The 144,179-nt window shown below is 33.1% G+C and overlaps 9 protein-coding genes across 21 annotated transcripts in view; 6 read left to right on the top strand and 3 right to left on the bottom strand.

Annotated features, from left to right (window-relative positions):
- LOC105330021 (5-aminolevulinate synthase) overlaps nt 1-12,172 on the top strand; it is a 22,448-nt gene extending 10,276 nt beyond the window's left edge. For 3 of the 6 annotated variants that reach the window (XM_034461961.2, XM_034461962.2, XM_011431561.4), the window contains 11 exons: nt 2,752-2,912; nt 3,872-3,976; nt 4,290-4,433; nt 4,955-5,005; nt 5,756-5,978; nt 6,706-6,890; nt 7,339-7,518; nt 7,974-8,138; nt 8,968-9,107; nt 9,430-9,558; nt 9,972-12,172. In XM_034461961.2, the coding sequence (XP_034317852.2) occupies nt 2,759-2,912; nt 3,872-3,976; nt 4,290-4,433; nt 4,955-5,005; nt 5,756-5,978; nt 6,706-6,890; nt 7,339-7,518; nt 7,974-8,138; nt 8,968-9,107; nt 9,430-9,558; nt 9,972-10,343 (1,848 nt within the window). In that variant the 5' untranslated portion in view covers nt 2,752-2,758 and the 3' untranslated portion in view covers nt 10,344-12,172. Of the gene's footprint in view, nt 1-1,014; nt 1,167-2,197; nt 2,220-2,751; nt 2,913-3,871; nt 3,977-4,289; nt 4,434-4,954; nt 5,006-5,755; nt 5,979-6,705; nt 6,891-7,338; nt 7,519-7,973; nt 8,139-8,967; nt 9,108-9,429; nt 9,559-9,971 lie in introns of those variants that run through there. The other 3 variants (XM_011431562.4, XM_011431566.4, XM_011431567.4) reach the window with 3 other exon arrangements.
- Nucleotides 12,173-12,811: 639 nt separating this feature from the next.
- Nucleotides 12,812-27,236, top strand: LOC105330061 (GRAM domain-containing protein 4). 2 transcript variants are annotated; one of them, XM_066082484.1, is made up of 18 exons: nt 12,812-13,046; nt 15,908-16,013; nt 16,783-16,891; nt 17,302-17,426; nt 17,785-17,923; nt 18,320-18,345; nt 18,994-19,085; nt 19,625-19,716; nt 19,887-19,941; nt 20,697-20,765; nt 21,071-21,114; nt 21,344-21,453; nt 22,078-22,232; nt 22,778-22,931; nt 23,212-23,302; nt 24,327-24,408; nt 25,134-25,196; nt 25,756-27,236. In XM_066082484.1, exons 1-18 carry the CDS (start codon nt 12,948-12,950, stop codon nt 25,948-25,950), a joined length of 1,806 nt encoding a protein of 601 aa, XP_065938556.1. In that variant the 5' UTR covers nt 12,812-12,947; the 3' UTR covers nt 25,951-27,236. The 2 variants fall into 2 exon arrangements, with proteins under 2 accessions (XP_065938556.1, XP_065938557.1); XM_066082485.1 differs by lacking the exon at nt 24,327-24,408 and having other exon boundaries at nt 25,756-25,894.
- A 1,586-nt stretch (nt 27,237-28,822) lies between these two features.
- LOC105344203 (glutamate receptor ionotropic, kainate glr-3) lies at nt 28,823-47,623 on the bottom strand. The gene is made up of 7 exons (XM_011451924.4): nt 47,356-47,623; nt 40,832-40,861; nt 40,035-40,220; nt 37,232-37,389; nt 33,339-33,523; nt 31,955-32,658; nt 28,823-31,629 (listed from the first exon to the last, which is right to left on the bottom strand). The coding sequence occupies exons 1-7, from the start codon at nt 47,407-47,409 to the stop codon at nt 31,534-31,536; spliced, it is 1,413 nt and encodes a 470-aa protein (XP_011450226.3). The 5' UTR covers nt 47,410-47,623; the 3' UTR covers nt 28,823-31,533.
- A 7,609-nt stretch (nt 47,624-55,232) lies between these two features.
- LOC105326110 (universal stress protein in QAH/OAS sulfhydrylase 3'region) lies at nt 55,233-68,779 on the top strand. 4 transcript variants are annotated; one of them, XM_034461970.2, is made up of 5 exons: nt 55,233-55,441; nt 58,007-58,087; nt 60,594-60,614; nt 67,221-67,315; nt 67,805-68,779. In XM_034461970.2, the coding sequence occupies exons 1-5, from the start codon at nt 55,372-55,374 to the stop codon at nt 67,994-67,996; spliced, it is 459 nt and encodes a 152-aa protein (XP_034317861.1). In that variant the 5' UTR covers nt 55,233-55,371; the 3' UTR covers nt 67,997-68,779. The 4 variants fall into 4 exon arrangements, with proteins under 4 accessions (XP_034317861.1, XP_034317862.1, XP_034317864.1 ...); XM_034461971.2 differs by lacking the exon at nt 60,594-60,614 and adding an exon at nt 60,502-60,519; XM_034461973.2 differs by lacking the exon at nt 60,594-60,614 and having other exon boundaries at nt 55,235-55,441.
- An 845-nt stretch (nt 68,780-69,624) lies between these two features.
- Nucleotides 69,625-73,968, top strand: LOC105326105 (universal stress protein YxiE). Of its 2 annotated transcripts, XM_011425965.4 has the most exons (5): nt 69,625-69,829; nt 70,767-70,847; nt 72,013-72,033; nt 73,499-73,593; nt 73,682-73,968. In XM_011425965.4, the coding sequence occupies exons 1-5, from the start codon at nt 69,760-69,762 to the stop codon at nt 73,886-73,888; spliced, it is 474 nt and encodes a 157-aa protein (XP_011424267.3). In that variant the 5' UTR covers nt 69,625-69,759; the 3' UTR covers nt 73,889-73,968. The 2 variants fall into 2 exon arrangements, with proteins under 2 accessions (XP_011424267.3, XP_011424268.3); XM_011425966.4 differs by lacking the exon at nt 72,013-72,033 and having other exon boundaries at nt 69,629-69,829.
- Nucleotides 73,969-74,384: 416 nt separating this feature from the next.
- On the top strand, nt 74,385-81,228 carry LOC105326106 (uncharacterized). 2 transcript variants are annotated; one of them, XM_066082480.1, is made up of 13 exons: nt 74,385-75,595; nt 75,904-76,127; nt 76,459-76,506; nt 76,616-76,727; nt 76,826-77,092; nt 77,266-77,451; nt 77,543-77,708; nt 77,794-77,980; nt 78,331-78,529; nt 78,690-78,836; nt 78,951-79,023; nt 79,139-79,197; nt 79,383-81,228. In XM_066082480.1, the coding sequence occupies exons 1-13, from the start codon at nt 75,550-75,552 to the stop codon at nt 79,568-79,570; spliced, it is 1,902 nt and encodes a 633-aa protein (XP_065938552.1). In that variant the 5' UTR covers nt 74,385-75,549; the 3' UTR covers nt 79,571-81,228. The 2 variants fall into 2 exon arrangements, with proteins under 2 accessions (XP_065938552.1, XP_065938553.1); XM_066082481.1 differs by having other exon boundaries at nt 74,386-75,595; nt 78,331-78,523.
- A 1,738-nt stretch (nt 81,229-82,966) lies between these two features.
- On the bottom strand, nt 82,967-89,615 carry LOC136269666 (caldesmon-like). The gene is made up of 13 exons (XM_066083368.1): nt 89,577-89,615; nt 88,517-89,195; nt 88,406-88,421; nt 88,182-88,315; nt 85,771-85,978; nt 85,099-85,326; nt 84,975-85,009; nt 84,765-84,866; nt 84,648-84,664; nt 84,280-84,313; nt 83,566-83,720; nt 83,156-83,285; nt 82,967-82,980 (listed from the first exon to the last, which is right to left on the bottom strand). Exons 1-13 carry the CDS (start codon nt 89,613-89,615, stop codon nt 82,967-82,969), a joined length of 1,791 nt encoding a protein of 596 aa, XP_065939440.1.
- Nucleotides 89,616-91,228: 1,613 nt separating this feature from the next.
- Nucleotides 91,229-118,569, bottom strand: LOC105326108 (ankyrin repeat domain-containing protein 11). The gene is made up of 26 exons (XM_066082483.1): nt 117,925-118,569; nt 112,108-112,196; nt 106,395-106,508; nt 106,218-106,277; nt 105,994-106,126; nt 104,942-105,880; nt 104,571-104,655; nt 103,521-104,183; nt 102,985-103,302; nt 102,195-102,329; nt 101,448-101,588; nt 101,060-101,145; nt 99,920-99,993; nt 99,778-99,828; nt 99,393-99,432; nt 99,206-99,256; nt 98,694-98,854; nt 98,121-98,250; nt 96,747-96,869; nt 95,963-96,075; nt 95,398-95,472; nt 95,024-95,109; nt 94,225-94,441; nt 93,671-93,948; nt 92,371-92,406; nt 91,229-92,091 (listed from the first exon to the last, which is right to left on the bottom strand). The coding sequence occupies exons 1-26, from the start codon at nt 118,070-118,072 to the stop codon at nt 92,016-92,018; spliced, it is 4,422 nt and encodes a 1,473-aa protein (XP_065938555.1). The 5' UTR covers nt 118,073-118,569; the 3' UTR covers nt 91,229-92,015.
- Nucleotides 118,570-123,421: 4,852 nt separating this feature from the next.
- On the top strand, nt 123,422-125,919 carry LOC117686625 (tripartite motif-containing protein 2-like). Of its 2 annotated transcripts, none has more exons than XM_034461979.2 (2): nt 123,422-123,505; nt 123,851-125,919. In XM_034461979.2, exon 2 carries the CDS (start codon nt 123,883-123,885, stop codon nt 125,560-125,562), a length of 1,680 nt encoding a protein of 559 aa, XP_034317870.2. In that variant the 5' UTR covers nt 123,422-123,505; nt 123,851-123,882; the 3' UTR covers nt 125,563-125,919. The 2 variants fall into 2 exon arrangements, with proteins under 2 accessions (XP_034317870.2, XP_034317871.2); XM_034461980.2 differs by having other exon boundaries at nt 123,424-123,501.
- Nucleotides 125,920-144,179: the final 18,260 nt, after the last annotated feature.

Raw genomic sequence — 144,179 nt, 5'->3', positions numbered from 1 at the left:
GTTGATTGAATCATGATATCCCATTACTTCTTGTAATTAAGTTGAACAGTCTCTCTCTCTAACTCTCTCTCTCTCTCTCTCTCTCTCTCTCTCTCATTATTTACAAACATTAGATTTGAAAGAAAATTTCATTTTTTCCAGCATATCATCTCTTGGATTTTACATATATTGATAATGTAATGCAAAAAACAGTTGCTGTAGTAAGTGTTTTTGATTTGATATTTATTACTGTAAACAACTTTCATTCACGTTCGAGATAGTTTCAGGAGAGGCTCATCATTTGCGAATATTTCTCGTCCAGAACATAAACAAAATGAGTATAGATATGGCTTGATGGCGAAAATTGGTTTTCACAAATCAGATTATCTCCTGTAAATTGTGGAGTAAAGTAGTTTGTTTATGGTACATTTTGTACAGATAAAGCCTCTACGGGTACCAAATAAGGAATTTTTCTTTTAAATTTAACTGGTCGCAGGAGATTTATTTTTTCCTAGTCGACATCTCTGTGTTTTGACTGCCCCAAAGGGGAGTTGCTTGGTCATCGACCTTTTAATTCGTAATTTATTTACACATTAATTCGGAGGGAAAAACATTAAAAATATCAAACTGCTTCTGAATAGTGACAGTTTCTTTCATTTTATTAGGATCACTTACCAGTCATTCTTTCTCTGTATCTCCCTTTTTTTTCTAGTATGCCTCTGGACTTGGAAGTACAAATGCAATCAAATGTCTGTGGTGTTTTTCGTGTCTCTTTTTTTTTTAACCATAAACATTTTGATGAAAAATAATCTACGCTTAGTTTGCCACAGCGGTTATCTCTTTTAGGGAAAGTTTAAACAAATATGATCTATTTGATTTTGAAATTGAAGGCATTAGCCTGCAGCCGAGAAAGACTGAGAGTCTTATGACTCGGGCGGGACAGTTCTATTCAAGGGAAACAACTCCTCCTGGTTTGTTTTTTTCAGAATTTTGCTCTACAAATAGTGACCTTGCAGATGCCTTTTTATATCGTATAACATGACTATAAAAGTGTAGGAACAAGCTTTTTCCTGGTAGATAGACCTAGTCATTACCAGAGGGGCATGTTTTCATTCTAGGTTCTCCAGGGATAGCTATATTTTAGGTGACAACGTTCTGTTTTTTTAAAGCGCCATGCTGACGTTGAGGTACAGTAACTCCCGTACTCAGAATTATTTCCCCATTTTTTTTTTCAGCATAATTTTTTTTCTCGAAGATTTCAAACAGATATTTTTGGTGAAATTTTTAATATTTACATTTTCCAGTGTTTTGCTTGTGATAACACTACTTATCGATTTTGTACTATATTACCCATAATACAAATGACGCCAAATTTAGGCGCCAGCGGGGTTTGCTTATTTATATTTAAATATTTAATTGTACGATGGCTTAAAATTATATAAATATAAGTGATAAGGAATCATTCTTTTGAATATTATGAGGTGATAATTTCGGTCAGGGCATGATCAAATCTATCATAAAGCCTTTTAGGCTTTATTGGATTTGATCACGCCCCGACCAAAATTAACACCTCATAATACTAAAAAAATGATTCCTTATTCCTTATTTTAAGTAAACAAAATAAGGTTTATTCATTTATTTAGGTGTCTGCAGTGTTTATTAAATGAATGATTTCATCCCCATTTTACATCTTTAATGAAAGCTTGATATATTTTTACTTTTTTTTGGGGGGGGGGGGGGGGGGTATTTTTTTAAAATCAAGGTTTCGAGACATAATAAATACTCAGATTTATATTTTAGAAAATTCACTGTACAAATAAATAATTTTTAAGATGTATTCTTATATGATTAAGAAACTTAAAAAAGTTTGATACAAATACTAACAATAAAAATGATGGAAATACCAGAAAAGTAAGCATGTTCAATTATAAACATCAGTTGACATGTGTTTGAGACTGCAAAGTGTATGATGTTTCAATTAATTGATGATATATATTAACCTCAATACATGTATTGGTAACTTGTGACGTATGCCCAAGTCAAGTAGCATGAAGGCAAACGGCCTTGATTGAAAATCATAAGACACTCATATACGCTACCTGAAGTTTGTCATGTGAAACCTGGATATTTCTGGCCATAAGTTAACAACTATCTCGCACAGTTCCTGTCTCTGCTCTTCTTGGAAAGGGCTCAGTCAAATCAATTGACAGTTTCCTTCATTCACTTGTGATAATAAGCAGGCAAGAAAAGTTGAAAGGTATATAACTTTTATTACCTGAATTTTGCTGGCCAGGACATTTTTCTGTGAATTAAGGTAGACTGTGTGTCGTTAATTACATGAAGTGAACTTCATATTGGGAGTAATGAGTGCATCCTATTAGTTTGGTGTATGTATTAGTTTTTCTGGATTTTTAAATTGCTGCCCTCAGGTTTTACAGTTATAACTCATTGATCTTACTTGGTACATGTACAGGGACATTTCATATAGTCGGTTTTTACTTTAAATATGTGAAAGAGAGTAAAAAATGAATAACATGTTCAATGATTTGGTGAACCTTATAATTTTCATGATGAAGAACATTGTCTTTAATCTTTGAAGTTTAACATTTAGTGCATTATTGATAATACTAAAGTTTCATGAACGTTTTACTACCAACAATAACATTTTTGATGTGTGAAGGAGTTTGTCAATGAGTAAAAAGTAACCCCAAACATCAATATTTTGGTGAATTTGTAATTTTCACGATTTATAAATGCTTAACGTTATTACAGGAGAACAATGTCTACTGCCTTGCGATGCCCGTTTCTGTCGCGGATCCCCGTCAACCAAGTGAAGAAGACGGCAAGTCAGCTGATGTCGTACGCGGAGAGGTGCCCAGTCATGGTGCACGCGATGAGTTACATGAACGGCCCAGACATGATGACCGTCACAGGTAATCTAAAACTAGGTCATCTACACGGAACTTATAATTGCATACCTGTTCATGGTTTGGAATGGGAGGTGGAGTGAGGGGTGGGGGTCATATTTAAATTAAACATTCTTTTCTCCTTAAGATTGACCTGAGACCAAAATGAAATTAATGTATGTTTGGAATTGCCTTCCATTTCATTACGCCTTGCTGATAAAATTTTTATTAGCAAAAAATAATGAACTTTCACCTGGGTCTAGTTCAAGTGTTATATAGTATTTTTGACATAAAAGATTTTTTTCAGTAATGATTTAGATTTCATGATGTTTAAGAATTAGAGAATTATCAGTGGCCCCCAAAAAAACTTTGAATAAAAATTCAATTGAGTTTTAAGCAAAAAATATTGTTTAGCCATTGAATCAGAAAAATATTTTTAAAAAATTTCAAGACTAGATGAAAAGGAAAAGAAGTGGTAAACAACCTATTCTATGTAGTGAAAAGTTATGCAATATTATATATATAATGCTTACAAGGACACACCTGTGTGCAGTCACATGATAAGCATGATGTATACTTATAGAAATACAACTTTTTAAAAAAATGAAAATTCCGTAAATTTTCTTTGAAAAATTTATTTCAAAGAAAATTAAAATTTTCAATTTTCAGCTTCTCACCCCTTACCCACAAACACAAATAAAATCATTTTGAAAAAAAATGAATAAGAAACCCTTAAAAAAACATTACATTTACCTACTTTTTAATTTCCAAGTAATACAAGACATTTCCCAATATCCTTACCCTGTCTTAATTTCTAATTTGATATTTCTTTCACAATAACTTGGAAGTTACTAAAACTTACATTGCATTTATTATTTAGGCATGCATAAAATCTATCATACCGATACATGTATAAACTTTATTTGAGCATATTCAAAGAAATATCTGTATAGGTGATGCAATTACTTCTGTATTGTTTTGTTCAGATGAGCCCCTGGAGAAGCAGTGTCCTTTCTTTGCCAAGGAAGGCCTGACTGTCAGCGATGTGAAGAGTCACATCTCCTCGTTGAAAGATGTTGCTCCTAAGACAGGTACTCCATGGTGCTATAGATTGTGGTCAGGTTTAATTTAATACTGCTGTGTCATTATGTGGGGAAAGTTTCCTTATTTATACATGTATCATGGAAATTCCTCTGATTAATTGTTCATGCATGCATCTTATAGGAACTAAACATATGGCATATTGGATGCTGTACCCTTCCCCCAGGAATAGAGATCGGGGGAGGGAGAGATGTCATTATATAAATTTCACATAATGGATGGAATAATAATTATGGTAATTTAAAGTTTTGAGATGCAGACTGTTGTTTAAAATGTTTCTTCAACTTTTACAATACATTGCAGAAAAAACTGCCCCTACTGCTGATATGCCTGTTGCCAAGGCGACGGCTGCGGAGGCCACTGTCACTGCCCCGAAATACCCCTCAGGGATCAGCGTGGAGAAAACTCTGGAGAAAATCAAGCTGTGGGGCAAAGGTGCAGAGGAAGGTGGGTGCAGGGACCTGATACGATATTTAGGGATGGCGATTGTACAGTTATGTACATGTACATTTTGTGTACTGCAGGTTCATGCTGTGTAAAATTATTGGGGCTCAGATTTGAAATTCATGGGGTTTCCTCACCAACGAATTGATATAACCCAATGAACTATGAAACATTTAGTCTTTACTTTGAATGATTAAGTACAAGCTAATCCATGAAATTACATCGCAATGAACAATTTAAGAATTGACATTCCACGAAATTGGCCCCTATGAATATATTAAATGATTTCACATGGTAAAGGATTGGGGTTGGAGAGATTAGGTAATATAGAGTAAAGATCGGGATATATTATAATAAAGTAATAGTTGATGTCTCACAGAAATGTTAACATATCTTAAATTTAATACTAGAAAGTTTTCTTTCCAATTTATTATACAATCATAATGGTCATTGTTCAGAAAGTTGTCTAGGTGCTTTAAATACAACTTCATAATTGATGCTATTATAATTTGTAACTTGTCAAGAAATGAAAGTGAAAGTAGAAGAGGAAGTACAGGAAAAAGAGGCCACAGAGGGTATCGAACCTTCTCTTTTGTGTGTTTCTCCTATCCGCATGCTTCTGTTTTATGTTTTGCATTAGATATTTAATCAGTTGATTTTTGCTGCAAGCTTGTTTTGCTGTTCATTCAGTTTCATTTGATTAATTGCTTTAAATTTTGTTGCAAGTGCAAGATTTACTGTTAATGCAATTTTATGTTTGCATTAATATCCAGTTTTCAGTAGATTACATATAAATGCGTTGGAAAGGTGACCAGTGCATACTGATTTTACAGTGTACTTTTGTGTACATGTTGTAAATATCAAGTAAATGGAAGTACCATATTTGTAGCATGCAGTGCTAATTAATTTAATGTTTCCAGTGACAAGATTTTGAATTTATATTAAAATGGTTGATTTTAATCTTAAAAAGATAAAAAAAAAACCCCAAAGCATGAATTAGATTTTAATATGCATATGAAACCTAATCAAACCCAGCTACCTTATTTATTTTTAAAAGAAATACATCTAACTGCTATTCAGTGTAAACTTAGTTTCATCTATTATAATGAATTGTGTGATAATAATATTCAATCATTTTAGCCCGGCCTCTTTCTTAAATGCAGAGAGAATTCTAGAGTACAATTTTTAAAGAAAATACATCTATTAACTTATCCATAATGGCTACTATTTAAAAAAAATATTTTCAATCATTTGGCCCTATTTCTTTAATAATTATTTGTCCTGTTAATATAATCCATTGTTTCACCCTGATTCTTCAATCACAGCCCAGCAACCCAAGCTGTTTGACTATGAGGATTTCTTCGGGGCCCAGATCGACAGGAAAAAGAGCGACCATACCTACCGCGTGTTTAAGAAGGTGATGCGCCGTGGGAGGGAATTCCCCTACGCTGAGGACCACTCGACTGGCAAAAAGCGGGACATTACTGTGTGGTGCAGCAACGACTACCTGGGCATGAGCTGGCACCCGAAAGTCATGAATGCTGTCAGGTGGGGATTTACTCTGAAATTCATGAACAGTAAAACAAGGTTATAAAGAACACGCTTATAATGAATTGACACTCATAGCAATATGATTTTCATTCCCTGAAACTTTATTACCTGTTGTAAACTTGACGGATATAACGAATTACTTTTGTAACGAAGTAAAATCGCCGTCCCTGGCACTCCATTTTTTTTTACTATACTAATTAAAAGAGGAGGCATATTGTCAGGTGGGGCTTAATTTGTGAAATTCTTTTAGATAAAAGAGCAGGCATTATAATGTCGATGGTACTGTGCTTAATTGTGGAATTCTTTTAAATGATAAAGCAGACTTATGATTTGAATTGCACGTCAAGAACATATTTTACAAGAGTTTCACATGTAAAAATTAAAATATATGACCGACTAAACTGTAAAATGAGATCATCGGAAAGAATGCACCAATAAAATAGATCCACAGTAATTTTGTTTAGTAAATTTATAAGGAAAATATCATTTGGAAAAAGAAAATCAAAGTTGATTTCCTTTGTCATTATGCATAAAGGAAATCCATTTCAATTTTGTAAATTTTCACAGAACCTAAACTTGATTGTGAATAGGATAAAAAAATTGCAAATGCATTTTTTTAGTTTGAATTTTCAAGTGAATTTCATCTGTCCTTTTCATATAAAAGTTTTTGGTGTCATGATTTGGAGATCGATATATGATTGACCTTCTTTTCATACTGTTTTAGTGAAGCTCTGAAGAATCACGGGGCGGGGGCAGGCGGGACGCGAAATATATCAGGGAATTCCCCTCTCCACGAGGGGCTAGAGGCTGAGATAGCATCACTGCACGAGAAAGAGGCTGCTCTAGTGTTCACTTCCTGTTACGTGGCCAACGACACGTCTTTGTGCACACTAGGACAAACTATACCAGGTACAAGAGAGAGAGAGAGAGAGAGAGAGAAAGAGAGAGAGAGAAAGAGAGAGAGAGATATCTGTATTTAACAGTTCTTTAATTATTTTTGGAGATAGACGGATATTATACCAAATTGTTTCTCCTTTTCATTTAGACTATTCAGATTCTAGGTTCAGAGTGTTTATATAGACTTTGTTGAAGTACATTTTAAGCAAAAGATTGTACAATATACTGGTAGTTCCATAAAATATAGAAAGTCAGATGACAAGATGAAAAAAAGATGTACATGCATGTTCAACTACCAGCATGAAAATTAGTTCTTTATAAGAGTATCTAAATTCCATCATGAAAGGAGATAAAATAAAATAGCAACAGAGTGATATGAATGAGATTCAATGATTACAAGAGAGACATGCAGTTTTTGAGTCATACATGTATGCATAAAAAGAATACATTTTTTACCCAGGTGTTCATATGTTCTCTGATGCTGGAAATCACGCCTCCCTGATCCAAGGAATAAGGAACAGCCGAGTCCCAAAACATATCTTCAGGCACAATGATCCACTCCATTTAGAGGAACTGCTCCGTAAAGTGGATAGCGGCACTCCCAAGATTGTGGTCTTTGAAACTGTACATTCCATGACTGGTAAATATTGTAGAATATGTAATACACATACATATACACAATCTGTATTTCTGCAATTGTGAAGTGAGGTGGTAAAGCAGATTTTTTTCGTCTTCAAAATTGTGACCTCTAGAACTGTACATTCCATGTCACTGGTAAATATCAAAGAATAATATTACTTAGTTTTTGAAGCATTAATTATTTCTCAATATCAGATGAATTAGATGTTAACCGTTTCTCTAATAATCATGCAGATTCAAAAATGGAGAAGGCCTTATAACTGGAATATGTCTGTTTCCTAATCCAAATATGTTTTGTTCATAATACAGTATACCTGTGTTCAAAATCAAATGTTTCAGTGACAAGCCAGAATGCAAAATCAACCGGTAGTCAGCAAATAAAATAAAATGATAATAAAGGACATTAGAATGATTAGATATTGATGCCTATAATGTATTTGTATTTGACTCTTATAGGTGACATATCCCCCCTGAGTGAGCTGTGTGACGTGGCCCACAAGTATGGTGCCCTGACCTTCGTGGACGAGGTTCACGCGGTCGGTCTGTATGGGGACCAGGGTGCAGGAGTAGGGCAGAGGGACGGCTGTATGGACAAGATTGACATCATCTCTGGAACTCTAGGTCAGTCATTTGTGTGATTTCCATGTTGAAAAAAATGGGGGGGGGGGTGTCCTTAGTCCTCTTTATCTCTGTAACTGTAGGTCAGTCATCAATGTGATTTCTATGTTAAAAAAGTTTTTGGGGGGATACCTTAATTCTCTTTATCTCTGGAACTCTTGGTCAGGCACCAAGTTACGATTTTTAGATCTGTTAATTCCTAATTAAACTTGAGAAATTAAAATTTGTGTAAAATCTTGAGAAGTATTGGGATTTTAAAAACTAGCTTTAATTTTTTGGACAGGTGTAATCTAAATGAAACTATGATAAAAAAGTTGGCGTTTGGGATTTTTTCTTCTGCCGATTTGATACAAAGTGGTTGAATCGTAGAATAAAGAACTCGCGTGAAATGAGGAATCTATAATGTTGAACAGAGAATGTTCTTTGATTTTCAAACAGACCTCATGAGTTGTTCAGATAGATAAAGGTGCCTTATGCAACTATTTAACTGAAAATGTAAAAACTTTTGAGATAAAGATAATATGTATGTCAATTAAATGCTACTTCTCAGAGTATTTTTAAATGTTGAAGATATTCAAATGAAAATATCAGACACCATGATGATTAAATTTGATTATATGATCAGCTACATGTAGCCTTTTTGCCAAACATTACAATTACACTGAAAATCAAAGTGATTTAATGTACCATCAAGTTTCTGAAATAAAATTAGATCACCTCCCAAAACTGTCCTCACATTCAAATTTGAATTGAATAAAAAGAACGTCTCACCATACTACAAGAACGAGATTAAGGTTGTAATAAAAGATGACTTTGTGTTTGTCCTACACAGGTAAAGCCTTTGGGAACGTTGGGGGTTACATCGCCAGTACCTCGAGGACAGTGGACATGATCAGGAGTTTCGGGTCGGGCTTCATCTTCACCACCAGTCTCCCTCCCACCACACTGGCGGGGGCCAGGGCGTCCATACAGGTGGGCTATTGACAGGCATTTTTAAGAGGGCTGGATAGTTGTTGCCATTTTTTTGGACCTTATTGATCTCCTTAAGATGAAGAGTTCTGCATATAGCTGATGGAAAATATGCAAATTTTTTAATTTTGTTAAAAATCAGCAGACTTTTGGATACTGTAGATTCCATATCTTAGATAAATAATTAATTCTGCCATTTTATATCAGTTTGCAAGAACATAAATTACCGAGTGCTGAACTTTTGTAATGATTCCATACAGCATACAATATCATGTACAAAATAACAGTGCACAAATTGTTCATGTGATGTTGGTTGAATTTTCAGGTTTTGCGCGGTGAAGAAGGCAAGCATCTGCGTGAAAAACATCAGAGCAATGTCCGTTACCTGCGACAGAACCTGATAGAGGCCGGTATACCTGCTATACACTCCCCGAGTCACATCATCCCCATTCATGTACGTATCACACATTTTCTTCTAACAGCAGTTCTTAAGAAATTGTGGAATATCAGCGTCACTTCTCATATGTAAAAAGACTTTCTAATTCATGAGATAATGATTTCAGCTGTCCTTTCTCAAAGGTTCATGCAGTTTTCATTAAATTTTTTTTTTTTATAAAAATCTAATGAAAGTTTTTTGTATTTTTAGTAACATCTATCTTGGTTAAGATAGTTATTATAATAGTAAACTACATTTTATTTGGGGCAATTTTACTTCAAAATTACCAGTAAAGTACTGGTTTGCAACATCTAATTAATGTTGAACAGGCCATGATGCTTTAAACTTTAGATAAACAAGAACCATTTAAGAACTTATTTGCTGCAAGAAATATTTATGCCCCAATCATCTATTAATATCTTACCTTTCAGGTTGGTGATGCCGCCTTATGCACTCATCTATCCGCGGAGCTCATGAACAAACACGACATCTACGTCCAGGCCATCAACTATCCGACCGTGGCTCGCGGTAGCGAGCGACTCCGCGTGGCTCCAACCCCTCACCACACCAAGGCCATGATGGACTACTTCGTGTCCTCAGTCGTCAGAGTCTGGAGTGACAATGGTCTGGAATTGAGCAGGGAGAGATCTGTCTGTCCGGATGAGTGTGAGGTCTGCAACAAGCCCCTGGGGATCCAGATACTCCAGGCGGAAGAGAAAGTCTGCGGCCGATCCAACTGTACCTACGCCTCGCTCCAGGACATCTTCTTTACTGATAACCGCCGTGCTGTGGCGATGGCTTGATCAGAAATAGAAAGGGAGGCAACCTACTTGATACTGGACATAAAAAATGTGGTCTTTGGAACACAATTTTTTAAAAAAATATTTATTTTTCTAATTACTATATACTTTAAAATTACTTATTTAATATTTAATGGTATAGTGTAATTATTATTACTCTTCACTTGATGAACATGTAATCTTATGTCTTTCTTTTTATGTTACAAACTGTCACAACAACACCCCCCCCCTTCCCCATGACAACACTGATATTTTTTCATGTTGCTAATAACAGGAATTATATTATTTTACAAATTCAGGGTCCTGTTAAACATCTCTAATTGTTTGCAAAGATTTTTTTAAACAACACATGACAATTTTTTTCAACATCAAAGACAGCTAGATCAAAGATGTTGGGCATTTTTGGATCATTTCTTTGAGTTCCTGCCCCATTAGTTGTAAACAGGCATTGTACACATAAATGTACTCTTACTCTGCTGTCCAATGGGAAATAAAGGCATTTATATTGTGTTTACATCTGTCATTTATCAGTCTGTGTAAAATATCTGTCACTGTAGACTCCTTATTTTAAACGAGTTCTTAATTCTGCGATTCTGCATGAAATTGTAAACATTTTAGATTCATATACCGTTTTAAAAATAAAAAAAGAGATTGTAAAATCTGCAAAGTTTGCTTCTTGTGAGTTAAACGGATATTGATTTCTCACGTTGAATAATAAATCTACAGTGGTATATATGTACCAGTACTCGATCGGCCATTACAGGCTTCATTTGTTATTAATTAAGACACTGTTATAATTAATGAAATATTTATTATTATTATTATTACAATGCTGTTTTTGTTTGTTATAGTTTTATCCCACGTTTGCCCAGTTATCAATTGTTAAAAAATGGATGATGGATGATATATCCTCGATCTCATAGGTGGATGATCAAGTGTATCAGTCGTGCTAGGGCTGGATGATCACTTGTGTTTAAGGTTTTTTAAAGATACACTTTGTATCGTACATGTTAAATGCTCTTTATGCAGCATAAATCATCCAGGTTGAATCCAGTGATAAAGGGAATCTCTCTTGTTTTCTGTGAGAAGGGCGTCTTGTACACTCATGTTTTTCTCCTCTCCTTGTTATATATCGTTGCGTGAAAAGATTTCTTAATACAAATCTTGGGAGATTCAGATTACGGTACTTTGTAGCATGAACTGTTGTTGATTGTTGATCAGTAATTTTTAATTTATCACTTAATTGAACCTAAGATATCAGATTTAAAAGAATGTATGACTTTGATACTTTATATCATATTTATTGTGACAGAATCCTTCAAATGCTTGATCTCTGCAGACTTTACAATGTATACTTGTGCCTCAGTGACAGTTTCTTGCGCTTCTCTCGAACGGGTGATGGTGTTTCTTTGTCGATGATGACCAATGATTATTTAAATATATAATTATGTACTTAAATGTTGTTTTATATGTATGAATTTCTTCAATAGATTTTTCATATGGATCTTGGCCTATCAAAATGCCACGATAAACCATGGAAGACTTGTGATAAAACTTATAATTTATATTTATTTTTTTGCGGCATTTGCAAAGTTTGTTTTTTCTGAAGTAAAGTTCAAGAAATTTGGCGACATTGTTTGAGTACACTATTTATGTATATTTAGTTTTTTAATAGATTTACATGTACTTATATTTGTTAATTTAGCTCAGACATCTTGTAAATCCACTGCCATCACTGACCAAATATGGGACTCTAGGGGAACAAAAGCAATAATGTGAAAAATATTTTCAAAGAAAAAACCTTCTGAAATAAATTTGGAATAAATCTTCAAGACTGTGTTTAATTATTTCTCTTATGAAATTTATCAGAATGAACAAACATGGAATCAATTTGCATTGTTATTGACAATTTAGAACAATATCGTCTGAAGATTTGGTTGTTTTAACCATGAAATAAGAGGCTGGTTTTTCAATGTCCTGTCTTTGGCGCCATTTTTTTCTAATTTTCGTTTACCCTAATTTATAGATTTACATGTATAACATTTAATTTTGATTGATTTGTCTTCTTATAGTTTCAAATTATCTAAAATGCATTAAAAAAAAAAATATCACATAGTGGATTCAGCATGTACATGAATATTCTTGATAAGATAAATTATTGATTATTTATATAAATGAAATACTTTAACTGAACAATTGTAAAACATATTTCTTTCAGTTTAAAAACAACACAAAACCAATAAAAAAATGTATTGCAAGATGATGAATGCAAAAATGAAAAATTTTTAAGGGTGAAAAAATATTATAAAATCAAAAGATATGTATACGTAATTGATATATTCAATAAAGCAAACGGGATGTGGAATTAACAATTTATATGAAAGGTGATAGATAATTATTGGCGAACAAATATGCATGATACTAATCCGGATTTAACAAACTTGTAAGTTATCGGTTCTTCATTTAAAGACCAATGAAAAACATCCGATTTTTTATGTCGAAATAGATCATATGATCGTGAAACCACCAGAAACGTAAACACCGTGCATGAAGTACTGGAGTGCGACATGTCAACATAAATGTATCAAAGGCAAAGCTTGAGAGAAAATGTTTGAGCCGAGACATGGCGAGATTCGACAGCGCAGTGTCAGTACCAACACAGAACGGACAAATCTACAGGAGGCCGCGGCCACACCTAACTTACACGTACGTAGTCATGTATAGATAATATATATCCTTCAGTGTACACACCTTTAAAAACTAAATGCCAATTTATACTGATCCTTGCAATCAAATTAATCATTGGTTTGAACATATTTCCTTGTAAATACACATGCGATGGGATTGGGCACAACAGCTGCACAAGTTTCTAAACTTAATTATACCGTATTCTTCTTCTTCCAGTAATGTGCCTGGCACCAAGGTTGGGCATTATCGCACATGAATTAATCAATATTAATCAATATGAAGACAAATCCAAACTTGTGTATGTCCAAACTTACTTCAGCATGCTAGAAGTTTTTCAAAGAGACTATTTAAAAGTTTCTACTTTAACTTACTTTTCTATAATCTCTAATAGCTAAAGTATGTATATGTATAGGGGAATCAAGTGAGCCTGATCTTGCTTCAGTAGGAGTTAAATGCTTGGAAGACAAACAATTTTTTAAAATGACCAGACTGATTCACATATGAAAGTGTGGCTGTTGTAGAGTGTATACACAGGTGCTTAATGTTTCTGTAATAAGTATTTACCCTGTAGTGTAATAATTACAGCACTATAACAGGGTAAATTTTATTGCAGAAGCAAGTGTCTGTGAGTGTATGTATACACAAAATATTTTTCAATTTCATCTAAAAAAAAAGTAGAATAAATGAAATGTATTTTCCATTATCACGATATAGTAATTGTTTATTTTACTATCTTCATGTTGCCCCTTGGTCAATAAAGAAATTGAAATTGTATGCATATGCTGATATAAATAATGCATGGAGTATGATATACCCTACAAACTTGCTTTTTCTTGAAAAAAGCTATCATTTAAGGTATCCGATGTACAATTGAGCCAGAGAGCTCGGGATTTTCCGGGATGAGCTCGGTAGATTACGGAGCCTGAAATAATTTTCAAAAAGTTGCACTATTTTTGATCTGACCTAATAAACGATAAAGAATAAACAATTGATGCATACAGTCAAGCAATATTTTTTTTTCTTAATTTTAAAACGAGTTATTTTAACTTTTCCCCCTTACGGTGATTGTGACGTTGTAGCAGCTTAACGTCATTTGCCGTTGTATGACGTTATTTTTTTCCCGCGGCGCTCTTGCAATAACGTGAAGAAAAACTCCTAATATATAGAGTAAAAGTTGCAGTGCACAAGTCACGTATTTCGTCGAAAAATACTGAGTAAGTCGTTTTAATCATTGAATTCGAAGATATTGTGACTGTGCACAACTTGAATTGGGGTAGTCTGGTAATCGTACGGGCCTATTCAATTTGTTCAATTTTTTCTATACCTAATTTCATTATACATACAGAGTGTTTCGGACCTAACATTTGTATAACGGCGTATTTGCTACTAACTATTTTTAATAAGTACCATGCATACGGATTTCGTGGTTCAAATGCTTGTACACGTTTATTGTAATTATTGTGTTAAAACATATCCTTGTTATTTTCCGTAAAACAAGTTAACAAGAGTCAAATAATGGAATTTCTAATCATTGATTCATTTTTTCATCGGGATTTCAAACAATTTTCTTCCCTCGCATTTCATATTACATATATGTACATGAACGGTACATTTTTTTTACTCTTTTTCAAAATCGCTGGATTTTATATCATTCAAATAATACTATAAGATACTGATTCCGATTGCTTTAAAGTCAATTCGTTTCATTTTGCTGTTTACATAAAAGAGGCGCGTCACCATCCAATGAAATCAAATACTCGAAGTTTGATTGACAGGTTCAGCCAGATAGCCGATACACACATGTCCGATGCATGTTATGTGTGGTATTTGTACACAATTTTATCGTGTAAAAAATGCATGCTTACTACAACATCACAGCGTCATTTATGGTTGATTCATATTTTGTTATAACTGTGTAAAGCATGTTGATGTATTGTGCATTCTACAATTGTAGCGATACGGAAACATCGTAGTCAGACTTTATCGGCAGTCTCCATTTTAAAACTGACTTAATTTTTTGTTGAAAAAAAAATACAATTTTGAGTAAAAGATAATACAATGAATATTGTTTTCTACGAGTAAAAGGTTTGGAATGAATTCTAATAAACATTTCACACGGTTCTCGCACGCTTTGTTCGTAACGCTTTACACACCTGATGTGACCCGCAATTCACGACTTCGTTGTAGTAGTAACAATATTTTTTGTGCAAGCATTTTGCTGATTAGAAAAACCTGAACAATTTAGATTTTCAATTCTAAAATTACAAGTTCTCAATCGTAAAGGAATAAAAAACAGGAAAATTACTAGGTAACGGGAATATGCGTTGGATTATAAATGCGACGGCTGACGTGGGGGGGGGGGGGGGGGGGTAAAAATCGCGTGAGTCGTCATGGTCATTGAAAAAAAAAATTCGCAAAAATAAAAAAAAGCTATTTGGAAAGGTAATCAATTTATTTAAAAACTTAATTTTTATTAGAATATGTTGGCAATTTTCATTTGATAAATAGTATTAATGATTACACATGTTTTCGTCAAAGAAAAGTAGTATTTTACCATGCGTGATTTGCATAGCTAGAGTTACTTCCCCATAGTGATTTGGCGGGAAAAACATCTATTTTTAGAAACTACATATCCTTATCTATCAAACGAGTACATTGAATATATACCTTACCAGGCATCATTTTTTGGTCAATTGTACATCGGATACCTTAATTAGTTCGCAGAAATTCATGAAAAGAGCAATTATTTAATTAGTTTGCAGAAATTCATGAAAAAAGCAATTAAATTTTTGCAATTGCAGAAATTATCTTTTTTAAGTCAGAACACATATGATATCAACAAATCTGAGGTGTTTCTTTTCTTTGGTTTTATTTTAAAGAGAAGCTTGGGGTTCAGAACAGAATGTGAGAAGGAGGTATATGAGATACAGCTAGTACAACTACAGGAACAGCTGGAGTCGGCCATGATTGAAAAAGAGCAGATGGGTAGGTCTATATCACTTAACTGAAGGCTATGTAGTATATGAAGTGCAAGCATTAGTACATGTACATGAATTGCAAGCACTAATACATGTAATGCAAGCACTGGTTCATGAATGTAAGCATTAGTACAATGTCTTGCAAATATACTTGAAGCTTAATGATGAAGTAATAAAAAGAGTTGGAAGACGTGGACCATTTGTGTGCATGCCAAATAGCAAATAGGTAGATATTTAGCTCTCAAGACTCATTTTTTGTAAAGCTATTTCCTTATTTTATGAAAGTACTTAATTCTGTGATTCAGCTGTTTTGTATCAAATTGTGAGGATTAAAAATTGCGAGCACCATTTTTTTTATATTGAACTAGATGATATATCACCAGCAAGCGCAGGAATTAATACTTTATAATTTTAAAACTAAAATGATACTATCACAAGCACCTGATATGTTATATATTATAATTTTCTCAGAGAAAAAAAATAATGCTTACCTAATAAATACACAAGGGGGCCCAGACACAATTGTGTTTAAAGAGAGGTAATTGAAAACATTGAAATTCACCCAGTCTTTAATTCATCTGCTGACAACAAGGGCAAATATTTATATATATATAAATATTCATAATAATTTATATAATTTTGCAGTTATGGCAAATATGTCAGTTTTAACCAAAAAAAAGTTTTATTATCTTATTAGGTTTTCCATTTTATTACTGCATGATTTCAAAAATGTATTTTAAATTTGCTAATTTTTACTATGATAATTTTTTTTTCAGCACATCAGCTCAAAAAATACTCCAAACCTGCATTTAGAAAACTCGAGGATGAGCTAGAAGCCGAAAAAAGGAAAAACAAGGACCTTCAGCTGATGATATCATCAAAAAGGTACCTAAAAATTATTATTTAAGAAAAGCCAAAAAATGTAACGTAGCCAGTTTTAATATTAAGAACAAAATATTCATGTTGAGTTACAGTTAATGTAATTATTACAATTATCCAAGAGATACATGTATATATAAGACAAAGCTCTTGATGAAGAAATAAGATATATGTGCACAATACCATGTAAATTTAGACCACTTCATACAATTAGTGAATATCATTTTGCATTTATCAAGTAATGCTAAAAAAATTTCATAAAAATTTCTAAATTATTTAATAAGTATTAAAAAAAAAAACCCTTGTTTTATGGCCATATAAAAATTAGGGTTTTTTTTAAGGAAGGAGAAGAAAAAGAGAATTGCAGGACACAAATAATAAAAAAAAAAATACAACTTTCATGTGTATAATTTCAGAAACAGTAAATCGCTGTTGGACTCTTCAAGTGATTCTACATCTACTTCTGATCTACAGAGAAAGGGCTCGGAGATCAGAACAGGACAAAACAAGAAATATATAGAGAAAGGCTCAAATAAAACAGGTACTGTCAGACATGGGCGACAGCGAACATGCGATATAACGAATTCATGCTTACAGCAAAGTCAATTTCCTAGGCTGCATGGGTTATCATATTGCAGTGAATACTGTAAACTCCTTATATTATGAGAGTACTTAATTTCGCGACCCCGCTTGTTTGAATCAAATCGCGCAAATATAAAATCGCGAATGTGGAAATTTGCTATTTTTTTCTTATAGTTCTCAACTCTCAGAAAATAATGGCGAGATACTAAAATCCGCGAAGGGTGCATTCTCGCGATTTTACGCGAAAATAAACTCCTTGCGTTTGATTAGGAATTTACAGTAAATTTTCCCCTAAATGAATTGTGTTTTTATTGAAGGAAAGTCTTGGAACTTTTCGAACAGGATTATGGAAAGGTTGGTTCGTTCTGTGTACGACATTGCAGAGGACTTTTCTGCAGACTCTACGGTTGATGAAAAGGAGGAAAAAGAGAAAGATGGACAGGTCAACATATCAATGTAGGTTTATTTAACAATAGATTTTACATTATACAGTATATCAATATAAAACTGATATCTGTTATAATGAAGCTTACCATCTCCATCAAAGCTTGCAATTCTTTATTATCAGTCTTGTCACCTTTAACTAGTTCATAGACATATATTCCTATGCATGTATGAATTGTGACAGTCAAATTTCCATCTCAACATTTCGTGATACTACATGCCAAATTGTTGTATGGGTATAGCCTCTTTTGCTTATTGTTTTGTTTCTTGGCTTGTATTTTTTTTTGGGGGGGGGGGGGGGAGGGTAAAGGTATATTCTTGTAAAAAATAACTCTGGATCTAGAATGAATATTTACTGGTATGTTTTGACTAATTAATTACGTAATTCTTCATTTATATTTATTTCAGTTTAAAAGCAAATGTCAAAAGATTTGGTAAGGAAAGAAATATACAACATGTTTAATTAGCTTTTTAGCTGTAATATATAGTATAATAATAAAGTGGCCAACAATTAATTTTGTAGTAGTGATAAATTTTATGCGTTGAATTGTCATCCATCCAATTTGTCCCCACTGATCAGAAATCATAAAGATTTCAGTCAATTAATAACCATGATTATCTAGCTGAGCTCTTTGCAAAACATGTACATGTATTAATAATGATTGCTTGTTGGTTTCATGTTTATTAATTCTAATATATTAATAAATAATAATTCTATTAAATGTTTATCAATTCAGAATAATTCTCATTTTATATAGCTTTTAGAAAAACTCATTATACTTAAATTTTTGACCAATGTTTCTGAACTGCGCATTGATTTAAAAAACAATAAAGTTGTATATGTCAGAATTGAATTATATTTCTTTTCTGCCAGGCTGTGAGTTGGTAAAAGGGTAATAATGTTAGAGAATATTTTAAATTCCACATTTGATTGCATTTTTTTAGTAAAATCTAACTGGGAAAGATCAAATTAGAATATGAGTTTGTTTGTTTTTTCAAAAACACAATTTCTCCTAAACCTATGTGGGCGGGTTACGTTAAACACAGAATTAACTTTTGATAGCTATGCCTAATTATTACAGGCACTGCTTTGAAGCCGTACATAAACACCGTCAAAGGAATTCAAGGACTTCTGAGATGGCAGTCCTCCTCATACACTCTCATTGTCTTCATGGTAGGGAGTGTTAATTGTTAAATAATTAATTGTTTTCTAAAAACTATTTCAATTGAAGAAAATATTGAATCAAAATCATTAATTATTTTTCGCTTTTATCATCTACCGTATTCGGATCGGATACATGTTTTTTAAAAAAACCTTTTGAAAATGTCGGTATATATATCCCCTAGCTAACGTTATTTTTGCTGTATTAGACTGTTTTTGCTTTTGTTCACAATCACTTTTACATTGCATAAAAAAAATGAAAAATTAATGCATGTGCAAAAATTATATCAGGTATAAAAGTAAATGTAATTTACAGTGTGATGTATGCTATCAGAAACTTTTTAAATGGTAATGATAATTGATACAGTTTTTAAAAAATTACATATATTTGTACCCCATTTTTGCAAATATTGTGACATGTGAAAAAAAAATCCTGGATATATACATATTTTTTATCATCTTTTGGTTGGATATATGTACAGAAAATTCAAAGCAAAACGGAGTGAGATTTGCATGCTTCTCTACAGATACAGTTCTGTTCTCTTTACTAGGTGTATATGTATGCAGTTTGGATGGGGTGTGCAATGCAAGTCTTCTTATTGTGTCTCATCTTCAGACATTTCATTAGTTATCTACAAAACTTGTAAGTTATTGCATCATGGCTACCATCAGAGCTACTGTATACAATAAATATGGATCGATAATTTTCACAATGCATGAACAATTAAATGAATTAAATTTTTTTTTTGAAATGATATTTTCTATTTTGATTCTATGACTACGCTAACTTTGATAAATAATTGTGTTTTTCAGAGGAATCACAATCAAATTTAACTTTTTTCACCATGAGGATGAAAATGAATCAAAAGTAAGTTTTATATACTGGGTAAATGTATATATGAATTATTTGAAAACTTAAGATATATCTAATATCTTATATAGTCACGTGGAGACCATGTATATCCCATACATATTCGTTACAAAATATATCTCCTCTTGAGCATTATGACGTCATTCTAAGAGTATTATGACGCCAGGTTTCGTACTGAAATTGAAACTTGTAATATTGTTATAAAAGCTTGATTTTGCTTGATTTTCATTGTTTTATTTATCTTTTATCATTAAAACAAAGGCAGTCAGTAATCTGCTCTCTCCCCATATGGAATTTACTGACCATGTATAAACTATATATTAGATCAACTGCAAACCATGTAACTAATGATATTTTACCATGATATTGAGGTAAAAATGAATGATAAAAAATAATAGCAATAGTTGTTTTATTGTGTGATACAGTGATTAATTAATATAAACTTATGAAGTGAGCCTAGCAGATTTTCAAGAGAGATCGATACACCTAGACTAGCTATAGAGTGTTTACATCTGCAGTGAGAGAAACGGTGTTTCGTTGAACGACATTAATGATAACCAATATTTCTAAATTTCTAACCGCAGTGTGAAAAAGAATCATGTTATTTTTACCTGAAAGGTCACATGCAGGTGATTCCAATATTTTACAATTTTTAGATTGTTGGATATCATGCAATCAGAAAGGAGTTTAGAATTATTTTCTATTCTAATTTTTATATCACATGATAATGAGAATTTTTTTCACTGTTGTAGAAAGAGGAAGCCTCCCTAGGGATATCAGATAAAATCAACTTAGTTGTACAAATAGCCAAGAAAGTGCAGGTAAAAATGAAGAAAACACTTCAATAAAAAAACACAGAATTCCTTTGATGCATGTATATTGGCAAACCCTACTTTCAATGATATGATTATATTAATTAATACATACATATACATTTCAATGAGGAAAGTTTGTTGTAAATGTTGTAAACCAAATTCATACATCCTTTTAATATTAGTGACTATCATACTTGTACATAAAATTATGCTAATATGTAGGATATTTTTCTTGGAATGTTGGATGAATTCAGTTCACTTACTGTGAAATTTGTGTTTATTTTAAATTCTCATTCTTCTGTTAAATAAAGGACTTCCTTGGACAAGCTGCAGACAGTCTTGAAAAAATCGAAAGGTACTTTTCATAATCATTGAATAATTGTTGCTGTTTAAGAGTATTTGATCGATCCATTTATTGCTTGATTGCATAATGTTTAACATCCCATTCAGATTATTTATAATAGTGGTGATTTTTTCAGGCCCAGTCTTCATGTTTTAAAGAAATATTTATTAAACTGTGTACTGTTTAATATCCCATTTAGATTGTTTATCTGGATTCTTATCCTTTTTTTTTTACCCCACAGTGTCCTGACCTGGAGGTATCCCCCAGCTGCCAGGCGGCTCTTCACTGCTCTGTGTGGTGCCTTTATCATGTCTCTAGTGGTGGACTTCAATATTTTGCTATTCATTATGGGTAAGTTTTTAATCCATCATTTTCATACTTTTTTCTTGATATTTCCTTTTATTAGCCATGTGACTTCATTTAACCATGTGCTGATGCAATGCATGAACTATGCCTACACAAATGTTTTGATACATGCATTTTGTTACCATTAGGTTTTCTTTTATCTGTATCTGATTTAAAATTTGCCCATCTGTCTGTCCACTATGATCTTGTTTTTCTGTGACACTTCAGTTTGTGGATGATATCTTAAAAAATAATTGTAATTATGTAATGAAAATTTTATTTCAAGGTTTCTTATGACTTTATGACAATTGCTATATATTTTAAAGTCAAAAGGTCAAAGGCCAAGGCCAGAATTTCATATATTTATTTGAGGTGGTATCTTATGAAACTTTGAGATTAAACTGGGGTTTTTTTTCGCAATGAAACTTAGTATGATTACTTTTTCCAACTTAATTAAGAGAATCCATGACATAGAAAAGGTCAAGGCTATTTATTTACACAAGACCCATTTTTTTAATGTAATTATTTGCACCACTAGCTCTCCGCTATATCTGATGTTTAAAAAAAATCGGGAGAGGGTTACATTATTGCAGCTTTTTGACATTTTTTATTCCATTTTGACTAATTCAGGTTTTAACATGGGAATAAAGCTGTTTGTGATTGACTATGTATACTACAAGTTTCCAAAAGTCAAGCGGAAATACGACTCTGTTTACAAACTGTGGAAGTCCCTCCCGACCCGACAAGAGTGGGAATGGACTCCTGTACAGTCTCATATTGATGATGTAAGTTAGCTAATCAGTAAAATGCCTCCATTGCTTGTTCATACTTATACGTATGACACTTGTTGACATTGTAGACAAAATACATGTATATACTCTTGTACTTTATCATACATGTACATATTGACAGGAGACCAATATATACAACGCGACAAATGATTGATATGGTCATTACATGTTTGGGTCAAAGTGGATAAGACAATCTGAAGGATAAAAGATACAAATTTATTAATTAAACTTCTTTGTTTTATTTGCTGTGGAATATGTTGGGGAAAAAATGCAAAACATTTTAAAATATGGAAAAAAAGTTGAAGTTAAGCAAGTTATTTGTTGTTTATAGGAGAATTTGTCATAATGGATTCCTGTGTAAAAACAATTTGTAACCACTTGTCAAAATTATTAAAAAAAAAAAAAAAAAAAAATTATGACATTAACTAGGAGTACAATTCTTACAAAGGAATCGACATACATTTACTTGTACATATTAAAAACTAACAAATTTTCAGATAATAAGGTTGTAAAACACAATCCATTATGCTTGATTACAGTGTGTCCTGCCTGACGCAAACATCAATGCACAAGAAGAAAATACCGCTTCCGGTTCAAAAGATACAGAGACCTCTGCAGAACCGGAAGTAGCAGATGGAGATAGAGAATTCATTAAGCTTTTCTGTTTACCTCCCTCAGAAATCCCTTTATCTGGTATGATATGAAATGTATGTTTCCTTGGGAAAAAAAAGATCAAGTCGTAAACAGTCACGGCAAAATTAAGAGCATTGTGACTGAAGATTTCCAAAGAAAAAGTTATTTAAATTTGTATTTTGTCAGATCTCATTATCAAAAGCTTAATATTGTACCAGTTTATTATAATACATCCCTAAGAAATCAAAATTTTAAAAACTTTCATGCTTAACTAGTCTATTCAGCAAAAAACCCATCAATGTGTTATAAATCATCCAGTAAAATGAACTATTTTTTACAGGATGGCGCGGAGGCAGACGATGTACGTTGGTTAACAGAGAAAAGAAGGGCATTGGTGTCTTTAAAAACGGCAAACTGTATCTAACAAAAAGGTAAACGATATACGTGTAAATAATGCAAATCACTAAAGAATAAAAAATCATGTTATTGATTGAAAAACTAACGTCACTTTCAAAACTTGAAATTATTATGCTTTTAAACAACATTTTGATTTCATGAATGTTTATGTGCGTTGGCATTTGGCAATATATTCGTGTTAATAAAGTAACCAATGGATAAGTTTTTTTTAGAGTAAAGAGCGGTCATGATCTTTTGAAATAAATTTTCCCTGTCTGGTTTTGTGAAGTGTCTTCACAGCTGATCTGAGTAAAACAAATATCTTACTTAATGGTATGATATTGAGTTACAACCTAGGATTGAACACATGTTTTGTTTCGCTTTGAAAATAAAGAGATAAGAAAGATGAATGCAAACATTTGCTGAACAATATCGAGAAAGCAGTTCAGGCTGAAAAAGACATTTATCAAACTGAAGAGAAAACAGTATGCGTTTTTCACCAAACATACACACTTTTGATAAAAACCTAGAAAATTCATACTTAATATTTTACTGACACAAAAAACCCCTGGGGTTTAACAACAATGAACCTAGTGCTTAATGTGGTATTGACTTGGAGTGTTCACTACGAATCTCTAAGTCATGAGTGCGAATCCTGCTGGTGCTTTTTTAATTTTTACCTTCCCAGAAGATTTTATTACATATTTTTTTGTCAAATTAAAGAAGCTTTAATTGAGGCAAAATTGAATTATTGTCGTCCTGTACAAAAATTGACCTGCTATATATTCCTTTGAAGAGAAATCTTTCTTCTGACAAAAATTAATGATTTTTTCAAATCTTTTTAATCATAAAAGTTTAAGTTAAGTTTAAGCAGACTTATCATACTAACAAGTTTTTGCAGCAAAATAAGATTATAAAAAGTACAGCTCATATTGCTTTAACTATATGTTACACGAATATCGACCTTCAGTAAGACTATGACCGTGTATTGAATTGTGTTTGTCAATTAATTCTCAAAACAGTTATACTCTAGTTTGCTTTGGTGTAACTTTGTTGTAGTTTTCTGTGTTTTGAACGAACACGCAGTCCATCTAAAGAAAACCTCCTCATTCCTCTGGTTGATATTCTGGCCATCAATAAGGTAACGTATATACTGTTAACATGGCTATTTACACTAGTTACGCATTTAGTTTGAAACCGCGTAAAATACTCCCGCGCATATATGGTAAAGAACTTAAAATCTTTAAATAATGTGGTAAATCACGCGTATTTAATACTGTACCCAAGCGTATTGTTTGACCATAGAAAATGCAAACTCAGTACTTGGCCACAGGTGTGAATACTCACTTTTACAGTAACATGCAATATTAACTATTAACAATTGTGGGGTTTTGTTTTGTTGGATACACAAACTTTTTACAGATTTATAAAGAAAAGAAAACTGTACTAAAAAGACAATTTGACCGCCATTTTGCCGTGTAAAATTTGCTATACCTACCGTCTGTAAAAAAAATATACGAAAGTCATGTGGAACGTTTTATAAAATAGTGTTGTGTCATTTTACATGTATTCCATGTTAATGAAAAAATAAATATATAAGCTTTCAATGAACTTTAACAACTCTACATGTTTCCCTATACAATCAGTAAGAAACCTAATAAGTAATAAATTAACGTATAGGCCTACTGTCTTTAGAAGCATGGTAACATTCGTCACAAGCTTATATCAATATTATGACAAACAAATTGGTGTACTTTATATTTTTACTTCGAAAGGCAAATGGAACTCCCAGAAAATTAGAAGCAAAAATTCCGTTTGTAAGATAACCGTTTTTATGCTGTTATAAATTTCGCTCCTTTATTACAGGCTAAACCGTTTCAGTTTATGCTCGGAACAGGTATGGCGATTGAAGTCATCGTGAAAGAAAGGGTAAGTGTCATGTTGTAAATTTTGTATTAACACCCACCCAGTAAATTCAAAACTTTTAAAGCTACTTTCATACGATTTTTATTTTTTTCATTTTTATATCAAGTCGTGTAGTTCAAACAGTTTGTCATGTTGTAAATTTTGAATTTACTGGGTGGGTGTAAATAAGAATTTACAACATGACATAAGAATCAAGTATATCCTAAGCGCTTCATAAAATGATGGACTGTTGAAGAAAAAAGAAAAAGAAAGCTGAATAGTTTTCCAAAACATTTGATAGATATATACACTTTATATGATTCAATTTTATGTGCAAAGGCTAATATTTTGGTGAATTTAATGAATGTAGTGAAACTCAAAATTGCAAGAATGTGTCACTTTGCGAATCATTAGCCTAGGCAATATTATTTCGCAGTATAATTTAAAAGTGATTGTATAGTTTGGTTAACACTATACATTACATATATATAAATTAACTTCAATAATTGATAGTGTAGGAATGATGATGTTTACTATATGTTTATGTAATTTTAGGAACTATAAAAATCTTCTTTTATTTAAGAGTTTTGTATTTGGTGGCATGCTGGGTCGCGATGACGCTTATGACAGCCTACATGAACACGGTATCAACAATGAATTGCCATGGGCAACAGGAATTCCATTGGACGATTTACCTTCACCACGCCCAAAAGTTGTAAGATTTACAGAAAACAAACCAAACTTCAGTTTTCCTGCTGAATATGGCGATTGTGATTAGATAAAAATTTAAAAATACCTATAAAGGTTGTATTTATATGCCACGTGACGAAAACGCCATTGTTGGAAGAAAAAAAACAACCGATCGAGTGGTGCAGACTATGTTGCAAAGAAAAAGCGGGGTTTTTTATACGACAAACACTGTATATATCCATGACAAAATGTGCCATACGTTTTATTTATGCTGCTGATTTTTTTTATGCTTAAGGATCAAGATTTATCATTCGAAATATGTTGTGAAAACACCATGACTGGCAAGAGGAATGCTACTGGACAGGTGTATTCTTCCATGGTTTTATCTTACATGTAGACGCTTATATACAAGTACCTTCAATTATGGGGATACACACTAGGGCAATGAGCTGTTTCTACATTCTGTGAACTCGCTTTTGAATTAATATGATATGACCCAAATATATGAATAAATGATATTATTATACTTTCATGTTAAATACTGAAATCTGATTGGCTTAGACGCAGTTGATAATCCGTTCTATTACCCTCAGCGTTAGCAACACACTTAGCAACGGGTAACACAACGAATTGTTACATGCGCGTAAGTTATGCGCGTACGGTTCGCCGTAGTCTATATAAAAGCTGTAAAAATATTCTCTAAAATTAAGACATTCAGTATAATAAAATAAATAGTGCCTGTTTGGGAGGATAACAGTTGAAATTGACACCCCTCGAAAACCATTGTCAACCTCCGCTTCGGGTCGGTTGACAATGGTTTCCTCGGGGTGTCAATTTCAACTGTCAACCTCCCAAACAGGCACTATTTATATAAAGTTCTCTGACAAATACGTATTATAAGCTCCATAATATGTACATTGTTTTCCAGTTTTTATTATAGATCTACTGTAAAAATACATATCACCCACAATTTAAATGAAAGAACTGAAGTACTAAAAGCCGGGCTCTTTTGGTGTGTCTTTATGCATACTTTGTAGTAAATACTGAAAATCTCTCTCTCTCTCTCTCTCTCTCTCGCTCGCTCTCTCTCTCTCTCTCTCTCATGCTTTTAATATCGGCAAAGCGTCAGATAACGACCAAATTTTGTAAGCGGCTATTAACAAAAATATGTTCAAGGCAGTTGCTGCCTTGAATTTTGCAACAAGCGTTATATATTCAATCCCCATTTCTCCTACGCGCAGCAAAGTAGTTCATGGAAATTCATGCGCATTGTATATGTCCAAAATGCATAGTCTTGTTTTTAAAACACGATTTTAATAAGAAAACTAAAAAAGATAGACAATTCTCTCAAAATTAAAAAAAAAAGAAACAAAATGCCAACACTTTTGATAAAACCTGGCTCTTTGTGTAACTATTTGGTATAGCGGAAGCTTTTACTTTGACGATGTTTGGTTTTTTGTTTACTTTTGAAGATGTGCTATTTATAGTAACATTGGCGATTTGCCTGCCTACAGCCAGGACTCTGCTTTTAGCAGAGCCCGGCGAAAAAATCTTTTTTTTAATATTGCATAAAATTTTTAATTTTTCTTATCGGATACATGTAAAATGTAAATATTTTAAATTTAAACATTTTTGGTTCCCCTTTTCATTTAATTTAAATTTGCGGAATAACATGATGTTTTCACATTTCAAGCAAATGTGACTCGAACGATTTTTGTTGTTGCTTTTTTATTCATTTGTATTTTTAAAACAAAAACCAAAAAAAACAGACGGCTACTCTTTCTCTGTAACATGATGATGTCGAGAAAAGGGTTTCCTTTTGTTTTTCATTATTGGGAGTTGATTTTAATCAACTCTCCTATGCAGTTACTCAGACAAACCGAAAGTGAAACAGTGTTTGGACCTCAGCACAAATCATCGCTGCTGACAAGACTTAGTTCTGGAAAATAATTGATAAATTCGGTGTAATGTATGCTAAAGCATTGTTTTTCAAGGAAACTTATTTATAAATACCTTGAAAATAGTCAGATTATAAATGGTACGAACAATTTAGATATTTTTTTGTATTTGTATGTATTCCTACGCCAGAGTTCAATATAGTCTCGTTCAACTCGACGCTCGGCTGTCTCCGTAAATCTCCGAAAAGCAGAGAGTCTCTCTTGCTTGTCGGAGATTTACGGTGTCAGCCGAGCGTTTGGTTGAACGAGACTAGAGTTCAATATTGCTTGGATCCATACAATTTTCGAGAAATATTTCTATTACTGATACATAGTTTGATTGAATTCATTTTATCTTTTAATATTATTTAACACGATTCATATGGGGGTTTCTCGACATTCTTGTCGAAAAAGTCCAAAAATTCATATTATAAAAATGTGCGTAATTCAAATACAAATTAGAAACTACATGTATTTGTCATGCAAAATAACACATTATTGTTTTTAAAATAAATAAATATCGACATTAAAATCAACTCCCGTCAGTTCTTCAGTACTTTGATTTGTTTTTGTAATGATCGCTACGTTCATTACCCGCATGGATCATCAAAGAAAGCACTTAATTGTTTATATTTACCTATGTCTTTAAAGAAAGCCATGAACTGATCGTAATTAAAGAGTAAAGAAAAAGATAATTATTATTGTTAATAAACATCAGTATGGGAATTTGAATCTGATATCAGCATGAGTATTTCGTGCACTCCTGGGTTTTTCTTGGGTCTCTGAGGGTTTCGACCGTAAATTCGATAAACTGGTTTTAACTGGATCGTGTAGATTTTTGTCCCTGTAAGATTTATAGAGCTGTGAATTACAATCAATTATCTCAAGAAATAGAGGATATCATACTTAGTGGATGTTAATTTATAACACCGAACCTTCAAAATTTTGGCAATCCTCGAAAATTGGCCACTGTAAACTCAATCCTTTCACAGCATTTTATAAGTAATACAATGCATAAATGAAAGATTCGCTTCTTTTTATTTCATCGAATGTCTATTTTTAATAAACAACAGAAAACTATATACATTGGTACATACACATTTACCATGCAAAGTATAAAGATAATTATTTAGTCCACTCATAATGCAATAATCTCACGACATCGACTCTAAAATAAACAAAAAGTGCTCAATTTCAAATGAAAAAAATATATATATTACATAAATATAATATATAATTATGAAAATTAACTTAAATGAATAAAAATATGTTTATTTTCACATAGTTCAATCTGCCCTATTGTTTACTAAGATTCAAACTTTAGTTCGGAATTTTAAATAAAATTTTGTTCATTACGACATGACCTCATTTGACAGTTGAAGCGTGTCCATTTCTCTGTAGAACTCTTTCTTAGAGGTATTTTCTAGCAAAGCGTCTACGGTAAGCAGACTAAGTAGATGGAATTCACTTAAATCAATATTTGAAAATGAAAAAATATTCATGTTAAAACCATTTAATGGTTTGAAAGCGCGTATTCCTTGAGGAAAATTTGAAAGCTCAATGTGTGTACAATCATTGATTTTTTTTTAAAGTAAAGACTCAAAGTTGAAATGAAAGCCCTCCCCCTCCCAGTTTGTTGGATATGATTTATAATTTTAAAAAAAAGTGAAAAAAAGAAATGAGACAAAAATGAGGTATAATATAGACTAGATAATCGAATACTTGTATTTCAATGAAATCAAATTAAATGTAGAAATTACATTTCAAATTTACTATACCACACTACGCATATCAAATATTCATTGAAGTGAAATATTTCAATTTGTATGAAAACATAACATTTGAAAGTTATTACATCAATTCCAATGTAATGGCCTCAACAGATCAGACTAAATAGGATATTTACTGAACTACTGAACTACTTAACAGTTTGTGAACAATTTAAACATTTGAAAATTCATTTCAATTTAAAAAAAAATTCAATAAAAAAACCCCAACAAGAGCAATATAATTTAAGCACACTTCAGGCTGAAAAATGACATGACATGACTGACATCGTATCAAAAATACAGATATACATGTAAGATGTCATTCGAAAAGACGTGGTTTGTTATAAAAATTTTATAATAAATTTGAAATTTTAGATTAAAATAGAAAAACATAACAAAACCTAAATTGCTTCCAATCGAACCCCCCCCCCAAAAAAAAAAAAACAACAAAAAAACAAAAACCCCAAAACCAAAAAAAAAAATCAAACCAACAAAAAAACCAACCATGGGTTAGGTTGAAATATAAAAAATGTTTAAGAAATGCGACAGTTGACTAGGAACCTAATTGATATTTTGGTATTGAGATTTTTATAGTGTAGATGAAAAAAAAATCACAACACAAACAAGTAGAATAACACTACTAAAGATTTTAATGCCCTTTTGTTTTGATGAAGAAAACTAATAATCATGCCATTCAACTTGTGAATGTTGACAATGTAAATGAATGAATTGGGAATCATGACCCCAAAGAAGAGGCAGGGATGACGGGGGTGTGGGGTGGGGATTCTTAGACTAACGGCGATGGCAAGACTGTGCAAGGAAAACTGTCCTGTATACTAGTATTTATATTTAGGGCTACGTATTCAAAGGTGGCAATTTTAAAATAGCTGGGGCTTGATGGATGAGTGTGACCATATTAAAACTGTATACTGAATTTATTGATCAACTTGAGAAGAAGAGATCCTTACAAGAAAAATGTAGCCAAGGGAAATATTCATTTAAAGATTATATCTATGATTTTTTTCTTTACCAAAATACCAGAATAATATCTAATATTTTGAGATATATCTGATTGGTAATTTATTGACCATCCAGCCTCCTTAATTATTATGATTATAATTATACTTCTAATTAAGCTGGCAGCGATGTTTAAGTTCATCCTGTATAATAAGTGTATATATACATGTACGTTTTAGTTGGAAATCAATAATTTCGTTAGATATTAAATATGGCTATCAAAACCGAACCCTTAATGAAAAAAAATAGCTATACAACTTAAATTAAGCACCTTATATTAATTTCACAGTTGATATTCTATTTTTCAACTGATAGAGAGCATTCGGAACGAACACGTGTCTAAATCAAAACGTTTTAATCAGTCTCGTTGTATTGAAATGCTTTGAGCAAAGTCTGCGTAATCTCAATCACCAGGTACTCAGTTATACTGATGCAGCCCACAAAGATAGCAACAACCTTGGAGGAAACGTCAAGTAATATTAAATATCCCAATGACGCATTTCTGTCTCATGTTTTCGTCAGCTAATGCACGAATGGTTATGAAAATAGATAAAATTGAAAACACAACTGTTTTCAGTTACAAGTAGTTGATCTATGATGAAAGTGACAACCCTTGTTTGAAACATGAATATGATTCAACGATTGAAATTTCATTTCATTGAATAAAAAAACCCCATAAATTTGATATCGTCAAAGGAAAGTAGATGTACACTGTAATTTCGAACATGATTTTTACGCACTATCAATCTAATGGAATTACTTTAACACATTGTGTTCTTAATATTCATATATACATGTACAGATATTTTTCGCCGTGGATTTGTTTACAGTTTACGACATTCAACACAGATGTGTTTTTGTTTCTTTTGAAATCAGCACTCTCACCGAATTGGCTATAAATTGTTTAGCCGGAAGTGATTGGCGATAGCCGGAAGTTAATGAATTTTTTCAACACTCCTCAGCAATTGGCGCTTTCTCCTCCTCTGTTCCTTCTGTCAATGCATTGTCGCCATTTGTAGTTTTCAGTTTAATCGGCCCTTCTTTCTAAAAATAAAGAAGATGTTATCTTAGTATTCATCAGTATTCGTTGAATGACAAATGTGCATTGAAGTACAATATCTAGTAACAAATTGGATTGAAAGGATAATTGACCACGAAATTATGTACCTTTGAAAATGATTTTCACTAAATCCACGAAAATTGATGCCAAAAAATATTAATCTTATGAGTGTACAGTGAAACTTCAATGGATGATTCCTAAATCCGGACACATATATTGACTGAACACTAAAATATCGTATAAAATGCGATTAATATCATTGTGTTACACAAATACATTAGACATCGACATAAAAAATTGTTAACTTACCTTAGCTTTTTTTCTTGCAAGATAAACTTCAACCAGTAACATGATAACTCCAACGATAATACCAAGTAGAAGTAAAATGAACGCTATGGACAAGTCAATAGTATTCAATGGACGCGCAGGCGTCAACAACGTAACTTCCGGTTTATTCAAAAACTCGCTCAGGGGTTCTGAATTACAGTTGTTTGGCCACCATTTTTGGCGGAGATCCTTCAGTGGCACTTTTTTCATACTTGATGACAACTCAGAACATAGTGTTGCATCACTACAACCTATAGCTTGTTCTGTCGGGTCAACCCGCTCCCCGACCACCATGACGCTACAGTCCCGTCCCGCGAAATAGTCTGCCACGTGACCTTCCATAATGGCAGCAAACTTTCCTTGGTACGACTTAACTCTTTCAAAGCCCTCCTCGTCTGTTTCAAAAAGATTATCAGGGTCAGATCTTGAAATGAAATGCAGCCGTTTTAATACAGGGTCATTGCTGCGCTGCAGAAAATTGTCCCAAGATTTCGTCCCATAAGCAACGTCGGACTGTAGTTCCATTTGATGGAACGTCTTGAACGGAAGAATCGGCTTGTCTGGCGTCCTGGCGATCAGAAAGGACGCCAAGTTGGCGATGTAGGCAGTGATCATAAACAGAACAAAGCTCATCCACATTGAGGTAAGAAATCGGCCTCCCGGTGACCTTGGGGCTTCTTTAAAACCTAAAATCACAGAACAAATTTGAATGTGATAACGTTTTAAATTTCTTAATTTCTATAATTTCTTAACTAATCTAAAAAGTTTCTTCAAGAAATACCAGGTACTTCATTGCACCGTTTATACATTCTTTTGAGTAATTGCGACATAACACAGGCAAGATATCGTAAACTGTTCTCAAACGTCCCTCGAATTTTTATTAGATTTCAGCAAAAGTGTTTAGAGAATCTGATAGCTATCACCATTAATCACCGAAACTGGTGTAAATTTCTGATTAAATATACATTAAACTAAGTAAATTTTCGGCATTCCAAAATAAATTTCTTTGCTACGCCCTCTAATTCTTCTCGCCTATCATTTCAACGTAATCATTTACTTTGACACAAAATGTCGGAATTTGGAGAGTATATGTTTTGTTCTGAATCAATGGTCGGAAGAACCTGTATGGGAAGCAATGTCTCCGAAATACATCGTTCGATAGACAATCCTCACCCTTAAATGAATTAATTACGCTTCCACTATGATCCCATTTTCTTAAACTTTGAAATAAACAAACTATGTCATTGTTGTGATTGAATGCTATAATATTGCATTAAAACAAATTAAGTGACTTATTCTAGTTTTGGTAAAAAAAAAGTCTACACCAGTGATTTCAGTACTTTGATTATCGTTCAAAACCACTTACCCTGCCAGCATACGGTGGTATGGACGAAGAACAATGCATTGTTGACTGTGAAGCTGTCCCGGCTGTTTGTTTTGTCCTCGGGCTCGGGAATCTTGCTCCACTCCGAGGGGCTGTAGCGGTTAATAATGGCCAGTAGTATACCCACTATCATGCAGACCACCATCAGCATCACCCAAACGTCGCCACTGTAATAGATTTTAAATTTAAAATTTAAATTTGAAATTTTAAAAATCATTTAACTTGTTGTTTAAAGTCTCATCGAGATAAAAATCAAACTGTCTTTGTTGTAAGGGATTGATATTTTTTAAAAGCCTTGTTTAAAGTCTTATCGAGATAAATTCAACCCGTGTTTGCACTTTTATGTAAAATTGGAATGGTGCTTTTGAAAAAAAAAAATGTTGTTTACATTCTATTCGAGATAATTTGAAAATGTATGCGGCGTCAACCCCCCACGCCCCCCCCCCCCCAAAAAAAAATTAAATTAAAATTTATTGATGATTTACAAAAAGAACTTACAACTGATAATCACTATTCCCAAACAGTTTAAATGAGTTTGAATATGTTGATGCTTAAAGGACATATCGCATGTTTTTCAATTTTCGGAATTTTTTAAATAAAATCATTCTATACTCATTAAAAATGAAGTTTATTAACGTTTTCATAAAATATTCTGCCTAATTCATGAGTTTGAAAGCGATGAAATTCAAATGTTGCGATATGCATATTTTCTCTCTCGATCTACCCGCCATGATGTGTGACGTCATATGCGACCTCGAGCGAGAAGGTGTTGTTAGCCATCTTTGTAATTGGATTAGATTTAAAAGACAATTATACTAATTATCACCTATTAAATTGCCGATAACAGGACATGATGGTGTTCTCTGCCTCCTGCGGGTGATTTAGCCACCGAAAATGGGGATTTGGACTGTTGTTTTTTTTAAGTTTCCCTTACGAAAGTATGCGGAAATCTTGAGACAAATAGGGGTCTATCTGTCGACGAGAGGATTTATACATGTAAATAAACATTCAATTCATATATTATTAATTATATGGTACATTTTTGTAATTATAGTTTCATAAATAAATCGTATTCATTTCTCAAAAAGAAAAAAATAGAAGTTTATGCACAGGGGCCTGTGTACAAAACGCAAGTTCATCGGAGAAAAATAACGTGAGGGGACGCCATTTTGGATACCGCCTCGCTTCATTAGCTGTTTTCTTTTTCTTATTGTTAAACTATACGTTCATGTATGCATCGGTTTTGTATACATGATTTCTTCATTCATACATGTAGCTCACCTCTGAAGAAATCATAATTTTAGTACGGTAGGTGAGATTTCTGTTTTATTTTTTGTGGGAGAAGTCATGGATCGAGTTGTCGATATTGATTGTTTACGCGAGAAATAGACAAAGTTTGTTGATATACATTTATACGTAAATGGATAAAAAAAAAAATACGGAGATGGGATCTTACAGAAATAAACAATAATTAAGGAAAACGTTCTTGCCTGCTTTTATAATCCAGTGTAATATAGAGTAAACAACCTTAGAAAGTTGTGATCAGTTACTGCCGAAGAAACAAACTTCTTGTGCACCACAGTTTTACAATAATGAACATTTTGAGTCGTTAGGAACGCCAAAAACCAAGACTGTTGTAGATTTTAATAAATGAACACCTTTAACAGATTTATTTGAGCTACAATCCTTACTAAGTTGTGTTTACAATGTTTACACGTCGATCAATTTGATCGTCATTGCCGACTTCATCGTCGCTTTTTCGGCAATATCATCGTTTTTTATCCGTATTAGTGGCTCAAACATGTACGACTGAATAATAAGATTCTTTTAATTTAGTCAGCATGTAAAAAAACAACTTACATGGTGAATGAATGTCAAAATTTAAAGAAGATAATGCTAATCCTACAATTTGTTTACAATCAGCTGTTCAAAGAAGGTCGCATGTGACGTCTCTGTACCACGTGACACGCTATCTAATTAACGAGTTTTTAAACGATCGGGGCTATAATTTAAATTGATATTATGGCTAATTACCGCTTTTATACCGTTAACAAACTGTTAGGAGTAATTATTAGATACAAAAGGAAGCCAAAAAATGTAAAATGTCGTATACCTTAGAAACATGCGATATGTCCTTTAACATTAATAATGAACACTGATCTGAACATTATTTATAGACTAAGATAGAAATTAGACTTTAATTTGGTCGTAACTTTCTTTTCTTTTCTTTTCGTTTGCTTGGGTTTTTTTTGGGGGGTATAACGATGCTCTTTTTATATAAATGTTCATGGAGATAGATAAAACAGATTCTTTTACATGTATATATTCATGTCTTGTTTTCACTCTAGATGTAATATCAATATAGAATAACAAAAGAAAAGGTATGGAACAATGACACTGTATTCAACTGAACTTGAACAAAAAACTGTTTATCAAGAAACTTAAAATAGTATATATATCGGACAGACGCTTTCTCTTAAAGACCATTTTATATAAACGCCGTATTCTTGGGATTTCTCCATGCCAATCAAACGGAAAATGATTAAAGGGGCATTTTACTGATCACAAAAACTTCCTGTTTTGAATATAATATCTTTGTCCTACAAGAACGAAGAAAGGCGCAAATGCATAAAAGTCTGGTCTATGTTTTGGAGGGTGGGTGGGATTGGCGCCACATACTCTTTGCCATTAGGTCAGCAGAACAAGAAAAGAACTGAGTAAAAAAAGGTTACACTTTTATAGCTCTGTGTACGACTTTTGTCCTTCCTTAATTAAGTTTAAAATGCATGTTTCTCCAATGATTTTTAAATGGAGACTTGCGTCACGATATTGTTTGGTTTAAACAAGGTAATTGCTAGAGTTGAAAGGCATGTCAATGTTCATGATTTTAGTGATAGGTTTTTTTTTCTCTCTTTCTGCTTTTAAGATTTCTATGAAAAGCAAAACCATTGAGCGCGTGAGCATGCTCAAAATAAACGGTAGGTTAATTGGAATTTTATCCGAAGTTTATCTCAAAAGGCGTTTCATAAAAGATCACAGTGAAAAGTTGAGATATTTTACACCACATGATAGATAAGAGACTGTTCGTGGAGAATAAAGTAATGGGAGAAAAAGGTCGCGTGTTTTAGGGGTTTTTGTTTTTCTTTTACACTTTAACTTTGTTAGTAAACAATGGATCACTTGACATATAAGGTTGAAACTCAGACCCCCACCCTTCAAAAGAAAAAAAATATAAAGGTAATAACCCCTCTCCTCTCTTAAATGCAACAAAAATACTTGACATACGAGTATGAGAATCAAGACCCCCCCCCCCATCCCCCAAAGAAAACAATGAAATAAGAGGATGAACATAAGAGGCCCTCTTTTCCTTAAAAAACCCTATGTTTTGTGTTGTTTTTTTTTATGTCTTTAGTTGTTGATCAGATCTATTATTGGTTTACGTTGGAGGTTGATACGAGATACGATCGAGTTTGTTTATGTCCTTATTTGTTAAAACTGTCTTTACCATGGGCACTAATATCATTGTTGTTTTCTCTCTATCAGATTTATCGATAAATAAAGTGTGAGTAATTATCCTCGATGAAATTGGAGCATCATATAAATTGACTAAAAAAAAATTCCCCCTTAAAAAAGCAACTTAGAAAATAACGAAAGAAATAAAGAATATCCTCTACATAACAACTCGGCCATTTTTGCTCGCAAAAAAATAACTATAATTTTCTCACGAGCGAAAATGGCCTAGTTGTTACATTAATTTTGTAAAGGAAATAGCAATGGTGATAAACTGTATATAATGGCATTTTATAATGAAGTGTAAATAAAATTATATTATTGCGTTTTCTTCTACACAGTTTTTAATTAATGGAGACATATACCTAAACGGTTGAAACAGGACAACCAGGCCGTTGTGTGGAGGAACCTGGGGCCGCCACACCAGGATCCTATTACTGCTGTGAAATACGGGGCTGGTAAAACTCACGTCCATCTTCCTGGCGTCTGTAACGGTAAGGTCAGCGGCCGCCAAATCAGCTTTCTTAGAAAATAAGAGTTATAAAATATGAACATCCCTAGATATCAGCGTGAAACAACTGTGTTTTTGTTTAATCAAATGGATATTTGATTTAATCTAAGCAAAAGAAACAAAAGAAACAAAAAAGACCAAAAACACCCCCCCCCCCCCCGGAAAAAAAACAGAGAAAAAAACCCAACTTAGTAACACCAACATTTGTTTAAAAAATTTTCAAATTGTCTCATATCAAAATTTTCAGACTAAGATTTGCATTTCTATTAGTAATTTAGTTATTTTTTTCGAGGGAAAGCGTAGGCGAAATAAATTAAATAACTGATAAGAATAATAAACGTGTTTGATAGATTGAAACCCACTGCCGCCTACGACATTTTTAATGAGAGCGAACACGTTCAGTTTCAGTTATCTTTAAAGATTCTTTTAAAAAAAAAAAATCAGATATATTTGACTGAAAAAATTAATGTCAAAACCGATAAATAAAGTAAGACGTATGGACAGCATCAAAACTTCATAAATTTGTTTACACAGTCTTCTGTGTGGGGAGAAAGAAAAGAAGAAGGAAGGCAAAACAAAAGTGCTCTTTGTCATACGATACATTCAATTGGGCGTATAACCTACAAAGTGTTCTCCTAGAAACCAAAAAAAATGTGAGCGCGATTTTTGAACCTTTGCCAAGCTTACCAAGCTTTCTAACTCCAACACAAGATGATAACAGCTAATGCGATTGTCAAGGACGACTTCAAGTTTGTTTTTACCACCCCACCCACTCCCTTCAACTAATCAAATAAGTGAAGTCGTTTATAAACCAGTTCCTAGTGACTAATCATATTATCAACAGTGTTTTTTTACTACCGCAACAAATTCAAAAGTATATTCATTTGTAAATTATAGATAGGCCAATCATTATTTATAGAAAAGCAACTCTCTCCCAGATTTATAGAAATCCATCAAATACCCAAATAAAATCAAACAAAAATAAAGAAAACAGACTCTAATGAAAATTCGATTAAAAGTTCAACTGCAAATACACACTGTATATACGACCATTATTCATTTTCATTATTTAACAATTTTTCTTTTGTTTTTCTTTTAAAATTTAAAAACATTTCTTTTTCCCTGTCCTTTCATATCTTTGTGTTCTCTTGAAGAGAAAAAGCCGTATTTTATGTATAACGAAAGTCACATGTTTAATCCATAATCCCAAATAATTCAGTCTTGAAATGATTGTTGGACAACAACTACCCTCCATCCTAACCCCCCCCCCCTCCCCCCCCCCCCAAATAAAAATATAAAAAATCCCCACAAAAAAGAAAAAAAAACCAAATTGTGTCAAATTCAAAAAAGGAAACATTATAAACGAAAAAGTACCCTAAAAAATAAACCAACTCTTCGCTTTGAAATATCTAGCTAGCGCCACAGGCCAAGGTGAAATTAATTAGATACTGTGACGAATCGTCGCGCTGCGCCTACGCATCTTCCGGTAGAACAGGCCAGTAATCCTTCAGTAAAAAACCAAAAGCTTTGAGAGACAAATCGTGTTATATAAAGTGTCAGGCACACTAAAACTGTCCGTTCTATTATGCAATTCTCGCTCCGTGATTAAAATTTCAAATCTAAAAATTGTATATGCAACGTACAAAAAATTAACTTTATTCTTCGAAAACCATGTGCATTCATGAGCATGCATTGAGGTATTAAGGTTAGGGAATGTCAATCACTGCGTGTTGTTGTATTGATTTTACAATGCCCCCAGCCTATACGGCTCATCCGTTTCCCTTGCGTTTAATCAAAGGAAACGGGTTGGGCAATTTAAACGGTGCAACAATACAATAAAATACTATGTAAAAAATGATATCAGGAAGTCAGTTGAAAATCAAATCACAATACGAATTTATCAATGATATACAAATATCGATTAAAATGTACAACTTTCCTTCAATCTTTCATTGCTCAAAGCTTTATTTTACACAAGATGCCTAAATTTACTTGAAAGACTGGTTAACACTGTTTATGTATATATTTTTTTAATTTTGAAATAATGTTTTGAATTTATAAAATGGCATAGAACTTGATATCATATTTATGTTGGCCAAATAAAGATTTTCATCAATACTGATTTGTCTTTAAGACATGGTTTCCCTGAAGTTATTCATATCAATTCTTACAACTGTAAATTTGAAAATAAAGAAATGTTACACTGAACGATTTTAGTTTAAAAAATGACACGTAGATTGTGGAGCAGGGCGTCACGGCCCTTGTTTTGTTTCACTGTACATGTATATGGTTTTTGCTTTGATATTTCCTATTATCATTATCATTTGTTTCAATGTAATTCCTATAAAATGTGCTATAGTAACTATTACAAGAACTATCTCTGATCTCGTCTCGATCACTGTCAAAAAAGTTATTACCGGAAGCTCACAGAATTTATCTAACATTCTATGACGTAACTTCAATGTGCGCGTCAATTATGTGGGATGCATTTAACATTACGTACCAAACACTGATCATCATACCTTCAAATGAATAGAAAACTGACATGGCAGCTGTAAGCCATGTTCAATTTGTACATGTAACAACATTTTTTCAAACATATTTTCTCACACTGAATAAAAATCAGAGGAGCTATTGTACACGCTGACTGTTCTAACCTTGCTGACAAGCTGTCCCATCATGCCATTCCAGTTCCCTTTGTCGTCCTTGACCCCGTAGACGCCATCTTGTTCCGGTGTAATTGAATAAGTAAAATTATTTGCTTCAGCGAGAGCGTCCAGCACGTCCACTGTGTACCCCTCATACTGACCGGGGGACCCAGTTTTCATTAGAAATGGAGGCCTCTAAAATTGGAGATAAGAAGATTTTATCAAGTCCATCCCATGCAACTGTAATGCCGATAAAATTCTTCGATTTTGGCGATTACTAATCAGGAATGAGCATTATTATATGAGCATTAACAAAATATTTCATGGACCGCGTGTATCAAGTATCATGGCTGTTTCGTGCTTTATAGATATGTGTTTCTTTTCATCTTTATTTAAAGCATCGTTTTGCATCATATTCTGAAATAATTATTTTCATGGGATATTAAAGTTCATGGAATCCAATCGTACTTTTCCTTTTTCACACAATCCATGCTTTTAAGTAAACAGCTGAGGTTTATGTCGTTGTAGATCGATAAGTGATTGAAACAAAGAAAATATGTGCTTTTTGTAAGCTTAATACTGAAGCTACTTTGGATAAAGTCAAGGGAATCATAGGTTGATCACAAAGATCATAATGCTGATGGCAGTTAAAATAAAAACAAAGAAGTGACTGTGTGTTTCATGGATTTTCACTCATCATATTATGAACTAACACAATGTTCGCAGTGATTGGCCTTTTAAAGATTTGATCACATTCAACACAGTTTTAATTGTGACGTAATTGGGGCGTGTTCGATTTGACATACCAGTATCGAGGTAACTTTCAGTTCCTTCCCCTGAAAAAAAAGAAGAATGAATATATATGAAAAGAAATGCAAATCTTTTAATCTTGATATAAAGAATGTGTTATATATTTGGATTCATTTGGCATGTTATCAAGTTTCTTGTTTATTTATATATAAGAAGTTACATTATACAGACAGACAACAACCCGGAAAGAAAATGGCTGGGCACTTAACCAATCAAAAAACAGCTGAAATGCTTCCTGTCAAACACAGCTTGTCCGCCCAAACAACCTCGGTAGTCTAACTGTTTTTATACAGGTCAACGACTCAATTTAATTACATCTTTAGCTGAAGCCGATCTCTCTCAAGAGGTGTGAGATTGGCCATTTCCTCATTTTCTGTTTTTCTAACATTACAAATCCAAACACCAAATGCTCCATTCATCAGATGTTTAAACAGCGGGGTACCTCTCTCTTGACAACGTGTCATAATTATAAGCTCTCTCATCACAGACTCTTCAGGGTTCAAAAGTTCTGTACACTACCATCCTCTTTTTTATATTCTCCTTAAAAGTCTCTGTATTTTAACAGCGGTAGCAAAATTGCTGTCAAACTTAAAACGAGCAACTGACACTACGATTTTTAGTGTCAGGATTGAAATTTGACGATCGAAACTAAGGATAGTGTCCTTAACAAATTACACACCAAACCCACATGGAATTACAAATGCTCTATTGGACATAAAAATATTAAAAAAGACAAGCAACCACAACACATTTACATGCTTATGTAAGGTTTGTCTTTTTATGGAGGTCGCTTAAAGATCCAATTAAGGTACCTCACTATACACATAGACTTACACTTTTTACGACACTACGTCACAAGATGACGATTTGGATTTAATTATCAATGAATCCAAATTGTATTAATCGATTTGTATTTCGTCATAGCTCAGTGGTTGAATTATCGGACTTGTGAACCGCAGATCCTGAGTTCGAATCCGGGTGGTTCTTTTGTTCATATTGTCTGAACTTAATTTTTGAAAAAAGTATTTTTCAAAACATAAATTGATTTTTTTTTCTCCTCTGACAAAACTCAACAGAATTGTCCAACGAGTCAATATATATGGAAAAATCAAACTGAAACAAAACGGATCGAATGCATGGGTGTAAAGTGATCCGCAGCTAGTGTAAAATGATCCGCCACTAGTGTAAAGTGATCCGTAACTAGAGTAAAGTGATCCGTATCTAGTGTAACGTGATCCGTAACTGGTGTAAAGTGATCTGTAACTAATGTAAAGTGATCCGTTACTAATGTAAAGTGATCCGTTAGTAGTGTAAAGTGATCCGGCACTAGTGTAAAGTGATCCCCCAGTAGTGCAAAGTGATCCGTAACTAGAGTAAAGTGATCCGTAACTAGTATTAAGTGATCTGTAACTAATGTAAAGTGATCCACTTCTAGTGTAACGTGATCTGTAACTAGTGTAAAGTTATCCGAAACTAGTGTAAAGTGATCCGTTAGTAGTGTAAAGTGATACGCCAGTAGTGCAAAGTGATCCGTAACTAGAGTAAAGTGATCCATAACTAGTGTAAAGTTATCCGAAACTAGTGTAAAGTGATCCGTATCTAGTGTAAAGTGATCCTCTACTGGTGTAAAGTGAACCACCACTAGTGTATATTGAACACTACTAGTGTAAAGTAAGCCGCGACCAGTTACGTTGTAAAAAACCCTTCACTTTTGTAACTTAGTATGCTTATTTTCTTTTAGTGGCATATCAAAGCAATATTTAATTTTTAAAAAATCATTTCCTCTTAGTTATAACTTACTAAAATAAGTTACATGTAAATCAAGCGCATGCAATTAAAGTAGATTTAAAATTTATTTTGTTGCATGACATACATATATGTACTGTAGTACACACTTTTGTAACAACAAAAATTCCATCAATCTTCGAAACAAAATGATATAAAAATCAAAGTACTGATAGTACTGAAAAGCGCTAACCCAGCTTATGTATGTATATAACAGATATATTTATATAACATTTCAGCTTCTGTATTCGCACTTTATCCTTATCACTGCGTGGCACCAACTGCAATGATGTTTGTAAGCCCCGTACATTAAATTCACAATAGCCCGTACGATTCACAATAGCCTGTGCAGTTATGTGCATAAACCACTGAAACTGGTTCCCTAACCAATTTTGAATAATGTATACTTTTGCCCATAGGGGGCAGTTATTCGATGCACCGGAAGTAGAAGTCTAACGACAAAAAAGCGCTGAGCTATGGCTAAGCGCTTTAAAAAGACCAAAATATTTTGTGCACCATCTGTTTATGAGTTCTACGATGAACAAATCCGCTCCGCCATTTTTTATGGAACGGGATCTGATGACTTGTGTTCAATAAAGATGAAATTGACAAACCATCTGCGTTCACTTAATCTTAAAGCAGAATGTGGCCAAGAAATAAAAGGCTAGATATGAACCACGACCACATACGATACAGATACATCAAATGTTTTGTCAATTAGTTGTCTTTCGAATTCGTATCTATGTTTTAACCCGCATAGCGTGTAATAAAGAGTTGGAGCATTTATAGTTTATCGTACCACCAAAAAAAATGTAAAGATTCATTTGCCTGCATGACGAATTGGAAATGATCACCCTATATATAGGTTTTATTTTATCGCTCGAAATAACAGTTGAAATAAGCTTCGACATTCCAGTTTAGCTCACATTTAGCCCACGGCTTTATTTGAAGTTTTTATCGATTTACCATCATTGTCAGATAATAGTTATTTTTAAAATACCTAGTGGCCTTTTTTTTTTAAATCAGTGACGCTCGGTGTGTATAATTAATCTTTATCTTTTAAGATTTCATTTTTTTTAATGTAGGTCAGTCGGTTTCAATGCCACCAGACATCGTGTAGACATCGTGTAGAAATTAAAATACGTAGAAGCTGTACTGGATGATCTCTTCACCCATGCGTGCAAACCATTTTTTTTAAAAGACGACTTTTGTGATCTTCATAGTATTTATTCTGGTATCGTTCAGTCTTAATTCGAAACAAAATACATACATGTCCCCCCCCCCTCTCTCTCTCTCTCTCTCTCTCTCTCTCTCTCTCTCTCTCTCTCTCTCTCTCTCTCTCTCTGACACGATTCTATCCGTCGCGCGGCAGTTTGACCCCAATCAATGGAATCGCACGTGTTGGTCCCTGTCTGGGGCATTCATGTAAAAGTCGTGACCGCATAGCTGGTGAATAGGTCTTCCCGCCCGCTTATCCCCTACTTGACCCATAAATCCGAAATAAGATGCAAAGATTTTCTTTAAAAAATTGAACGTCTTCATTCATTGTCATTTAACACAAAGATCTGCAGGTGGCTTAATACTACCGGTGTGTTCCGAAATAGGCCAATCGGAAAAATCGTCCTGTAAACCGATGCGCAACCGAGTGCCTATCAGCGTAGGTTAAGCTTATGATCTTTTAGTTTTTTCCCTAAATAATATCTTAAAATCAACATACTTGACAATTTTATTACGTTTTATTACTGAGAGAGAGAGAGAGAGAGAGAGAGAGAGAGAGAGAGAGAGAGAGAGAGAGAGAGAGAGAGAGAGAGAGAGAGAGAGAGATAATATCAATATCATCAACGTGACCTTAATCATTGACCTTTGACCTTCAGACAAAGTTTGTAAAAGATCATCTACTACATTTTCTTTTTTTTCTTAAGAAAGGCTTAAGATTATTAGATTTAATTGCTAACAGAATACATTGTCTATGTAAATACTTAAGTATTTATGTAAAAACAAACCAAGAAAATAAGTCCTAGGGGAAACCGGACTGATCATTAACAGTTTATAAGTTTGTAGACCCTAGATCGACTTCAATAACATTAGAGACATCGCCCTTTGGTTCTTTGGTCAGTGAAGTCTAGCGGTAATAGACTTGAGGTAAATGGTGCCCGCTGGACAGCTCGCTGATCCCAGGGTGAAGCTATTACAACCCGGGGTCATTCACTAGAGGGGTCGTGTTTGTTATTATAATTAGATGGCCATGCATCAGCTTTCAAAGGCGCTAGCACAAAAACATTATTAATCACAATTTAAGATTTTACCGAAGGCCCTATATATAGGCCGTTGCAATTACTCTATTTTCATCTATAAATACACCTGACCCCCTCAGATATTATCGGAATATCTATAGTTAATACTTCACAAAGATGTATATACATGTGTGTTACATACGGTATTAACATTTCTGGGGTAAAAAGTTATTATTTAAAAAAGTGACTTTCAACGGGATGTTCTAATTCTATGTGCTATGTGATAGGAAAGGCAACAGCGACAATATATGTATTAATATATATTATAAACAAATGCATTACCATTTATGACAACAAGACACGTTTAAGATATTTGGATGCTTCACTTAGAGTTCGTATATGGCTCCGCTAGATCAATCGCAACTTCTCGGGTATTTTCGGTAAAGCTCGGAAAAACACGTTCCGCTTGTCAAAAATGCTCAAAAAGTTGCGATTGACCACTGGATATAATTAACCTTATCATCATATTTTTCGATTTGCGGGAACATGTAATAACTTAACTCAAAACATTTTCGCGTGAAAAAATTTTCGTTGTTTTTTTTCCTCAAACCTTACAATCTTCTCTTGCATTCTGTTCAATACAATTTTTCGATATCATTTCTTTCTGTCTATGTTTCATAGGACAAAGAAAAGATCAAGAAAAACATTAAAATGAAAATCCCTTATCTTGAGGACTTTGAATTTAAATGCGAATGTGTTGTTTAGATTATTGGCAAACAATTTTCTTGTAGTTAACATATGCCGTTTTCAGACCAGGTTCAACGAAAATAAAACGTTAAAAAGTATCAACAACTCCAAGAATATAAAAGCGATGATCATGATTTTTTTTAGGCTAGTTTCTTCATCTTTCCTGGTAATGAACGCAAGGGTGAACCTTCCTTCCCTCCTAACACAAGCTTACTGTCATTCTGTCAATTTCTTTTTTAAATTCAAGATTTTTATGCAAAATTCCCGTGATGGAAAAAGATACATGTACCTGTTTTAAAAGTACTTAATTTAAGTTATTAAGCGGAAAAAAAATCGGTTGCCTTAGCGATTAGTTATTCTATCGATAAAATGAAATTTCCTCACTGAAGATTCCTAGAGTATCAAGATTTAATCCTACAGATGCATGTATTGATTAGTCTTTATGAAGTTTATACACATACAATTATATAAAAAAAATCATTCTAGTTTACTGTCTGCATTCTAGTGAAATACCAGGTATAATGGTTTTTGGTAATCATCCGGAGAGAGACAGAGAGAGAGAGAGAGAGAGAGAGAGAGAGAGAGAGAGAGAGAGAGAGAGAAAACTACACAATTCTTATTAACACGACTTCACTAAAAAGTAACTCCCAAAGGAACAAGATGCCATTTAGCTATATGTATGTATATTATTCAACCATTTATATATTTGTTTTAATCGTTTTGAACAATGATTCTGTAAAATTAAGTTTTTAATTAACATCCCCAGCCCCGCAGTACATTCTTAAAATTTAATGCTCTAGCTCCGGTAGTTTCTAATTCTATTAAAAGGCAAAACCGAACCCCTAAATGTGATCAAAGAAACAAGTGCTATTAAATCAAGAAGAATGGAATTCAAATCTATAATTATTTAAACGTCGTGAATAAAACCAATAAAAATACATTTATTTTTAGATTATGTTTAAAGTGTACAAATTTACAATGAGCTATATTCGACATAATTTATGCACTTTATAGCATACCAAACTTTACGGCAAATTTTGAATTAAAATTCATGACTTGAGAAAGAGGCATGTTTTTTTTTTGTTTTTTTTTTTAGTTTTATTATTTTACGGTTGAGAGAACAATGAGGTTTACATTCCATTTTTCATTCATGCTTAAGTACAGCTATATTTATAAATAGGTCAATTTCTTGTTCTTGCTCAAGTGTGAATGCGTTTCTATATATAAGATTAAGATATATAGATTAGAGTCGAATCTTTAATATTTTTCTGAGACGATTTACGGATTCTGAAACTGCGAAGTAAGAAATGGATGTCTTTTTTATTACACCTTTAGATCGACAAACTCGTGCCGTACGTGCACTGAACATGCGTGGAATGAATGAATTTTGAATTAACATGTACGTGAACTCAAATCCTCGGTCGTATGAACTTATAAATACGATAAACAATACTGAAATGAAAGTGACATTGATAAGACTAATGTAATTTAATAACCAAACATTAAATATCTACACTCTTTTGAATGAAGGATACATGTGAATATAAGCGAAATGCTCACGTGTGACTTCAGTGCGTTTACACACGGATTTGATCGGTCAAGAGGTCACCATATTAATAATAACAATCCCATGTAGCTGACCGTCTCTTCAACACGTTAACAAAACTCGCTGAGATTGACAAGATTTTTTTTTGTTTCAATTGACACAAACTGTCAGTATATGGCGGGGAAATAAAACATTGTATATGACTTACCCATGTAAATATCACTATGTCCAAACATAAACAAACACACAGCACCGCACGCATTTTGCCAGTTCTTGATTGTGACCCGGTCTACACAAAATGTCGCCGTCAAATTGACCACTCGCCTCTAGACTCCTCCCACGATTTTTAGGTCACACGGAGACCTATTTTTCCCTCGCTATTCTAGGTCTGAAAGGCATCATTAAATGTCGATCCGTTCGAAGGCATCTGAGAAAGCTTCTGAATCTGAGAGCGCGGAGACGTGAAGTTTTATACTACAGTACGTTCCAAAAGCCAACTCCGCGCACCTGCGCGCGTTATTGCTAGACACGTAAGTTTAGTTGACAAAGCTTTGGTATCCATGATCGTGCATTTTTAAATGTGCAGTGTTCTTATATATATATATATACGTATTAAAATTTGGATACTTCAATTCGTATCAACTGGAAAGTTGTGAAATAATATCTTACACATGCATGTGAAATATAAAAAACCACACCATGCACTGATGATTTAGGGTATTTTGACATGCATTGTACAGTATAGATGTTTCGAGTTTATTTTATAATCATTATATAATCATAATAAACGTTTAAATCACGACGGTGGTCATGTGTTGGAGACGTTACATGTATTAGTGGCTGAGATCATGAGTAGATCAACGAACAAAGATAAGCAAGCAATGGAAAAAAGAATTTCAAACATAACACAATGCAAAGCTACAGTATGATAAACTATGGTACGTGATGAATGGCAACATTTTCCATGTGCGGATCCAGAATTTTTTTTTTCTCAAGTGTGCAGGTTTGTGTGTGTGTGTGTGTGTGTGGGGGGGGGGGGTCCAATGGATAATTTTTATTAGCCGACCGGGGGGGGGGGGGGGGTAGTCCGATGCCAATTTTATTTTTTCCAAGGGGGAAGGGGTCCATATATTATCGAGATGTCGTTAATGCAACTGATTTTTCCAAAAATGTATCAATTTTACCGTCGTCCTTTTTTTTGTATGCAATCTGTGCATACTGAGCATCGTTGTTGCATCTGTTCATTCATTTTCGTGCACAAAATTAGCAACATGTTGAAAACAAATCGTGATATTTTTTTTCAATGTTCATCATTTGAAACATAGGAATCTACTCTATGGAGGTATTTATATTCACTATGAGGCAGATCGAATTCAATTCACTAAACTTAGATTTGTATAGAAATGGTATTTTTGTAAGTTAAACCTAAACTGGGGTCTTGTAAAAAAAAAATCACTTTCTGATGCTGAGGAATAATATATCATTTTCGTGCACAAAAATAGCAACATGCATGTTGAAAACAAAACCTGATATTTTCTCAATTTTCATCATTTGAAACATATATTCTGATCCTGAGGAATACTATAGGAAAATGATACATCAAAGTACAATATGTATTTTTGTCCCAGATGTAGCTATATGTCAAATGAAAAGTAACATAATATGTTTTAAATTTAGATAAAGATAAAAGAGTGTTCAATAAATGTAAATAGTATAGTGTTTCTATAAATATGATAAATATATACATGTATATATAAAAAAGCGTTTGGGTATCTGAAATTTTTATTAAGAGTTTCAAAGTTATAAATTATGCAATGACCCTAAATTATACGTCATATCACATTAGCATGCCCAAAAAAAAATCACAAAAAACGAATTTTAGAAAAAGAAATAAACCAAAGAATTTAATTTTAATAAATAAATAATCAAAAAAGTTTCATTATCAGTGTGAATTAAAAACCTACGTTTTTTGCTCATTTTCACAAAATATCTAATGAGATTATTACGTGAAAAATTTGTCGTAACTTTACGACAGCACATACCCTCTCGTATGCATTTCAAAACTGTAAAAACAATATCATCATACTTATGATGTAAAATATACAAGAAAAACAGCAAAATACAGCGTTTTGAGCCACATTAAAGAGTCATTTTGCACTATAAAGCAGTTATTGTCGAAAAAGTACGGTTCATTACAGCATTTTGAGGTGGGAAGGGGTTGGAGTTTGGGAGGTGGGTGGGTGGTAAGATGGAGTGGGATTGAACTTTGCAACAAAGACTTAGTTCTAACAGTTAACTGTTCTGAACATTTTCTATTTCTTTATTTGGCTAGTTGACTAGATTTCCATGCCCTGATAAGCATTTTAAAACTTAGCAAATATAATTATACACTCTGCATGCGAAGATATAAATTATATTGTTCAAACGGATGATCCGCGCACAGCCAAGAAGGATTACTATAATTAAACAGTTAATCCTAATCTTCGATGACAGGTTTTCTCAATAAACATCAATAAAATTCAATTGAGCGACCATTTTATAATGTAATTATATAGGTTGGATCACCTTGTTCTGCCTTTAATCGTGCCGACACTTCTATTTGAATATAAGGACAGTACTAAACATGATTCTCCGTTGATACATGTGTTTTATTTAAAGCAATATGAGCTGCAATTTTCATGCTGAATTTTTTTTTTACCGAAATGTTATTTTCTACTAAATTGACAAAAATATCATGGTTTTTAAATTTCTGTTAGCCATATTTTTATTGGAAAAGCTGTAAAGAAGCCTCAATTGAGGCAAGATTGAATTATTGTCGTCCTGTACAAAAATTGATCCGCTATATATTCCTTAGAAGAGAAATCTTTCTTCTGACGAAATTAGTGATTCTTTCAAATTTTATTTATCATAAGAGTTTAAGTTACTTGCAGACTTATCATATTGGCAGGTTTTTGCAGCAAAATAAAATTCTAAAAAATACAGCTCATATTGCTGCCACGCAGAATCACCGATTTTTTTTTTTTGATTTTTTTTTTTTTACCTTAAATGGATTTTTTCTTCACTGAAACAATTAATCTTTATCATACTTTCATGTTAGAAACTGAAATCTGATTGGATTAGACGCAGTTGGTAATCCGTTCTATTACCCTCAGCATTAGCAACACACCTGGCAACGGGTAACACAACGAATTGTTACATGCGCGTACATTATGCGCGTACGGTTCGCAGTAGAATTTACTTTATTTCTATATAAAAGCAGTAAAATTTTCTGTAAAAATAAGACATTTGGTATAATAAAATAAATAGTGCCTGCTTAGGAAGGTAACTGTTGGAATTGACACCCCTCGAAATCCGTTCGAAAACCGCTTCGCGTCGGTTGACAATGGTTTTCTCGGGTTGTCAATTTCAACAGTTACCCTCTCAAACAGGCACTATTTATATATAATTATACTTTCATGTTAGAAACTGAAATCTGATTGGTTTAGACGCAGTTGATAATCCGTTCTATTACCCTCAGCGTTAGCAACACACTTGCCAACGGGTAACACAACGAATTGTTACATACGCGTAAATTATGCGCGTACGGTTCGCCGTAGAATTCACTTCATTTCTATATAAAAGCAGTAAAATTTTCTTTAAAATTAAGACATTCAGTATCATAAAATAAATAGTGCCTGTTTGGGAGGGTAACTGTTGAAATTGACATCCCTCGAAAACCATTGTCAACCTCCGCTTCGCGTCGGGGTGTCAATTTCAACAGTTACCCTCCCAAACAGGCACTGTTTATATAATGTGGGTATAGATCATATTTGTTTGCATTATAAAAGGGAGTGACAATGTCTCAATTAGCGATTAGATGAGCCTTAAAATATGGACAGGATCTACATGTATGTAGTTCTGAATCTTATTTTTAGAAAAAAAGGTCAGGCTCGAAAATTAGAGTCCCAGAATACATAGGACAGCTTCGACTAATATTATTTCTAATTAAGAAAATATAAAAAAAAGAAGAAAAAATAGCCTTAAATCAGCATAATCATGATGTGATAACACTTCAAATCAATTTATCGATTTAGCATCGTATATACTATAGGCCTTACACATTTCATCAATGACTATTTTGATAGTTAATCGATAGTTAATTGTACGATATTTGATGAAATTGTATGAATATAAGTAATAAGAAATCCATCGTTGGAAACCAAAGGTCGAGACCGACCGTCGATTTCAAAATATGTATATGTAAGGAATCATTCTTTGAATATTACGAAGTGATAAAATACGTACGTTATACGGGCGTGATCAAATCTATCATAAAGTTCTAGCAGGTTTTGTATTTTTTTCCGAGCTTGCCGGATAGGCCCGAGAAGTTGCGATTGTGATCGCTACATTCATAACCCACCAGAATCATCAAAGAAAGCAGTTATATTGTTTATATTTACATTTTTTCTTTTAACAAATTAAGAAATTGATCGTAAGGGTAAGAAAAAAATCAAATATTGTTAATGTACATCAGTACGTTAGATAAAAGAAACAGCCAAATCGTCTTCTATGGGGACATCATCATGCTTATTTCGCGCAGTCCGTGATTTTTCTCAGGCAATCGCAACTTCTCGGGCCTTTCCGGCAGGCTCGGAAAAACACCTCGAATGTATTACCTAGGCGTCCATGACAACCCCCCCTTTTTTTTTTTTTTATAAAACTTGATGTAAACACATTTTACGATCTGTTGAGATGTATATAAGCTAGACTTTATTAAAGTAAATGATATACCCTAAAATATAACACAGATGCGACTTATAAGGCTTTCTAGCCGATAGTTATTAGTCTCCTACCAATTTTCACCGGAGGGGACTATAGCTTTCCTCTGCGTCCGTTAGTCCATCCGTCTGTCCGTCCGTCCATCCGTCTGTCTGTCTGTCCCACTTCAGTTTTCCACACTTTTTTCTTTTTGCGTTTGAGGAATAATATGAAATTTGCTGAACAGCTTCAAAATGTCAAACTACAGACTACAGATCAAGTTTACACTTTTGTAGCGTCTGGTTGACATATTTTCGAGAAAATTAATTTTTTATATTCCAATTTTTTTATGTTCGGGTTCGATATTCTGCATAACAGTGCACAATTTCCACAAACCGGTAGGGGACGTGTATTGCTTATGCAATACTCTCAGAATGCTTGTTTTAATGGGAAGCGACTCCATTTTGTATAAAATTCTAACATCCGGTGATGGTAATACATTCGAGGTGTTTTTCCGAGCGTGCCGGAAAGGCCCGAGAAGTTGCGATTGTTTTCTCAGGTTGATGAAGGTTACGACCAATCGACAAACGGGACGTGTAGATTTCAGTCCTGTCAGTTTCTACAGTGCTATGAATTGCAATCGATTTTCGTAAGAAATAGAGGTTATCATACTTAGAAGATGTAAACACACGGTTAAAACTACCCGATCCCCACTGCAATCGCAACTGTTCGGCCCATTCCGGCAGAGCTCGAAAAACACTTTTCGGCCCTCTCCGACAGAGCTCGGAAAACACAGGAAAGGTTACCGTGATTGGGCCAATAAATCCACAAGCAAAAAATATCACGAGTCCTTTTAAAATCAATAAAAAATATGGTTATACAAACACACTGAATTCTAAAACATTTTGGGTATAATATATATCAAAAAATATATACATGTACTGTAAATTATCTGTCTCAAAACATCAATTCTTTTTTATATTCATAAATGTATCAGGGTTAAAACGATATTCTAATAATTCTCTAGAGAAAAATATTTTAAAATATTTCTTCGCAGAAAACGTCTACAAATTGCCCTCAAGATAATTATACCAGGTCAGAGGCGGATCCAGCAATTTGGAAAAGGGGGGGGGGTCCAATTGATGAAAATCAATACGTGCAAAATTCATTATTTTTCAATGAACAAGGACTTTTTGAACGTTTTCCGTGCGTAAATTTAATAAACATTTATCTCATCACTATCTAATTCAACATTAGAGTGCACTGCATTATTGAGCGTTTAGCCGTTTTGGTTTAGGTAAGGACGATTTGCATAATTTCCAGCGTTAAAAAACCCCCAAGTCCCCTGCAATGAGAACGTGCGTTTATGCTTAATAGAAAAGAAACACTTAGAAACAAAAGATAATTCAGACTGATTATGACAAGCTATTATAAAAATGGATTTTTTTTGTGGTAATTTTTCTATGTCTTTGATGTTTAAATTCTGAAATATTTATTGATTTTGATTTCTATCGATTGCCTTCTGAAATAAAGGTCTAAATGATATAGGATATGACAAAAGAACCGGGATAATTTATCTGCTGAATATAGATGGTACATGTGTAATACAATGGTACAAGCCATTGTCGTCCCAGGGAACTTGATGTGACCTCTGTAATGGATGCGTTACATCTTCCGATAGTAGTACATATGCGATCATATTTAGGAAAGTTTTGAAAAGTTGTGCATTTTCACGATGGTTTACTTATAAACCTTTTACACGGTATTTTTGTAACAAAGTCTCCGATTCTTGGAAGCAAAATGTGTTTCATGTGGGTATGAAGGTAGCTAGCATTCCATACAAAAAGCATTACCCACATATATAAGCGGGTCATGTTATTTTCTTTGAATTTTTCGCATGGAACTTATCTATTATAATTACTTAAGTTAATTAACTAAACTATACATTTGAAAGCGACTTTTAAAAGTAAAACGAATACGTGCACTCGTACGTAAACGTCGTTTTACTCGATGGCTTGTCAGTTCAAAACTGTATGAACTATAATCGATTGCTTTTAAGGAAATAAAGTAGAAAATACATCGTATAAATCTTTCATTTTCCACATGTTTACTCAATGTAGTAAGTACCGGATGCTGAAGGGGGGGGGGGATACTTTATTACGATAAAAAATTCTATAGGGTTTTTTCATATAAGAACAAAATTACGGCACGCTGTACGAAATTCTTTAAATAAGCAGTTTTTAAGGCATTCATTTGGAATAATACCTTATAAATGAATGGTCCGATATTCTTAATAATGTTATCATTTTGAAGGTGTTATCAAATAAAAATATTCCACCAAAGGAATTTTCAAAATTTTGATTATGGCCCAACTAATTACACCTTGAATTTTGCATTGAAGTCTATGGGCAATGTATGTTTTATTAAGATGTTGTAAAAAGTAACTTAGAATTAGTAAAACTCTTTTAGTTAATACATGCATAAACTTTCTCTTTATTTAAATTTGAAATAAAATGAATCATTTACCGCAGATATTTTGACGAAACAAAAATTTTCTTTTTTTCATCAAGGGGAGATAACTCTTTAAACAAAAATAAAGTGCGAAATGACCGGCTCCTTATATGTTGTCTGTCATGTAAATTTGGTTCATTTCACTTTCATAGTTATCAAGCAGTACATATCTAACTAGTTTAAAATGCTTCAAAGTTGTTCAATATCCCTTCATTATACATTGAATACCCTTTAAAAAATTTCATTTGTCCCAGAGAAAGTGGGGTTCCGACCCCCGGACCCCCCCCCCCCCCGGATCCGCCTATGCAGGTGATCTAGAAGTTTCTGTTTGGAGAACCTAAAGTCAGACTTTCCCCCAATATACATGTAGCTAATTCCCTTTTCTTTCTAGGTCTAGTTCTCGCGAATTTCTTCAGGTAAAGAGGTTTCATTGAAGAAATCATGGACTTTTTCTCTACATCAAATTCAGTTCTTTGACACTCACAAAATATTTGAAATTTCGTGAAAAAATTACAGAAACGACAGTTCATTGAACAAAATATTTAGCGCACATATGTTGTTCGGTTTTACGCGTAAATATGACGTCACAATGCCTTAAAAATAACGTCATTTCAAACGTCAGGTAAGATTGGATTTCTTTTCACTTCTCATCTTTCTTGCACCAATGCCCACCGTTGCTTATATTATATGCTAACAGAAACAATTTCTTGATATATGTACTTCCCTTGTGATAAATTTATTAGAATTCTTATAAAAAATGCGCAGTACGATCTAAACGACTCACGATCTCCGTCATTTTGGTTTCATGTAGCAAGAGAGATAACTCTTATAGAAGACAAAATAGGCCCATTCATTGATTAGCGAAGCAGATCGTTACAGTTGGGCAGTGAAAACTCTACTTCCACTATAAACATACGCTACCGCACTGTCACTGGTGGCATTTGTTATTTTTCAGTAGCAACAGTAGAAAGAAGAAATGGCTGAGGGAGGCAGGAAAGTTGTTATCGGTGTGGATGAAAGCAGTTTCGCGGAGGAAGCGTTTAACTGTGAGTGTATTTTCGTTTAAATATTTTTACAATTGCAACCTCCAGTCCACTTTGTCCTACCGCTTCGGGTCGCGGCTGGGTCATTCACACCCTCCAGCAAAACATGAGGGGCCACGCTTGTGTATATACGTGGTATATATGTGGACGCTTGCACACATGCTGCAGTTAGGTGCGGTTTATTACGGGGCTTCAAAATTTATGTATGTTTAATCGCCTATCGACAAGCAGGTTTTAAATAAAGATTTGTTTGCGTTTACTCCTCGCTGACCCGCCCTGTACATCTTATTTTTAAATGTTCGAGAACCATCCATCCGTGTGGAAAGCATTCAAAGGTGCATAGCGAATTTTTCCTGTCATGTTTATTTAAATTGAAAAATATTGACTGGCAAGTTATAGCGTTTTTCTATGGTACCAACGCACGATAGTACTTCGGATCTCATTATATAGACATGTATAAATAGTCACATGCTTATGTCGCAACATTTGGATTAAAAGACATGCCCATTTTAAGCGAACACATACAGACGACACACTTCGTTACCCCGGGTTCAAGAGTTGAATGCACTTTGAGAGGTCTCCTTTCTATCTTTGAACTTTAAAATCCAAACGTATTCAATTTTTATTTGCCATTTATGCGTGGACACGACGCAAGAACATGGCCGGGTCAAATAGAAAAAATCTTGTCCGTTTGGCTGTGAAATTCACGTATAGAAAAATTCGAGAAACCTTGTTTGCATTTGAATTTTATTTTTTCCCACATATATCAAATCGCTCGCAAGAAGGATAGGGTTTACTCATTACATAATTATTGTTACATAAGAATTACTTAAAACATGACTGCTTAATATCTATGCATAAAGGTTACTGGTATGTTTAGACATACAAAGGGATTTACAGTGTGTGAGAAGGTGCAGTTACCGCGAACTTAATTGTAGTGTTGTTCATTGTTAATGTCTGACATCCTTTTGACATTGGGGCCGCTTGAATGAGGGCTTGTGTTTCTCTGATAACATCATGTCTCTCCCAGAGAGAGAGAGAGAGAGAGAGAGAGAGAGAGAGAGAGAGAGAGTTAATCTCTCATCAAACAATATTTAGTTAACGATGGTATAATAAATATTGTAATCGACACCAGGAAACATGCAACAGATAATGAAGTATTGATTCAGCCGAGAGGTATAAAGAAGTATAGACGGATTACACACAATCTAGACAGATGTGTGCCTTGTATGTTTCCCTGGAAGAACAACCTTAAGATTTCAACCATTAGTCACTTGGTATATAAGACGAATCGTCGACTCTAATGACTAAACAAACCACGCATTGGGGATCGAAAGCAATATAAAACATGAAACAATAAACTGCATACCTTTTTATTTACAAAACTATTGCTAACTTGTAAATTTACACCGCTTTAAAAAAACATTTAAAATTCAACCGAATTCACCCCTCCATATTTTACTGTCGCACTTGACTATAGAATGTTGACAGATTGCGAACATTGAGCACTCGAATGATTGGTATAACGATGTTCAAAATTAGTTCTATAGAAAGGTACATGGTATTTATTAATTATGTATAGGACTCATCGACTGAATCATATCGACGTATACGAGACAGAAACAATTGTACAGGAACTCACCGAGGAGTTCCCAGTTATAACGAATTCCCAGTTATAACGAATTCTCAGAACCACACGCTACTGACTTCGTAATATATCGAATTTGTGTTGGATGGCATCACTGAGTAGTCTATAGGGATGTAATTTGTCGTTACATTTCGTTAATGAAAGAAAACACAAAGCAATTCAATTCATTTCAGTTTACACTGCCAAAATTTATTTATCATATTAGATTTTAGGTTTTTGTTATGAATTTAATTGAATTTGACAGATTGTGCCAAAAATAGAAATCGTGATTTGTTGAGATTTTATTGTACGTGCTTCTGAAATACAATATCGTGTACCTTATGTAACAACGAAACAAAAATAAATAGAGAGATTTAGGGTTAGATGGTCGAGGAGGTGACATGTAGTTATTGATATTGGAATAAATCGGATCATCTTGTAATTACTTACTGATTGTGACAGTTTGTCGTGAGCAGACAGGAGATGTCATAAGCAAAGTTAACAATATTGATTAGATAAAAATTCTGATCATAAGCTGTTGCTAATCAAGAACAAACCACCCCCCATCCAGTTAAACAAAATGCCCCGCCATCCTCCACCCCCCCCCCCATTCCAACCAAAACAACGATTAAATAAAAATTCCGATCATAAGCTGTTGCTAATTAAGAACATCACCCCCTCCCCATCCAGTAAAACAAAATGCCCCTCCACTCTAAACCACTTCCCATTCCAACCAAAACCAAATTCTACCCCAATATAGCCCAATCTCAACCTATCACCCCCTACCTTTTACATCTAAAAAAAAAAAACCTCCCCAATGCCTGGTATTATTTGAACTTACACAAGCGTTATAATTGTCTATTTTAGTTTAAAATGTTTTGCACCCACATGTACATATATTTACAATGCATAAATAACCCTATAAATTTATTATGTTTTAGTTTATGCGGAGAATTTCCTGAAGGAAGATGACGTCATCATTTTGGTCCACACTCCAGAACGATACAACTTTGTGGATGCAAGTAAGTTGTGAGACATTTCTAATAATCATTGTTTCCAAGGCAACGCACCTAGATAAACAAATGTTTCAATCATTTTTTGTCAATCCAAGAAATTAACGCGAGACATTTAGCATATAATATACAAGTTGTTTTTGTGAGACATTTGTTTTAAAAACCGCACTGGGACTGCATCAAGAAACGCTAATAGAAGTTCTCAGAGTAAAGTGCATGTTAATGTGCTTATGGAAGTATTTTTGTTCTAAGGTCTCCGAATTAAAAGTGTTTCTGCTATAGTGTTTTACTTATTAATATGTCTGGTGAGAAAACAACGGTCTCGGTTGAATACTCTATTGCTGTCATTTCTTTTAGAACATGATATATCGTAAATTTTGAGAAAAAAGAAAGTGTCAGTTTCGAAGAGATTGTTTGACATTGGGGAAAACACCATATGTATTAAATTCATGACAGCTGATTTTAACACCTTTCATTTTGTTAGAACAACTTAATTTATAACTGATATGTACTAATATTTCACTAACGGATCTATGTGATTGTATACTACATATATAGGTGTATACCCATATCATGAATGCATCCGCCATTAATTGCACCCAGCATATTTCACAGCTTCTATACACCGCTTCATGAATATATATACAGAGATTCAGTACACATGGGCACATCACAGATGCTCTGGCTACGAGAACGCTTATTGCAAGCTGTGAAGCTTTGCTGGAAAAAAGAAACCAAGCATGCAGACATCAAATACACACACACTGATGCATATGTACTTAAAAAACGAGTTGTCGTTGAAATCCGATAGAATTGTAGACGTAAAACCCGGTAGCATACAAAGAAAATAATTCCCAGGTATAAAGGGATTCCCGGTCACATTGTAGCGGGTTTTGTTTATGAGTACAATATATGTCATTTTTAAAGATGCCTTACGATTGCTCTTGGGCTGGGGAGGGGGTGCAACTAATGTATATTGTCAGTTCCTCCTTCTAGCTGTAATCTGTCATGGACAGACGTATACTGTACAAAGGTCAGCCATGTTCTAGCACATTACCTCTGACCAACCATGCCCGGATCCAGAAATTGTTTCAAAGGGATGAGGATGGGATCCAAGAGATATTTTAGTTTGCCAGGGCGTTGGGGGTTGGGTTCGAGGCATATTTTTGGTAGTTTAACTCTGGGAATTTAAAATAAATGTAAATCAAATTTCCAGAGAAGGGGGGGGGGGGGGGCAGAACCAGAAGATCAGATATCGATGATACGGAATGCTAACACAATGTAGACATTATATCAACATGTGACTTACCAAAAATGATTGTGAAATAATTGCAACTTAAAAAGATTTCCTAACGAAACATAACAAAAATATTGCACAAATTTCTTTTTTCTGGAATGCACTACAATGTACCATGTGGCAATTCCGGTTTCGAACTGTTTAATGTGGTTACAAAACATTATTTGAAAACGAAAGGATCATCTATGACGTTCACTGCTGGTTTTAATTATTCTTTTAGGATTTCAAACGGCAGGGTGAAATGCTGCTTTTCTACTAAAAAATATATATCATTTTAATTCATTTTTAGACTATAACAATTATCATTAACACAATATTTGCATGGATCTACGATCGAAACACCCTTAACACCCCACCCCTTCCTTCATTCCACCCTCACAATACGTTTCCACAAAATCCCACTTTTATTGTGATAATAGCAGTTACTTGTTGGTAAACATGGCTTTGGAAGCCCTATCGAGCGGACCAGATAGCCTTTAGAGGAAGATATTAGGGCAATTAAAAGCAAGACCACTCCCTCTCCAATAAATTCGCACCAAAGCTTGAGACGTAGAAAGAGCTCGGGAGACTTAATTATCGGAAAGCTGACCTACTTTCAAGCTACCCACCAAAAAAAAGAGGGGGGGGGGGGGTTTCCACGTTATTAAAAACATGTGATAAAATAAAGAGAAGTTAATATAACGCAATTCATTTTGTACCGTTAAGCTTTTAAAATTGAGACATTGTGTTAATCAGTTTGTATAAAGTATTGCCATTGTAATGCTGCAACCATGATATTTCGTCTGGACGATGCTGAAAGGCCACGATCGATAATACATCAGGTTTCTAGCTTCCGATAACACAGTTCTTAACAAAGCAAATCAACAACTAGATTGATTCAATCTGCAAATCACGAACGAAAAAAAAATGCTTTTTAATTTTTTTTTTAATTTTGCTGCTATATCATGTAACAGTATTCGCCAGTAGACGTCTTGAATTTTTGTTTCAAAGAACAGAATCAATTTTTTGTTTTCAACAAAAAAGATAAAAAAAAAAAAACGAAAAATAAAAAAAAAACCTCCGTCTGATTATTTTCCAATTTTCTGAGCTTTGGATTAATTTCCGCTTCCTCTCCCTTGTCGTTTAGTAAGCCAGCAATACCACGGTGAGTTGTGACTGAGTTAGTCCGTCTGTCTGTCTGCCTGCCTCTGTATATACGCTGTGTTGTTTGTGTTACAGATCTGGGTACATCAGTGGACCGTAAGTTATAAACTAGACCAGTGTCCTCAGTGACAACCGCAGCAAAGCACTCCATATTTCTGTTGTGGTTTTCTTTTTCTTTTTTTTTTTTGCTTTTTGTCTCGAGATCTATTTTAAGTTTGTGGGGTATATATGTTGTTTTCTCTCCCCCCCTCCCCTTTTTTTTGAACCCTCATTTTTTGTGTTTGTCTGGCATATAGAGACGGGGATGTCGATAATATTTCATTCTCACTTGGCATCTTTTTATTTGGTCGTATGAAATGTAAATCTACGAATAGAAGCAACAAATATGGTAATGAGGCGATCGGACCTATTTGACCCAGTTTTGTTCAGCCGAAATGTTAACATGCATGGATATAATTTAAAGATTTACTTGTACATACAGTGTACATGTATATATTATTTGCACAAGCGTGCTTCACTGCATGATATTGTACGTTATCTAAACACTTTTGTTATACTTTCATGTTAAATACTGAAATCTGATTGGTTAAGACGCAGTTAATAATATTTACTATTACCCTCAGCGTTAGCAACGCACTTGGCAACGGGTAACATTAAAAAATATTACATGCGCGAAAATTATGCGCGTCCGGTTCGCTGTAGAATTCACGTTATTCCTATATAAAAGCAGTAAAATTTTCTTTAAAATTTTAAAAAAGACATTCAGTATAACAAAATAAATAGTGCCTGTTTGGGAGGATAACAGTTGAAATTGACACCCTTCGAAAACCATTGTCAACCTCCGCTTCGCGTCGGTTGACAATGGTTTTCTCGGGGTGTCAATTTCAACTGTTACCCTCCCAAACAGGCACTATTTATATAATACCACACGCTAACCCAACTTCAAACAGTTCGGCTATATGAAGGTCATAGTAGATTTATACTTTTTTTTGGCAATTTGAAGGTCATAACATTTACTGGAGCGTATTACTGATTCATATGTCACCAGCATATTGATGCATAGTCGCTCCATATATCTGATTCTAAATCATCACTTTGCAAAAAACAAGACCTGCGACTGCTGCAATTTCCTCAACCGGAAGTAGTCCAGTTTTGGATATTTCTAGCAATAACTTAACTGATTATCTGTTTATGTACACGGACTTTATGCTGCGGATTACATACCTTATTCATTTAAGGGGGCAATTTATTTTAAATAATGAATAAAATAAATTGGTAACATGTATTTATAAGAATTTGTATATCTTAATTTATTATAATACAATCAACAGTACTGGTCAGATCTGAAGATTTTATAAACCAGGCACAACACGACTTTACATGGAATCAGTTGTACATGTATGAAGCTAGTTGAAAGATCAATTACAGGGATGTCCCAAGTGAATAAACAGATGATTAGGACTTGTAGAAGATAACAATCAAAATCGATGAAAAGCGAACATCTAATTCATTCCCCAAGTCTACAATTTTTTTATAGCTTCAGTTGGGTGTTGTTTTTATTAATCATAATAAACCAACCCGTTTGAAACAAGACACCTTAATTGAAGAAAAGCCATCATGACATAGATACTATACTTTGGCAATACCGCACTTTCTCAGAACGCATACAATTATTGGTTACCGATATCTTCTCATGAATAAATGAGGATAAGTGTTCTTTGGATCAGCAAGTCTTGGTCCTTTTATAGCAGCAGCCATTTGATGTAAACAGGGTAAAGCTCTGCCATTCAGTCAATGGAAACCTGACTGAGACTGTAATTAGGTTTATCAAATACGGAGAAACTCTACTATTTCATGCAGTTAGTCATGTTATTTGGGGAAAGAAAGATAACTCGTATAACTGATAATTCAAGGGCGATAACTCTACACCTAACAATTGCCACTGGCAAGCTCGTAAAAAAACAAAAGCTTTCCGGAAAGGCCCGAGAATTTGCGATTGTACAAATGCATGACTTAGGGCACGCGCGATAGGCTCTTCCAACTGTTCCCCAAACTCAAACGTCCTGAAATACTGAAATGTGACTAGACGATCGTGTCTCAGCCGTTCAGTCAAATTTCCACATCGTTCCGTTAACATTTAGTTGACAGAATGACACAGCAGATTCTACTTGCGGTACGGGGTGGATATGTTTGCCCGCATGTCTTGATGTTGTATGCTTGTGTAATCAACATACTATAGTATATAGATTTCTGCGCATTTTGATTTGTTTTGCACAAAACTTTAACAAACGACAGCATTTGTTTCTTCCTTTAAAAAAATTACTGATTTTTCATTTTCACGATAAAACAAAAATGAAATGGTAGAATGATTTTAAGAACACCTTAAAAAATAAATCTATGCGATACACAAAAATCTTCGAGTCCATATACGTTATTTGTTGTTATTTAGTGCGTGATTTGCTCTAAAGATATAATAACAAATCACACATAAAGTTGCACAACGGTACGAAAAGACATACCATGTTAAAACTTACAATGATATCCGATGTTGATAAAAAGAAAAAAAAACTCTCTTCCATATAACCAGGTTTGTATTACATTGTGCCTTACTGGAAAATTTTTCAAGGAGGGTCCGAGAGATGATTTTGGTTGCCAGTGGTTACGAGGCCTATTGCCGGCTATTTCACAATGTGGATTTAATACATTTGAAATTCCAGAGGATTCTTCGACCACCTTCTAGATCTGCGCATGTATACATTAACAACACAAATATAATCAGGGTGATACTAACAAAATATTGGGGTTGAATCAATGTCGTTGTTTCTCTGAACCCAGCGCTGCCATTTGCAAAAACAAAAATCGCCACCGTTCCGACAGAGCCTGCCTCCTTGGTATTTTCAGGGTTCTTTTGTTTCTTTTTGTTTCTTTTTTGTTTCGTTATCACTTGAGTTTGTCTGCTTGTGTTTAAGGCCCTGCTGTTATCCATGAACTCTTGAACGAGATTAAAAAGAAGCTCAAAGTACTAGAGGAAAAGTACCAGGAGAAACTTAAGGCGTACAACGTTGTAAGTCTGTCTTTATTTTTTTCCCATAAATATCAGTCTTAATAAAGCCAATACCTACTATTCATTTGCACCCAGGTTCTATATGGCCTCAAACACAGAGATCGCAACGAGTTTTATAAATAGATTAACGATTTTTGATGAAAAAACCCCCCAGAGTAAAATAGTTCCTGTTTTTTTACATGTATGTTTACCTCCATTCCCATTTCATACCCTTTACCTCCGCACAGCTACTACATGTATAAAGAAAATTTACATGTAAGAATCATGTAGAAATGTCTACTTAACTGGCAGACTATCTTTAAATCCAATTCAGAAATCAGCGAAATTCGTGTCCAAAGAAGGAGAAGCAGGGGAGGCAATCGTTGCCATAGCAGAAAAAGAAAAAGCCAATCTGATTGTTACCGGAACTAGAGGAATGGGCAAGCTCAGACGAACCTTCCTGGGAAGCGTCAGTGATTACGTCATCCACCACGCAAAATGTCCCGTTCTCGTCTGCCGGAAGTAGTTCTAAATCCATGGAACATTCCAGTATTTCTCTTCCATATGACTTTGTACAGTATTAGTATTGTACATCGTTTACTTGTAATAGAGACATACCGAAAACTACAAGGCGTTATGTAAAAGCAAGAGCAATACCCTTTTTATCTATTCTGTAGTCTACTGCACATCAGTTTTGTTTTATATATGTTCAGTTATAAAACTTACAAAGCAGGACATTGTATGCAAACAGCAATAATATAAAGTACTAAATTAGTTCTTTTTTGTCATTTATATAGTATACTCATAAGTAAGTATAATAAAACGGAAATGGTCCTATTGTAAACCTTTTAATTCGGATATATTCTCTTTAACAAAATGTACTTTTTTAGATTTGAGGTTGTAAGATAAACATACATGTACATGTAGAAGAATATCATGATATGCTATTTAGGCAAAAAGAAAAATAAAGATTGATATGCAAATCCCTTAACATTATAAACCTGAGGTTTTTTTTTATCGTATTTTATTTAGTCCCGTTGATATCATATTATACATGTTGATTTGATTTGAACATATTTTATTATGCAAAATAATATTTACATAATAGGATTGGGCAGCAGGCAAAGCCTATTTAAGCCTTCTCCACTAGGTACAAGGTAGTCATATGTATAAAATACAAGAATTGTAGAGTTAAATGATACAATTAAGAATACATGATTTTTTTGTGAACAAAAGAAAAAAAGAGGGGGAAAAAAGATAAAATTGACAAAACCGGTTATAACAAAAGTAGAACAGAATTATCAAGTTTTGTCAATAAGGTTACAGCATATATATATAAATATAGGTATATGCATAATTTTGTTTACATTTTCAGTATATGTGCTAATTACATTATTTTCTTTACACAAATCTTCTGGATTTTTTAATGTATTCATGTACAAGCTTGAACAATTTAACATTTTCATCATATGAAACATCATTATCTCCATACAGTAATAGATCTAAGGTAATTGGTTTTTGGAGATTTAACATAGATATTTGATGAAAGAAACAATTTCTTTCATCATTATATTTTGGGCACTCAAAGAAAAAATGATTTGCATTTTCAGTATGAAAACCACAATAATCACAAACAGAATTTTCACGAATAAAATCACAAAATAAGTCAGCATTTAAACTGCTAGCATTATTTCTTAGTTGACAATGTATAATGTTTTCCCTCCGATTCCCTAAATTAAAAAGTTTTGTTGGAGTCTTAAAAAAATATTTCTTAATAGCATTTGAAAAGCAAGCCAACTTTGGAAGACTTCTAATAGCTAGTGGAAGATCATTCCATAGCTTAACTGTAGATGGTATGAAACTTTTTAAATAAGATGTTGTTCTGGCTTGAGGGATAGTGTAAGTAGATTCATCATGATTTCTTAAAGGATATGGGGTTATAGGTGGAATACATGGTTCTAAAAGATTTTCAAGGTAAGTAGGTACCATGTGGTTTACCATCTTATAAAACAAAATTAACTTGTGCACTTTTCTTCTTTCTGATAACATATCCCATCCCAATTCATAATACAACTTTGTTCTAGAGGAATTGATTCTTAAGCCTGTGATAATTCTAGCTGCTGTGATTTGAACATCTTCTAAAAGATCTGATTCCCTGTCATTGCAGTTGTCCCAAATAACATCGCCATATTCTAAAACAGGTCGGATAAAGGACAGATATATTTTTATTAATGCATCGCGACAAAGTGTGTGTTTGAGCATACGCAACATGTTTAATCTACTACAAGCCTTTTCATATATGCCTTGTATATGTAATTTCCAGTTTGCATCAGACTGGAAATTAAGTCCTAAATGAACATGATTATTTTGTATTGTAATATCAGGACCATTATTACCAAATTTAATAGTAGGATGAGGAATATTTTTCCTAGTAAAGTTTAAGTTTATAGTTTTTTTAGGATTAAAATCAACCATCCATTTTTTGGACCATTTATCTAACTTGTCGAGATCCTTTGTTAGAGAATCTGCTGCTTCCATAATATCCTGATCAACAATAACATAGAGTGATGTGTCATCAGCAAATAGTCGAACATTATTGGACAAGTCAGAGGCAATATCATTAATGTACAATAGGAATAAGAATGGCCCTAACACTGATCCTTGTGGGACACCAGAGTTAGTAGGACCCAATGAAGATGTAAAACCATCTAAGACTACCTTTTGTTTTCTATTCCATAGATAATTTTTTACCCAGTTAATAATTTGACTTGAAATGCCATACTGTTTTAATTTAAGAATGATACCCTCATGCCAAACCCTATCAAAAGCTTTGGATATATCACAAAATATGAAATATATTATACATGTATATTATATATCCCTGTGTTCCTTGTATCTACTAGAAATGATATTAAATAATGTATGTGAAATCTAGATTTTTCTTTCTTTTTATTCTTTTAAAAGTCGAAAAGTTCAGTCGAGCTCATCAAAAGATGAAAACGGTGTTTTGTTTTTTTTATTGCTTTTTTTTTCTTTTTTAAAATAAATTTTTGCCATTCCATTTATAGATTTGTAAAATTATGCTTTCAATGACAATTTTGTTTCAAGAAAATTAAAAATTGATGAAAGATTTGAAGTTTTTCATAAACTGACTAGAAACAAATGAGCTGTCATTTGCACATTATGCCTTTTTTGATGTGAAATATCTGTTCGGTGTCTACCAGTATTGCACGATATACAGTGTATACATCTATTTCAAACTACCTGGCATGTTCTTCGTCCTTTGGTTATTCCATATATGTTCAGTTCTAAGAGGTATGTAGTTAGAAGTGTATTTTTTTTTTTTTGGTCGGCAAAAACCTATGTAAATATTTTAATATTATTCATTTCTTTTATAAATATATCTTATTTTAGTGTTAACTTTGTTTTAAATCAATTCAACGGTGAAAATAAGACTGACTGTTCGATTTCAGCAAATGTAAAGTAGTTATAGATGTAAGATGGCTCTTGAAGTTGTTTTTAGTGAATATTTTTAAGAGAATTTTTTTTTTTTTTTTTTTTAATTTTTTTATTTTTGTTTACACATAAATCCACATACACACATATTTCAGACATATTTTTTATTTCAGACGTTTCATTTTTCTTTCTTTCCCCTTAAGGCCCTCATGTACACAGGGAACTTTTGGAAGAAATCAAACAGAAAGTAGAAACTCTGGAAGACAAATATTCCAAGAAGATGGAAGATTGCGGCATAGTAAGTCAGCTTGTCAAATGGTCATACAATTACCGTTAAAAATGCTTACAGTAACGAACTTGATTCTTAATAATAATAGTAGAACGTTAAACTTGATGATTCATGATGATTCATCAAGTTTTTTTTTTTTGTTTTTTTTTGCTGCCCACTTGACGCTTGCGTCAGTAAGATTTCTTGTTGTATAAAGATACAGAGAAATTCTCAAATTTTGAATTTACAATGTTTACTTAAAATAATCAATAGATATGTATAATATTGTACAAATATCTGATCGTATTAATATATAGTAAGCTATTTGCATGATTTCTTTTGTGAATAAAACTATTTCATTAAAGAAAACAAAATAGCAGTCAAAACTCAATCAAATACATTCTCTCACTGTTCAATAATGATTATCAATATTTTGCATAATGCCAAAAAAGAATTTAAGTAAATAACTTCATCTTAGCAAAGAAAAAGAAATAACGGAACGAAATACCTTTATTCTAGCGACATGGTAAATTTGTAAAGAAGCATGGAGACGCTGGGGAAGCCATTATTGCCGTGGCGGAGAAGGAGAAAGCGAATCTCATTGTGACCGGTTGTCGCGGCATGGGCCTGCTCAGACGCACGTTTCTGGGCAGCGTCAGTGATTACGTCATGCACCACGCCCACTGCCCCGTTCTGGTGTGCCGGAAGTAACCCTTTCATTCTTCCTTTTTTTTTTTTTTTTAAATTTTTTACCTCAACATTCGATTAACACAACGAATGTCCATTAAAATTACGCTCAGATTTACATTTCACTAATTCTATTGTGATTAACACCATCGAACTACCATCGAACTAATAGCAATATATGCAATTATATTTATCATGGTGACGTGACTTCAATCAAAAACGTATCGAGCGCTTGAATTATAAGGTCAAGATCTAGTGAATGTTAAAAAAGTGCCCACTTTATGCTTGATCCATAGTGAAGTCACAATTAATTTGATGGTGAAACATTTTCTTGACATTCCATTTAAAATTACATAAAAATAATCGTGATACTCTTTTTAATGTAATATGAAGCTTGAGAAGAGATATTTGTTACCAGGCATATATGATTTTAAAACAGGTAGGCTATTTCCTTATTCTAGATCTTGACCTTAAGCAGTTTATACACATTTTAACTTTATTTGTACTTTTATGTCCATCAAAACAGTTCGTGTGTTTTGCCGTTATAGGTACCTGGTAAATGATTAAATAACTTGCAAAACTTCATTACATATTTCTTTGATGTTCTGATTAAATTGTATATTTATACCTATGTATCGTATATTTGATGGACATTTTTTATGCTCACACAGAGTAAAACAATCATTTTAAAGATTTCAAGTTGATGTTTTGCTGTTGTCATATTCGTTCTTCTGTCATTTCTTAAAAATTTGTTTTTATATGTGTATTATCGTATTTAATAAAATGTTTGTGTTTCTTCAAAACAAAGATTCTTTTTCTTCGTAGTATACAAATTATGAAGATGGTAACCAGCACAGTTAAATAATTATACTTGTATCAATTAAGCATTTTTATAACATACTTAGTTAATTTACAAAATGAACATTTTTGAATTGACCAACTGTTTAGATTGTCAAAATACATTGTCGTTATACCTTTGAAAATAAATATATACTTGTATCTGATTATAACAATGGTCATTAGCCAATTAGCATCGCTAAACTATAAAACTTAAACATTAATTAAAAAAATTAATAAGTAAAACCTTTTTTAAGATATCAGTTCAGGCACCACATAAAATTTAGAATTTGTGTATTGATATCATAGCTAAAATTTCTTTTTATTTAAACGTTTGTATTCACTTTTAGACGGAAACCTCTATTGCATTGCAGATAATGTACATGCAACATTTTCTATTCGTTAAATCGATTTTATTCTATAACAGAATTTATTTATATTCAAAGCGATATTTTGGATTTTAATTTCTGTAATTTGTCAATACATGTATTCGAGAAAAAGACTATAATCAGCCATATGTAGATTCCATGAGTTTCTCTCTTCCGTTTTATCGCTGATGGCGATGGATCTAACATTTCATTTTACAGAGCTAAAACGGGGAATATTATTCATTTGAATTTTAAGTCACCCCGAGATTCAAGTGTTCATCATGCACTGGTAACTATTAAAGCCAGACTAGATTACGAAGGGCATATAAATGTATTTCCTAGTTAAGTTTGAAAACAAATTATGAACGCAATGTCGCATTATAAACTGCACTTGACTGATCATAAAAAAAACAACAACCCAGGATCAATGTCACACCTGAACGAGTTTTGAATTTCCCGCTGCTACGTAATACGAAACAGATAATGCATTTCATGGACGACTGAACACGTATTACAACAAGAATAACAGGTAATGCACAGTGTGTCGTGAATCTAAGTAAAGTGCATTTTCAACCAAAAACCATGTCAGAAGTAGGAAGGAGAATAGCCATTGGAATCGATGAGAGCGATTTTGCAGAGCAAGCTTTTAATTGTAAGTACTTGCCTTTTTTCAAGACCATATGTTGTTTATCATGTGTCGATTAAAAAAGTTGTTGACAAAGACAGAAAAAAAGTAGACCTTTTAAGTTACTGGAACGTTGTGGAAGACTGCAAAGGTGTTATAAAAACCAACCAAGGATAGAATCATTCATGTGCATAATATAATGTGTTGCTTTTGCGATTTTTTTCTTGTATAATACAATTATACCTTTAGAACATGTTTTGTGAAGTAAGTTTACGTTGAGATACGATTTTTGAATTATATACATTATTATGAACCATTGAAATTAGGTATTTCAAAAATTGAACTTCATTTTGAATTATTTTGTTCTTGCAGTACGTTTTCTATATTCATTCAATCTGCATTTAAAAGACAACAACACAGCTTGGTACTGTACGCATTTGGTATGAAAGCGTTTTGTTGTAACTTTCTCTGCATATGTTGAATGCCTGATTTTTTTTAGGGCTATGAATTACGTACATTAAACTGTTTACGACGTGTTTGCTCCATTTGTTAAATGACCCTTAAAGGTCGAGAAGGCAAAATTTAATTAAAGCTGTAAACGCTCTTCCTCAAGTTACTTTGGATTTTAAATCCCATTGTTCTTGTAAAATTAATATCAGTGGCACAGTTCTCATAAAGAATGTTGATTATATTCATTGCACTGTGGTTTGTCTACGCTGCAGTATGTAGTTTAGAAGCATAATTATTTTTTAATGGAAGAAAGGGTTATATGAGATTTTTTTTTTTTATAACGAACGGCACTTCTCAGTTTTGTCGTACAATGTACTCTTGACAAAATCTGAAAAAATGCATTTCAAAATTTTGAAAACCAGCAGTGTGTTTCTGATAATAAAAATACATGTTCTATGTAAAATTTTACACCAAGTCGGATTGCAATATTCAAATTTGACGTATTTATTTTAAGATTATGCTGATAACATGAAAAAAGACGATGATTACGTCATCTTGATCCATACTCCGGAGAGATACAACGTCATGGACGCTAGTAAGTAAACATACGTTCATATATATGTGAACTGCACATACCTTTGATTTATCATGAGCTGTCACATCACTCTCTCAAGCTTCATTTGGCATGCCTTATCTGCATGATCAAGTTTAGTGGCATCAATTAGGCGAGTAGCGTCCATACAAATCACTTCGATTTTGAGATGTCAATGTTGTTCAAATACAGTTCAAGTTCATTCAAACTCTGTTGTAAAGTTTCGTATTTTTTCTGCTATATTCATGGTAAATATAAATTTCTTTAAGTGGCTTTACATGTATTTTTCAAACAAACTTTTCTCCCCTTTATGTCCATCTTATATACATGGCATTGTGTACTTACATAGAGTTAAGTTTAAAAGGATATCGATTTCTCTTATGTAAAAGTATCAGTAACAGCTCTAAATGTTCCAAAAATAAATCAGACGCAATGATAATTATGCGGGTAAAGGCCAACACACATTTGTAAATTATCTAAAAAATGATTACGGAGGCATTAATGGAATTGGACAATAAATTCATTTAAAAGGTTTTGGACAGTAACAATATTCATATTGAAAATATGACATTTATTCCGACTGCAAAAGTTAAAAAAGTTATTCTAATAAAATAATCTTTTCAACGACCACATTTCACTCCCCTAATACAATATTGAGTGATATTTACAGTAAGTTTTCTCTCTGGATACAAATATCTATCAAATTCAAAAATCTTGCGTAGTTTACCCATTTTTTTCATTGTTACTATACGAACTTTTTCGTTATTGGAGTGCCCAAAAGTATACGTTTCAATATGCAAAGAAAAGCAATATATTGAATTGCAATCACAACCGGTCTTTCATAGTCCCTGTACGGAAATATTCTACTCTTCATAAAAATGGCTTGAATCAGGGATCCGGTTTTCCCCCTATGTGAAGTCGAATAATTGCAACCTTTTGTTGGTAGTCATGAGGGCTTGTAGACATTTTTATGGTTTCGCTTTATGCGTTCTACAATAATACGCCTGGTCATAATCAATAGATGACGATCGCTGAAACATGCGATGAACCAATCTCGATTGTAAAAATGGCAGTGCATTGTGAGCAGTGTACAGAAATAAAATTTGAAATGAATACGGTACTGGACGAGTTTGGTATCCTTATTGGTTGTAATTTATGTATATTGCAGATCTGGGCACACCAGTAAAACGTAAGTGGGTTACAGTTGATTAGCATCTCTCTACGTTTGATGATAAATGCACAGATAATTAATTAGGCCGTGTGATACACTCATTAGGTGAAAATTGAACAAAACCTGACTAAAAAAGAAGTGTTGTAGTGATTTTGTATGTTTCACAGATTTTTGTCATGAATTAAACTAACACACACAACCAACAATAATAATGATGTTATTCCCTTATAAGTATCCTATAATTTTTATCCGGGGTTTTAATTTCGCGTGTCACAAAATTAACGAAAATGAAAAGATGTTAATTGCTTTTTTATATATGCGTCATTTTTTTGCAATATAGAAAAAAGGTTAATTAAAGCAAACAATACCGGATATAATTTCTGCGTATTGAATGTTTTGCGTTGTAGGAATAAGTGGGATATAAGCTAGAATTTGATTTTTGCGAAAATAACCGGATAAATGGTGTTTATTTCAACCTAAATTATAGAGTAAAAAATATAGTATTTGTCCTGTCGTATTCGAATAAAGAATTATTGCGCACAACGTACATAAATCTTCACAGTTGTATACACGACAAACTTGAGTATATTACAAGTTAAAGACACATATTTATTGCCCACGTTATATACTTTATTAAATGACTGAAATTCGCCTTAAAACACTCAAATAGAGTTCCTATATCGACACTGCACATCCTCATAAGATGTTTATTAATGTCATGATATAATATTTAATATCTATAGCAATTAAGATTGCGACATTTCGCCTATTTAGTAAATCATTGTATTGTTTTAATTTCAAGTAGATAGATGTGTGTTGTTTTGTGATTTTAAAGATTTTCACACAATTAACTAATTGCATGAGTCAAATCTTAATAAGGTGGTATGGGACACCTGTCAATATTAATGTGGATAAAATTACATCATAATCAAAATATCTTTCATGGTATAAAATTTTAAAATCTTACAAACTTCGACCCAAATTGCGATTTAAAATTTTTTAGAAAGGTAAAAAAATAAAAGCCCTAGTAAGATTCGAACTTACAGGTTCTTAGTTAACGCTGAAATCCATTGAGCTACCCTGTTTGGCGAATACTTTGGAAAAGAAAATATTTATAAAATTATACTTGATTTTATTGTTTATTTCGATAGGAAGTACGTCACTACATGAAGATGTTCCATACCACCTAAATATTAATATAGTACGTCTCGGATTTACGTGTATCTTATTCGGAATTAACTAAATGTCTGCTTAATCAGCCGACACCATTCCCTACATTTGATCATTTCATCATCTATTTATATTATATACATGCATATCGTTTTATTAAAAAATAATAAGAATAGAAGATCCACAAATCTATATAAAATATGCCTACATGTATATGTTATATAGAAACTTTTTATTATGATAAAGTACACTTGCTCTGATAATGAGTTTAGCATAGCTAGCTGATAAATGGCTATTGTTTACTCTTTCTTAGGTGCCACAGTTCTTCAGGAAATACTTGAGGAAGTGAGAGTCAAGGTACGGAAACTGGAAGAAAAATACAAGAAGAAGATGGAAGAAAAGGGACTAGTAAGTTTAAAGTAAAATCAACAGCAAGTTTTTCATTATTAATCTTCTTATACATCAAATTTCGATTCAACAATTTTGGACATTTCAGAAAGCAGGAAAATTCGTCACAAGACGTGGTGATCCAGGTGAGGCCATAGTTCATGTTGCAGAAAAAGAAAGTTGTGACCTAATTATTACCGGAAGTAGAGGAATGGGCATGATCAGAAGGACGATTCTCGGCAGCGTCAGTGACTATGTTCTTCACCACGCTCACTGCCCTGTTCTTATTTGCAAACACGAAGGATATAAGAAATAAAAATCCTCAAAATATCCCTTTCTCAAAGCAAAATATATTTTTGTATGCTACCTGTTTTTATCATCTTCGCTAGCCAAGGGTTTTCGGTCCACTTTGCTCCCCATAAACAGGGTTTATGGGGAGCAAAGTGGACCGAAAACCCTTGGCTAGCGAAGATGTACCTGCTTTGTGAAATTATTTGAAATTCTACAATTATTCCTCTAGCTGTAATGGATGCTTGGTGGTCATCAAATTAAATTTCAGATCATCTTAAATTTTTAAATATAATTTTTTCAACCAAAAAATATCATTTAGTAAAGAAAAAAATTAAATTGTTTACATAAAAAGATCTATATTGATATATTGCTATTTTTTTTTTATAAACGACTCTTCTTTTTTGGAGATTGATATAGTTAAAAAATGGCCACAACCATCCAGCCCCCTTATGCTAGAATATAAGATATCTTTTTACTACATTATTTGTATACAGATTCAGATTGCTTTTAAGTACAATGGAATCATTTATATTCGGGGGAGGGGGGGGGGCTAATTTGCTTGGATTGTGGGTTTTTATTTAATTTGTTAGGACGTAGTTTCATTGAAGCGTCAGTTCTTTAAAGTTTTGTTTTCGTTAAGGATGTAAATTCGTGGGGGGAGGGCTGCCTACGAATACCACGAAAATTGAGCAACTACGAATTTGAATGATTCCATTTTTTCGGTATAACATTATTTCTCTATATCTATTAGATATTCAATTAGTAAACGCCATTTATTGACGAGTCTACAATTGTTTGTACATGAATGTATATAAATTGGTATGGGAAATGTTTGCTTTCATACAGTATCTATATCATTTAAAAAATGTAAGACTCACTGTTAATCCATTTCAAGGCCAGTGCAATGACGAAACTTGTTCAATCATTGTTTTACTATGTATTACTTCATTAAGTTGGATGTAAAGTGTAAAGCAATTGATAGTTTTGAAACCATAATTTAATAAAAAAAACTATTGTAATGAATATCTTTGTGCTCTTTTATTGTTACAATCGCTTTTGAACCCACACAATGCAGTATTAGACGATATAGATAATTTTGAACCATGCGATGCAATGGAAAACATGACAGTTTTTATGACTCGAAGGTCTCCGGTGTTTTAATGCTACAGACGTTGTTGACATTCAGTTACGTAATTTGTAAGAGGAGAAGATTGACATTTTATCTGAAATGATTTTTCAAAATGATTTTCAAAATTTTGTTAGCATAAATCAATTGTAAGTATACCCTTGAAACCTATCAATTATTTTTGATAGAAATTTCAAATATATCATGTGAACTTTGATCCTGAATAAAAGTATAATTCATATAACTATAAATTATTTGAATACAACCTTTTGTCTAAGACCTAGCAATGAGTCTGATTCACTATGACTTAGACATACATGTAATAACCACAAATTCGCTGCGAATACAATAAAAATCGTTCTAATCAAAGCCAATAAACAAAACGAGAGATACAAGAATATGAAACAGATCATAAAGTAGTTTATGGAGTGTTAATTACAGAATCAGCTCGATAAAGTCCTTCTCATCCGTCAGGTGACTTAAAACAAGCTAGATATATATTCATTCGTTTTCTGGAAATACGTCTCGATTGACTGCAGTGGTTAAGGTTGAGAACGAATATGGTGGTCCTTTTGCATTGGTGCATCTGTATTTTATTTACAACTTGTGAGTAAATTCATTTTAAATTTACTTAATTTAATCTTGACAATTTATATATTCCTTTTTAATTAAGACTAATTAATGAAAAATCAAAAATGAAAATATAATACTAGATTCTAGTCTAACGGAAAAATAATATAAAACAAAAATTTTTAATTTTACAAATTGATTTGAAATAACAAATTATTTTGAATGTAACCAAAAAGATTGATTTTGTGTAATAAATGCCGTGAATTTGCGGTGAAAAAAATGTTATATTTTAAGACTTCTTGAATATAGCACTTTACATTGTATTTATTGCTTTTAAAATATAGCTTTAGCAAGCAGTCGAAGCGTAGAATTTTTGGGAAACATCACCATTGACTCGGTGTCCTCCCAGCCAGAAGTTTACAACACCAGTTTCAGGGATGTGATCTCAGTCAAAATCAGTCAGGAGGCTGTCATCACCTACAGTTTCCTCGCCAACGCAACAGTCAATGATGACTCACATTTTAATCACAGCATGTCTCTGACAATTTCAGCAGGGAGCCATTTACTAGTAAGTCTTAATTTGGTAACTTGAGAGTTTTTTTGAAACTCGCTAGACTGCGCTCTATTACTCTAGAAAAGTTCAATATGCGTGTATAATTATTTTATGAGACATGAATCAATACCAGTGAGATTTGATAATTCAAACTTAATTTCCATCTACAGTCACTGGAGAGAAAATTTTGAAGAAGATTTGTGAAAATGTTGCATGTTTGAAAATTATTGCTCATTAAAATGCTCCTCCAACTCAAAAAGGCGAACAATAAAAATGAAAGTCATCAAATTTGAAAATCAATAGAATGCAAATTGAAAAAAAAAATCACATTATTTTGTTTTCACAGATTAAAGAGGACTGTAAAATCTATTACATTTCGCCCATTTCAGAAGAGGTAATTCTTATATTTACACCTTTCCAAATAGATATTCGTTCAGAAATCCAAAATAGTGCATGACATTGTTGTAATATCGTAACACTAAATATTAATGTTTAACTTTTAGGAGAAACTTGATTGCATCAAATATAATGATTCCGTACTGCTCGTGGATCTTCAAAGATTTAAGAACCTTAGTCATTTCAGCATTTATGGAAATTATAGCGTCGTTACAAATAGTAAGTCAGATGCAATACAAGGCTCTAATTTTAAAAAGTATCAAAATAAGTATGAAAATAATTTATAAATACCTTCATTTAAACAATGAACATTACAGATAGCGTACCCGGACCAGTTCGATCATTTTTGAGCTTAAAACCATTGGGAGAAGCAACAAAAGAGATGAAAGGTTTATCTATTTTTTCTGAGGTAGCGTTACAAACCTGGCCAGGGTTTAGCATTTCATCTCCGGTGCCCGATATATTACATTTGAAGAACACTACCACAGTTGCGGTGAACGTCACCGACCTATCGGGGAGTCTAGCTGACTCTTATCTGAAAATGTATATGCCGACTACATGTGAGAATTGTAAAGAGTTTGAAGGTAAGTTGTCCATTGGAAAATAATTTGGTATGTTTTCAGGAAAATTTTGTGTGTGTTTATTTGCAATTTTTTTAACCTTAAGCTTGAAAGAAAGCTTTATAGAGGAGGTTTTATCAATAATAGATAAACAAGCATGTTTAATTTAGTTTTTTACCTTATATTTTTCTATGCAGCTCAGATGTCAGCTGTTCGTATTGATCTAGAACATCCGTCGGATATTTCTGGAAAAACAATCTACGTTAGCGAAACCAGAACGACCGAAAACGATGCTGCTATTTACTTGTTTGACGAAGCCAACGAAGAAGACAGTTCAAAATCTCTACAGTTCAATGCAATCTCAAAACTTCAGGACTATAGGTGTAGGTAAATTCTACAAAAAAACCCTCAAATATTTCCATTTTTCAGATTTTCTGAAGAGAATAAAAGAAAATTTCAAAATTGTCTTTGTAGCTTTTCGGAGCGGTGATATCCTCGAGCAAGTTTACGGATTGAAGTTTAAAGATGAATTTATTTGGATCGGGAAAACAAATATGACCGTCTTTGACGATCAGAACCAAAACATTCCATTTCTTGAGATGTCTATGTTTGAGTATTCAAACTATGAGAAATTTGGAGAGTGCGTATAGTATTTTGATAAAACACAAGTTTTTCTCGATGTACATTTTTATTGTATATAATAATTAATATATTGGTTTTTTTAGAGTTTCCAAAAAGATCTGTATATATCTGGACCACAGTTCGAATTCTACAGGAAGTGCTTATGATATCATGGCAATTTTATACTTCCCTCCAGATGTTGGTTTCGTTAAATATTCACAATACCTTCAAAACATTATCAAAACGCCAGAAAAATCCATTGATATTGACGGGAAGACTGTGAAGTTTAATGTGAGTTCTTTCTAAACTATATTTGAAAAGTTAATGTCATTACTGTATAGAGGGCTAATTTGGTCTGTGTTTTTGGCCTTGCTTCCCTTACAAACGGCTTTGCTCCACAGTTGTGGTAAAAGAGAGATAATTTGAAACATTGGAATTAGCCTAGTCTGTAATTCGCCCGAAAAATTAAACAGGAAGTGGGGATTGGGCGAAAATTTACCTGAATACAGCAATTAATCATTTTGCCACTGATAAAAAATAAACATTGAAACACTAATTCAGATATAATTTCTTAAAGAATTAAAAAAAATGATCTAAGTTATCTTAAAATGGGCGCCGAATTAAAAGATTGTATCATCCAGATTCCAAGAATGGCGTTCGTTCACTGGAGTAGAATCTACTTCAATGTATCGTATACCATTAATGGGTCGAGACAAGATGGTCAGCGGTTCATGAGTATTCTGTATGAAGTGGTGTACAAGGGTTGGAAAGACACGGATGACAGAAGTTCTGAGTTACGAGCCCTAACTTTTGTAAATGGAGAACCCACAAAAGGTACAGGTAGGAAAAATGGAGTTTACGATGTGGGTGCATTTCAAAAAGTTAAAAGCATATAATATTTTTGTAGCAATCATTTTAATAAAACTTGTACTTTAAATGACAGATCAGCAAATTCCAATTTTGTTTTAATTATTATGATGAAATACGATTTTTTTCATAGAGGAAACTCGGTACTGTCCCTGTCCATGGAACAAAAAACAGAAGTGTGCTTGCTGCAAACCAGGCTGGTGTCTTTGTTCTGTATCAAAGAACCCAGATATGTGTGGGCCGTGTAAAAGTCCTTGTGTGTGTTATTCGGAGATCCCTGGTACTAAATCTATTGCGTATTTCGGTCAAGTTAATTTGCTATTGAGTTTATGTTTGAAGTTTTGGTTTTGCCTGAGAATAAAAAAACCCCCAATATAAATTGTTTATTGTATAGGGTACAGACGTCCTTCAACACTCTCTTATGGTGGTACAGCCATTAGCTGTGGAGAAATTGAGCCATTACAGAGGTAAAATGGATTGATAGTGTACGAGTTTTGGGATTTAAGATTGCATGTTTTGATTATAATCACATAATCTTTATGTTAGTCCTTTTCTGTAAACACAGCTCACTTTTTCTCATAGTTATCTGAAATATCGAGCCATATCGTGCCAGATTACCCAAAAAGGAAAGAGAGCAATGGGTAGGTCAAGCAAAACCAAATGCTGCAAAGTGCTTAGAAAATAAAATTGTTAACGAAACTAATGAATATAAAACATTGAGATATATATTGAAGGGAAAACTGATTGATGCCATGTTCTAGGTCCTCAGTATAGTAGTTCTAAGTGTATTGTGACGTATATATTATGAAGATTGTTTTTTCACTAGACTTACCTCCCTTGGTATCGACCATACTAGGAGTGGACACCAAAACCAACTACCTGTACGGAGTTGGTAACAATGGCAAGGGCTACGTACAAAGTGAAGACGAGGGTCAGACCTGGTCGTCAGTACCTCCAAACGTGTTTGAAAAAGCTCAGAGGAGTAGCAGTTTCAAAAAAGCTTTGTTGAAATGACACTTGTGCAATTTGGTTTTCTTACTGTGTAATTTTTGAAAAAAACTCATACCCTTTTTAAAAGTGCAAACCGTACCGAATCAAAGAAAGATACTTCATAGAGACTTGTTTTGCACTTAATATAATATAGCACTAATAGTCTCGTAAGTAAAATGCTTTAATTTAATGTTGATAAAAATCACGTGGTATAACCATCATGTCATCATACGTTTTATGGCGATTAATTGTCGGTTATCGATGATCTTCAATATGGGCAAATGTATATCAATGTTCCTAAATAAAGATACATGTATATTTCTTTTTTTAAGTTTAAAAAAGGAAAAATCATCACGTGTACATATTAATTTTTTTTATTAAAGATTTATATACAAAATGCACACAAATATATAAGTACAATGTAGTGTTTTGTACATATGATAAAGTAGCACTATTTGAATAACATTTGCAAACAACACCTGCTATTTTTAGCATCAACAATCAACAATCCTTTCCTATATGCATGTAGCTTATCTTATCACCTTATCTTAAGCTACACGAAAGTATAAGCTATATACACGGTTAAAATTCTTTTAAGACGTCATCTTTAAAAAAAAGCATTAAACTTGACACTTTATCACGTTTATGCTTTTAAAATATCAAATGTAATACAACTAAATTTGAATAGAGATAGAGTTTATAAAATTGTAATGATTCACTCAAACATGTCGATACAGTCTCTATAGAATGAAATTTTTTTTAAATATGATTCGTAAGTACATATATCAATAATCCGATTTGAATCCTAATAAATCAAGTCTTTGAATGACATTTCATCCGCTGTTTCTTCTCTCTCTGTCTTTAGAATATTTCGGATATCTGGGAGACTGTAAAACATAAACAATACAAGTCATGTACTTACTATTAGTGCATCAAATCTAGTTGTGTAGTCTTTTAATTTTTTTATGGGAAGCAGCTTCTTTCAAATAAATTACATCGCCAAACGCTTTGCATATACATGTGCACATATTACAATCTAAGCTAACCTTATATAAATTCAAGTTTCGCCGAATATTGTTTACACTAAACATTATACTTTTACAGTATATTCAAAAAGTGAATGTGTCTAATTTCGTGTAACGAAACAACGAAAGTGTCGTTTTCTTATAATTTTTCGTCAAATACATCAACAAAATTTTACAAAATCTTAGATGATTTTGTTTTGTTAAAAACAGGTCAGACTTTAATCTAAATACAAATGGCATATATTTTCTTGTGTTGACTTTATGTTTCACGATAAAAGCAGAGGTAGGATACATTGAAATACATGTTTATAGGCTAATGAGGATACTACGGGTTTATTTTCAGTTGATGAATACAGATTTATAAATTTAAAACCTGTTTACTTACACGGCATATTTTTTCAACAATTCTCTTTCTTCTGGCTGCAAAATATCTTCGTTTATTTTTCCCTCGGCCACTTCCTTTGCCAGACGTTTCATCAGGAAGTCGGATGTCTTCTTTAGCCTTTGACCCAAGGGATTCATATCCCTCTGGGCTGAGGGTGGGCGTTTGCGTGGCGGCATTTGATATTTTTTGTTGGACATGTCCAACGGGTTGTAACATATATTGTCATGCATGGAAAGAAATAAAGGAATATAGCACATGTAATCCAAGAATGAGATCTGCAAAATAAAAAAAAAAAAGAATAATAGAAATTGAATATCATTAATAAAACAAAAAACGAATTCTAAAAAGTGCAAGAAATTTTATCGACAGTTTTATTTTTTAATCAAGCTGTAATAGAAAAATTTTCAGAATTAAGCTTTATTTTCAAATTATACTCAACAGTCTGAAAAGAAGCTTAGTATAATTATTTGCAAGTACAAACAATTTGAAAGTATATTTACCTCTCCATATCTGGACGGTTCCAACTTTTCCATGACAAATTCTTGTTGTTTCCAGTTCAGTCCTCCGGCAATCAGTTCTATTTTTAGTGAATCGGAAGTGACGTAGTTGGTGTCTCGATAAGACGGGATATTGTGGTAAAACATGGCTTTATACAATTCTAGCTTTCGTTCAACATCGCCCAGATTACAGATGTCAAGTAAATGTTTACTTAACTCACTGAAATGCAAAATAACATATTTTCAATAATGTTATTTTCAAAAAACTATTGCTATTAAAAAAATATGCTTTATCATTAAGATTATATTTAAAATTATCTTACTCCATATTGGTGACTCTTTCGCACAGCGCAGTAATGACTGCAAACATTTTAAACGTCACTTGTGACGCTTCATCAATGTGTAGCACCTATAAAAATCAGAACAAAACCACATAATGATATATTGTAAAATTATTGATACCTTTTAAATTGTTTATCTACCGATTATTCACTGATGCAACAACTATAAATCAACAACATGTATGTACCAAATTATACGCACCTTAAAGACATAGTCCAGTTGTTTCTCTGTCAAATGCTGCAGCATTTCTATTCCATCTAGAGCAACTTTTGTATCCTGTTCGAATATAAAAGAATGAACAATCATTAAAAATAAGAAATTTGTTCCGAAACCAGCAAATTACTTGTATATAATAAGTTATAACATCGAATATTTGCCCACTTTCACAACAATATCAATACCGTTTACAAAATGTTAGGTACATTTGTAGTATCTAACCACAAACGAAAATATACACTTTCTTTATATTTTACTTAATTACAAAAGGGAGATATGAAAATGTGCACGCATCATTTCATTCTCCTTAGTCTTATTCCACTTTTTATTTTTACAATTAGAAGAACTAAACTCAACATTATCTTAAGTTTCCTTAAAAACTGTATATATACTTGTTAAACCAATAACATCATAAGTAATCTCAAAACTGGACAGCAATGAAAATTAACAAGAAACAAAAAAATTATGTACAGAGGAATTCAGCACTGTGTCGTAGTCTGTATCCTCAACAACAAAGGCTTTAGCGTAGCCATCAAGATTCATTGGATCCACGAGTCGATAGTGATTGAGAAAATCAATGCTAGAATCTAAAAAAAAAGTACAAAAAATTCTCATTTTCACTAGTAACTTAATAATACATCATTGAAATCTACATAGATGTGATAAAGTTTACTTCATACCTAATTTTTCGAACTTTTGAAATATGCAACAGAACGCGGCTAACCATTATATGATGATATTGTGTTTACAGCTTTGAGTTGACAAGATTTATACTAAATGTTTATGCGATCTGTGATTTTGTCTTCCTACCTCTCTCGTCAATGTCTTTAGCTTTCTCTTCCCGAAGTTTGCATGCTTTCAGTATTCTTTCAAAATGGCGACGCAAAGCGGACCCTCCACGTTGGAACAATATATTGACTCGTCTCTTTCCGGTAACTGGGAAAAAGTAAGATCATTACACATACTGCACTTAAAAGATGCAAAAAAATATCAGAAGTAGAGTTACTTATTTCAGGTATATATATTTAACACTTTATATAAATTTTATTTTAACACATGAAGTGGACAGTGCTACTATACATCACGTTTAGGCGTTTTCAGTTTTTATTTATTGGATATTTGTTTGACTTTTAATAGTACTCACCAGTTGACAAATCCAAGTCTTCCATTGCAGCTAGCTGTTCGTCAGTCATGTCCTGGTCGAATTCATCAATACCTTTTGTGCCAATTACATTTTCTCCATCAGTTATTTGCATGTCATCTCCAAATAGTTCCTTCAATGAAAGGTATTGAACAAATGCACGGGTGTAATATGATAGCGCAGAAAGTTTTCCCACTAACATGATGTGCATGAAATGACTTGATGAAAAACTTCATTTTTTGTAAAAATTATCCGTATTACAAATAATGTAGAAGATATAAAATATTTGTCTGCTATTAGAAATTTTCTTTTAGAGGTAAAAAGTTAAAAATATTTCCCTTTCTTGAATTGGTTTATACGGTTTGTCCATCATAACATTCTAAACGAAATGGCTCAATATAATTTTTCAATACCTTGAGCTTTTTGGCAATCTCTTTCTTAGAAAGGTTAGGGTCAATGCCTAGCTTCCGCAATGTGTCTGCGTCTAAATCATTTATGTTGATCTTTTTCTTCTTAGGGCGTAATTTTCCATCTGCCCCTCGTTCTAACACTGGCGATTTAGCCCGCTCTGTTCGATCGAAATTTCTTCCATTTATAATTTTGTTTCATTCACATATAAACATATCTAATTTCTTTAAACATTTATTAATCACATTTATTAATTTAAAAAAAAAATTATCCAGCTAATTGCATTTTTATGATTTTTCTGAATTTTTGACTCAATATATTTAAAAAAAGGTTCGTTCTTATTTTAAACAAAGTAAAAAAAAACCTTTATCTGCATTCCCATCTTGTCTGTCTTCAGTATTTTCAGAACCAACAAATGTGCTATCTTCTCCATCTACAAATTATAGTGTGCATATTCTATACAAATATCCATTGAACATTCAGCATATTGGAGGTACACTTTATCATTAATTAAAAATGAAACCAATATGAATAAAATGTCACTCTTTCAGTAAATGTCAAGTAAAAAGGTTACTCTATTTCAAAATGTGTCTCTTGACCCATGCTGAAATTGGTTAAGTTAAATTACTATTTAGAATATCTTGTGGGGAATCTTTAGAGTTGGAAAGAGTGATAATAAATCTAAATCTCTTATAGAGGTTTAATACTAAGAAACTTACCCAATGTTGAACCATCGTTTCCTCGTCCATCACCCTAAAAGATAAATGGAAAATATAGATACATTCTTTAAAATTTATATGCAATAAAGTTCAAAGCAAACGTTCTTTTTTCCAGTTATTTTTTTATTAAGAACACACGGCGGATGTGACCGGTCAGCAGAGGATGCTCACTCCTTATAAGCACCTGATCCTACCTCTATCTTTTTAGAGGTCCGTGTTGTTCTGCTTTGAATTTGTATTATGGATATTTGATATGGTTGACGGTTTGGTATTGTCATTTTTTCATTCTAAATCTTACAAATTTCCAAATGAGTTAACAAAAATTTTCAAATCGGTTCGCAAATCAGTGTCATAAAACATGTACTCACTCTTTTTCCTCTCCTGTCTGAAATAGAATTATCATCATCGGTTATTCTGAGACAAAATGTTGTCAAACGTTTGACAAATTTTTATTTCAAATGATGAAAACTTGAAATGATGCTCACCTGAAGGAAACATTTTGCCTTGTGGAATGGATGGGAGTTTATTTAAAATGGTGGATTCTCGCAACATTCTTCGTGGATTATCCGCAGAAGAATCACTACTACCTTAAAGAGAAATACAAATGGTCTATGATAAAAGTTATGATAACCGTATTGTACGTATTGGATAATTATATCATGTTGGAAGGTTCTCCACAAATAAAATGTGTATACCTCTTCTACTCTTGTCGTTCTTATCTTTTGCCCATCTGTAAAACAAATCAGAATTGATTGGAACTGGTTCAGTTAAAAAAAAACACCTAAAAGACCAATCAACTTTTGAACTAGCTGTTCTTACGATTCATGACTCAGTCCTATCTCTCTGTTGTCAATCTTCTGGTTGTGGCCGAGGTCACGAGGCGGTCCTTTCTCATAGGTTACCATGCTTTTGGGACGGTCTTTGATTTTATCCTTGTCTAAGTTGGTACTTGCTCTTCTCATTGACGACCTCCTACTCCCCACCCCGAGTTTATCAGCACCCTCTCGTTTCTCGTCTTCTTCTTTTTTTAGTTGATCGAAGCGTTTTCTAAGGGAGTACATAAAAACCGTCGTAATCAGGATTATCAGGCACTTTTTAAATACTTTTTGCAAGAAAGAACATTTAGAATTTAGGAAATGTATTTTTTTATTTTTACCTCAGATTACTATAGCCGCTAAATGCTTCACTACTTATTTTATTTCAACATTATTGATTCTGAATGCACTTAGTATCATTTTAAGAAGTAGGGGAGGGAAGGGGGGGAGACCTACCCAAACATTTTGCCAAGCAAATAAAAAATCTAATTTCATTTTCATATAATTATTTTTAAACCTCCCCCCCCCCCCCCAAAAAAAAATGGGGGATGGGGTGGGTGTAATTCATTCTAAATTCATTTTAAGACAAACATTTGTCTGCCATCACTTTGTCCATACATTTTGCTACATTCCTGTTATGTTATATCTGAATAAAACTTAATTCACATCTACTCACTGTTCTCTTTTCTTCATAATTTCGTCATATTTGTCGCCGTATTTCTCTCGTCTTCGCTTCTCTCGAGCTGCTCTTCGTTTTTCTCGGTTTCGTAGATAGGCTTCCCTTTCCTCCTCTGTCATCTTCGACAGATCGACATTGTCGTCCGTCGTGGCATCGCTGAATTCATCTGGAGTAAGCTGGGAAGCAATCCTTTCCAATCCTTCACCTGAAATGTGAAAAAATATAACAATTGACCCAATTTACCCGACTTTGCATCGCTCCCTGTACACAAACCACTGCGATTATTGTTGTGTTATGAGAAATTTTATTACAAAATAATGAAGGTGTATTATGGGTAAAATTGTTGCAATTGATTCCTTTCCTGTGTAATTGTGGTCACAATAATGCCACAATTAGGAATTGATTTTAAGGAGACACAGCTGTGGAACTTTCATGCAAAACAAAGGTCCTCTGAAGAAATTAAAAGAGTTTTTGATAGCCTCTCTTATGTAAATGTATATAATAAATGCATTTTTCCTATTTTTCTTTTTTAAACATATATCAGTAATAAAATCTTTTTTTGCAATTTGTGAATATTTAACTACACTTTTTGAATGTCCTATACCAGGCTTGGAGTAATGCTAAATGTAATAGTAATGCCTTGCAATGCATTACATGTTTTCAAAGTAATGCTAGTAATGTGTAATGCCACAAAATTAGCATTACAAGTAATGGTAATGTAATTCATTACTTTCCAAAATCTAGTGTAATGCTGGCATTACATGGCATTACTTTGCATTACTATGCTTATTTATGCATGTTCACTTTAAAAAATGTGATGAATAAATAAATAGTTGAAATTGAATTTGATTAGATTTATTTTTAAAGAAGAAAGAAATAATTCTTGAGATAAAAATGTTTGAATTGTATTATTAAAAAAGATTTAAAAAAATTCATTTGAATTGCTAATATTACTAAATATAACAGCACAATTTCATAACATTTTTAAGAGTGTTGTTATTAAGAGTTTCAATAATTTAAACAATTTATTCTAATTAGTTTGCACTTCAATAAGAAATGTGTCAACAACACACTATGCCCCCAGGATAATCTAAGTATCAAAACAATCTATTGTTATAAGAAGTGCTAAACACCCCAATCCCCTTCCCTTCGCTATGTCCCAATAGAATAGGAGACAGACATGCACCTTTAAAAGCAAAATGAATGCACTGTCCATTCATGATGAAAATCAATATCACTTCCAATATTATAACCCATTTGAAAATAATTTTACCTACGTACTCTCTCTCTTTTTCTCTCTCTCGTATATTAAGTACACTGTTCATTAGTTTGGACTGAGAGAAAATACAAGATTCATGTATTTTTTCTATTATTGCACTTAATATATCCTAAGATAAAGATCGTCAAACAGTACTTTTCAGTCCAAGCTTCGACTGCTCCTGTAAAACATTTATTTAGTATAGCTGGGAAGATTTTCAAACTAACAGGATGCAGTTAAAAGATGAACCCTTTGAAACTTTGATCATAAAGTGCAACAGCAATCTTTTATCTTAAAGTGTCCTCAGTAGAAAAAACTATGATTAAAATACCGTATCTTAAGAAATATAACTGGGGAAAACCATCGGTTTATGAATTAATACAATTAAGTGTCCAAAATTATAAAGATTTGTGTAATCTGGGGAAATATCTCTATTTAGCTTTTAATAACTGGAACATTATTCCATAAATTGTTTTTTGTTATGCATGTAATTCTGTGTCTCTATTTCGTATCCTATATTGTATCATGCCAAATGTCTATAAATATCATTTTACTTATGTAATATGTTGTTCATAATGCCACAAGATGATTATATATTGAGCTAATAAAGAATGACTCTTGTATAGTCATTGAATTTGAACCTGATAATGAGCATGAACCTGTAGATATGTTAAAGAGTGTTTTATATTTGAAACATTTGCAAAAACTCTTTATTAGCTGAACTTTTTTAAAATAAAGAAATGGTAATGGTAATGCATTACTTTACTCATGTAATGGTAATGTAATGCATTACTTCAAGAAAATCAAGTAATGGTAATGGTAATTTAATGCCCAAATTCATGAAGTAATGGTTATGCAATGCATTACTTTACAATGTAATTCGCCCCAAGCCTCTCCTATACTAGTAATCAAAATAGACAACTTTTCCCTATGGATTATTGTTAGTGTAAATGACTTAATTTTAAAAGGTACACGTAGCAAATTGATTACTAAAACGACATTCTCGGTCGAACTCTTTTTATGACAACTTACACTATAACATATTCTTGGAAATCAAAATACCCTTAAGTAGGTTTATGTAAGACGATTTAATTTCATATTGATTTAAAATAAGTGCTGATATAATTTAATAAGTTTAATCGAGATTAACCTGGCCATTTTGATCTCTTGATCAGGTCATCCAAGCCTGCCGTCGATATATCTCCAATGGATCCTATTCCTCTTTTTTGTAAGGTGACATTGGCGTCATTCAGAACGTCTTTAACATGTGTTGGCGGCTCGTTCCTAAAGAGCAAATATAAAATCAAGAAAAGCACTACATTTAATGGTGATTACTTTTAAAAACTTTTGAATTACAAATTTCGATATACTTACCCTTCCTCAATTGAACCTAGAATGCAATAAAAATATTTTCTTATCAATCCGTAAAAAATGAATTCAAACAGAGACAGAGCATTTTGTTTAATTTTTTTTTAAAAGACTAACCTCGTCGCGTTCTTACAGAATCTGCATCGCTGACGGCTTCCCCTAGAACCACTTTATCGCCATGTCCAATCACTTTGCCAGCCGCGTCTCGTAAACGCTTCCGTTTCACCTCATACCTCGTTCCACCGACACTTCTCTCACTTGCGTAACTGTAATCACTGTCCGACTCCTCTGTCGTTTTTGTTGTTTTTGTCAGTTCGCGCTTCAAATCGGGATCAGTATCTCCACTGTGGTACGATTCACTATCGCCGTACGTCCCATCGGGGTTTCTTTTACGCCTGCGCACATGACGTGTCCCGCCGGCGGAAATGACGCTGTAGTAACTGTGATCGCTATCATCACCATGTTCTCTATCACGTCGGCGTTTTCTTCGTCTCGCCTCCCCGTCTTCGTCTTGGCTACTGTGGTATGATTCGCTATCACCGTAAGTGCCATCGGCATTCTTTTTGCGCCTGCGCACGTGTCGAGTCCCGCCGGCGCTGACCACGCTTCTGTAGCTGTAATCGCTATCGCTGTCGTTGTTGCGTTTTCCCGCTTTGAACGCTGCTTTCTCTTTTCCGGCAAGTTTTCCTTTCTTACTTCCACCTTTACCAGCTCCGCCTTTCTTTGAACTTCGCGCAGTATCTAGGCCTGCAACACTCCCTCGTTTTCTTTGAAAGAAGAACGAAGTATTTTTATCCTATTTAAACCAAATCAATCAAATTTTTTAACTTTATGTTTATCTTTTAAAGAGTTGGAGAAAATAGCCTCTGTCGTCTGTACATTTAACTTTGATTCTTAATATTTTGAGAACTTTGTATCAATTGATTGTTTGTTAATTGTAAAGACTACAAGAATGCATAAAGTTAACCTTTGAATCTCCTATATTTGATAAGATCGTGATGGATTTGTATCATAAAAAGTAATAGTCAACGAAATTCAATGCTAATGCAGATTGAAATTCATGGCGTTGCTTTTTTTTATGTGAGATGTTTCTAGATTTTAATACTAATGTTTTTGGATATCAATATTAATGTTTCTTGATATCAGACGATATTTGAAAATATCAATGTTGACGAACAGTTTTTGTCTTCAACAAAAAGTAAGGGCATTTCGACATTTATCCGTTTTTGTTTATTTTAAACTCATTAATAATTATATCTAATTTCCAACGCTCTTATATAATCGGATGGCTATATAAAAATTTATAAGAAATACAATGTCAAAGAAAGCAAAATGCAGAACTTCAAAAAAATATATATATTTTTTTTTCTTTTATATTCTTAAAAAAATCGTTTAGATGTAACAAATTATTTATTTTTCAGACAAACAATTTTGAACCCATAAGGTATCAATACTATACATTCTCTAAGTAAAGAAGTATTTTTTATATGAATCTCCAAGATGCCGTGAATCTACAAGGAGTCAAAAAGTGATCCAACTAACATATCTTTTACAATGTACTCTTTATTTTAAACTATTAACCAAAATTGTTGTGGAATTTGGATGAAAAATAAAAATTAAACCTTTTAAGAAGTTCAAAATCAAGAAAAAAATCAAGGATTCTTTAGATAACAAATAATTGTGTTTTGTTTTTGAGCAGGGATGGAATTGCATTGTGCAGCAAATATCAGTAGACCGGCAGAAATGGAAATCCTTGGTGAAGGCCTTATGTGTCAAAGGCACGAAAAAGATAAACAACTTTAATAGTATTTAGTTTGTGTAAACCGGAAATATATATCATTAAAAAAATGTAATACCAAAAAGAAAGACATTTGGGATAGCTAAACTATAGCTATACAATGAAACATATATTTATCTTTTTAATATTTTCTTCCGCTTTCAAAAATCGGTGACGAAACTTTGTCAGGAATAAAAATACATTTACAACAAAACGAAAAGAATTGTCATTTTTTTACACTGGAAGTCGCAAAGGACTTAATATAGATTAAATCAACGTAATAAAACGATGCATGTTTTACACGTATAATATAATAATAATATATAAAAATATGATATAAAATTTATAATAATAAATTTTACCCGAAGATAAATTAAGTATAATTATCGTGACTTAAAGTAAAACTTGCACTTAATTATTCATTTATAAACCGCTGACAAGAATAAGGAGTTCAAATATTAGTTAACTGTATCATATTCCTCTTAGGTGTAATTAAAATGTGTCGTGTAAAAATAACCTTAACAAACGATAATGTGGTAAACACGTTATTATTTTGATGAACAGATTGAATACGTGGATCATGATATAGGACTACTGTATTCAGGGAAATATTCGCCCCCATTTATTTCCACCCCTTTTGCTCTCTTTTTTAGAGAGCGAATTTAAGACTTGAAGAATTACAATGTCTCAAGTATCTCTCTTCAACACAACTGTACATTTATCTGGGCGAATTCAAGACGGGGCAAAACTGTTTGTAGGTGTAAAAGGGCGAAAATTATACAGGGCGAAAATAACCCTGTATACAGTATTTAAGAAAACTTTTTAAAAGCGAACACTGTGACAATTATTGCATACCTGGGTGCAATACAAGCTTGGGTAATCAAATCGCACACATTAAAATACTCACTTTTTAAGCACCTTTGAACCACGTCTACCTTTTCCTGGTCACAAAAAGAATAACAACCTTAACACTTTTTCGGAAACAATAATATCAGAAACATATTGTAAACATTTTATGAGGAAGTTAGGCAACAAATAAATCAGATCAAAGAGAGTTTTTGTCAATAGATTTATTTTCAAACTTTATTATACAAGTACAACATATCAGACACGTACAAAAACTATCTAAATGTAAGGCATATGTATAATATTTGGCACCAATCGGGAATTTTACAGTTTGTTGACTATACGTACGGATTTTATTTCCCTTTTTTGTTAAGACTAAAAATATGATTCTATCAAAAAAAATAAATGAAACAATAAATAGAAATCTATTAAAACTTTCAAAACCTTTGCTGCAAACTTTTGTGTTATTTTAAATTATTTCGTAGCCTTTCACACATATAGATGCAATCAAAAGTGAATGAATCAGCTTTTAAAAACAATAATTTAAAGATGTGTATGCAACAGTAATAAATACGAAAAATAACGAAAAGTCATTAAAATCATCATAGAAAACCCAGTAGATTGTTATTAAATTATTCTTAGAAGAATTAACACGAAATTAATTTTAAAATATGCACACTCATGTCAATATTTCTACCATGTAGAAACAAGGATAAACCTTTTCCCCCAACAGAATGGATCAGTGAACAATGTGATGTGATAACATCATGTAAGAACTTAGAATAACATAATGAATTTTTTTAAAAATAAAATTGAAATTAGTATGCAATAGATGATAGAATGTCTGTTGCATAATGGACTTTTAACTTTACGCACAGAAATGAAATGTATCCGTTCACTGTCGCTAAAAGACTGTCTCGTAATATGATTTGAAGCAATGCATTAAGATCATTTGAATATTTGACTGAAGAAGGTTTTTTTTTTAATGTTCAATTAATAAACTAGAGTTGGCTGTGGTGTTTCTTGCGGTTTGACGACGACTGGCTTTTCCTCAAAGATGTTTGGCAAACTACAATGCAAGAAAAAAATTGATTAAAAAACACAGCAAAGGTGATAAATTCATCGTTTCACTTAGACTAAATATTGTAAAATTTTCACTAAAAAGATCGAGTTGCAAATGAAAAGAACAGACATTTCTTACGAAACAACGCATGTCAATATTTTTTTCTATCGTTATAGTGTATGATTCATTTTTATATGGTGACCAATGTAAATTATCCTTATATTCATGTATATCGATTTTTATTTCGACCGTGTATTTTACCCCTGTGATACATGTGTTACTTACTGTGATTTGGAATTTGGAGATTTGCTCGTATTGTCTCTATAAATGAAAGATTTCAATTGTCTGTTTACTAGTAATAAACCTATAAGGGTTCTTAAACATAATGATATACACGTAATACTAAATAAAAAAGGTTGTTTTAAAATCAAAATTTCAAACATTTATCGTCAAAAGTTGTGTTTTCTTTAATTAATTAGAAAAAAGTCGTAAATTTATTCTTCAAATTATTGTAAGTATGGCACACTCGTGCAGATTATTTCCATTATCATTTGCATGCTTCATAAATTAGCATCCAGATGCATTAAGTTACAGGGAATTTAATTCAAATCTATTTTTTGTGATTTAATCTTGTTTAGAAAAAATAAGTTTAGAAAAAAGAATCTAGTTATGAAATATCTTTCTTTAAGGAGACAACACAAGCTGAAATGTAATATTCAAAACATTCACAGTGTAAGTTCAAGTGTAAGTTGAAGTGTAAGTCTAAGATCAACAATACATGTATAATTTGTTAAGTATATCAGCTTCATAACAATACACACTAAATGTTTTTTTAAACTTCATGTCATTTAAAGGAACACATTCTACAAATCAAGAATGACATCACAGTTAATTCCCAAATACCACAAATTCAGCTTAAAATTAATATATAAGGGCAAATGCAGATTTTTTTTTTACATATATAAGTTTTTAATTTCATCGTAGCCAAACATCGTCGTAAAAATATCGCAGTTAGATCTGATATGTGATGTATGTACATGTACAAGTATATTACATGAATACGTTTTGCAATTTGCCAGTTTTTATATGATATATGTTTCAAATTAGAATTTCAGTTAAAATATATATATATCTAACATGCATATATTTGTACAAAATTAGAAGACATCAGCTAATTTTGTAAGAATTGTTTTGCTGTAATTTGGTATTTATTTGATACTTACTTAATTATTTATTTCTTCTTCCTATGGTGCACATATCTTATACATAAATTTGTACAGGCTTGGCATTCATGTAAATGAACTATTTTTGTTGACTTACATGCCCTTTTAATACCAATAGAAATTGCTATTTCTTTTTTTTGTAACTCTTCTTTTATGTACCTTACGAAGTTCACCACTACATGTACATGTACCATACAAATCGTTGTCCTATAATTATATCTAGAGGGAAATTGATGTAATACATCTTAACTATGAATTACTAAAACGGCTCATTGATGCATTTCAACTAAACTAGTAGCTCAACATAACAAATCCAAGTTCACAAAAAAGCGGTGTTACTTCATGCCGCTCAATGTACATACGTGGCATACTTATTCAATAACTCCACTTTCTCTTTCGTAAGTTGGTCTTTGTTTATTCTGCCTTCAATGAGATCCTGAGCTTGCTTCTTTAATTGGAACGTGGAGGTCTTTTTAAGTGGTTGGTCCGGAGGATTCATATCTCTTTGACGGTAGGACCCGGAAGGTTTCCGTAGCTTCTTATCATATTTATTGTCAGACATATCCAGAGGATTTTCACATATATTGTCATGCATGGACAAGAACAGTGGCACATAAACTAAGTAATCCAGAAAGGAAATCTACAAATAAAGGTCATTAATACTGAATCTGAATAAACCATTTAAAATTCATTTTTGAATATCCTGCATACTGGTACATGTACCCCCCCCCTTTTTTTTTTTAACCCATTGCCATTATAATTCCCATCGGTCAAGAATTTAAGCTAATTGATTTTGAACCACTTAACAGTAACTATTTAGTACTTTATTTTTCAGGTCATTTTTTGTACAAAGCATTCAGAAACTGAACAAGAAGGTAATGTAAAAAGGTGAAATTTAGTTTTGATTTGTACTTACTTCCATGAATATATTTGGTTGTAGTCTCTCCATGATGAACTCTTGCTGCTTCCAGTTTAACCCGCCGGCTATCAACTCGATGCGTAGTGAGTCGGCCTTTATGTAGTTGGTGTCCGTGTCAGAGCCGATATTGCAGTAGAACATGGACTTGTAAAGCTCCATCTTTCTCTGAATGTCGATCAGGTCACAGATCTCCAGCAAGTGCTTACTGACTGGGCTACAATTATCAACAAACACATTTTTTTCAAGAAACGTTAAACATATTGTAAGTAAATGCTCAGAATTCCTTTTTCTCATATGCCTCCCAAAATTAAGATAAAAACACCGTTTTCACATTCATTATATACCACTAATTATTCAAATTATAGTGTAACTCTTCTGAAGAGTAATATGTATATGTACATATACTTAATATCTAAATATTGGATGCATATAGCAAACAAATACTATACATGGATGTGTATACATTGCAACTATATATCTATGTTATGTTTATGTGCAATACTCTGGTATGTAAATATGTGAAAGTTCAATAAAAAAAAAATAGATAAAAAGTATTCCATTTTGTATTTTATTGTAATTTCACTGCAAGATTCATAGAGAAAATACTCTTTTTTCTTTTAACTAAGATTTAAATATTGAATTACTTCCCTTTTAATAAGGTCAAAAAAGGAAAAATTTTCACTGGAAAGTTTCAATATAGTTATCAAAATTAACTTATTATGAAATTAATTTAATGCGATATATGTTGGAGTTTAGTGTGTAAAGAGCCAAGAAATAAATTATTTATGATACATACTCCATGGAAGTGACCCGTTCACATAATGCTGATACGACGGCAAACATTCTGAACGTTATCTGCGATGCATCATCTAGATTTAGCACCTAAAAAAGAACACCACAGTTTGTAGATAAAAAACATGTCTATGTACAATCTTTTTTTTTTTTTTTAAGATATTTTTACATATTCGATTTTCTTATTTGCGAGTTTAATTGTAATAATTATTTAATTCTCGGTGTATTAATTGTTTTAAAACAAAAAAGATTACCATAAATCTATCTAAAACCATGCTCTCTTATTGTCCTTTCTTCATAATTGACTAATGTCGAACAAGTTTGTTTTTTACAACAATTCATTGTTTTAAAATGTCATTACACTTTCCCAAAACACACCTTGAGAACGTATTCTAATTGTTTGTTTGAAATTTGCTGAATTGTGGGAACTCCTTCCAATGCAATTCGAGATTCCTGTGGAGAAATAAGAAATGAGAATGACGTACAAAAATATTATTGCATTTTAATCAGATACCTCTGAACTTTTAATTATATTAAAAATGGGCAAATGTCCAATAATCAAAAAATAAAAACAAAATCAACTCGTTAATGGCAAAACCCCATCTTGTCATATAACTTTCTAGATAATACAGAGAAGAATGTACATGTATAGAATAGTATATCATATGTAATGGAAAGTTTTGTCTTCAAACTTCAATTAAAGTCATTTAGGTCAAATTGATCCGTACAACAGATACATGAAACTCTAGATTCGCTGGCAGTTTTCAGCAATACGCCCATGTAACTCAATAGTTGTCTTTTATTTTTAGAACTAATTGCAAGAAACGCCAGAGCAGATATTCAATAACTAAGGAAGAAGGATCAGTTTGAGATATCCCTGTGATTAGCCCAACCCTTTTAAACCAGTTTGATCTTTTGTGCGAGAAGTCACATTAAGTCTCACCTTGTAAGTTAACACGGTATCCCAGTCGCCATCTTCGACGACGAACGCCTTTGCGTAGCCATCGATTTTGTGGTTTTCAACGAGTTTATAGTGACTGACGAAGTCGATATCTCCTGCAAGGTCAAAAAGATACAATATACTTTAATTCCCCTGTCATTCAACACTCTGCATAAATTCTGATACAGTTAATCTTACGCATTTTAAAGAACAGGTTCAAAATAAATGGAATGTTTCAAAGATTGTTAAGATTTAAACGGGGTTTATCTTAATTGCTTAAACGAAGATAAATGAAACTTAACTGAGAAAAGATCATTATGATAATGTGCTGATAATTCCAACACACTGGGTATCGTTAAGTCATCATGATTTGTAAAAGAAGTAAACTACGTTCCTGTTTAATTTAAATATTTATATAAATTAGTCATTAATCTACACAATCATACCCTCTAAAGCCATGCAATATTTGACTGCCGCTTAAATAAAATAACTTCTCAGTTTAAAATACGTTCCTAATTTCATTACCCTTCTTATTATAGCCAAATGTATGATCGAGGCGAGTGTCCATACTGTATATATAAACTGCTGCTTTATACATAGAGTCACGTTTAAAGATGTAGGAAACTATTGAAATTTTAAATGGAATTGCTTTGCTTCATGCTAATTTATTTGACCAAACATATTATTTTTAATGATTTAAGACAGATCTAACAGTGGGTAAGACATCAAGCCCTCTAAAAAAGTTTTAAGCGATACAAAACACCTGTTACACATGTAAGTAATGTACCTGTTTCGTCCATTCGGTTGTAATCGCCTTTCATGTCCGAGTGTGCGATGATCTTCTTCATATGCTCAATAAGCTCCTGGCCCCCTTTCTTTAGCTTCACATTTACTCGTTTGGTGCCCCTCACTGTGGAAGTAACATCACGAGAAGTTTTACTAGTATCATAATACACAACTACACTCACGACTTTTGTCTTTTTCCCATGACTGCAAATGCTAGATCGACTTTTTGCGCTCATTTTGACTGTATGCCTCTCTTGTTTTGTTATTCTTTGTTTTGAGAATTTATGTCCATCACTTTTTTTTCTTCTAGATCGTAACAACAGAGAGACCCAGAGAAAACCGGAACTGAAACTGAACTCTAAGGTGAAATACAGAGCTTAACCTTTTAGACTTTTCAGAGGGGGTAAGTGATTGAAACAAAAGAGGGATTAAACTGCAAAGGCACATGCATGGATTTTGTCAACGGCCACTAGTACAATCTGGTTAAGCCGATTATTTGTTTTTGTTTTTTCTTCTATCGATTTAAGAATTGAACTGCACCGCATCAGCTCTAGAGGGAATTAGACACAGGTTTTGCCAGGGGCTAGACAGACATTACGAGGCTAGGGATAGCTTCTAATAGCAACGAAGTGTATTCATGTGTGAGTCACTAGGTCCGTAATTACGATATAATCTTAAGCTGTGAATGAATTACAATATAAAATTCCTCAATCCTAGGGCACAATCAATCCTAGGGCACAAGTTACTTGTATACGAGATTTTTGCTATGCAGGTACATTGAACATTTCTTTTCTGTATGATCGTAAATTTTAGACAGGACTTACTTCATTGTTGTCAATAAAAGGAATAGAATGATTTCTTTCCACAGTATCTGTTTGTGTTTTTCATAGTAAATCATAAAAAATGTTTCGTTTTCAGTTACAATGAAATACAGACAATATATAATATATATAATGAGACATTACTGAACGATTTTGAAAGCCCAGGTACGAAAATGGAAATGTATGAGAACATTTAGGAATTTAAACTTATTAGCTATTATTTCTTCCGTAGTTTGCATTTGATATGTTGGAGAACAAATAATTTTATCAAATAGGCTCTCTTCTCAGAGGATTTTAAAATATCAAATTGCAATGTTTACTACATTTCTATCATTGCTAAATAATCGAAGTTATCGATGCCCATATAAAAATTAGACATTTAAATGGCTCCGTTTTTAAAGCAGTGCATTAAATACTAAAGTCTTATAAAATGGGCCTTTTATATACAAAGAATGCTTTTATACCCATTAATGAAAGATGAGAAGAAACAGTTTCAAAAGGTCCATTGAAAAAAGAAGATAAATAGCATTGCAGTATATGACCTATTGACCTACATGTTTCAACATCAAGGTCGCTGTCATTCGCAAGGTCATCTGTGTCGGCGTCGCTCGAGTATTCGTCTGCGTGCTTTGTGCCAATTTTCTTTTTTCCAGCAGTAATGTCAATATCGTCTCCGAATTTTTCCTGAAAGAAATAGTTATTAAATCCCATTTGAAACAAACAAGAGCATCAATTTTCAATTAACCGCTCTTCGCCGTAAATACTTTTATAATATTTAATCATATTGCGTGCACTAACTCACAGTCTCCGTAATGAGTATTGCGTGAGAAGCAGTTAATATATATAATCATACATCAAAATACACAAGGCCAAATCCTATACATTATTGGAATAAAAGCTATCCACTTACAACAACACATGTAAAATGAATATATAACATTCGATTTGTATATGTCGAAAACATATGTGTTCAACATATACATTTTAACATATATAATTTACACATGTGCAACATGAAAATTATACACATATGTTCCGCATACAGTTGATCAGCGAATAAAATAAAACTTGTAATATTAATAATAATAATGTGCATGATAATTTGAAAACAAAATTTTGCAGAATACCTTGAGTCTTCGGGCGATTTCCGCCTTGGACAGGTTGGGATCGATTCCCAATCGTCGGAGATCCTCGTCCGTTAACTTATCCAAGTTAATCTTTTTCTTTCCTCCCTTTAGGCGAATTTTGCCGTCTGCTCCAACCTCAAACTGCTCTTCATCTGAATCTTCTGAAAGTGTTTTTATATAAGGGGCATTAGACTTTAAAATAAAATATTTCTAGATATTTTGTTTTTCAAAAGAGTTTTATCTTTTCTTTGAATTATTACTGTATATAATATGTCCTTTCAATGAAATATTCTTGTTTTATATTATTTATATTTATAACTAATTCTAGATTTTGTGTTCATTATTAATTCATTTCTTTTATCAAAGTCAAAAATAATATAATACTTTAAAAGCAATGATTTTGATTTTCAATTAACTGTTCTTCTTACAAAAGCAAACGCATAATCAAAATCAAAACGATCAACAGCTTAATAACGATCAATGGTCTATATATATATCTGAAATCTACTTACCCACAACTTGTCCTCCTTTCTTTTTGACTACTTTCATATTTCCATCCTCATCTGCGAAACAAAGACACATTTTGTTAAACAAAAAAATCTGCAGGAATAACAGGATATCAGAGTAAAGGTCTGTAAGATAGGTTTATGTTGCAGTAGTTATTCCGATATGTTGCAATTATGTGAGTAGTTTTCATACCGTATTCATACTCGTAGTCAGAGCCGTCATTATCACCAGGCTGTAAAGAGGGTATAAACATTATACACTTAAGGTGAGAACAATCATAACCTCTAAGTCAGTTATTGTTGGTCATCGTTTTTATCTACTGAAGCATATCTTATGTTGTATTTCGTATTGGTATGAACTAATATTTTAATTACAATTTTTAAAAAAAATTATAGCAAGCTTCGTTTTTTCAATACTTTTTCTAGATATTCATCGAGTTTACGTTTATTTGTTTATAAAAAATATACTTTGTATCAAAACTCTTTCTATCAGCTAAAAACCTTCCTGATTACGGCTATTTTCTATTCTGTTTATTTTGATCAACAAAAATAATATTATAACATAAATTGAAATTTACCTTCGGGTTTCGGCGTGTCTTTCTTATTATTCGACCTTTGTCATCGTATTCCTACAAGAAAATTACGATAAGTATAGCTACCATAGATAATTAAGATATGAAAATTTAACAAAAAATAACATGACGCAACTATCATACATACGTAATCGAACTCTTCGTCTTGGCCTTTGTTGCCTTTCTTTTTTATGACTTTTCCCGTAATGGGGTCAATAACTTCTGGAAAAAGGTGAGAAATTGTAAGATTAATATAGAATTATATCATACAAAGCAATTTCAATTTTTAGTATCTGATTATTATAATTTGAAAAAATTTCCTTTTTATTTCAGTTATTGTTTTTTCAGCATTTCATTGTCATTATCTTTGAGAGAGAGAGAGGGAAGTAAATCGTGAATAGTGACTTTTCACACCATGCAAATTCATTTACAGAGGTGCAGGAAATTGTAAGTAGCATTGTGTATATAGATATATTTTGAAACACCCTGTTAATTTCAAATAAATATTCCATCATCTTATCATATCTGCATTTTTTAAAGAATTGAACAGTTAGACGTATGTTTTGCATCGCATATCTCGTGTTAGAGTGTTAGTCACATGGTTTTGATTTTAAATGAGATTGGGAATGCAGAAGTTTTTGCCGCCAAGGGCGCGGTGCAAACTGAAGAAAAACACGCCACATCCGGTGGGAAAGGTACGCACTCCAAATACATGTACAACTGAATGTTGTGTATATACCTTAAAAATGGCTTTGCTCCCAAAAAATATTGTATTTGTATGTTGATCCATCGGTTTCTTAGGCAGCAGAAATCATACAGGTCGCGATATTTTACTCGTATTTTCATTAAGAACCAAGGTATTTGTCTTCAATATTGGGATGAATACATATTGCGGTTACATCGCATCAACAGTAACCTCATCATACATGTTTATCGTATTCATTAATCTTAGTATGTACATGTAACTGTTTGAAACTTTCTCTATGGTGAATGCTTATTTCATATCAATAGTTTAGGAAAGATTTGTATTTTACATGTATTTTATAATGAAAAACTGTATGAATAGCTGTTAGTTCATCTTTGATAAATGTACTTAGCATATACAATAAAAAAATGATATAAACAGAAAAAATACTTTATTTTATTATTGCAAGGCAATTCTTATGAAAACTTTGATATTTTTGAAATATTGATTAAACTAAATCAATGCATGTACAATATACTTGTCCTGATACAATTTACATCTGAGAAATTTAAGGATTATTATCAAATATTATTAAAATTTTACCTTCTTCACTTTCATCATCAGCCTCGTTTCCATCTTTGCCCTTCTTCTTTCCTTTTCCCTTCTCTGGTGGAGGGCGCTTGCCTTGTCTGATATGAATAAATGTTTTAAGATTACAATGTATCATCGTGTTTCATTATAATATCATTACCATAATATATGAATCATCAAGAAAATCATTATCGTCACTGTTGTTATCATCATCATCATCATCATCATCATCATCAACATAAACAAAAACATTTTTATAGTCATTATCATTTTTAAACTCAATCATTCTCAAACTAAATAAAACTACATCATATCTCCTAGAAAAAAAGCAACTTTTCTCATCATTATTAAAGTTGTTAATTTCAACGCCAATACTTTGTTTAAGAACATGTAAACGTACTTGACTAGATCCGATCGTCTAGCTGGTTCCCCGTCCGAATCCAGCGTCCAATCAGATGACGGGCTGATTAAGCCTTTCTCTCGCGCCTCCTGTAACTTCTTCCGTTTTATTTGCTCCTTTCGCTCTTGTTTTACTTTTTCTCTGTTAAATACACAATTTTATTTTTAACGTTGAAAAGCATTTATTTCAGAAAAAAGTATCGTGCTTTAAATTGAATGAGCAAAACGTCAATATATCAAATGAATATATGTATTTTTGAGGGGAAAAGTATGCTGTTTTGAAATGAATGAGCTGATCGTAAATCTTCTAAAATGATTTATGTGTTATAACTATGTCTTTTGATATTGCTAAAAGATAAGTCATTAGAATGGTTAAATAGAAATAAACATTCATTTTTCAAACAAATGTTTTTCTTTCCAAAAATAAAATTGTTGAATGTCAAATGAATCCTTGAGAATCTTAATGTAAGATATCATCGAGAAACGATTAAAGAATTTTAATGATCTTTAATTACCCCGATTTGTCAATAGAAGCGTGTGTATGCTACTGTGAAAACTAGAGCGATGTTATCTATATTTAGGTATCCGAATAAAGGTTTTTTTGATAAATGGAGATTATTAAAATGAATAACTGGGTCGTTTAACAGATGCAAGGGATGTCATCCTTTGTTATAACATTGACACGTTCCGTATTTAGCAAATGACAGGCAGATTAAGGCCGCCCCTGGGGGTGGTCACGAACACATACTTAGCCTTCTTGCGGAGAGGTTCCCCCGTGTCTGAATCTATTGTCCAGTCCGATGAAGGCGAGATCAAGCCTTTCTCTCGCAATTCCGCAAGCTTAGCAGCTTTCTTCTTTTCTTTCTCCAAGAGTTTTTTCTGTCTGTATGAAAAGTTTGAAATTTTAAAATTGAAGAAATCTTTGAATGTAAATCTGATCAGCAACTTGTGTAGAATATAATGCTTAAATGAACTGAAATTTAAACATTTACGTCTAATTGTTCTTAAAAAAAAACTTGATATACACCAGTTGAAACTTTAAGTAAGTGAAACAAGAAATCGTGGCTATTTAATTCAAATAGCCCGTGTGTATAATTTATGCAATATCTGCATTTAAGATTCGACATTGATCTTTTTTCTTTTAAAAATCCCTCGCTGAATAAGAGACACAGTTTAAAAAACCTTCAATAATGGATAAGATGGGCTAAAGTTTGTTCGAATGAATTGAGTCAATGACGGCTTTTATCTGATCTAAAGAGACTTCTGGATAATTAATGACAACTGAAGATTTTTTTTAAAATGTAGCTAAACGGCTTTTGCATGTACAATAAAACGCTTCGCACTTAATAGCTAGCAATTCTGTGCTCAGTATAGTTAACAACAAAAACAGTACCCTAAAAACGGTGAAATCCCGTGCTTTGATTTCGGATTTACGCTAATTTCAGACCTCGAAATGAGCAAGGTCTGTGAATATTTTGACAACACGCATAAATATCAATTAAGCAACGATGTAACAATCTAGGACATTTTTGACTCACTCCTGATGTTTGGACATCATTTCATCGTATTTGTCCCCGTATTTCTCCCTCCTTCTTTTCTCTCGCTCGGCCGCACGCTTGGCCTTTCCCTCAAAGTACGCCTTCTTCTCTTCTTCCGTCATATTCTCAAGATCAACGTCATCATCATCCGTTGTACAGTCACTAAATACGGGATCAAAATCTTTTCCGTACTTCTGCTTCAGTTTGGCTTTTGCTGCCTCTTTGGCTGCGGCTTTGGCCTTTGCCTTTTTGCTGTTTGGGTTTTCTTTCTTCACCTTCATTTTCCCGCCTTTTCCGTCCGAAACCTCAGTGTAAACACTAACAAGCACAACAATATTTATTCATTTTTTTCTCAAATACCAGTATCCAAGTTAAAAATATTTACATGTAGCACCATTAAATAAATAAGTGTGTTAACAGCTTTCTTACCTGATTTCATCTACAAGAGAAAAAAAAGGTTTATTAGAAAAATACAACAGCACAATTCATCTTACTTTGAAAATGCAAGAAAAAAAACAGTCTTTATCATTTGATACCAACCTTCGTCGTACTCCCTAGGTTTTTCGTAGCCGATGACGTTACCCTGTGCGTCTCTGATCTTCTTTTTCCTTAAGGTTCTCCTCGTTCCTCCCTCGCTTGTCTCACTGTAGTAGCTGTGATCACTATCCTCGCCGCCTCTATTCTGTTTGGTTTTCTTTTCCTTCTTCTCCTTCTCTTTCTTTTTCTTATCGGCCATTCGTCCGCCTGCCTCAAAGCTGTCAGCACTGTGATATGACTCTGGATCACTGTAGGTGCCATCCTCGCGTTTGCGTCGTCGCATCACGTGACGAGTGCCACCCTCGCTCGTGACACTGTAGTAACTGTGTGCGCTTCCGGCGTGTTCGCGTTCTCGTCTCCTGCGCCTGCGCCGTGCCTCTCCATCAGCATCCTGATCGCTGTGATAAGATTCACTTCCACTGCGCGTTCCGTCCGCCCGCTTCCGCCTTCTCCGAACGTGTCTTGTTCCCCCTGCACTGTACACGCTTCTGTAGCTATACTCGCTGTCACTTCCGGCGTCACGCTTCCCTTTTTTGCGCGCGCGTCTTTCTTCTGCCGTCTCCTCATGGTCAATCTCTCCTTTACCTTTGCGTCCCCTTCCTCCTTTGCCCTTCTGCATAGACTCAAAGCCACTGTCAATATCGGACTGTTTGCCAACTTTCCTATTGGTAATTTTAAAAAGTCTTAAATGTTGAGATCTGTTTACTTATAAACATATAACAAGCACAATTCCATATAGTCATTATTTGTACATTGATAAGCTTACAAAATACCAGTAAAAGGTTCAAGTGAGAGAAGAAAATATTTGTTTTACTGAGGAAAACAAAATAAAAAGAGACAGATAATATATTACCCATCCACAATGCTATTCTTTATTTATTGTCAAATTTAAAATCTAATAAAGAAGCAGTTTTGAAAGAGCAAACAGAACAGTAAAAATGGCAATAAATGCAATCTTAACACAATTATTTGTTCGATTCGACACACAACAATAAATACAACAGAAATGGGCAGTCAGCACAGACTGACAGTACCGCCCTGTGGCTTACTTCTTGTATTTTTTTCCTGTGAGAGGATCCACTACAACTTCATACACTGTGCCGTCTTTTCCCACGATTCTCTGTCCCTCTTTTGCTGAATTCAGAATGAACGTTCAGTGTTAGTATTTTATTATCTATAATGTTAGTTTGACTTACGGTGTCTTATTTCTAAACTTAAGACACAAAGCTGTAGATTAGAATGGGCAAGATGTGTTTGACACATTAAGATATTTTATTTCATCTTTCATATTCAAAACTTTTGCAAAAATGAAAAAGTCGTCACACTTTGCGAACACTTTCTACTATATTTTTGATTAATATATGGTATTAAAATTTTATTCTCTATTGTAAATAAAGCTTTAGAAACCATAACCGTTTACCATTTTTTATTTCTTCGTCGTCCCCACCAGAAAACACCGTGGAAGCCTTTTCCCATGAATCGATTACTTCCCCTTTCTCCAGTTCGATGAATTTCTTGAGGAAATCTGGGTTACCGCCTGATTCCATGAATTGTTTGTATTCCTCCTCGGTCAGAAGCACTTGTTTCTCAATCAGACGCCCACTCTTTGTCCTGATGTACGTTTTCACGACTTTCATGGGCGTTGGGTCTGCCTTCTTCCATCCCTCTACTGTTCCGCCATCCTCGCCCATGTATTTTCCAAGAATGTCGTTCAAATCAGCGTCGCCTTTTTGAAGTCTTTCGTAGTCGTCTGCTGACACGTAAACGGTCTTTTCGATCAGACGTCCACTCTTTGTTCGCACCATTGTTTTGATAGCTTTCATCGGTTCCGCACTTTTCCAAGATTCAAGAGTTTCGCCGTCTCCAAGCGGCATGTATTTCTTTAATATCTCCGCTGGGTCTTTTCCGTCTCTGATCATCGCGTCATAGTCTTCTTGTGAGATCATGATTGTTTTCTCAATAAGTCGTCCACTTTTGGTTCGGACGTACGTTTTGATTGTTTTCATTTTGGCTTCGTCCCAGCCTTCAATCACTTCTCCATCCTTTGCATATTTCTTCAGAAGCGCCTTTGCATCGCCTTTTCCTTGTGTAATAGCATCGTAGTCCTCTTTAGAAACATACACCAGTTTTTCAACAAGTCGTCCACTTTTTGTTCGTACGTATGTCTTGATGGCCTTCACCTCATCTTTATCCCAAGACTCGAGGCCTTGGGCTTCGTCCTTTGACAGGTACTTTTTTAAAATGTCCTGCACATTTTTACCCTCTTTGAAAGCTGCATAATCCTCTTCGGAGAGAAATATTATTCTTTCAACAAGGCGACCACTTTTGGTTCGGATGTATGTCTTTATAGCCTTTACATCTGCAATACGAAACGTCAACACATGATATAAATGAACTACACCTTATATGTATTGAAAGCATAGTCACATTGTTACGGTCTCCTTCAAAGGCGACGCATGATGTCGTACTTACTTTTCTCACGAATAGATTCCAGTCTCTGTTTCAGTATAAGTTCTCTTTGCCTCTGCAATTCCAATTCTTCCAGCAAACATTTGACATACCAGTAACCATGGCGATAGCCCCCGCCCACGCGGATGTACTTGTGCTGCAAATATACAGAAAAAAAATATATTAAAAGAAACATGTACATTTACTAAAGGAATATTTAAATATGGTATATTTCTTTTATTGCTTACCGATTCGCATCTTTTGTGTGGAACTTTCAGTAGACATTTCAAACAATCTTCAACTGTTGACTGAAAAAGTATAAGCCATTGAACATTATTCTTCCCACAATGCAATATTCACAAGTCAATCGTCATACGTGTAACACGGCAGTGATTACTTTTCAACAATAATGATGCATAAATTACCTTGTTTAAGAATGGGGAGTCCGCTGTGAGTTTGTTCTTGAACGGGTCTGGTGTTTTGCGGAATTTTGCCGAGTACCTTGCTCGTATATCAGTGTTTGGATTGTAACCAGATTTCTAGGAGGACAAAGACAAAAATAAACTCGCCATAAAATCAATTACTTAAAGAGGCTGGCTGGTCAACACATTAACCATTTGATTCAGCTCAAATTTTAGGTATCATATTTCAAAAAATATTTAACTATCAAAAAAACCCAAAAAAACCAAACATATATTTTTTCTTTTAGATTTAAATATTGTCTTTAAACAGAGCTCTTCGTCGTAAGAAGATTCATTTTGTCTAAAAATGGTCCTGTCCATTCGGCCCTTTTAATCTTGAAATGATTAGCGACCTAAGTTTTCATGATTCCAGAATAATTTTCTTATATTGCAACTATAGATATTTATCGAAATTCAAATAATTTAATTTTTAAAAAAATGTTTTCCTGTATCTGTTATTATATACTAGGAAATAATAACCTGTACCTAGATTTTACTTTGAATTCTAAAATTTTAACTCTTTCTCGGAATCCAATCCCTTTACATTTTTTATTAATCTAAATTAAATGTACCAAATTTGAACCTTTTGAGACGATTTAAAATTCCCTCGATATCCTCTTAAAATCAAATTAAATGTATGAGTGATTTTACCCACTGGCACGTGTGCAAAATGAATTATTCTTTGAATGCATGTTGACTTCCCTTTCTCAAAAAATAAATCAATAAAGTACATGTAGGCATTTTGAAGAAAAAAAAGTTCATAAGGGCTTGGGCGAATACACACCGGTGTATCAATTTCATATGTAAACAGAGTTTTTGTGATAATCTAATCCAGTCGGCTGTTAGACTTTCTCTTGATCGTGAAAACGTTTAACTTGCTGTCTCTAATAATAAGGACATACAAGTCGAAGGCCGCGGGACCTTTAAGGTGTTTACTTCTTATATTAAAAGCCATTCAAAAGGTAGCGATGGCACTTGAGGTCGATACACTGATAAATTCGAAAATATTGATTTGTCACAAATACACACACAAGAAACGTTTGTGGGGTGTAAAACTACATTGAAAGAAAAACGATGATCTTGAACTGTCTTTGTTTATTTTAACACCTTAACTCCAGACAACACGTACTACCCTCACTTTTTTTTCGGCGACAGTAATTTTTTTTTTAATATTGAAGCCCCGGAAGGCCATTACAATGTAACATGTTTTGAAAATTATATTCTCTACTGCAAACCACGTTCATGCCCCCCCCCTCTCTCTCTCTCTCTCTCTCTTTCTGAAACTCTCTCTCAAACTCTCAAACTCTTAGCAACGAAATTTATTTGAGTGCCTCAGGAAATGTAAACTCTAAAATATCTAATACATGATCGTTATTTTTCATTTGTTATAACTAACATCATAACTTATAAAGCCTTGGTACAATGTATCTATTGTTTGTTGAATACGGGTACTTATTAAAATATGTGTACGATTCATTTCATAAGATCAAACATTTGAAATAAACTACGGACGCAAGTGAGCTTGAGTGGATTTTACAACAAGTGTAATGTCCTTTAAAAAAGGCAGAATCATTTTAAATCATATATAACATATTTTATATGATAATATCCTATATTTTCTTTGAAATATCTTAAAAAAGATAACCGCTCGCTCTGAGAGAGAGAGAGAGAGAGAGAGAGAGAGAGAGAGAGAGAGAGAGAGAGAGATTATTTATCGTCCATAAAAAAAACTTGCCAGGTTGTCCGAATTATTCACGGCTATTTTTCTATACAAATCCAGCAAACTTATCTCAGAACTAGAACGACGTAGTAAAACACTTGTCTGCGAATTCACACGGTTTAACCTGGGTAGAACACACGCTGTTTCTTCCATTTCTCTGCTTTAGACTATTCAACGTACGCATCGGCGCAATCACATGCTGATCTTTGGTACGACTTAATTAACTTCAATATTTCCTTTTACATCCTAACCGGATTCTTTACCAGAAACCAATGCAAACTGCTCACTGTCACAAATAGAATTGGCCAAATTGAGAATACGTGTACGTATATTGGGACACAGAGACAGTAAATTGAAATCTAGCGCACCAATTATAGGTGTGTAAGGAAACGACATCGATATACATGGCGGTTTAAGACATGGTTAACAATTTCTTTACTTGTAGATACATTAATTCTGTATGTCGATTTTTCCATTATTCCATTTAAATGCAGTCAATGCAATGATTAAGATTGTAATCTGAACTTGTTGTGTATATTTATGCCTTTTCAATACAGAAAGTCGAAGATTCTGTGTCCTTCTTACTTGCATATTGACATAACATTTTTTCCTGAATTTGTTTGCTTCTTAAAATCCATGCAAAAAAAGTTTAAATGAAGTGTTATTAATAAATACGTAAACAGAGTCCTAATATTTTCCCCCATCGAGAAATATCTATTTTCAATTGATATGGATTTAAATCCCCATTCAGTGGTTAGAGACAGAGTTAAAGGTGTGAAAACATCTTTTTAATGCGATGTCTCTGATAAGATACGTTTATGAGTTATTTAGTTGACAAGCGCCCAATAGCATATCGAAATCCTCGGGAGAAAAGTATAAGCTATCCACATGATATTCCTTTTAAAATAATCTTTTATGGATTTGCATATTTAATTCTGGTGTCATCGCAAGCGAATTCCGAAAAAAATCAACCAAAAAAAAAAGAACAAAAATATCTGTATATTCATCCGATTACAGAGGGGTAAAATTATCATCTGTTTCGTCAGTACCAGATGAATATGTTCTAAGACTTTTAAGAAACGGTGAAAAGGGTTAGGGATATTATTATTACATACAACTCTACTAGTACAGTAATTGGACCCAAAAATAAGGTTTTAACTGTAATGAATAAAAGTGTGAATCATTCTGCAATCTGCTGCACAAAGGACGACGACAAGATAAAACGCTGCAGGATCTGTACAGAGACAAAAGAGTGCTCGCTTGACACAAGTCATGTGACTGATAATTTAAATTGATTACGAGGCTGCCTGTGCAAATTATCGCGATGTAATCGTTGATCACCAAGCATAAGGGACAATGACTAATCAACATGTTCTTGTAGCATTTGAAATGCATTGTGTGCGCATTTTAGAATTAAAACATACGTCATCATTTGTATGATAACTTTAAAAAAAAGATAAGGTTACGTGTGTGTGTGTGTTTTCTTTTTGCAACTGCATTAAAAAGACACATTTAACACTTGGCAAAAACTACAATTCGAAAAATATCACAATCATTTAAAATTAGCATTGGAATGCCGATGACCTTATGCAATCTTTAAATTGAAATGCATTCAAATAAGCCACACGATCGACTGACAAAGTTTGAAGTTTGTGTATTTTTTCAAAATACTTCCACGTTTAGCGACAACAGTTTTCCTCTGGTTATAACGAAATAAATATGACCGTATGTTGGAACAACCGGTAGGAATCTCATTAATTTACAATATACCAACACTTCGTTTGTTAGACTCCTTATGAATAGAAGAATGAAGCATTTTATAAAGAAGTTTCGCCACTGGAATTTGACAAACATCAGGAAACGAGTGTTTACAAAACGCAGTAAAGCGTTGTCTTTTGTTTGGCAAAGAAGGAATTCAAGACTCATTAATAACAAACAGAACGTCCAGCGCGAAACAAGAAGTTATGAACTGGAAATTTATCTCCAATCCGGATTAGATTTGTCTACAAACATGATTCTTGACTTCACACGCACTTCCAAATCAATATGAACAACTGAGTATAAAGCTATTTATATGTATTTGTAGATATCTTTTAATCCGGGGTAACGCCATCTAGAACAGACAATTCTTTGTCCCTCGAAACTTATAACTGACAAAATAAGATTCGTACTTGCATAATGTTCAAATGTCTGATTTAATGAGGAACATGTAACCAATTTCGATCATGAAAACAGATTTTGTTTTTTACCATTTAAGGACATCATATCTATTTATATTTTCTTCAATATATTACATCTCCTTTTGTAGCTACCGACAGAATCATCATATCATATGCGTAGATAATTTTTTAAAGAGGTTCAAAGCAAAGTAAAAATTGACGCAAGAGGAAATCAATTTCATGAATTTTCTGAATTCATTCTTTTATTTACATGTCTACAAGATTTGAGCAGCAAAGGTTCTTTCAAACGCAAAATAATCCAATAAATGTAAATAGTAGAAATTTAAATAAGAACTAGAATTTCTTTTTGAGAGGGGTAAAGATCTCTTCCGATACTAAAAGTCAATAACAAAATGGTAACAGCAAGAGGACAACAAATTTGAAGTTTTAAAACAAGACCTAGTTCAACTGTACTAAATTGTTAAAAACTTTTAAAATTTTTATTGATTTATGATTTTGCCTGAGAGGAAAAACTTCAATGAATCTGATTGAAGATGGAAGGTGTACAAGAGGTCACCTTTTATCGCATTTCGCAGAGCCTGAAAGTGTCTACTTAAGCCAGAAATATGTTAAAATTTATAGAGTATGGGATTAAAATGCAGCATTACCATGCTTTTTGTGATAAAAGAATGTAATGGCTTCAGGGAGATGAAAAATGCATTTATCTAAAAATGAAAGAAGATGGTTTGTTTATTCTCAAATCCAAACCCGACACGGAAAAAGATAAGACGGTAAAAATCGGTGCATAAATTTGGTCTCGTGACGTTTCGCAAACTCAGAAAGCACAAATCTGAAGAGATGTCGATTTCTATAGTGCCAATGCATTAAGGCCCATCGATTGAATCACACATGGACATCAAAAGAAATGTTTCCAATACCTCGTACTTTTAACCTAAAACACTAATTTAAACTGCGGACTTATCTCGCTTCTCTATCAAACATTGACAGCGAAATTACGGGTTCGGTATACACAAAATGACATGCCGAAAGAGCCCGGATCAAACCGTCAATGGAAAGACACTTGACATAGGGAAGGCTTAATCAATGTTATCTTGAGACCTTAATCGCGAATGCAAAAGAATAACCTTCTTTTTTGAGGGAGTTTATTATATCCAAGGAGAATACATCATGTATGAACATCAAAAAAACTTCACAAGTTAACGGCGTATGTTAAAGAACATCTTACATAATATGGCGGGTGTCTTATTAACAGAAACTAGATAATCGGTATAATTACCTTCCAAGCACGTTCATGTAACGAGATATACATCTCATTAAGCCAGTAGCAACCGCTGTGCCAGGTGTAAGCTTTATACGTATGCTAAGTTTCATTACCATTTTATTTGTTAGGGGACTGACTTCATTAGATTTTATACTTGATCAGAGTTTTAAATCATAATTATCGCTTCTGTGATGTCGTGTGATGTCATTGTGATTCTTGCATTTTTTGTCAAACCGTGAATTATGAAAACATGTTTTTCAGGGTGTCATTGCTAAAAAACTTTTTTGAAAACGCCAACCTTGAAAACTATCCGGTTTTTTTAAATTTGTCAACACTGGCAATATTTTTTCAAATCCAAATATCAAAATCGGTTTCAGTTTATCATGCATCAAGTGCGTAATGGTCTTAGGTTTTAGAATAAAGGCTTTACGGATTAACTTTGACTACAGTACAACTAATTCGTTTTCTAGACGATTGAAGATGTAAAAAAAAAAAAATGGCAGCAAAATTACTTACCCTTCCGGTTCGAAGGGAGGGGAGTTTGGAATAAGCCCGAGGGATTCCGGGTGTGTTGCCGTAACCAGGCGTGCGGAAGGAACAATGATCTAGAAAAATGCAAAAAAAAAAATTACACTTAAAGAACATGTATAATATGTTTTAATTCTGTGTCTTTTCACATTATTTTCTTTTGATAATCAGTATTGGTCTTTTTTTACTTGTAAATATTTGTAATATTACTTGTGATGATATAGTCTCAAACATATTGGTGTATACATATACATATACATGTATGTGTTATGTATCCTGGGTAGCAAGCGCATTGTATGGTTTTATATTTACATGTACATTTGTGGTATCGTAGAAATCCCTGCATTGCAATTGATAACGTGAATTTATATAAAATATAATATTCACACATTGTATTCCTTAAGTTTGCAAATACATGCACACATAAACAGTATAGAACACATTTAAAATTGAAAAAAAAACAACAAAAAAAACACAAAAAACGATATGCAGACATATTTCATACATACTTGAATATAATTGATTTTAAGTGGTATAGGACACCTCCATATTATAATGTACATATACTTTCTATAGAAACAAACTATAAAATCAAGTAACTTAAAAAAAATAAACGTTTATTTTCAAAAATCGTTATCTAACAGCGAATTGTAAAATTTGAAAATTCTAACCCAGTAAAAGAATTTTGATTATAATGTAATTTTTATCCACATTAATATCGACAGGTGTCTCAAAGCCCCATAATGAATCTAATACAAAATGACCAAAAAGTCGACCAAAAATTGTTGCCCCGCTCATTGCTTAGATTTACTATTATCCTACAGATATCAATTAAAAAGAAACGATTGAAATGTCCGTTGTACATTGTCATCTATACACAGGTATGAATTGAAAACGGGTTGAGAACTGACGTAGTTCCGCCAACATGGACTGTGAAGTAGAGAGCAAAAAAAAGCACCTAATAGTTGCTCAAACGTGTTTTGTATTTATCGAAACTGCACTAAGTCGGTAAAAAAAGTTGTTCTGCTGTAACATATGGAAATGTTTTGGAACTATTCGCGATCGCCATTGATCAGTATAATACCGGCATAACCCGGTGATCTTGGGGGATTTTGACTTTATAGTGTATTGTCGGGGAAAGATTAAGCGTAATAGGTCGACAAAAAATGACCCAGTCTTTTCTTCGTCTTCAATTTACAAACATGTAATGGCTTACATAGATTAATCTGCTGATAAATCAAGGTCACTCGAAATACAATGAAGTAATTATTACTTTTTTTTCTTTGGACTGTTTATATTTTTTAATACTATGAAAATAATATGATGCTTAAAAAGCAATACATGGTTTTCTTAGAGTTGTGCAACTATATGCAACACGTTCATTGAAGTGTGCAATGGATTAATGCAAGTGCCAAAGGATTACAGATGTAAATCCATGTGTTGTTTGCAAATATGTGTACATATACGTGTCACATTATATCATTAATCCTGAATTGAATCTTTCATTCAATTTTTTTTCAAAACAATTACCTAAGATGTTTTTTTTTATTTAGGCATAAAAAGATGGTAAGGTTAGATAAAACAGTACATGTACTAATTTAGATTTACATATATACATCTATTTTGTAACACGGCAGATGAATCTAAATATCGAATGCAAGGTCTTGTTTTGAAATTCCAATCTTTAAAAAATATGGTAATAAAAAATGAACGAAGACAAAATGGAATGTCAAAGAAAGACCCATTTAAAATAAATCTACGTTTCTTATTAATTGCCATCGTTTGTTAGAACAATGGACTCTATTAACCTTGGTCACAGGCCGAGCTCGTTCGCGTGAATAATTATAATCCCGTTAATAATCGGTGGGTATACAGCTAATGCTATCAAAGGACCAATCGCCATTGTTTTAATCCTCTGAACACTGACACAAATCCCGCGAGCGGGAATTGAATGGCAACTTTTATGCTTGATTTAGGACATTATTTCTTTTTTATATACGAATCGCCGTGCATTTATAAATGTGGTGTGTGTATATGTACCGAGAAGTACTTAATTATGTGGTATTAGTTTTGTCCTATTTCATCTTTGACCACACAAAAATCCTTGTCCGCTCCCTTCTTGCTCCCATCATTTTGATCAGCAAACATTTACGTACCCTGGGGAAATATTATTACGGAAAAAGAAAATCGCCGTACAATCAATTTTGTCATTTGTAAATGCCCCCGACCCCCCAATTATCTTAAAATTCTTAATCAAAATACAGATTTAGGGTCTCTACAACATTTACTAGCATCAGGGGTTTCAGGCTTCTTTTTGTAAAAGAAGAATATATAAGATGTTATATATTTTGGATTTACTTTCGATTTATTCTTAAGAGTTTTAATGACATGTCATGGCTTATGTGCCTCTGTTCGTGCAATCTAAATTTGTAGTCCGACTCTGTAATGAAAGATTAGAATGACATTTGAACGCGTAAACAAGTTTCAAAATGATAAGGCATGCATAAATTGCTTCCACCCCTTAACACATCATTTAACCAAGAATTGAAGAAAAAAAAATAAAATGCAGCGATGACATTGATATTTCGGCGAAATGATCCTTGAAGGGCACAAACTAGATACAATCCTAAATTTTAAAATTGTGTCCCTATCCTGTTTATATTAAAGGGGTAAGAGAAAAAAATCAAAGACGATGAAATTGATTAAATTAAATCTTTAAATAAAGTTCAACAAAGTTGAAGGCTCTGTTCAAACATTGACACTTTGGTTGTAGCTTCTCGCTCTCTTCATCTCTATTTAACGCAACTCTGATCAAAAGAAAGGGAAAATTAATTGGAAAAAATTGGAATTTTCCTTTTCACGACATTTAAATTTAAATCTAAAATGAACTTTTTTGAGAGGGATTTAAGTATTCATTACCAAAGATTAGGGATTAAATTTGGTTATTTATGATTCAATATTCTCATTTGCTTGAGAACTCTATCAAAAGATTCCTATTTTCGTTTAAAAAAAAAACCTCACTTCAAAACAGTGCACTCCGTTTTTAACATACTAGTTTTGGCTTGCTTATATTCTCTCTCTCTCTCTCTCTCTCTCTCTCTCTCTCTCTCTCTCTCTCTCTCTCTCTCTCTCTCTCATATTTAGTTGTATTTGCATAAGAAAACAAATGCCAGAGCATAGCAAGTGACTATATAGATCAGTTAATGACTAATTTGGTACAGAAGTTTATGCATGGGTTGTTGAAAAAATGCTGCCTATTTTAATCCCATAAAGGTATAAAAAAACTTCCTCAATTAAACCAACGCTTAAATCATTACAAAACTGCAATTTAGAAGACTTCCAAAACGGGAACGAGCGAAAATGAAATAGAAACCTCGGAGAAACTTTGTGAACTATTTATCGATTAGCGATTTATTTTCAAAGTTAAAAGTTTTCTCACTGCGCTGATGCGAATACATCAAGAGTTTAATGCATTTGTAAACAAACATTATCGTAAATCCGAAACGCCATGCCCAAGAGTCTTGTAAGAAATCAATGGTTTACACAATAGAGCTTTGTCACTAGTGATGTAGAACTGTTTGGGTAGTTAGTTGGCGTGTTGAAGGCTTTGTATTGTACCGAATGTTTACAAAATTCCAAAGTCAAAATTAAAAAAAAAGCCGGAAAGAATGTGCATGAGTTTAGAATATGTCATTTAATATTGGACCAAAAAAAGGAAGAAAAACCCCTCAAGACTAAAATCAAACCCCCCAAAATAAACCCAGCGAAACAAACAAAATATCCATGATGAGATTTTTAAATAACAAATCTTCTACACACATGTGTTATGCTTCCAATTGCTGCAAAATGAAAAACAAAAGGATCCAACAATCAAACAGAGCATTGTATTCTTTTAAATGGATCTATTGTTCAACTAGATTAAAAGCAAAAAATACAAATACATATATTCATCACTTTCCCATGTTATCTGAAGTGTTCACTATATAATGTATATACTTTCCCTTTTGAATAGCACTGTCAGCGAACAGCTGTCAAGAGATAGCAATGTTAAGTGGTCCGATATTGATATTTTATTTCTAATCCTAGCTCGTCTTTTTCTGCCGGGGAGTATCGAAAAGAACATTGGGGATATTGAACACGAATCGGTTGTCGTCCCTAATACCAGCATTCATTGCCTTCTTTGACGTTTTTGGAAAAGCAAAGTCAGAAAGGTTTAATGAGAACTTATAGCAGAGGGAATAAAAAGGACAAAATCAATAAAATCCTCTTGTTTTGGGGATATCTGCCTGGGATACCCGCTGTTGTTTTCTACTCGGGGACTATGATTTGCTATGAGACCCTGAAATTCTTCCGCGGACTGGGGGATATTGAGATGACAGCGTGTCAGTACACAGGAGATGAATATTAAACGGTTCCTTCGAACAACGGAGCAATTGTTTGATTTTTATCGCCTTAATGCAATGACTTATCAGCTTTACTCCCAGATATAACTCCCTATCATTTTAAATCATTTAAACTCAAATATGAATCTGAGATTTTTTTTTACTTGAAAAATTACTATATAGCTTTTAAACTTTTGCTTAATATTTAAATTGGACTGATTAATTTTCATTACATATTCCGAAGAAGATCACCCCCCCCCCCTCCCTAACCGAAAAAACCATGTTTACGATTGCGGTTTTTCTGCGTCACAGAATCTAAATGTTATGATGTTGAATCACACAAAGATAACAATACAAACCTAAGATGTTCTTAAACCACTTCGAATTCTAAGCCCTATGATTAATTTATTCAGGGTGAGAAAAAACCCCGAATGAAGATGGTTTTTGAGAGAACCGATGTTAACAATTTTTTTTTATTTGTTTAAAGTTTAAATATAAAAATTGAATTCCAATGTATAACAATTTTTTTAAATATACGTTGTTTTTTTAAATATTCGCCTGTCATGCATTGATTTGGTTTTTGGTTTAAAAGGAAAAGTGTTTTTAATGTAAGAAATTAAAGTTGAAAATGATATGTTATTGATCTTATCCAGAAAAAATATGCTGTTCGTAGAAATAAAAAATTAAATCCACTCAAAAACATTAACTAGTTCCAACAAGCCTGTTTATTTGTGTCCTTACTCGGAAACATTTAGAAAAACAAACTCATCCTATTTTTTTTTATTAATTACATTTTTAGCTTAGCAATAAATAAACATAGCAACATATTCTAGTAATTTTGTTTTTTTTGGGCGGGGGGGGGGGGTAAATTTGATAAAGTGTCTCTTTGCAGGATTTGGAAAATGATATTTGTATCATGATAGAGCTGTGGAGTACATACTTACAAAACGTAAATGTATTGCTTACTGGGTCACATTAAAAAAAAAAGTTCATGTGTTAAACCGGTCCTAAGAAAATCTAAATAGATATTTGTTTAACAATAATTTATTTAAATTCAATAGAAAATCTCATTCATTTTCTTTTCTCATACATTTTACGTCAATATTTTGAACAAAAAGTGTCAATCGATGCAGAAAGAGAATTAAAGTGATGTAAGGTCCACAGGGGTTAAGGGCTAATATGATCACATAAGCCTCAAAGGAATGTTATATATATTATCCTAGTCATAAATAAAAAAACACCCTGAAAATAACACTAGTTTTATAAAAAGTAGCAAATGATATATGTACAAAATTTTAAAATTCTATTAAAAAAAACCAAACAATAAAAATAGATGAATGAAAAACCCCAAACCCCAAAAACACCCCCCCCCCAAAAGAAACCCCCCCAAAAAACCAGACAAACAATCCTCGTGGTTCCTTACCGTAATAGACGTGGGGTACAATGGAGTAGGCGCTACACTGACTTCCGCTACTCGAGGGTCGGGATCTCGAGCTGTCGAACCCGTTGGGGAGAGAACGGGTGTACAGGGGAACCGCCCCGGGGATAGCGGGGAGGGTCACGCCGCTCATGGTATCGTCCTCACACCAGATAAAAACCTAGCAACACCGAGGAGATCTTCAAAGAACAACGATGATTCCCGAAAGAAATATTCTTGATGATGAAATATATTCTCCAAGTTCACATAGTTACTGAATTCTCTCAACACCCGGTTTAACTCGGGTTCGATAGCGTCCTTCCGCAAGCTACCCCGCCAGCAACTGCCAAAAAAGTCTTTGGATTTACAGAACTTAACCCCTGCAGGAGTTTAGCCTAGGGAACCCGCATTGATTAGATTTCTCCGCGCTGTCAACCGCACGGGGCGATAGCGCAACGTTTAGCGTTGATTTTGTCTTTAAATTTTTTTTCTTTTAAATATTTTTTTTTTAATCCGAGTCAAATACACTAGGGTATGTGCCCAAGCTGGTTTCTATGTGTATCCACAGCGGTCCGCCGTGCTCCTTTGGCCGTGTGTGTATTATCTACAAACTTCAATGTACGAGCATGATTTGGTTACATTTGGCACGGATGCGCGTTTTTATAAGAATAAACACCCCCTTTTAAATGGATCGGATCAGAGTTTCTGGATGCATTCTTACCGACTGGTTGGCTTATCTCTATTCAACAAATACTACCAGCATTTAAAATACACAACGCTAATTTGTATAGTTTAAGATATAAAGATTTAAAGACTTCGAGAAGTCCCAAATGCGTCGGCTAAAATAATAGCCTCTTTTTGCATATATATACAATGTATATAAAAGACCGGTGTTAATCAAGTAATAAAACTTTAAGGAATTAAAATAAACACACTCTAGAGCAATCTACTGGCGAGTTAATCCACTCGGTAATTCAAAAATTCCACTTAAGTCAAATAATTCAATATATCACTAGGCTTCGTGAGAGTCTATATATAATGCACGCACTTACACGTGTAAATAAATATAATATCTATACACCGTGTTTGGGACATTTTTCGCCCCGTCTGTATCGATTAATGTGTTTATAGTAACAGTTTCAACTATGTACTTAAGAAATATTCACAAGTACAAAGTAAACTCCAGGCAGAGTAGAGCGAAGGAGAGAGGGGCATTCACACAGCACCGATAATTGATACTTTCTGTCCCTATCTTCAGAACTTGACTGTGCTTTTGTCAGTACGAGATCTAGAGGCGTTTCATAAGTCCTCAAAGCTCTGTTAGTTCTTTCTTTCCCTCTTTTTTATAAATTGGGGATGGGGGAGGGCGATTTTTTCACATATGTCTCAAATATCAATTGATCTTCCTCTTCAAAATGGTCTCAATTTAACAAGAAGTTTGCATTTTCTTAAATTTAAGGTATGTGGTCTAAAGTTATGCATCGTTGATTAGAAAAAGTAGCATATTTTAAATAAATCAAACAAGCGTTTTTGATGTCATTTAATTTAACTTTAATATTTTGTTTTTTCAATAGCTTAACGCGTAAGGCCATAACTCGCAGCATTTTAATGGGTTTTTAAAATTAATAAATTACTTAGAAATAGAATATTGTCGATTTGTTGGTGCAGGTGCAATATATATTATTTAATTCTAAATAGTAATAAAAATCCGTATCTAACTAAGTAGTATATTAATTTTTTAAAACCGATGAAAAATTTTGGTTTTCAATGAAATATATCGTGAATTCAAGGAGATTATTGGTATACTTTTGGCACTTCAGTCAAGAAAATTTTCACGGAAAGTCATTTTCAAGAGTCAGTCTTTCCTATTTTAGCTACTGCTATTTTACTTGAATAGACAATGGTGCAACCTGTTTTTTTTTTTTTTTTTTTTTTTTTTTTTTTTTTTTTTTTTTTTTTTACAAACTGGCATTTCTGAACGAAGATCATCAAATATATGCTCGGCAACGGTTACAACCGAAAAGTTACGATTCGATATCAACCAAATCCTTTATATATATATCATGCAGCGAGCATGGTATTGACTCGAAAGAAGCTACATGTGTATATGTAACAAGTTGTTTGAGAATTTGAACATCTTAAAACGAAGTGTTGTTTTATTAAACCCGGTTCTAAGTCATAACCTTGAAAATTTTAATCGAACGTTCTACCTCCCGTAACTATAAAAAGAGAACAAAGTTTATTTTTTCAATAAGCTGATAATGCAGCCATTTTGTTATAATCTGATAATGCAGCTATTGCAAATAAGCCGTCAAAGCCGGATTGTAACTGATTTCCTTTGATTTAGGTTTAAATGAGAAATTGGATAATGTTCAGACGAATATATTAGGTAGTTGAACTTGGTGTCAGATCTAGTTATTATTCTCTCTCTCTCTCTCTCTCTCTCTCTCTCTCTCTCTCTCTCTCTCTCTCTCTTCTTTTCTATTATTTATATGTATCCTTTAATAAAAGTTTACATTAACATTTATATTAATCATAAATTAAATTACAATGTCAAATTGTCAACTTTGTATTTAAATGAGCTAACAACATACGCTAAAACCATTTAATGAGAGTTCTAAGCGTCATAAAGAATTTTTAAACATCATTCATAACCCATCATGAAGAAAAAACTCGGGATGAACATTGATCATTGCGGAGACACCCTTTCACGGTTCATGTAACTGCAGTAAAATTCCCCCTGAAAAAAAACCCCAGTACTGCAGTAACCGTGAAAGGGTTTCTCCGCAACGTGCATGGTTTTTTTTATTTTGTAAAAAGAAAGCATCTACATTTGATCATAACACTATTTAATTGTCCTTTTTTTAAAATGAATTGATTGTTTTGTTGTAAAGTAAGCAAATTTCTTTAGACACAAGAAAATATAGATACATGTATCTATTTTTCTGTAAACTGTAGTTATTGCGAAGCGATTTATAGAACAATTGTGTATTTTGTAACGTCTGGTAACTATTTCGCAAAGCTAGCAGGTCTGTTCAATCGGCAATATTGATTCTAATGCCCTAGCATTAACTTCCTGATTTACGTAGGTCATATTGAATTTATCATTTACATACATGTACATGTATGTATATATGCTTAAAAAGACAGGATGGTAAACACATTAATCATTGGATTTAAATGCCTTCAATTTTTAGATACGATGGTTTAAGTTTTTCTAGACAATTATTTAGCATAGAAAAATTCCATGTATTTTACCTTTGACACTGTCTTAATATTTTGCTAAATTTATATCTTTATAGAAAGCTCTTCTTCTTTAGGAAATACATATATTTTCATCGCCATCCAGAACTTCTCTAGCATCATCCACATGTACATCGTATACATCAGTAAACTGAATTTCTGAAGTTTTAAAAAGCAAGATTAAAGTTGTTCAAGTTTCTTGGCTTTCGTGCCAGACCTTTAACTGCTAAAAATTTATATACTGTGGAAATTTGATAAAACTGCTGGAATAAAATTTATTTAATAAATTGCACAATCGGGTAAAAAAGTTTCCTCATAACTCTATGAAATTGTGATTGAAAACATGTACAATGGTTAATGTATTTGTCTTTTCCAATTAACTTGTAGTACTCACACTTCCTATATCTTATCAATTGGCAGATACACAAAACTGTACACAATTATTATAGATTATAGAAAGTTTATGCCAACATTTTCATACTACGACTATAAGCATATTTTTGTCAACCTTGTTTTCCTTCTGAATGATTCAGCTGTGTTTGATTTTAAAATGATTAAACCAAACCAACTAGTTAAATCAAAAATGATCATTTAAGAAAGTGATGACGAGCATTATGATATAGATTGCATACTTACAACAAGTCAACATAATAACATATTCTAGACACATAAATATAATTGAGGGATCAACTTCTTCTAAAGCAATAATTATGAAGTATGTAATGCCCCCGACAAAAAATGCAACATTTAAAAAGTGTACTTAAATTTGACTAAATATTTAGAAGTTGTAAAATTTTACCACTGAAATATTAAATATTATAATCACTATTGTTTCTGTCAAAATACAATGAATGCCATTATGCTTTCAAAGAAAAAAAAAAGAGACCAAACCGAAAGTTTATAACGAGTAAAATTAATACTTATAAACGTGGGAGTATCAGTGAAATGTTTCACTTGCGTTGATTTATTGATCATCATTAATTAAGCCGTTCGTCATTCCTCTTCCTATGACGTTCCACTGCAAAATATTACGTTCGGATAGAGAGACTATCCCCCAACTATAATATGATTGTTGTTACATGTTTGTGTCTGTGTCGAGATGAGGAGAAGTATTATAAAAGTGAAATATCAGGTGTAACATTTATTTTAATTTATTTATAGTTAACCAAATAAACTTATCCCTTACATGTATATATCTTATATTCTATTTGAAAGCTATAAATCTACATTATATAAATAGTGCCTGTTTGGGAGGGTAACAGTTGAAATTGACACCCCGGGAAAACCATTGTCAACCGACGCGAAGCGGAGGTTGACAATGGTTTTCGAGGGGTGTCAATTTCAACTGTTATCCTCCCAAACAGGCACTATTTATTTTGTTATACTGAATGTCTAAATGTTAAAGAAAACATCACTGCTTTTAGATAGGAATAACGTGAATTCTAAGGCGAACCGTACGCGCATGATTTTCGCGCATGTAACGATTCGTAATGTTTCCCGTTTCTAAGTGCGTTGCTAACGCTGAGGGTAATAGAACAGATTATGAACTGCTTCTAAACCAATCAGATTTCAGTATTTAACATGAAAGTATAACAAATATATTTATTTATCTCCACTGTGCTGATTCTAATGTAAGAGCATGGAAACCTTTAGGTGTCAATCACATTTTTGGGTAAAGAATCCAAACAGGAATGAACTGGTAACTGTAAAAAGTTATGATTTTTAGCTGTGTAACATTCAGAAATGAGTAAAAATATAGCTATTTTGTTGGGAAATGTATAAATTACGTGGTTTTTAGAACCCTTTAGACTAAGGTTAAAGAGGGGTAACTCAGTCTATTTCTAAATCAGTGATCAGTTTTTTACTTAGTAAGAAGTTAATGTGAAACAAATGGGGAAAATACAAGACAGTCATCTAAAATTTATGTTACCTCCTTCTATGTACTATAAAAATATTAGAAATATTAGACAGTAGTAAATATTGAGTTAGTTGATGGAAATATAAACCGTATTCCTATCTTCTTCATAGACTTATAAAACAACCTGAGATAATTTTTTGTCTGTATTATTTTTGTAATATAAATTAAAATATAATTATATAAATTATTTATACGAATATAGACTCTTATAGTTATGTTTTTGTTATTGCTTATAAAATAAACTAAAGAAGCATTAAAATAAAAGCGCAGCGAAGGACCGGGAAAGAGAATCATTCCTAGATCCGCCCAGGGTTAAATCACCTGCCGTGTTACTAATCACGTGATCTAATACAGGTAAACAGACGAGGAAGTAGTTACAAAGTCTGGGGTGGCCATGTTGGACAAAGGTTCACACCGATAATGTAGGTCAGTAGATTGCGATGTTTGTTAAACTTGCACACAAATACATAACAGTTTAATTAAGCAGTGTGTAAAAACTATTATATATTAAGCATGGATTGATTTTATATCAATAATACAGAATTTAGCAAACTTTAATTTTAATACCTCCGATTGGTGAGTCATTAATCTGATAACCTTCTCACTCTTACACCCACTTTTATATACCTATATAAGTTTAACCTCTGATTATGCATGTACATGTAAGTGAGAAGAGAAATCTTGACTTGGTAGCACAAGTAGTAATGTGTAATGAACGAATGTTAGGAATAATGAAAAGATGAATTTATAAAAGTGTAAATTTCTTTTCAGGATTTCCTGCGATAAAAAAAAATTGTCTGACTATGGACCCCCGGCGTAGTGCACAGGACGTGGTAAGGTGTCAACTTTGCGATACCCCGGTCCCCCCTTTGTACTGTGGCATTTGTCACATACATCTATGTAAAGCCTGTGTAGGGGACCATCTCTTAGATGAATCTACAGAACACAGAGTTGTTCCATTTGATAAGCGTGGATTAACTACGAAATGTCAGAAACATTCCACAAAAGTATGTGAACTTTATTGTGAAGAATGTGATATTTCTATCTGCGCAACATGTGCTTCCTCTGAGCATAAAGGTCACGAGTTTACTGAGATTTTAAAATACTTTGAAGACAAAAAAGATGCCATTCAAAAAGATTTACAAGAACTGCAAAAGTCCATTAATCCTAATTATCAGGAGATTGTGTCTCACATATCAGTTCAAAAAGCTGATCTGAACAAAAATTCTCAGAAACTCACATCTGCAATAAATAAACATGGAGAAAACTTGCACACAGAAGTAGACATTATCATAAAGAATCTTATATCCAATCTTGACGAAATGGATTTAAAACAATTGGCTGTTCTAAATAAACAAGAAAATGAAATTAAACTCACCATTTCTGAAATCGTGCAATGTACTACTGATCTAGAGAAACTACTGAACTCTAATGATATCAACCTCGTCACTGCCTACAAATCCAGGAATACAGAATTTAGAAAATTGCCTCCAAAACTCAAAGTTTCTTTACCAAGTTTTACTCCTCAGAAGATCAACAAAGAACAGCTATATGAACAGTTTGGTTCTCTTTCTTCGTTTTCTATGAACATTGAAGCACACAAAAACACAATGGATGCTCCAGGTGCTGACACTTCTGCTTCATACAAATCATTAATTGATGAACCACGAATTGTCAAAGATATAATTGTCAAAGATATAAATACCGGATATGGAATACAAAATTATCTACGCAGTGTGTCATGTCTTAGTGATGAACATATTTGGACGAGTGGTTCTGACAGTATCATGAGACTCTACAATATGCAAGGAGAACTAATGAAGTCAGTCAAAACCAGGTCAGGGACCTGGCCAGGGGATATAGCAGTTACAGAAAGCGGATACCTAGTTTATACTGATGAAGAAGATAGATCTATCAACCTGGTGAAGACTACAGATGTACAGAAACTGATCAAACTACAGGGGTGGAAACCTCTCAATGTATGCTGTACCTCATCTGATGACCTCCTTGTTGTCATGAACAGTGATGATAATCAAAAAGCAAAAATTGTGCGTTACTCTGGCTTAAAAGAGAAACAAACTATTGAATTTAATGATAAGGGACAACCGCTCTATTCAGCCTGTGACATTAAATACATCAAAGAGAACAAGAACTTAGATATTTGTGTCGCTGACTGGATGGCCGGTGCCGTAGTGGTGGTTAATCAGTCCGGGGAACTCCGGTTTACCTTCACTGGTCCTCCTTCTAGTACCAAAAGGTCGTTTAAACCGTACGGTATTACAACAGACAGCCAAAGTAGGATCCTGGTAGCCGCCTGTGACAACCCTCGAATCCACGTCATAGACCAGGACGGACAGTTCCTCTGCTTCATTGACAACTGTGATTTACAGTGTCCATGGGGTTTATCTGTGGACGCCAGAGACAACCTCTTCGTTGCTGAGAGTACACAATGTAAACTTAAGAAAATCAAATATTGCAACTAAAGAAAAGTGTTTGTTAAAATACTCGTTGTGAAAACTGGGTTTCCCAATCCATAATATATTCAACATTGTATTTCTACATCTTAATAATCTGCACTGATGTCTAATATAACAACAGATTGTCTGTTTATATATTGTGTAAACGTTAGCTGTTTACTCATACGTGTGTGTATCAAACTGACTGTATAAAGATAATATTTGTAAACAGACTATCTACGTTTGATTATATTTGTAGACTGTGTTAATCTATGTGTGATATTTACTTTTGAAAGTTATGGTACAATATCATCAGCTATAAATGGTATCCGCATTGGTTTTTATTTGTTTTATGTGTTTTTGATTGTACAAATAAAAAGGTTTGCTAGTAAGAAAGTTTGTTAAATATCTATATACTTTTTTTTTGTTTAAATATATTAGCTTTTGCAGCTGAAATTCCTCAAATATTAAAGCTATACGCGCTATAATTGTGTCAATTTGGAATGACGTGAAAAATACATGTGTTTGATTACTGATAAAAGTTACCTTTATGCTGTTAATTGTAATGCCCAACTCGATCACGTAACAAAAATATTTAATATAAATCAATAACAAATATTCATTTTCCTACCAGGAAAGTAATGTATCATCATGAATATTAATCTATCACGTGATATCGACAGCTAAATCTAGTATACCATAAAAAGATTTCACATTACATACAAAAGTACTCAATTAAACAAAGGTTGGAAATCGAAGAACACATAATTTTCACTCACACACTTTTCATCTTTGACAACTCCGCCTACTTTCACCTAAATTGACAATAGAATTGATTAAAAAGTTTCAAATAAATTTGCAGTTACCTTTATGCTGTTAATTGTAATGCCCAACTCGGTCACGTAATAAAAATATCTAATATTAATCAATAACAAATATTCATTTTCCTACCAGGAAAGTAATGTATCATCATGAATATTTATCTATCACGTGATATCGACAGCTAAATCTAGTATACCATAAAAAGATTGATGAAGGGATTTTTGAGGCGTTCAACGTTCAAGTTTTTTGACGTCACGTTACTATGTTACCATTACAGCAAAACTCGTTTATAACGAACACGAATATAGCGAATTTACGGCTTTAACGAATTTTTTTTTCAAGTCCCGGCAAAGTCCTTATATAATCCTTTATAAAATTGTCGCGTATAACGAACACGGCTATAACGAATTTATGGTTATAACGAAGTAATTTTAAGATCCCAGCTGATGAAATTTGAACGTTTTTTATCATTCCTATAACGAATTTTTTTTCACTAAAAAATTCATTTAAGATACGGGAAAATTCCTATATTGAATATATTTTTTCAACAAAATTTATTAATAAAAGTACGTAAGAATTTTAAATTTGTCTTGTGTAGTGATGTAAATAGTAAAGTGTTTAATACGATGATGATGTTCCGTTAGCGCTGTATGCTCAGAGATTCAACGGGTCATTTGAAGATATTGTTCGTGTGGACGAGAACGTGATAAGTGTTGAGACAAGATCCGAAGATGACATCGTCAACGATATTCTTGGTGTTAACTCCGAACCAAACAGCGCCGATAGCGACAATGATGACGAACTCGTAGAATCAACAGATCTTCCAAATCCGGACGATGGCATTAACTATATTCATTCGTTGAGGCAATGTCTTGAAAGAAGTGAAAATGCCCCAGAACGTCTCTTTACTTATCTATGTGAAATTGAAAAGTTCATACACGCCAGTAAATCAAAACAGTCAAAACTCGACGATAATTACTTTAACGTGGCATAATGCCCGAGATAAAAACCGGTTTATGCCGTGAACACATGTTCATGTATCTATGTTTGTAAATCTAATTTATTTTTATTGATTGCCACAATAAAAGAAACGTTAATAAATTGTATACACTTTCATTGTCTACCACAATAAAAAGAAATTCTATAAATATATATCTTTATTGAATTTTTTCTATTTTTAATTTGCCAGACATGTATCCGGTTGCTTGTTTGTGGTATGAAGTTAAATGACGAATAATGATAAGTTTTATTTCTTTATTTTTGCTAGTTAAAACATTTAAAAAATAAAAAAACAGATTAGATATTACGCACAATATCGTTGAATTGAACAATCACATGAATAAAGTTTAATATTGTATTGACTATTTCTTTTTACTGACGATGGTCTCTATTAACGTACAATAGTTTGAAGAATTGTCAGCTTAAGGAAGGAGTCTTCTCGTCATCAAACATACTTCTTATAATAAGAAATTCATGAAATTTTGACACAGTCAAACGGATCATATTACCAAATGATTCTATCAGTTTAATCAAATTTGACCTTTTTGTTTCCGCAGAAATGTCAGGTCAAGGTCACTACCTTTTTCCTCAACGTAAAGGATGGTAAAAATAAGTGTAGCTCTTTGTAGACCTGTAGAAATTTGTTTAAGATTTGAAGATTCTATTCTTCAATGAAATGATAGAGTATCAGAATGTCTATCAGCTTATTCTACTAAATTGGAATAAATATTTATACTAAAACTGATATTGCTTAGCCCGCATTTCCTCTAATTTTCTTAAATTTTGAAGAAATTTTGATAATTTTTGTACGCTTCCAATAATAAGATATTTCTGATTTTTATGTATAATGAAGAATTTATATAAAGATATAAATTGACAAAAAAGTTAATATATTGACCATTTTATAAGAGAGAAAAACTGATTTTAGTGATTTTTTCACTAAAATCAATGTATAGAATGGGCGCTTTAAAAAGCTTATAAAAATGTAATTTGATAGGGAAATCATATCTTAAAAACATATTCTGAAATCCAAGTATCATGTCATAAGTTCACATTAGTAAATAAAATCAAACATTAATGCTATTGTTTTTAAAATGCTAAAACCAATTCATTAATCTGCAGCAATTCTGAATTGCGAAACATGTGATATTTTCCTACGCCAATATTACGCCAAAAATATAGTCCTTGTTAGATTCTAAACATTGAATATTTTTTCTATGCCAAGTCGTATGATAATAAAAAAGAAAGAAAAATATGCTATTTCAATTTCCTTTCATCTTGATTTAATTAACAATTAATCAAATTTACGTTTGACAAGTCGAAAACCAGAAAAGACTCCTTCCTTAAGTGCAGTTTTATAGCGAATTCACTATAAAAAATTGCGAATTCGCTATAAACGTATAACGAATTACGGCTATAACGAAATTTTTTCTGTGGTCCCCTGAAATTCGCTCTAAACGAGTTTTGCTGTATATAGCTTCGCTATATTGAACGTTTTTCGTGTTTTCTTATTTTACCTTCTATCTATCTATCTATCTATCTATCTATCTATCTATCTATCTATCTATCTATCTATCTATCTATCTATCTATCTATCTATCTATCTTTATCTCATACGTGTGGTGTATATTACCCGTGTGATAAACCTTTGCTATATCACACGGGTGATGCTATATCAAATACTTCCGGTCGGAACTACTTTTGACACAGCCCCTCGCTTCAAGGCTTCAGTGACCTATTTTCGAAAATTTGCTAGTACTTTCAACATAACTATATCTACTACAAAAATTTATATAAAATTGATTTTGTCTAAGTTACAAATATGAAGGAAAACACATAACTGCGTAGCACAGGCGTCGGAACCGGGGGGCTATTGTGAGGGGGGGGGGGGGAAGGTTAGCCCCCCCCCTACCTTTTTTGCAAAGTTATTCAAAACCGTAACCACAAGACCCTTTTTTCTTGTTTGTCAACATTTTTGATAAATTTAGCCCACTTCCAACTTTCAATTTGCTTTGTGAAGTTTATATAACACAGTTACAAATTACGTTAACTATCAAGGATCGAGTTCATCCTGACGACGCGATGAAAACAGAGCGCTCTGGTTGTGTTTATATACAAGAACTTACCGAAATAATGTTTCATGAGACTTTTATTCCACCACCAGTAAGCATCCTTATTCTTGAATCATAAGGCTAGCCTAGTGTTTGTTTTATTAAACATCATGCATCAACAACTGTTCCTCGTTCGAGTCAATTCAAACTAACGAGCATTCGCAACTTTGTGTATGTCAATTTGTTGACATACATTATTCAAGTCTTCTAATCGGAATTTCCATTTAATCAAGTGAATAAGCTCTAAGAAAAATTATCTAGAGCTAAAAAATTATTTTAAGGTTTATTTCAGTGAAACTTTACATTAAAACAGTTAGATTTATCCCAGGAATGACGTACTAAATTGTATTGCGCAAGGTCACAATAGCCGCATAACACAACGTTGCATCATCGTTTTTAATCTTTGAAAAAAAAATCCAATTTGGGTCACACAAGGGACTGTCTCAAAAGCTTCATAATATAAATCAAATTGTATGAGATAAATAGAACATCTATAATTGTGTGATTTTATATTTGCTTTATCCAACTCGTTGAAATGGTTAATATATTCGCTCGGCAAGCCTCGCGAATATATACACCATTTCAACTCGTTGGATAAAGCAAATATAAAATCACACAATATAGATATCCTCTATATCTATCTATCTATCTATCTATCTATCTATCTATCTATCTATCTATCTATCTATAATTAATTGAAAAGTGACGTTTGTTGACAATATTAAAAATATATTGATAATTAGAACGTGAAGCAATGTTACTGAATGCAATATACAAACTTTACATATGTTGGGAATTTTCTGGCCACTTCACAAATTTACTAGCTTTGAATCCTTCAGCAGTTCCATGCAAGACATCAGTTTTGTGTTAATTTTCATATTGGATTAAAAACTATAAGTTATTGTAAACCTATTGTCAAATTCCTCGTTTTGTTGACAGGAATAAAATTTAGGCAATACAATTTATTACAGCATTATTGTACAGTTTTTATAATACAGGTCTAAGGTAAGCTGTCCCTCTGTCCCTGTCTTTCTGTCATTCTTTGTCAATCATATATAAACGAGAGTTAACTATGAAGATGATAGCAAGTTTACTGCCCTGTAACGTATTCACTTTGATGTTGAATAATAAATACCGTTTTTAGATTAACGTTTCAAAATTTATTAAGTCCGAAAATCAGTATTTCACATTACATACAAAAGTACTCAATTAAACAAAGGTTGGAAATCGAAGAACACATAATTTTCACTCACACACTTTTCATCTTTGACAACTCCGCCTACTTTCACCTAAATTGACAATAGAATTGATTAAAAAGTTTCAAATAAATTTGCATCAGCAGGCAGAATTTTACAACGCTCACATATGGAAGGCAGGAAACCGTAATTCTAACCATGAATAAATCAAAGAAACTTATTTCTCAGATCTGACCGTTAATTTGACAATAATTAAAGAATAATTACATTGATACCAAGATTCAGGGAAGGGAGATGTCAAGATGAAATTACAAACATATGTGTATGCAACTTTCCGTAGCTCAGAGTAAACTAACCATTTTCCAATTACAAATTTAGAATTTCCAAAATGACAAAACTGACAAATAATATAGTATAGATGTTAAAAATTATAATTATAATTTATACCGAAGAAAACTTTTTTATGTCGGCAATGCAGATTTCTTGATTGCAAACAAATGTGAGTCGTCTAACTTTAATTTAATGTAGAGACTCAGATTACATCAGAGGTGTTCCGAGTTTTTAAACTACAGGGAAATCGAATGCTGCCTATGAATAATTTCGATGACTATTCACCATGGGCAGATAGCAAGAAAACTATTTCACGATTAGACAGAATATCATGTTTATGCGTTGAAATTATAGATAAAATATATTTACAGACTGAGGTATTATAAACATTGTTATCAATGTACGAGTATATCTGTCATGCCGATAAAAGCAATGTTTATTTTTTATTCTGTAGTACAGCCACCCCTATATTTTGGCAATGCATCAACACGGTGTAATAAAATTAGAACTTCAATATTTTTTTCAAACAAATCGACATCGATCCAGATTTTGTATAATTGTAAGAAGTCAAACCTTATAATTTCCAGAGTTATCCGTAATTTATTGGCAATATATTCGATAATATCAATTTTTTTTTTTACATATCTTTAGGCAAGAAAACTTTTAATTACACGTGAAAAATATTTTTTATTTGGTATTTTATGCGGGTATGAAGGTACATGTAGCTAGCGTTGCAGAAAAAAACCCCCGCGTAAGCAAGTTTATTGTCCCCCTCGATAGCAACTCTGCACCACCTCGGGAAGAAATTGCGGTCTTGGACACAATAAGCATTTGATATGACTGAATATCCTTTTAGAGCAACCACTATGAATGTTTCAATCTTTAGTGATATTTTCCTATACAGAAGGAAACTTTTTACATGTAATCTGTTTTGCATGGTGGATGTTATTATATCGTCCCTTTTTCAGATGTGTTACAATTTTCTTCAAGTAACCTTTCTTAGTCTTGTGATGTTGATTCTTAAGACTTTGCTAGGAACAAAACTCAATAAAGTCAATTTAAAACAATGTCTGCAAACGAGGAATACACACCCATTGAAGTGTTCGAGACTGTTCTTAAGGTATCCGGTCCATATTAGGAGCAATTTTTTCCAACCTTGAATATCCATCATGTATTTAATACTTTGATATTTATTTAAAGAATTTAAGAGTAGAAAAAGATGTACCGAGAGAAATTTTCAATTTTTTTTTATTAACTAAGCTGTATTTAATTAATGAAGATTGCATTAGGGTCTATGGAGACAAGCACATATTTTGAGATAGAAAAGCAATTACTAGGAAAATTAAAAAAAATGCTTTGGTGGAAAGATGTATTTTATCATTAGGAATACAAAAACTATTAAAAATTTTTTTGTACCGTTTATATTTTTATAGAATTAATTTTTATAGAATAAGAGCAAAGGACGACAACTCTTCAAAAAAAGAAAAAGGTCATTAATTAGGACACATTCCACACTTACATATTGATACTTAAATAGGAAAATTAGGTCCAAGTATACTGAGTATTAAGCCTATACACATCTGTTATGCACCCAGATTCATTGCATCTGAGGCTATTATGGAACGGATACATTAAAGGGGCATGGTCATTATTTTGTTCAATTTTTTTTCTCCGCTTTTAATTTTTTACAATGCTTCAGTAAGGCATTTTTAATAAGCAACCAAAATTTGAGTGTCATTTGTTGAGTTATAAGCGAGTTACAGAGCTTACAATTCTTCTCTATGTAAACAAAGTGTTTGTTTACATTTTGAATGCTGAAGTGAAAATTCCAGTTTTAAACCTCAAATAAATGTGTTAATGGTTAGGAACTGTTTATTTATGCTTAAAATGAATAAGAAGATAGACAAATTAGCTTAAAAAAGATTTTTTACTGGTATATTGATCCTATGTAAACAAAAACAGTGCACGAGCCTTGTTTACATGACGAAGAATTGTGAGCCCTGTATCTTGCTTTAAACTCATCGACTGGCTCCCAAATTTCATTTGATCATTAGAAATGCATTCCTAAAGAATTGTAAATAATAAAGGAAGAAAAATAAATTTTGACCAAAATCGTGACCATGCCCCTTTAAACCTTTTATATTAGTGTACAGAACAGCGAGTATTGTAGTACAAGGATCCTTAACTTACAGTACATTGTTTACATCGTACATGTAAACTAAAATCTTGTTTGCTACTTTGAGGTTTCAATGCGTGAAATATTTCCTGATCTATCAAAATGTTAACTTAAAGTTTCATTAAAAACACAGAATGCACATTCTATGAATTAAAAAAAGTTGCATTTAATTTTTTTAAAGGTTTCGTTCATTCACACGCTAAAACATTAAAGTAACTATTCAACATCACCAAATCAAACAACATATACTTGTAATGTATAGTCACACTAATGAATAACAGTCGATATGCATAATCATAGTCTAGGGAGGAAAATTGGTAGAAGGCTTTTGCTGCCTACATACTATCTTATCATTACTACTAGAAATTTAACCCTATCTACTACCCTTTCTAACTGTCACTGCAAAGTGAAAAGTTCGGGATTGGTTAGTACCAGAGAGTCAGTTTGTTGCAGCATTCCCTGCGTTGAAGCAGTTGCTATCTTTTCTTCAACCGCGTACTTTGTGGCAACCACTAATAAAATACAACCATATTGAAATGAATTATTTCAGTGTAGTTGTTGATGATGTATCCCATTATAAGAATCCCTTTGCCATGACTATTGAAATAGAATAGTAACCGAGTATTTTTTTCGGTGTCACGGAAATTCTTCTGGAACTGCACCCGTCGTATACAGTACGGACGGGGAGGGGAGATGCTGGCGTAAAAAGGAACAAGTTATAAGGTTGAGGCGCGCTGTGGGCTCTTAGATAAAAACGAAATTTATGTATGCCGTAATCCCAAGGGTCCACCGATATGCAATTCCAGAGAATTAGAACCAAGTGATGAAGGATTCCGTATTTATTATCAATCGAGTTTAAAAGATGAACAATTACAAACAAATAAGGGACCAGACGAAAGTGGCCGGTAATGCATCAGGCCTCCGAACCGAAGATTTAGAAATAAAATTCAGTATATATAAGAAACTAAACAATGAGTAAAAGTGACAAATTGATGACATCAAATAAAATGAGTGAAAGATTCACAGGTATTAGGTACTGAGATAGACTCATTGAGTCTTAATGGCTAAGACATGAAAAGCATATAATTGCACAATGTTGTTTCAAGTGATTAGCAGTTCTTGGGCGAAACATCTGTCTGATTCGTAATAACAATCAAATAAAGAGTCTGCCAGGTGACAATGGCTAATTTTGTTTGTAAATATTAAATTCCTTGAATAAATGACAAAACAAGGGTTGAATTTGGAAAGTAAAGTCCGAAATAAAGTTAATTACAGACCAGTCATTTTTGCACTGTGATAGAATAATGATTGAAATAACCTTTTCAATATTAGTAGTTATGAATAAATTTCAATATAAATATGAATTTGTAGCCATTTTTAAAACACACTAACTTTGAAATGGATATTGTCCCCCCCCCCCCCCCCCGCTTTTATTGACACTGGGGGATATAAATTTGGGTCTGTCTGTCCCTCTGACTGTATATCCATCTGTCTATTCTGTGTGTAAAAATTTCGTTTCCGGATGATATCTCAAGGTGGTATGGGACACCTTGCAATATTTATGTGAATAAAAGTACATTATATTTGAAATAATTTCCCCGTTTTAGATTTTTCAAATGGTATTTGCAAGATACACTGTAAAATTGCATTTTGAATACATCAGAGTGAGGCTCTCTCCAATCTGTTCCTTCGAAGATTCGAAGGAATTTTCCTATCATACATGACATACATTAAGAAGAAAGAAATAATTCTTGAAATAAAATAGTTTTAGTTGTATTAAAAAAGATTTATAAAATGTCATTTTTAAATTATTCATATTACTAGATATAACAACACAGTTTCATAACATTTTTATGAGTATTGTTTTAAAGAGATTTAAATCATTTAAACAATTTACTCCAGTTAGTTTGCACTTCAATAAAGATGTGTCAACAACACACTATGCCCCCAGGATAACATAAGTATCAAAACAAAACACCCTAACCCCCTTCCCTATGCCATGTCGAAATAGAATAGGGGACATACATGCACCTTTAAGGGCAAAATGAATGCACTGTCCATCCATGATGAAAATGAAAATCACTTCCAATATCATAACCCATTTGAAAATAATTTCTCTCTCTCATTCTCTCTCTCTCTCTCTCTCTCTGTCTCTCTCTCTCTCTCTCTCTCTCTGTCTCTCTCTCTCTCTCTCTCTCTCTCTCTCTCTCTCTCTCTCTCTCTGTTGTACATGTATATTAAGTACATTAGTTTGGACTGAAAGAAAATACAAGATTCATGTGTTTTTTCTATTGTTTCACTTAAGATATCCTAGGTTAAAGATTTCAAACAATCTTTTAGTCTCAGCTTCCACTGCACCTGTAGAACGTTTATTCAGTATAGCTGGGAAGATTTTCAAACTAATAGGATGCAGTTAAAAGATGAAACCTTCGAAACTTTGATCATAAAGTGCAACAGCAACAGCAATCTTTTGTCTTAAAGTGTCCTCAGCATAAAGAAATCCGATTAAAAAATATTAAGAAATAGAACTGGAAAAAAAACCCTGTCTATAAATTAATACAATTAAGTGTCCAAATTATAAAGATTTGTGTTATCTGGGGAAATACATGTATTTCTATTTAGCTTTTTAATAACCGCAACATTATTCCATAAATAGTTTTCTATTATGCACGAATTCTGTGTCTCTATATCTATCATATCTGACATTGTATCATGCCAAATATCTATAAATATATTTTTACTTATGTAATGTGTTGTTCATAATGCCACAACATTATTATATATTGAACAAATAAAGAATGACTCTTGTATATATAGTCATTGAACCTGATACTGAACATGAACCTGTAGATATGTTAAAAAAAGTTTTATATTTGAAACATTTGCAAAAAACTCTTTATTAGCTTTACTTTTTTAAAACAAAGTAATGGTAATGGTAATGCATTACTTTACTCATGTAATGGTAATGTAATGTATTACTTCAAGAAAATCAAGTAATAGTAATGGTAATTTAATGCCCAAATTCATGAAGTAATGGTAATGTAATGCATTACTTTACAATGTAATTTGCCCCAAGCCTGATACATGTACTGTCAATAAAGCATTAATAAAGCTTCGCCGTACTTCATGTATCAAAATTGTTCATAATGCATGTAATTTCAGGTTAAGTAGCTGCTTGTGGTAATCGTTGCTGTTAATTCACTTTGTCATTTAGCTGATCATTTTTTGTAAAGAAGAATTATGAGAACAAATTAAATATCTATCTATTAAATGATACTATACTGCATGTGTCACAACTGATGCTTGTGCGTTTTACCGTTTGACTACTGATATTCATACTGTCTTTTTCAATCGTCTGTTAAACGCCAAGATGCAAAGAACATAACAACTCTAGGTGGGTTAGATGCTAAGGAGTAGACTAGACGACTTGATCCTTCATCGTATATTTGATATATACAGTCATGTACTTAGTATTTTATATCACCAATATATGTAAGATAGCGATGAAATTAATATCGATCATTAAAAAACCCTTAAACGAAACAAAAACATTTGAGTAAGAGTACAAAATATGGCATAAGGGTAACACACAGGTATTAAATAAATGATTTTACAATCGCTCGTTCTATACCCAGATTTGTCATTTATGTTTCCAAATTTTACCAAAAGTTTAGAGAATCTAAACTTATTTGCTTCAAATATACATTTGTTTTCTCGGACTGAATGTCACACTTTCATAGGTTTATAAATGACACGTGACTGTTAGATATATCTCTATGTACGTCCGCTGATAATTAATATTCGGAAACATGGCCGTCATCGGCCGATGCGTCGCCTACTAAACACGGCATTTTATAATATTTAAATAAATACAATACCGAAACCATTTTCTAAAAGTGTTTTAAATATTTGAAGTAGTTGGCGTTTGATATCAATTCTAAATAAGATAGTCACACCTCCTGTCCGATTGTTTCTACATATCCAATACCCATCTATTTTTGCATTGTATTATCACCCTGTGAAATGTACCCCTTGGACATGACACTTTTTCCTCTGTCACTGGCGTTGAGTGACCTTGATCCGGGCACCCTTAATTGACTCACAGTTTATCTTAGTAATCCGTTACTTGAAGTAACTCTTTATATTTACTATTGTATTATTCTCTATTATGTAATTGTTGACCATGTTTAATTATTCGGCAGTTGGAGAGCGACTGTTAAGGCGCTCGTACCACCGACTCCCGACCTCGCGTAATAAGTTTAATGTGGAGTTTTAATAAATCTTGTAAAACGAATACCGATCGACTTATACATGTTCCGTTGGTCACAATTGGTGGAGAATCCGGGTATCTACTTTTTAGCTTGATACACGATCCCATGAAGTACCTCTCAGCTAAATTCTACCAAATGGATTCGTACCAGTGCTCATATGGACCAGCGTGGACTACGCCTGAGGTTTACCCGACGCAGTACTTCATACATAAAGAGAATCCTGCTTGTAGAAGGTGTGGACTTGCTCATCACGTATGGAATTGTGTTGCACGGTTTGCTAAGTGTTTTAAATGTGGAAAGAATGGATATTTTGCGCGGATGTGCAAGACACAGAAAATTAACCTCCGAAGTGACGTTCACGCCATTAAAATCGCAGAGACTCGGGGAACAGATTGCGCGACACAAACAGAAAAAAGAAAATCTGAGAATAAACTTCAACGCGACAGAAACCGGATCAGAGTTTTCAACGAAAGACGTTTATTCCTTGCGGAACTTCCTTTTTCCAGGATAAAAGACTCTCAATTCAATGAAGAGCTTACTAAGAATAAACTGGATGATGCGAAGCAAAAAATCAACGTTTTGCGGGAAGATATCAACCACCAAACTGCAAAAGCAAAGTTCTTTGAAAACCGTCATTTTGTAGTGCTGGCTGAGTTACAGACACGAGACAAAGAAATTCAGCAGCTAGAAGAACAAATAGGACACCTAAGTAGCACGCTACGTGACAGAGAAGAAGAACTAAAGGAAAATGATTCAAGGGGACACTTTCGTAAAGCTACGGTGAATTCGGCCCATGCTCACAGACGGTTTGAGTCTACCAGCAATTGGAAGTGTGATGTATCCAGTTCCAGAATGGGCCGAGGAGGAACAAGTACTAGGTTCCACAGCAATACGTTTCTACGGAACACGGGGACGTGTTCATCGGGATGAATAGGCAACTATCACCGTGTGAAATGTACCCCTTGGACATGACACTTTTTCCTCTGTCACTGGCGTTGAGTGACTTTGATTCGGGCACCCTTAATTGACTCACAGTTTATCTTTGTAATCCGTTAATTGAAGTAACTCTTTATATTTACTATTGTATTATTCTCTATAGTTAAAACTGTGTTTTGTTATCTATATGTAATTGTTGACCATGTTTAATTATTCGGCAGTTGGAGAGCGACTGTCAAGGCGCTCGTAACACCGACTCTCGACCTCGCGGAGTATTGTAATAAGTTTAATGTGGAGTTTTAATAAATCTTGTAAAACGAATACCGATCGACTTATACATTTTCCGTGGATCACAGTATACAAAGGATTTATATTGAGTTAGCATGCATACTCTGCCGAAATAGAGCATGGCGAATATGTTCAACGAAAATCTAACGAGGACTGGTTTCGAACTCTCGACCCTTAAATCATCACTTTTACACGTCCATCGCGCTACCGTAACGCCACAACAGCCGATTGTGTATATTGTGGTATAAGTAAAACGTGGAAACGTACAACAGACTTCAAGCAATTTAAATTATTGATCTTTTCAAAATTGCCTCATTTCTGCCAGGTATGTTTATAGTTAAAGTTTTCAAATAAACTTTTGAACGCTCTGTTAAATATTTTCAAAGAAATTGTAAAGGAGAATGACAAGGATATGGTGTTCCGATGAGGCCACTTCGACCTTCGAACTTCCGCCTTTAGGGCAAAGATGCGATAGTGCGAAGTTGTGATAGCGACAGTGCGAAGGCAAAGGAGCGAAAGTGCAAAGATGCGACGGCGAAGATGCGATGGCGAATGTGCGAAGATGAAGGCAACTTCGCACTCTCGCCTTCGCAACTTCGCACTTTAACATTCGCCCTTTGTTATTGCATTCAGCAAGCCTCGGACGATTACACATAATCGGATGCAGGCAATGTACTTGTCAAGGTTTTCCGATTTATCCATGATATTATTGGTACGCATGCACAAGGCCATCGTGCTTAATATGAGTGTTTATAAATATTTTAATGTGTACAAGTGGCATATACCGGTATGTTTACCAGTGCTGGCTATGCCTTATCATTATATATTCCTCATAAAATGTAATGTCCACCATGATATGTACACTTGCACTCCTGTTACTTACCATCTGTCTGTTTACCGTGGATCAAACACAGTAACATTCTAATTTTATTATACGACATTACTTTCTCATGCATGGATCTAGATGGGGATAGGGTACATCCCCCCTACCCCCCTGGAAGATTCAATATTAATAATTTCACACAGGAAAGAATGAGAGGGGGTCCAGACCTTATTCCCCCTAAAAAATTTAATATTATTTATCATATATAATAAAATTTCCAAAAATATGCCGCAGACCTTCCTCTCCTTTAAGGCAAATACAATTATCCCTAGACCCCCCGAAAGAGTTATCGATCTTTACAGACTGTCTTTAAACGACAGAGAGCTCCACAATTATGAAAAAGCGAAAGCGAGAGCGCGAAGATGCAAATGCGAAAGTGCGAAGTTGCGATAGAAGTATCGCTTTTTTGCCATCGCAACTTCGCACTTTCGCCTTCGTATCTTCCTGCTTCGCCGTCGCATCTTTGCACTTTCGCTTATTCGCCGTCGCAGCTTCGCACTTTCGCCTTCGCAACTTCGCACTCTCGCTTCTTCGGTGCGATGGTCGACGTGGCCCTATCGGAACACCATACAAAAACGCTTTTTAAATGACGCTTGATAAAGAATGTACAAGAAAAATATTCAATGAGATTTCGTATGCTGTACAAATCGATTTTTCTCGGTAAGGTCAATCGTGTTTCATTCCCTAAAGTACATAGACGTTTGACTGTTGGTTTTATTTCATTCTACATCAACTTGGCGAATTTTCTCTCTGAATGTATCTCTCCTGCATGTCTTCTTCTCTTTGTGTTTTACGAGTCGACAACATGCTGCCCCCATCATTATCAGTTTAAGAGAATCAAAACTTAAAACTTTTAGATAAATGGTAATTACGTTTTGGGGGGATTCCAAGCTTGATATCGTCCTGATAAGAAAATCAAAGTACCGTTATGTCAGAGAAGTGCTATTTTTGTCCATCTTTTGTCATTCATTAATTTTGATTTGCATGAGGAAAATATATATTCAGATAGGTTATGACGTATGATCTCTGAAATTTCTACGATACGTGTTTTATAGATGGATTACCTGACCATCATTCTGAAATGTTCTTTTTCGAAAATGTATTTAAGCCTTGAGATTTTAATCTTGAGACATCTCGCCAAGTAATGTCATCAACAAAATGTTGTTATCGTTTACACGTGGTGATGCCAGTCAGGGAATATCCTAGTACGTATGGGGAGTTTTGTCTGTAGAGTCGACAGCTATGCTATATATGTACCTGCATGGGAAAAAAATTAGATTGAGTTAAATTTTCACCGAAATTGTAGTGCCCTTGTAGGTAGGGTCAGGGATTACACAATACATTATCCTCTTTTCTTAATATGATACACAACAAGTGAATTAGTTAAAGAAGTTGAAAATGATCAAACTTCTACAACCGTCAAACAGGCAAACAAACAGATAGCAAGAGATTACCTGAGTTATTTGGATATTATTTACCCAGATGGTTAAAGGTTTTAATCTTAGATAATGAATTTGATATTAGAAACTGAATGCAGAACAAAATGTTTTATTACCATATTTTTTCCCCAAAACTGTTGGCATTTTTTGTCACATGCATAGAGCAGTTAATCTGTAAAACAGTTTTTGTACGATAAAATAATAAATAGTGAGCTAAGATTTGTAAACATTTCTAAGACCTTCGGTTGAGTTATAGAATATACTGAATTATGCATACAGTGTATATGCATTGAAATCAGGAAATATGAGATAATTTATTCTATAACACTGTAAAGAAGGTCCAACCCCACATTAATTTGTTTACATGTATATTTATTTGTAGCTCAATTTGCAAACAAATCAAGTGTTTATTTTGACCAACTCACAGTATCAGCATTTAACTTGTGTATAAACTTGAAGAAATTCCAGAAAATTCTTACCCCTGTTTAAATCAAACACTTTTTATTTATTTTTTATTTTTTATTTTTTGCCGTCGTATAACATGTACACAGTATGAAATGAATTGCTTCCAAAGGATCGCTAAGCAAGGGGATAACATTACGGTTATGGTTAAAATATATTTAATTCATTAACTAAGATTTAAGAAGCATGCACTGGTATATTAACAACTAAGTAGCAATAAAGGAATGATATATCGTTTTTGTAATGAATATTTAAATGCGGGTTGATCTCGAAATCAAATATCATCATTAAGCCTTTTTGGCTTTTATCATAATATTATATTTTTTCAACATATTATTGGTCGATTTTTGTCACTAGGTCATGCTATAAGTTCTATATAAACCTTACTTATACTTAAACTACATATGTATACTTAAAATAAAAAAAACAACAAAATAATGTGTACTATACTACAAATAATATGAACCACTGACATGCTATGGAAGAGTAAAACATTTCAGATTTAATATAACTAAACAATTATACTTTTTGATATAGGTTAATACATGGTTGAATAGACCTGTTGAGAGTAAATCAACTCCGGATATCGTCCTCTGTCGATAAAATCTCACAAAGTCAAAGATCTTATAAAAAGGTTGTAATTGTATAGTATGACATATAATACTTACATTTATTTCGATATATTGTGTATTCAAAGTAGTCGCCACTATTATTTTATTCATTGTGCAACCGTGACCCGCTGACCCTGTCTTGTTGCTTTAAACAAATTGCAACGATTTGCTCAAAAGTGATGTCTATGCATATACAAAATATTTAATGCTCGGTAATATATAGGTTATGCCAAAATCATCATTATTTTATACCAGAAATAGCATTTGTTTAAATGTACTGATATGATTGAAAGTATACAATATTTCTGTTAAACCTTTAAGAGTTACTACTGCTTTAAAAATAATTTTGATACGTTAGCTTACTCTGTGACATTGTAGCATTTAAATTTTTCTCATTTGCAATTTTAAATTTTTCATTTGCATTGTATGATTTTCTATTACATTGATATTTCTTTTCTTTGTGATTTATTATAATTTCAATTAGTAAAAAATGTATTAATACAGTTATTAAAATAACAAGAGGGAATTAAACAAATGATAATGCTGAGATTAAAAAATGTACATGTCATTAGAGGCTGCATTATTCCTCAAAATAAAGAATATCATCATGAACTGACTTGAACAAAAATAACCTTGAAATTACCGAGCGACAATTTATTTTTTTTAATTCAGCGATAAATTTACCAATCCTTTGCATTGACAGGCACATGTTATGTATAATTATACCAATAGCATCCATCTCTAAATGCATATGGGACGGTATCCTTCACCATGTTAAAATGTTTTATCGTGCAAAAATCATTTGCAACACGGAGATTTGTCTTGAATACATTCTATTATCCTTTCAGTTTATAATCACAAGTGCACAATCTTATTCGAAAAAAAAAAAATAAATACAAACATACCAATGTTTTTGGTAGATATGAAACTCTGTTTGATGCATCGACCACTGCTGTTAGATTAGCACAATCAAGTGAGAGGGTAAAAGAAATTGAAATCATGTTCAATTAAAAGGCAAATTTGGGGAAATTGCCATTTATTACTAATGAATGCTGTTTAGTGCATTTTGTTGTTGAGCAGTTTTTTAAAAACATGTTTTAAAAAAATGTATTGCGTAATGTTTACAAAAGTAAAATTGATTCAATTTGTTTTCAGTTTGTTTTTGTTTTTTACATTTATTTCATACATGTGTTGAGCATTCGGAAGAGTGTAAATATACAAGACATGTCATGAAATGGTTCAGAAGCACATGTAAATATAATGCGTAACAGGAAGAATGAGTATTCACTTACTAATTTGTACCCACTACTTAAATCTAAGTGATTACAGAATATTGAAGATAGATTCATTGGGGATGTGGTATCACTTCAGCGGCGTTTTTATTGCTCGTGGTACAGTCTCCAAAAACGTCAAACTACGGCGCGTACTTTACGCAATAATAATAAAGTCTCTATTATGGCCTCTTGAGCTCCGTTGGTGCCCTCAAGTAACGCACATAATTGCAGTATAGTGTGACCCACAAAAAATGCACAAGTCGAACGGTATTCGTTTTACAAGATTTATTAAAACTCTGCAAACTTATAACAATATTTCTCGAGGACGGGAGTCGGTGGTACGAGCGCCTCGACCATTCTCCAACTGCCGAATAATTGAACAGGGCCAACAAATATACATGTATAACAAAACACAGTTTAACAATTGCGAATAATAGAAAAGTAAATGTTAAGAGTTACTTCAATTAACCAATTACTTAGATAATCGGAGTGTCAATTTAGAGTGTCCAGTTCAAAGTCACTCAACGCCAGTAACAGGGGAAAGGGTGTCTTGTCGAAGGGGAACATTTCACACGGTGACATGTAAATGTATATTTTACATGTTGAGAACATTTTCTATAGATTTAGCTTGTTGGTTAATTAACATTATTTACTCTTCCTAATTCTCGGGATATTCCTCCTGACTGGATGTGATAGAATCATTATGTTGATTAATGTTTATCAAACGTCTTAACTTAAACAAATAAATAGACATCAAAGTAATCAAGTGTAGCTTTAGGGAATATACTTATTAGAAAGACGAGATTGAAGGACAATGGTTTCAGATCACATATGTGTGTTTGACAT

This window comes from Magallana gigas, chromosome 4 (genome assembly GCF_963853765.1).
Source record: "Magallana gigas chromosome 4, xbMagGiga1.1, whole genome shotgun sequence".
Taxonomy (NCBI): domain Eukaryota; kingdom Metazoa; phylum Mollusca; class Bivalvia; order Ostreida; family Ostreidae; genus Magallana; species Magallana gigas.
Note: the sequence above shows the minus strand (reverse complement) of the source record. Positions and strands in the feature narration are given on the sequence as shown.

Bases quoted from the DNA above. Each gene is read 5' to 3' on its own strand.
- LOC105330061 (XM_066082484.1), top strand. From the start codon at position 12,948: ATGTTTGAGCCGAGACATGGCGAGATTCGACAGCGCAGTGTCAGTACC. The intron at 21,454-22,077 runs GTAAGTTTTTAA...TGACTAATTCAG, and splicing joins TATTTTGCTATTCATTATGG to GTTTTAACATGGGAATAAAG. The intron at 24,409-25,133 runs GTAACGTATATA...CCTTTATTACAG, and splicing joins ATATTCTGGCCATCAATAAG to GCTAAACCGTTTCAGTTTAT.
- LOC105344203 (XM_011451924.4), bottom strand. From the start codon at position 47,409: ATGCGTGCGGTGCTGTGTGTTTGTTTATGTTTGGACATAGTGATATTT. The intron at 37,390-40,034 runs GTTAGAACAGTC...TTATTTTCTAAG, and splicing joins TGGGACAGCTTGTCAGCAAG to AAAGCTGATTTGGCGGCCGC. The intron at 32,659-33,338 runs GTAAGTGGTTTT...CTGTGATTTTAG, and splicing joins TACCACCGTATGCTGGCAGG to GTTTTAAAGAAGCCCCAAGG.
- LOC105326110 (XM_034461970.2), top strand. From the start codon at position 55,372: ATGGCTGAGGGAGGCAGGAAAGTTGTTATCGGTGTGGATGAAAGCAGT. The intron at 55,442-58,006 runs GTGAGTGTATTT...ATTATGTTTTAG, and splicing joins CGCGGAGGAAGCGTTTAACT to TTTATGCGGAGAATTTCCTG. The intron at 58,088-60,593 runs GTAAGTTGTGAG...TTTGTGTTACAG, and splicing joins ATACAACTTTGTGGATGCAA to ATCTGGGTACATCAGTGGAC.
- LOC105326105 (XM_011425965.4), top strand. From the start codon at position 69,760: ATGTCAGAAGTAGGAAGGAGAATAGCCATTGGAATCGATGAGAGCGAT. The intron at 69,830-70,766 runs GTAAGTACTTGC...ATTTATTTTAAG, and splicing joins TGCAGAGCAAGCTTTTAATT to ATTATGCTGATAACATGAAA. The intron at 73,594-73,681 runs GTAAGTTTAAAG...TGGACATTTCAG, and splicing joins AGATGGAAGAAAAGGGACTA to AAAGCAGGAAAATTCGTCAC.
- LOC105326106 (XM_066082480.1), top strand. From the start codon at position 75,550: ATGGTGGTCCTTTTGCATTGGTGCATCTGTATTTTATTTACAACTT. The intron at 75,596-75,903 runs GTGAGTAAATTC...TTTAAAATATAG, and splicing joins CTGTATTTTATTTACAACTT to CTTTAGCAAGCAGTCGAAGC. The intron at 77,709-77,793 runs GTGCGTATAGTA...TGGTTTTTTTAG, and splicing joins AACTATGAGAAATTTGGAGA to AGTTTCCAAAAAGATCTGTA.
- LOC136269666 (XM_066083368.1), bottom strand. From the start codon at position 89,615: ATGTCGAAATGCCCTTACTTTTTGTTGAAGACAAAAACT. The intron at 85,327-85,770 runs GTGAGTAGATGT...GTACTCCCTTAG, and splicing joins ATTATGAAGAAAAGAGAACA to AAAACGCTTCGATCAACTAA. The intron at 84,867-84,974 runs GTATACACATTT...TTTCTCTTTAAG, and splicing joins GAACGACAAGAGTAGAAGAG to GTAGTAGTGATTCTTCTGCG.
- LOC105326108 (XM_066082483.1), bottom strand. From the start codon at position 118,072: ATGAGCGGCGTGACCCTCCCCGCTATCCCCGGGGCGGTTCCCCTGTAC. The intron at 105,881-105,993 runs GTAAGTACGACA...TTCGTATTGCAG, and splicing joins GGAATCTATTCGTGAGAAAA to ATGTAAAGGCTATAAAGACA. The intron at 99,994-101,059 runs GTAAAATTTTAA...ACCTTTTTCCAG, and splicing joins TGATGATGAAAGTGAAGAAG to AAGTTATTGACCCCATTACG.
- LOC117686625 (XM_034461979.2), top strand. From the start codon at position 123,883: ATGGACCCCCGGCGTAGTGCACAGGACGTGGTAAGGTGTCAACTTTGC.